The sequence below is a fragment of the Erythrolamprus reginae genome, chromosome 2 (assembly GCF_031021105.1).
Source record: "Erythrolamprus reginae isolate rEryReg1 chromosome 2, rEryReg1.hap1, whole genome shotgun sequence".
NCBI classification, from domain to species: domain Eukaryota; kingdom Metazoa; phylum Chordata; class Lepidosauria; order Squamata; family Dipsadidae; genus Erythrolamprus; species Erythrolamprus reginae.
In genome coordinates this window covers 104,960,302-105,104,480 of record NC_091951.1, presented here as the reverse complement: position 1 = coordinate 105,104,480, position 144,179 = coordinate 104,960,302, and the positions used below count along the sequence as shown (strand labels likewise).

Genomic DNA, 144,179 nt, shown 5'->3' with positions numbered 1-144,179 from the left:
AGTCATTTGCACACATAATATTAACTTACATTATTGATTGCTGTGAGACCAGACCACCTGACCAAACAAGCTTTTGGATAACATACCCCACCCATTTAGATCAATCTTTTTGATTTATCCCTGCAAAACAGGCTGGTTGCCCTTTAAGACATGTAAACAAACTGCTGACTTAGGGCTTTCTTGAAATGATGTTGGGTGGCTGGAACTACTCCTGTAGACGGACATACAGACTGACAAAAAGAAAGAAAAACATATGGTGCATATGTTGAAGTCAGTTCTTTATGACTATATCTATGTAGTTTTCTTAGCAGCAAAATGGAAGCAGTTAACTGCTGCTTCTTCTTGGACTTTTTTTGACACACTGACATCCATATGAGATGGCATGGGTGTCAAACACGTGGGTGTGACGGATGTGTAACGTGCTGGCTACGCCCACCCCTGGTTCAGTGAAGAAAACTCATGATATATCATGTGACAACAACATGTTGCTGTGAGTTTGACACCCCGATCTATCGTATCATGTCTCTTAAGATTTGTTTAGCCTTCATCTGTTTGTGTCATAGATGAAGACCATATACCAGTGATGGCGAACGTATGGCACAGGTGACATAGGTGGCACGCAGAGCCCTTCATGGCATCCGGTCGGAATATCTCCGGGATCGCCTTCTGCTGCACGAATCCCAGCAACCGATTAGGTCCCACAGAATTGGCCTTCTCCGGCTCCCGTCAACTAAACAATGTTGTTTGGTGGGACCCAGAGGAAGAGCCTTCTCTGTGGCGGCCCTGACCCTCTGGAACCAGCTGCCCCCAGAGATTAGAACTGCCCCCACCCTCCTTGCCTTTCATAAACTCCTTAAAACCCACCATTGCCATCAGGCATGGGGAAATTGAAACATCTCCCCCGGGCCTATACAGTTTATGTATGGTATGTTTGTGTGTATGTTTGCTTTTAATAATGGGGTTTTTAGTGTTTCTCTTAAATTATTAGATTTGTTATATATTGTTTATTATTGCTGTGAGCTGCCCCAAGTCTACGGAGAGGGGCGGCATACAAATAAATAAATAAATAAATGAATGAATGAATGAATGAATGAATGAATAAATAAATAAACAAACAAACAAACAAATTGCTGGCACGTGAGCAGTTGCCCTAGCTTAACTCGAATGTGTATCTGTGTGCCAGTCAGCTGATTTTTGGCTCACACAGAGGCTCTGGGAGGGCATTTTTGGCTTCCAGAGAGCCTCGGCGGGGACAGGGAGGGTGTTTTTACCCTCCCCACTGCTCCAGTGAAGCCTTTGGAGCCTGGGGAGGGTGAAACACGAGCCTACTGGGCCCATCAGAAGTTGGGAAACAGGCCATTTCTGGCCTCCAGAGGGCCTCCGGGGGGGGGGGAAGCTGTTTTTGTCCTCCCCAGGCATTGAATTATGGATGTGGGCAGTCATGCATGCATGATAGTGCGCGCCCACGCTCTTTTGGCACCCAAGGAAAAAAAGGTTCGCCAACACTGCCATATACTCTATATCTTCTCCCCACCCCCCAATTCCTCAGCATGCTGCAGAAGGTTCAGTTTAGTTCTTGTCCTAGAAAACAAGAGTAATGTTGGTGGCACATGTGCCACATATTCAGTGATGCAGTTTGTAATGGACTAGAAAGCAATTGGTGCTGCATGGCATACTACTCAGCATTTTTTGTGGTGCCATGGTAAATCCTCTCTCGTTGTCCAAATTGTTACCACTCTTGCTGACTGTAAAATAGTTCTCGATATTTCACTGCAACAGATCCAATGTTTCTTGGTTAATTCTTCTGAATTAACTATTTATTATGAAACACAACAGCAGATTATAGTCTGATATTTCAGTCATTTGTCTTAGTACAAACAATGGTAATTGCAGCAATCTCATTTATCATTTATCACAGACTTTGCACTTGGTTGAATATACAGTTCTGAGATCCAACCAGGCAGGGTTGCCTGATCCAAGGAGAGAGTATAAGGTCACAATTAAAATTGCAGGTTTTTGTATTAAAAAAAGCCAATCAGTGTATCTCTACCCTATCTCAAGAATGCACAATCTTTGATCTCCCTGTCCAATTACAATGATTTTAATTAAACGTAAATAATAAATGAAAATGTCAACTTTCAAGTATCAACTTTATTTATAAGATTCTACACACATATTCCAAATATTTTCTTTAAAAATTGTGAGATTTGGGTGGTTAGGGCCTGGTGATTTGTTTATCTATTTATTTTAAAAAACTGGAAAAATCATCTTGAAATCCTAGGGAGTTGGTCCAATGCAATGAAGCATCTATTTCTGAATGAGGAAGCCTCTCCAAGCTATCTATCTATCATCTATCAAAAACCCATAGATGTTTCTGCCTTCATTGCCTACAGTTAAATTTGCCATCTTCAGATGTCTCTTTATATGATCTTCTGGTCACCAGTTTCAAAATTAGATTGCAAATCTCTTTGCAATATTCCATAGTACCCTTGCATGTATTTTTTACCTTTAGATATTGCAGCTATTTTCCTTACTTGAACTGGGATGTTGTTGCTTATTTTCCCATTTCCTTTTCCGTATCAATTTCAAGATCACGAAGTTAGAAACCTGATTACCAAGCAGCTACTCAGTTTCAATATTTTCATGCTGCTGAACTTGGTTAGTTGCACAATCATGTCAGAGCTATTTCCTTTCTCTCTTGAGCTGTTCCTAGTCTGGATTCTTTCCATGTGTCTCTTCATTTCACATCATTTAATTTGGGGGACACCCACAAAGGGTATGTGGGAGGACAAACCAGTCTGGAAAATCCCCAGAATTCCAAAGTCAGCTGTCCCCATTCCTATTTTAGGGTCCTGTTGAGTGGATGTTTTTCTTACTGGTGATTTGCTGGGAGCTGGGACAGGAAGATATTGCAAAAAACCCAGACAAGAACACCAATTACTTTACATGTAACAATTGGCGCTCTCACAGATTAAGACAACATTATTACCCAGTGACTTGAAACAGAAAGATGTAATATAATCAAGATATGGATTGGCAATGTGGACAGCCAACTTAATGGTGGCAATATTTTTCAAGAATGGGGTGGGTAGTACTTTAAGGCAGTGGTGGGTAAAGGGTGAAATTGGCAAAAAAAAATAAAAACCAATGTATAAACATTAAGCAGACGTCAAGGCTGGAAGAAATAGCTCAAAGTCCACTCTTTTTTTAAAAAAAGCTGTGTTAACATGCGCTGTATCTACAATTTGATTTCTCTGTGCTGCAGCAAAAAGATATTCCACATAAAGATGACTTTTTTATTTTCTGCAATAAAGCATCTTATCTGGTCATCCCGAGTCTGGGAAGCTCTTGCTGTTAGTTAGATTCTAAATAAGCAGCCGTTTCTGGAGGGAGAGAGATTTATTGCAGTGCCTGTGTGAAGGCTGACAGGCCCTCAGAGCAATGACAGAGCAATAGCCAAAGTCAGGTAAAATGATGCTATATCCCTGCTGGAACAGAGCTGGATTTTTATTGAAGATGATTTTATCAGTGATCATCACTATGTGACCCTGCTGCCTTTCCCCATGTACTGTTTATATATGCAAGTGCACAATGGACACAGATCGCTTAATCCTTTTTCCGGGTCCCATGAATTGTGCTCAAACAAAAGCTGCTCTTTTGTCTATTGCTGGCATTACATTTTACTTCGCTACTGAAACCCTTTTATATCAGATCTGCTAACGTTTGCTGACAGGGTGGTTATTGGGAGGGGAAGTGAGTTGTTTTGTTGAGCTTGGGAACTATGCAAAATTAATTAAAGACTCCCCCTTGTCTGGATCTATTGGGTATCAACACTTAAGAGACCAGTGGTGCAGTGATTACATGTCAGACTAGATGTGGGAAGACCTTGATTCTACTCCAACCTTAGTGAAGGCACCTGATTGGGTAACTTTGGACCAATCATTTTGTTTTAGCCTGGCCTGTCTCAGAGGGGAAGGCTGTGGGGGAAAATATGTTATTTATTTGTTTGTTTGTTTACTCTTTTATTTTGTCAAGTATGCATTGGTAGTATAGAAAGATATAACAATGTTTATATACATGATACTAGTAAGAGAGAAACATTAGGACAGGGGACAGAAGGCACACTTATGCATGCCCTTTACTGACCTCTTAGGAATCGGGTGAGGTTCACAATGAATAGTCTAAGGGTAAAGTTTTGGGGGTTAGGTGATGATACTACAGAGTCAGGGAGTGAGCTCCATGCATCAACTACTCGGTTACTAAAGTCATATTTCCTGCAGTCGAGTTTGGAGTGGATTACTTTAGGTTTCTATCTGTTGTGTGCTTGTATGCTGTTGTGGTTGAAGCTGAAGTAGCTGTTGACAGGAAGGACATTGTAGCAGATGATTTTATGGGATATGCTTAGGTCGTGTAGTTCTATGCTTCTAAGCTTAGCTTCTTGGCTTCTTAGCTTCTAAGACGTAGTTCTAAGGACTGGTGTGTCTGCCATTTTGAGACCTGTACAAAGGATGGGATTAAAATAAATTATGGAAATTGGTTTAATACATCTCTTTAAAAGAGATCCAGATGGTAAAAATATTTTTAAAAGCTACAAAGGTGAGCCCTGAAAACTAGTGAGCATGCATGTGTAATCTCCTTAAATATACAAAGATTAATATATTCAACATTTTTGCCCAGAAAGACATCTTTATGAACAGTACCAATTGTGATCTTTCTTGATACTAACTATTCTCAAAAAACAGACACCCAATTACAATAAAATAACCCTTAATTGAAAAATTCACAAAACTCTTTTATGTTCCACTTTTTCAATGATTTTTCCCATTCATAAGGAATCAGAATATTGGGCATTTGTTCCAGAAAGAGGATAGACCTTGAGGTTCTATGGCTTCCATAGTATCACTAGGGATTGCATAAATAAAATTACAATTTTGGTTTACACAGCAGTAACAAGAATTTAAAAAGAGGGGCAGACTAAAGCTTTTAGGGAGGCGGCTTATTCTTGTATTTCCAGTAAATTCCCAATCTATTCTGGTTCTCTATGAGAAATTAAAGCTAAAGCCACTTGTTTTTGTACAACTGGGATCTGCTGCCCTTTCCCCCGAATTCCAGCATGAAGTATCACTATTAGTGAGGGCATGCTGCATAAAGGTGCTGTGTGCCAGTTTCCAAAAACAGGAGGAGGGATGTGTTTGAAAAACAAGACAGAACTGAGGGAGAGGACAGTATAGCCTGAAAAATGCCAGCTGAAGTTAGAGAAGTTGGAGTAATGGAAATAGGACTGTTTCTCCAAGAGTTTCCTGCTTGAAACCTCCCAGGTTCCTAACAATTCTGTTATTCTGTTATTCCATGATGGATTGTAATGTGCTTCCATAATGCATATCAGCCACTTTCTCCAGCTGTGCAAAGCAGTGAACAGCTGGAATTATGTGCCTCCTGAAGCTAATCAAGCCAAGAGCTATAATTGAAATTACTTTTGGGGCAAAGAAATAGAGAGTAGAAAAAAAATGTCCTCTTTTAATAAATTAGCCTTGTTACTGTTATTGTGCATATTCTAAAATGAAATGCCATGACTAAGATGGCAGAGCAAGAGAAACAACAATCACAATAAACCCTTAAATATACAATATTGTATCTGCTTTAATTTCTGAGAATAGCCAAGACTCTCAACATGGGAGAAATCCTGAAGCTGTTTACCATGTTGACAATAAAGTTTAAAACAATGTTCAAATTCATCATTTTTAATGCTTTCATTCAATTTGATATTTTTACTTCTTATGCCAAATTAAGAAACAAAATATGCTTAACTACATAAAATAAATATTACCCCCAATTTTTAACATTTATTTTATTTCAGAACATTTATTTTATTTTTATTTAATAGGAATTGTAGATTTCCAAATACAGTAATGTTAATTTGAATTGTTGTTTGTTTTACCACTTGCATCATTATTGAGTCCTCAACTAATCAATGGTAAAATTCACTTAAAATGGTAACAGGGGTTGTTAGAATTATGGTCAGTAAGCAATGCAGTGACGAATTCTGTTCTCATAAAAACCTAAGGAATGTTTATTTTATCCTGGACTATGTTAAATGGTGATTACACAATAATGTAATATTTCCTCGACCCATCCCCAATTAGTTGTAGGTTAAGACATTCCAAACTTAGCTGCATTGTTTGAATAATAGTCAAGAACACTTTTACATAAAATATAATAGAAGGGAGGATGCTATGTACATCAGTCATTCACATTTTTTGTTAGCTATCTGGAACAATGTGGTTCAGATTCATGGAGTAGATGAGCTATATCTCCTACATCCAATATAATTACACTAAGATGGTCTCTTTGATTAAACCAAACTATTGGTAAAGGCAAAGTAAGCTTGCCAATTTCACACACATGAGACAAAATAATCAGAACAATATAGCATACAAAGAACAATATAGTATACAAAGAACTATATGGTATACAAAGAAGATGATCTGTGCCAGGTTGTATGGGTTAATTATTAGTAGATCAAAAGTTCTGAAACAAAGAGAACATTTTCAGTAAGAGAGAGCTGATTTAGCAAAACATTTAGATCAGATGTCTAGGAGCATCATTGTTAAAAATTCAGGATACTTGGTAACGCTATTGAAGGAACATAATAATAGTAGAATATGTAGAATTATTGGGACATAATAATAATTTGCCATTTTGCTTCCGTAAGAATTGTTTTGAAAGGATTACAATTAGAATTGCTTCTGCCATTTGCTTCTACCAGTGATTTAACTTCTCTTATCTTTTTTTGTACAACTCCATGCCTGGTGGCTATCTCAGGAAGCGGGGTATATCATGGTTTGGCAGGGTTACATCAAGCAAATACCTGTGTTGCTAAGCACTCAGTCTCCCCTGTTCCTTGCTGCACAGCCAATGAAGAGCTACAAGGAAGACATGGGCCAGAATTGTGTACTAAGCTGATGTCTGAAAGTATAAAAGGATGCCCTAAGTTCCCAAGGTGTGGGTATTCTTTATATGTATTGTGTCTGTATGTTCTGGATATAGTTTCACCCAGTATTTTGTTTTGACCAAAAATAAAATCATCTTCTTTTTGCAAGCCTCGTCTCAAGTCTCACTCTTTTTGGCATCTCAGTGACTCAAGGAAACTTCTGGGACCTTGCATTATTACATTTTATAGCAATAATGCATCAAGGATCAATGCTTTGGATCACTTTTTTAATGCAAGACAAATGTTATGTCTTGAGTTGTAATGACATGAAAAGTCAAAATATATCATACAATGTTTTTATTTTTAATATTCTGATTCTAGTGTTGTACTGTATACTGTAACAGTATTTTGCTAAGATAACTTGAGATAAAAATAATGATCAATTGTCTTTTCTCAGGTTCTGAAGAATTCAACTGCTGCCCAGTTATATTTATATCTACTAGGTCTAAATATTTTCTTTTTAAAAAAGGGTAGGTGTTAAGGAAGTTTGCAGAACGACCTCTGAGTTACCAGGAACATGCATTTAGGAATGTGAGATTGCAGTAAGTGATGAGTAGTGATCCAGTCACAAACAGATTAAAGTGTAAGTGTATTAAAGTGTATAAAATAGTTTACTTTTAGATGAATAGCACAGTCCAATTAAACATTCAAGGTCATTCACGATTAGTTAGTCAATATGAAGAAGTACTATAATCTTCTTACCAGCATGTCTTTGTTGTAAACATTAATCAAAGATTATGGCTAACGAACACTTCAATACTTTAGAGAGTAACAGAGTTTCACACAGAGCTCCCTATCAGACACACAGTCAATCACAAATGAATCAGCATCTCGGAGCACATCAGCTTCCAACTAGGATCCTTGGCTCCTCCTATGGCAAACTTAAAACACCATAGCCAATCATCATACAGCAGTACATTTAAAGTTAAAGTACTCAAATATATACAAACATAGATTGATGTGTTTATATAATAGCAAACCAACCGTTTGGACACTGTCCTAACAGTAGGCATGTTTATATATCTTGTTATATGTCTTTAAGAAAACCATTTTGCAAGATATATACCAATTTCTAATGACAAGACCAAAGATTGAGGTTCTATTTAAAGGCAATTAAGAGTGCTAAACAGGAAAATTAAATATTTTTAGTTCATTTATAGGCAACATTTGTATTTCATGCTAAATTATTGTGCAGTTCTGGTTTGGTTGCATGCCCTCAACCATAAAATCATAGGGCTGGAAAGAACCTTGGAGATCTTCTAATCCACCCCTCTGCCCACGGCAGGAATCCTTATACAGTGGTACCTCTACTTACGAACTTAATTCATTCGGTGACCAGGTTCTTAAGTAGAAAAGTTTGTAAGAAGCTATTTTCCCCATAGGAATCAATGTAAAAGTAAATAATGTGTGCGATTGGGAAACCACAGGGACGGTGGAGGCCTTGTTTCCTCTCAGGAGATTCCTAGAGAGGCCCCATGGACGCTTCTCCCTGCCTTTTCCGGCCCTGTTTTCTCCCAGGAGATTCCTAGAGAGGCCCACGGAGGCTTCTCCCCACCTTTTCCGGCCCTGGTTCCTCCCAGGAGATTCCTAGAGATGCCCCACGGAGGCTTCTCCCTGCTTTTTCCGATTACAGTTTCGGAGACTTGGTTTGTAAGTGGAAAATGGTTCTTGAGAAGAGGTAAAAAAATCTTGAACACCCGGTTCTTATCTAGAAAAGTTCGTAAGTAGAGGCATTTGTAGGTCGAGGTACCACTGTATCAGTAATGGGTTGGAATCCTTATATCAGTAATGGGTTGCAGCCAGTAGGGCTCGGTTCGGGGCTCTGGTTGCAGAAATGGAGATGCAGATGCATCTCCGCGCCCCCAATGCGTGCACATGCATGCACATGTGAGATTTGGCTTCTGCACATGTGCAACAAGCGAAATCTCACATGAGGATGCTCTCAAATGTGAGATTTCACCAATTTTTGGCGGGTTTTGCTTCTGCATATGCGTAGAAGCAGAGAAATTTGCAAAAATCGGCAAAATCATATGTGCGAGAGCATCCTCACATGAGAATTTGCTTACTGCACATGTGCAGAAGCCAAATCTCATACCACCAGGTGCGCCCGTGCCCACAACAATCCCAGAGGGCATATTGGTAGCAGCCAGTAAGTGGAATTTCTGTCTGCCTTATATCATATCAGACAAAAAGTTGCCCAATCAATCAGTCAACCATTGGTAGCATATTCTATAAACTATACTTAAATAAACCATGGCTTAGTATAATATGGGAACCTAGCTATATCATTCAGCAATTTTCTTCTAGATTCAATTGATTAATTCTCTGGCTGGATTTAAACTTTACTCTAAGTCATGATTTTGCTGAACATTGTTTGTCGAATAAACCAGATCCATACATCATACATAGCTTATAGCTCATAGTTTACACACTATAATGACTAGGTTCATTCAACAGAGATAAATTTAAATAACTGTATTATGGCTTACTTGATATCTGAACACAATCTCTGATTTGTCCAAAAGGGCTGAAATTTTTACTTATTAATCTTGAAGTAAGCCACATGGAATCTCCATTTTAAAATTAATATTTCCACTTTAGTAAATGTTGTCTCTCCTAGCTGTTATATAAGGACCCTATGGATTAGATACTTTCTGAAAATCCATGTTGATGCAATAATTTACACACACTGTTTAATCAATTATTTTTCAATCGTGGATCCGGATCCATTTTAATTTCCTTAACATTTATTTAACATTTTCAAATTATTTAATGGCGAACACATATGACTACAAACACATATGACTACAAACCATCAGGACTAACAACTTAAGAACACAAATGCAGTATGTCTGTTAATTGTTTCTATAAGTACCTTATATCTAATAAAATAGCAAGTAACCTCAGCTTTAAAGAAGTTAAACAAGTTAAACAAGAAGTTAAAGAAGAGAAGGTATGGACATCATGCAAGGAATGTCTTTCAAAATTCTTTCAATAGCATCATTTGAGCTCTAGGTCACATGATCTGGAAGGAATGGGCTGAAGAAAGAACCAGTATGGGGTGTTGCATACCTGACTCTCCCATAGGCATTGGGGATTTTTTTTTTAATCCTCGGATTTCCTGACTAGACCTGCCCATTTTTTAATGCAATCCTTTAATGTAGTAAGTCACTTTTTCAGTTGTAACTTTGAACTGTTGCAAGTTGAGGACTTCTTCTTCTTAACTTTTCCTGCTAAACTTTCCTGCTCTATTTTCATTTCAATAGGTTAGAAAGAATGAAAATCGAGCTATTTTAAATGAGCTGTAGAGATCTGGATGACCACTAGGTGGCAGGAATGAACATATCTTTTTTCTGGATATGTTTGCTGCTATCTAGTGATAGTTTGGAATTTTGCAGCTCAGATCTGGCTACCCTGAAAAAAGGAAATTTTAGTGTAAAATATAATGGAAGGAACAAAGTCACAATAGTTCAGTGAAAACCAAACAGGATCAGTGAGCATTGAATATAAGCTATTGTGAGACTAGGGAAATGAAATGGAATTGAGTATCATGGAAGAAGAATTAACTAGTTTGTGTTAATTCTGGACACTAGTATATTGTGCTACAAATTGTTTTAGATGTCATTTGTTCTATCATTTCCTACGATCTCAGGTGAATATGAGTTAAACTTTGTAAAACATTTAGCTCATGAAAGCTTGCTGCTAATAAAGCTTATCTTATGGCTCTATAGCACTGATTCTGATTATGTAATTTTGCTAGATCTCTGCCAAGCAGCTTGTTGGAAACTGATAAATATGGAAAGATACTAAATATTAGATAATTTAAAAAACAGAGGCTGGGCTAAGAATGTAAGTTGCTAACCAACAAGAGTTTGTTTACAATACAGTGTACACTCACTTTTCATTGATGGTGTTTTCCTAATAAAGAAGCAGGGCCTGGTCAATCCTTGCATTATATAATTATTTAGAAATATAAAAAGTGATACAGTAGTTTAGAAAAGAGATTTTGTTTTGAATTCGCAACAATCCTATGCATGCTTATTTGGAAATAGAAAGAATGAACATTACTATTAGGATAATGAATATATGCTAACAACTTTTTAGACATGCTGCTAACTCTTGCAGAGCAGATCTGAAACTGAATTTGGCAACAAATATCATAATGAATCCTTCAAAGGAGAGTTGAAACACCAGCACCTGCTGTAAGCATTCTCTCGTATGCCACTCAACCTGTAAATCATGTTATCAATGAATAGAAACTATAAAAGCCTGCGGCCCAATTATTCCAGTGTTGAGTTCATGAAGTGCCTGTATGCCAGAGGTTTTTTTTAAAATCATGTCTTATGGATTTAAAGAGTTAGTGTCCATGTAATATCCTTAATCAAAAGTATATATTATGGCGTAGCACGCTAGGTATGAATATTATCCTTATATTAAAATAGTGTATTTTAACTATGATTTGACTTGAACCCACAAGCATGGCCTAGGTCAGTGATGGCGAATCTATGGCATGGATGCCACAGGTGGCACGCGGAGCCATATCTGCTGGCACATGAGCTGTTGCCCTAGCTCAGCTCCAACGTGCATGTGTGTTCTGTTTTTGGCTTGCACAAAGGCTCTGGGAGGGCGTTTTTGGCTTTCAGGGAGCCTTTGGGGGGGGATAGGGAAGGGCATTTATACCCTCCTCCATCTTCAGGGAAGCCTTTGGAACCTGGGCAGGGCAAAACACGAGCCTACTGGGCCCACCAGAAGTTGAGAAACAGGCTGTTTCCGGGCTCCGAAGGGCTTCCGGGGTGGGGTTGGGGCGAAGCTGTTTTTGCCCTTCCCAGGCATAGAATAATGGATGTGGGCACTTGCACAATCATGACAGTATGTGTGCACATTCTTTCGGCACCCGAGGGAAAAAAGGTTTGCCATCACTGGCCTAGGTCTTGTATAAGCTACAGGAACTCCCTCTTTGTGCTGATTCTTGACCGCTAGGCATAAATAAATGATCAAAATTTTATCTAGTATTTTATATCCCACCTTTATTATTTTTATAAATAACTAAAAGTGATGAACATGTACAGTGCTCCTTCCTCCTCCTATTTCCTCCAAAATAACAACCCTGTGAGGAAAGTTGGGCTGAGAGAAAGTGACTGGCCCAAGTCACCCAGCTGGCTTTGAGGCTTCTGAGGCAGGAGTATAACTCATGGTCTCCTGACTTCTACTGGTGGTGCCTTAACCACCAAAACCAAATTAGATCTTAAGAGCTGACTTATTCTTCAAAGTGGGGTTTTTTGGGGGTATTGGTCACTATCTTCCACATGTTAAATAAAAAGAAATACGGGTAGTTATTGCATTTTCAACCATTCGTTTAGGGACTTTGTGAAGTTATCCCAGCACTAAAAAAAGGTTATTTATGACCATTTTTCACAGTTATGACTGTTGCAACATCCCAGTGGTCACATGATCAGAATTTCGATGCTTGGGAACTGCCATGTATTTATGATGGTCGAAAGGCTCTGGGGTCATGCGATCTAATTTTGCGATCTCCTGACAAGCAAACTCAATGGGAAGCCAAGATTCACTTAGCAATCTTGTCACTAACTTAATACAGGTAGTCCTTGACTTACAACAGTTCATTTAGTGACCGTTTAAAGTTACAAAGGCGCTGAAAAAAGTTACTTAGGATCGTTTTTCACATTCATGACCATTGCAGAATTCCCATGGTCTTGTGATTTACATTAGGATGTTTGCAGTGTCCTGGGGTCACATGATGTCCTTTTGCGACCTTCTGACAAGCAAAGGAAAACCAGATTCACTTAACTGATATGTTACTAATTTAAACAGCTGCAGTGATTCACTTAACAAGCATGGCAAGAAAGGACATTACATGGGGCAAAATTCACTTAATGAATTTCTCACTTGGCAACATAAATTTTGGGCTCAATTGTCGTTAAGTCGAGGACTATCTGTAACCGCAGTGATTCATTTAACAACTTTGGCAAGAAAGGTTGTAAAATGAAGCAAAGCTCACTTAACTGTTTTGCCTAGCTATGGAAATTTTGGGCTCAGTTTGCATGTCAAAGATTATCTATTTCCACAGGGAAGGCCTTCCCACTAGATCTTGCTTTCAAAAAAGCAGAGACAAGTTTAGTTAAAGGGCTCTTTGGACATTCACGGGCAATTTATTATAGTCATTCATTAACCTTGTTCTCCCAGGAGTATTTTAACCAATGGAGTCGAATATCAAATGCTTATTTTACTCAAGGAAGCTTTAAAAACCCCAGCACCAACACTGTGCAAGAATTTGCAAGATGTTGCCAAATGAATTAAATGGCACTCTGCATCAATCTCTAAGTTACTCTTAGGTTTTCATCAGGAGGTTATTTATCAAATTTTCTGGTCTCAATTGTGATCATTAAATGATAACTACTTGCAGTTGTTCTTCTAATAATAAATAGCATAAGCTTCATCTTATGCTGTTGTTAGTTATCACTATTTTTGCCCAAATTAAGACATGCAAAACCATCATAACCATGACACCAACTAGGATCTGTTCATGCACTAACAACAGCCAGCTCCATAAAATCAGCTCCATAAATTTAGCTACATTCCAAAATGTTCCCAGAAACATAAGGTCAGTGATAATTACATCAAAACATAGAAGCAAGTAGTTTTAAGTTGTAAAGAGTAAGTGAATGCTTCCAAAAGATACCTGATTAACCTATCAAACAAGTTCAGAGGGACAACCTATGTGTATAAACAACGCATCGGACCAGAATATCTCCGGGACTGTCTTCTGCCGCACGAATCCCAGCGACCAGTTAGGTCCCACAGAGTTGGCCTTCTCCGGGTCCCGTCGACTAAACAATGTCGTTTGGCGGGACCCAGGGGAAGAGCCTTCTCTGTGGCAGCCCCAACCCTCTGGAACCAACTCCCCCCAGATATCAGAGTTGCCCCCACCCTCCTTGCCTTTCGTAAGCTCCTTAAAACCCACCTCTGTCGTCAGGCATGGGGGAACTGAGATATTCCCTTCCCCCTAGGCTTATAAAATGTATGCATGGTATGTCTGTATGTATGATTGGTTTCTTAAATTGGGGTTTTTTACATTACTTTTAATATTAGATTTGTTCATATTGTCTTTTTACTGTTGTTAGCCGCCCTGAGTCTACGGAGAGGGGCGGCATACAAATCTAATAAATAAATGAATGAATGAATGAATGAATGAATGAATGAATAAATAATAAGAATAATCTTATTCCGATTAACTGTACAGTATTGTCAAATTGTTATGCAGAGAAAAGCAACTAATATGTAAACCTGTAATTAATTCTTTTACACAACTACTGAGAGATGTAAAAAAAGATATATAAGACTTTGCACTGAATAACATTCCTGCCAAAGCAAATAATGAACCTTGTCTGAATGTAGGGTGGCACCCTATGCCACCATGCCCCCCGGAGAAACCGCCAACCCAACTTTGCATTGGTTTATGTATGAAGTCTGTTAGTGAATACATGAAGGATTCTGTCTATGAAAACAAGAGTTCTCTTTGAATAAATAGCCCTGGTACATGGGCTATCAGAAGAGCCAATCTGGTTTACTAGTTAAGTCACCAAGCTTAAAAACTGTGAGTTCCAGTCCCACCTTAGGGATAAAAACTGACTGGGTGTCTTTGAACCAATCACTCTCAGGCCATGATATCAATTGGTCACAACCAATGAATTAACATTTGGTTGATTCCCCCACCTCCAAAAAAAATGTAGATCCTGCACTTACAAGAAGTTAGGGGAGGAAAGCTGTAAAAGTTCTCTGTCCATGAAATACATTATAACACATTTATAATTTCTGGCACAGCAAACGAAGGAAGAAACAGGCACAGTGGGAGTCATTCGGGAGTTGGGCAACATACAAATCAAATAAATAAATAAATTATAGCCATTATGCAGTTCTAGATTACCTTTCAAAAACTGCATTGGATGCAGGGTGGCAAGAGGGTGTTAACTCATTTCTCAAAAAGGATTGTTAAAGCAAAAACATAAAATAAAATACTGATTTATTAAGTACTGTATACCAGCGGCCCCCAAATCTTTTCAGCACCATGGATTGGTTCTGCAGAATGGAGGGAGCATGGTTCCTCATGCTGCCTGAATCCCACGGATGGGGCTTAGCTTGTTTGTGTGGCCTGGTTTCTAGTATGCTGTGGCCCAGAACTGGTCTACAGCAGTGTTCCCTCTACTTTTTTTGGGGGGGGGGGGAAGTATAGTGTCTGAGCGGCAGTCCCTTGGGGACTGGGCGGCACAGAAATAATAAATAAATAAACAAACAAACAAACAAACAAACAAATAACCCACCCTGTTTTGCCTCAGAGAATTTCAAAATAAAATACTGTATTTTGTGTCTATAACAGTGAGCTCATAATAGGGCAACTCTATCAATATCAAAATGCCACTTAAATAGTTGAGCTAGTTTCAAACTAGATTTTGATTTTCTTTCTCTCTTCCTTACTCCCATTCTTTTTCTTTCTCTTTTCCTTCCTCTCTTTTTCCTATCTGTTTCTCTCTCTTCCTCTCTCTCTCCTTCCCTCTCACTCTTTCCCTCTCGGCTTCTGGGCAGGTTTGGAAAACTCTGAGTTGATGATGATTTTTAAGTGAGCGATTGCTCATTGCTCAGCTTAGAGGGAACTATGGTTTACAGACCGGGGTTAGGGACCCGTGCTGTATACAGTAATAGCAAATGTGAAGGGACAGGTCTCTGTTTAAGGAAAACTATTCGGTTTTACTTATTATTTAAATAGGCACTTTGATTTTATTAATATATTAAATTAAGAGTTTATATGAATGTTTCTCAACTAAATTTCACATACCTTAAAGTTGCCAGGGGCAAGAAATACTGGTTTATATGCTTGTCAATCCAATAATGTTCAATGTGACTTTAAAAAAAACCCCAGTGCTAACTGCTTGTGACAGCCTGAAATGGGACCTGCATTTCTTGGCAAAGTTTTTCAGAAGCGGTTTGCTATTGCCTCCTTCCTACGACTAAAGGAGAGTGACTGGCCCAAGTCACCTAGCTGGCTTTGTATGTTGAGTCAAGAATAGAACTGCCTTCAATCACTGCACCAGACTGGCTCTCCAATGTGAATTTCAAAGGAAAAAACTCAAAACATTAAAATGAAAACCATCATTAAAACGTAAGAAAACCAAGATAATGTTATGATAGTTCTTCCTATGGCTCAAAAAACAGCCATCACATCCAGGTCTCTAGTAGGATCATCGGGAATGGGACAATTCACCATGGCCAACTTGCTGCAGCCAACTCGCTGCAGGACAATTCAACAAATACAAAAGTTAACTTAATTTTGATGGAACTATGAGCAATAATGATAAAATAGAATAAATCAATCAATCTAGAAATTACAGTAATTTTGACAAAAACGTAGTCACCAATAATAAAAGTAACCGAATGAAACAATTAAGACAGCATTGAATTGTCATGTGGCAAATTGTCCTGCGGCAAGTGAGTTGGCTATGGAAAGTTGTCCTAGACTCCTGATCACCAGTCTTTCTCCAAGGGTCTATAGCAGTGTTTCCCAACCTTAGCAACTTGAAGATATCTGGACTTCAACTCCCAGAATTACCCAGCCAGCATTTGCTGGCTAGGGAATTCTGGGAATTGAAGTCCAAATATCTTCAAGTTGCCAAGGTTGGGAAACACTGGTCTATAGAAATGCCAGGCTTTAATGGCTTTCCTCCCAAACAAACCAACAAACCAACAAACCAACAAAATCAATCAATCAATCAATCAATCAATCAATCAATCTATGGGAGCTAATCTAATCTTGTGAAGAATGCTTTTCCAAAGAAGGGGACACCGAGTAAGAAGTCCCCGAATGAGACATTTCTTAGATAAGGGATTCAAACAAAGCCCACCCTTCCCAAATTTATTGAGTAGATAGAAGCAACTAGAAAAGGATATCCCGTAAATATCCTAGCCCTAAGACATGTAAACCTTTAAATATGTCAATCTTTAATTTAATTGCTCTCAGAAGAAAACAAGCCTTAACTTCTGATGGTTTGCATTTGCAACGGCCTTGGAAGGAGTGCTTCCTGGTCCGTTAAGCACTCCTTGGCTGTTGTAAATTGTTGCACTGCCACTCTCCGTGGTTATGTGACCACATTTAAGGCATTTGGAAACCTGTTCAATTTTACAACCAGTTGCCAAGTGTCATGTGATCCCCATTTGCAATTGTCTCTGCTGACTTCCTGAGAAAGTCAATGGGGAAGGCTCTATGCAGAGGGGGCGGAGGATTTGGGGTTCATTCCCCCAATGCACTAAAGAGAATTCCTTTCTCCTTTATGCAGGAAGGGGAATTTTTCCCCTGCACTAGAGAAATAGACTTCAAACTTGGTGAAAATGCTTACAAGCCTTCTGAGCCTTTCAGAAAGCTGGCATGCAGCTGCAAGAGCAATCATGGGCTTTCCCAAAAATGCCCACGTAACACCAACACTCCGCAGTCTGCATTGGTTGCCGATCAGTTTCTGGTCACAATTCAAAGTGTTGGTTATCACCTATAAAGCCCTTCATGGCACCGGACCAGGATATCTCCAAGACCGCCTTCTGCCGCACGAATTCCAGCGACCAGTTAGGTCCCACAGAGTTGGCCTTCTCCGGGTCCCGTCAACAAAACAATGTCGTTTGGCGGGGCCCAGGGGAAGAGCCTTCTCTGTGGTGGCCCCGACCCTCTGGAACCAACTTCCCCCGGAGATTAGAATTGCCCCCACCCTCCTTGCCTTTTGTAAACTCCTTAAAACCCACCTCTGGTGTCAAGCGTGGGGGAACTGAGACATCTCCCCCTGCCTATGCAGTTCTAGTGCATGATATGACTGTATGTATGTTTTTTATATTGGGGTTCCTTGCTTTTAGATTTTTAAATGTATAATTGTTATCTTAGATTTTAATTATTAGATTTGTCAATATATATTGTTTTTATCACTTTTGTGAGCCGCCCCGAGTCTGCGGAGAGGGGCGGCATACAAATCTAATTAATAATAATAATAATAATAATAATAATAATAATAATAATAATAATAATAATAATAATTTGCTATTGTTTCCTCCTCCCCAAATACTAGTGAAGGCCACCTTTCTGAAAGGCCCAGGCCTAGGGAGGAAAAACTAAGTCTTCCAGAGCATTGGCATTTACTAGCATTTTTGCCAGGTTCGATTTCCATTCCTCCAGCAAGCAAATGGACTTCAAACCTGGCAAAAAAAAAACCCAAAGCAAAGACCATTGTTCTTTCTATTGCTTGGAAAGCCCCTTTTCCAATTTGCACAAGGGACCTTCCAAACCACTGTGAGAATGGAAGCTGCTTGGAAGATGAAGTGAGAGGCCTTGGAAGCCAACAACCCCAGAACAATGCAAAAGTACAGTAATTGGATGTAGGTGTGGTGAGGTGAACAGAGAGCCTAGCCCATTTTCCCAGTGTTCTGCTTGTTAAGTCCTTGACTTACAACCCCGCCAGAAATGCAAAGTCCTCGATTTATGATTGCTCAGGAAGACAGATGCTGAAACCTGATTGGCTAAGCACAAGAGGCTTTTCCAGTGGGAAGCTAAAGCATTGTGATTGGTTGGCTGTCTGACACCCACACTATAAAAGGAGCTTTCAGTAGTCGGTTTGCTGTTCTATTTAAGCTGAGCCTGGAGTGGTGCTGAAAATGCCAGAATAAAAATTCCCTGTTTAAAAAGTCAAACCTCTACTAAGTTCTATTAGTGCAAAAACTCACCTATCTAACACCACTTAATGACTCACATGATCACTTAACAACCACAATTGGGAGAGTAGGTATTGCAGTTGTTGGGTGAAGCATTCATTGACCTCTCTTAGCTCAACCCCGGAGATTCCAGGTGCAATTATGGTCATAAATGGAGGACTAACTGTAACCAGTTAGGCTCTTGTACCTTTATATGTACTGCTACATTAATTTTTCTATTGCCTTTCAGTATTTCATGATGTTGAATTCTTTAAAAAGCTAGAAGGGAAGCTTTGTATAGCTCTGTCAAACTGCATTCTATTAGTACCTCTCTCTTGTGCACAGCAGCAGCAACAAAACAACAGAACCTCCTTCCTGTGAAGTTGGAAATGGAACATAAAGGGATAATAATAATAATACAATTTCATTCACAGTGTGCTTGACTAGTTATTGTTTTTGTACAATAATAAAAGGATGAGACTTTACAGAAACTTTACAGTAGGAAATTAACCTTCTCCTACTTTTTTAACCAACCCGATCATGAACGAACGATAATAAAGTCAAATAACTTTGCTCATCATTAATTCCTACAATATATTGCTTAAACTTATTACGGTATTATTTTTTCTGTGAAATTTCTAAGACAACTTTTTAGTGGGGCTGGGTTATGGTTGCTTTGGTTCCTTTTTTTAATTTATTTTGCCATATTCCTTTTTTAACATTAAGCTTTCAGAAAGAAAGGTAAAATAAATTAATTATGAACCTAGATTTGAATAAAGCAGGGGATAACGTATTTTGCAGTTTAGATGCGATGAATAATTTTGTTACATTAATTTATTTTTAAACAATTAAATTTAAAGTTCAGCACATAAACATGGTTCTTGGATCATTTCACATTCAGTGTGCGAGTTGTCCTTTTACAGATCTTTATCGTCTTTTGTTAAATATACCTAAATGTCTAATGGGTCATACTGTCCTGTTCAATATGCCTTTAAAATGTTCCTGGACATATTTTTCTTCTTTTTTTGCTGCCTATTTATTTTGGAACCACTCTTATTTTTATAAAATAAATCTATATAATTTAATAAGTATATTCAGTTCTAGTCTAGAATGAACTGCATTGGAGATATTAACCTCTGCATAAAGATTGTTTATTGTTTATATTTTATATAAATTATATTTTATATATATTATCTTTTATAAATATTATATTTATATGATATGAATGTATACTTTACATTCATTTTTCACCTTCAATTTTAAGGGGGAGAGAGGAAGAATAGGAATAGGATAACAGAATTGGAAAGGACCGTGGAGTCTTCTAGCCTAACCCCTTGCTTAGGCAAGAAACTCCCCACCATTTCAGAAAAGTAGTTATCTAATCCTTTCTTTAAAACTTCCAGGATTGGAACTTTTACAACTTCTGGAGGCAAGTTGTTCCACTGATCAATTGTTCTAATTGTCGGGAAATTTCAAGGTTGTTTCTCTCCTTGATTAGTTTCCTCCACTGCTTCTTGTCCTTCCTTCAGTTGCTTTGGAGAATAGCCTGACTCCCTCTTCTTTGTGGCAACCCCTGAGATATCAGAACACTGCTATCATGTCATGCTTAGTCCTTCTTTTCATCAAATTAGACATACTACACAATTCCAGCAACTGTTCTTTATATGTTTTAGCCTCCAGGCCCTTAATCATCTTTGTTGCTCTTCTCTGCGCTCTTTCTAGACTTTCAACATATTTTTTATATTGTGATGACCAAAACTGGATGCAGTATTCCAAGTGTGGCCTTACCAAGGCATTATAAAGTGGTATTAACTCTTCACGTGATCTTGATTCTGTCCCTCTGTTTATGCAGCCTAGAACTGTGTTGGCTTTTTTGGCAGCTGCAGCACACTACTGGCTCATATTTAAATGATTGTCTACTAGGACTCTAAGTTCACTCTCACAATTATTACTATTTAGCGAGGTACCACAGGATGTATAACAAAATAAGTAAAATGGGGAGGAGAAATCTAACATTAGTGACATTGTCTTTATGAGAAAGGGATAGATGAAGTGAAACCTGTTAGAACAATTTGGAGAATGAAATGGAATATTCCATACAGTTTATTAGTTCACTAGAAACCAGTGATTCCCCACAACTCAAGTTTAAAAAAGGGTCAATTTTAATATTTTTAAGAAACACACATTCAACAGAATTACAAATGGAAAATAATGCAAATGTTGAATATTGTATGTCTTAAAACTATATGGAAATAAGAAGAGAAATATCTAGTGCAGAGCTTTCTAAATTCAAACGAATTTCTTTAGTTTAATCTCTGAGGGAGATGGGCGGTTTGGAAAATATGAAATATAAATAAATAATTTTTGTTTTAAAATGCAAAGTTGACAATTTCTTGTAAAGTTATTAATAATAACAGCAAATAAAATAAAGGGACACACACTAAATAATGTTAGATAATATCTACAACTTAGATTATACATCTAGAATTGATAAAGTACTTTAACAAATATAATTTTGCTAAATAAGGAACATATAAAATAGAGGAAGTAATATATATTTGAATGTAATCGTCAAAGAACTAAGAATATGACACATTCACTCCTTACATTTAAAAAAAAAACGAGGAAGAAAAGATTGAGAATTTTCAAATGTAAGTTTATAATTAATGCATGAATAAATGCAACCAACTCAAAACATTTAAGAAAACACCCAGAATAAATGCTACTTTTTATAAGCATTCTCTTTGTCAAAAAGGTTGCATTAGCCCACATAAATGCTGATCAATTCAACTCTTTAGTCAACTGTCTTACCAAAGACCTAGCAGCCTCCATTTCATTTTACTGCTCCCTATTCCTGGGCTCTCCTCTCCTTTTTTGCACCTTACATAGCATAGGATTTAGATCACAGACTCTACGTCTTCTCCATCTGATGAAAACAAAATGAAATAATCTTTGGGATTGAGAAAGTCTTGCCAAAACTCTTCATGTTGGCAAGACTCATTCTCCATTCCTTATTGGATGGTGAAGGCAGGTGGATCCAAGCTAGGGCTGGGCTGAAAGAACAAAAATTATAATATGGATATGATATGGACATGATAGAAACAAGTAGAGTCCTCGCAAAGATAGAATGTAATGGAAAGTTACAATAATTGAGATGGTGCAAAGTAACTTTAGCTGTAATTCTTTTGCTTTGTTTTTTTAATTTCATGCATTGATTTTTTTGACTTACAGTTTTCTGAGCTTGGCATAACATTAGGTGCCATAAAAAGGAACCACACGATGGCTCTTATCTATATAATGATGCAATACTTAGGAAGTTACCAAATGTTTTGGAGTATAAAACACACTGGGGTATAAGACGCACCTTAGTTTTAAATAAGAAAATAAATAGTCTTGCATATTTGTAAATGTTAAAAGTTTCCATATATTACCATTTAACATTTGCTTTATTTCAAACATAAGTAATTAGAGCCCAATGTGAAAAACAGGATCACAATGAATAACTTTTTATTGGCAGTACACCTGAAGCATTTGAAATGCCAGATAAATATTCTACCTCAGGAAACAGGTTTGATGGCTGTTTTTTCTGAAGATGGGGTTCTATGGGACATAATTATTTAACATATAACTGACAGATTATTTTTTTTAGTAAGAGGCAACATGTTATATACATGACAGGTAACTATAGATGGACTTGAGCAACTGAGCCCAGAGGATATACAATAATTTATAGCTTTTTTCATAATTATTTGATGGATGTCTTCAATAACAAACAGGTTTTATCCTCATCAAGTTTCAACAGAGGAACTAGTTCTCTCTAAATCTGACTATAAATGTTATGTGTCAAGAAAAAGAAACATGTTTTCTCTGGACATCCCTTGCTCCAAATTCTCAATTCAGTGGATTTTATATTAGGGCTGCTACAAATGTTCCTTGTCCAACCATAATCAAAACCCATGTTCACATGCTTCATTTTAATCTAATTTAATTTATTTATTGAATTTATATTGCTGCCTATTCACCCATGGCAATTCAAGACACCTTACAGAATGTTAAACCACATTTTAAACAATAAAATTAATCAAAATAATCTATTAAATTAATTTATTATAATAAAATAAAATCACCCCCCACCCCAATAACAGCAGATCACATGAACAATTTAAAATGATTTCCATCCCGCTCTGGGTATCCCAGGACCGCTGATAGAAACAGGTCTTCAGTGCTTTCTGGAAGAGTATTAGTGTGGGGGCTGTTCTAATCTTTGGGGAAATGATGTTCCAGAGAGAGGGAGCCACCATGGAGAAGGCCCTTCTTCTGGGTCCCACTGGGTGTATCTCCCTTGGGGATGGGACCTGTAGTATTCCCTGCCTCCTCACTCTGATAGGTCAGGTAGATGTGACCGGCCAGAGACAGTTCTTCAGATAACCTGTTCCCAAACTATTAAGGGCTTTAAAGATGAACAACCAGCATCTTGAATTACACCCTGAAGCAAATTGGTAGCCAATGCAGCTTCCACAGAAGTGATACATGTGCACACTGGGGTCTGCACAAAACCAGGTTTGCTGCTGCATTTTGCACCAACTGGAGCTTCCGGATGCTCTTCAAGGACAACCCCATGTAGGGCATGTTGCAATAGTCAAGACAGGAAGGGCATGAGTGACTGTGAGTAGGGATTGTTAGTCCAGGAAAGGGTATAACTGGTGCACAATCCACAGTTGCGCAAAGGGCCTCATGGCCATGACCGCCCCCTGCTCTTTGAGGAAGAGTTGTGAGTCCAGGAGAACCCCCAGATTATGCAGAGAGTCTATTTGAGATAGTGCTACCCTATCCAAGACCAAAGATGGCAATTCTCCCTGAGCCAATGAACCCAAAACCCAGAGCCAATTGGTCTTGCCAGGGTTTAATTTCAACCGGTTGCTCCCGATCCAACCCCTAACAGTCTCCAGCCACTGCGAGAGGGAGGCCACAGCATCACTTAACTCACCACAAGCTGAAACATACCACTGAGTATCATCAGCATATTGGTGATATATCTCGGTCCATGGTGATAGATGATCTTACCCAGGAGCTTCATATAAAAGGAGCGGGGAAAATACCAAGCTCTGCAGAATCCCGCAAAGCAGTGAGCGAGGGCTGGATCTCTCCCCTCCTATCAACACTGACTGAGAGCAGCTGCAGAGGAGCACAAGGCCTCTTACTCCCATCCCCTGAAGCCGCTCCAGAAGAATACCATGGTCAATGGTATAGAAAACTGCATATTATATGATGAATGAATTAAACAGGTCCCTACCAGTGGTGAAATACTACCGATTCGGGTGTACTGGTAGCGGCCACCGGTAGTGGTTCAGAGAACTGATAGCTGTGGAAGTGCGAGCCTCCGTCCACCCGTCCAGATGCTGTCATTTTCTTTGTTTAACCCTCTGCACATGCGCAAATCCTTCTGCACATGCGCAGAGGGTTAAAAAGCAGGTGATTCATATGTGCACGCAAATCGCATACTTTTGAACCGGTAGGGAAGGTAAGTAGATTTCACCGGTGGTCCCAACTCTATTTTCCTGGCTTTTTAGCCCAGTGAGAAGTCAAAATACTATTCAACTTCAATTGAATGAGCCTAACTCCCTACTAGATTCGTTAAATACCTACTGGGTCGATCAGTCATAACATTAGAATACCTCCTCCTCCTTCAAAGTTGTTTAAGGTAGTTGGTGAATATCAGCCAGTGGCAAAATTTAGCTGATCTTTGCTAAGCTTATCTCAAAAGCTAAGTTCATCAAAGAAGAAAAATAAAATCATACATGCTTTTTAAAGTATGTCACAATGTAGTATAAAAAAACCAAGTATCAAATTGTTAAACTACTAAGGAATTTAATTAATTTAAACTGGACCATTCTAGTTCACATTACAGTTCCTATAATCCTTGAGCATGAAACCTAGGACTTATGGAGGTTGTAGGGTGTAGACCAGTCTACTTATTGCCTATCTCTATTTTACATTTAAATTTATTTTTATTTTATTTCTAAACATATTTGCATGGCAACACTGGAATTGCATATTTATTTTTAATACAAAACAGTCTTGAAACCTAAAATAATGAATGATAGGAATTTTCACTTTTATTTTTGTTTATGTCACTATATCTCAGTTTGAGAACATTCAAGAACTTAGAACTCTATTCTTGTAGTTCCCAGTAGTTTAAGAGATAGCATAGAAATCTAAGGAACAGTACACAGATAACAGTACTTATACTGTATTTGTAGTTAATTTTGTTTGTTATTTTATTTGTTTTAACTGATTATTATATTATACACTACCCAAAGTCATGTTTGTGAGATAGATGCTTATTAGTGATGGGCGAAACCAACGGTGTACGGGTTTAGCAAGTTCGGATGAACTTTGCGCAAAATTTGGCCGAACCCGAATGGTTCGTGGCACCAAAGCTCTGGCCCCGGAATCCCATCCTTTTATATTTTTACGGATTTTTTATTTTTGTTTATTTTTATTTTTACGAAAAAGGACGCGGCAGCGGCGCCACAAGCAAAGTGAGGTCCTTTCACGTGAACATACTTTTTTTTTTTTTTAACATGAAAAGACCTCCCTTTGAAGGAGCTGGGGAATCCCTCCCATGATTCCGGGGGCGGAGCTTTGATGTCACGAAATGCAGCAGCCCACCTGGTTTTGTGCAGACCCCAGTGTGCACATGTATCACGAATCCAGGAAGTGATCACTTTGGCGTCCTCAGCAACCTGCCGTTGTACATGACGTCAAAGCTCCGCCCCCAGAATCTCTTCGTGGGAGGGATTCCCCAGCTCCTTTTGTGCCTCCCTCCCAGCCTCCCGACCGGCTGACAGCTCTCCGGTGTTCGCCTTCCTCCGCCGCCACCGGTGTCCGGCTCCTCCTCCTCTTTTCAGCAGATGACAACCGGGCGGTGGCTTTCGCAGTGTTCGGCACAAACACCGAGCTAAATCATGAATTTTTTTAAAAAATCGGGTTCGGGTCCAGCATGCCAAACACCACAAAATTTGGTACGGACCCGAATTGTGCGAGTTCGGTTCGCCCAACACTAATGGTTATATAACTTGGGAGGAGAGGGAGTTGGGAAAACCTGATTTACATAAACATATTTTTGTCCTGAGGAGTACATTCAGCCAGTTAAGCATGTGCTTAGAAAGTGGCATGGCATACAGCTGTTACATACTGCACTATGTACTGTACTAGTATGTAAACAATGGCACTAACAAGCTCTGTCAACTATTTTTTTCTGACCACACTGGTATCTTCCTATCAGACAGGTCTAACACATCTTTAGCAGACTTTTTAAAAATGTTTTAAAAGGATTTTCTCCCCTATCTCCTCTATTATTCTCCCCATCCCCATTATGTATGAAACTTATCATCCATTGTTTTAGAGAGAAGTCAAGGAACTGTAATGATTGGGAATATAAATAAAAATAACAAGATAAGAATGCGAAAGTTAGGCTGGTGTATGACTTAAGCTAGATGGATAGCACTTAAACTCGGGAGCCAGAAAAGGCAATAATTGAGAGGGGAAATTTCCTACCTCAGCTACAACACTCTAGTTTTAGATTTTCTGACTTAATTCTTTGTTTATATTAAGAAACCAAGAGGTATTAAGAGAGAAAAAAATGGTTTGAGTTAGAGCAAAGGGATTAGCACTATAATTCTTCCTTTTCTGTCTGTGGTCATGTCTCCACTTGCACCTAAATGTAGCATAATCATTCCTTTCCAACTTTTCATCTCCTGCCCATCTATAAAACACTTAAATAATTGCTATCTGTTCTGTGCTAAAGTGCTATTTCCCCCTTTATTCAATACTCTCCGTTGATAGTGTAGCTTCAAAATCAGTAATGTCCACAGAAAGGTGTGCCCAAAATCTGCAAAATAGCTGGTGGCTACTATTGTTCTGCCAAAATAATCACAAGGATAAGCTAAATATTTCCTCAAGCTATGGCTGAATAATATTCTTCTAGACAGGGTTCTGATGTTCCTGAAATCTGTTGGAGTCACTCTCTCAGATTAGGTGTCATGGCTCCATGTGCTCCTACCATCATTGTGACCAGTTGATTTTTGCTTTCCAAATCCTCTCTAGTTTCTACTTTTTTGTCTTACTCTTGGCTTTCTGGTGTTGCTGTAACTTGGCACTGCTATATTTATCACCACCACTGTCTTCTTGTCCTTGGCTGTTACCACTTTGTCTGGCTGATTGGCCAGCGCCTGCCTGTCTATATGGATCTTGAGGTCTGAGGACTGTAGTTGTTATTTTCCATAACTTCCTGTGGAATCATCCCTTTGGACTTGGGAGGTCTACTCCATACAATTCAGGTATTGGCTGCAACTGCAGTTGTTTTCCATGTGTTTTTCAATCCAGAACGTAATGTTTAGTTAGTCTAGTTGAAACTGTGAGAGTAGTAGCTACTTTTTCTCTACCATATGTTGAGATATTGGGTAACTAGCTATTTTTCAGTGAGTGTGGATGTAGGTCTCCTGGCCACCCATAGGTTCCTCATATATCTCCTCTCATTGGGTCCACTTTTATAGTAGCATCTCATCATTTCTATATTAATTTGCTGTATCCATATGTGGTTTGTCCAGAAGCTAGGTTATCATCAGATTGTCCTAGATCCCCCAAATCTGATGCAGCTTTTGTTAATCCGGGGGGGGGGGGTGCCCAAGGATCACTAATGATATGATGGGTACCAGCCAGGATTTGAACCTCCATTTCCCTGATCAAAGACTGCTGCTCTAATCAGTATGCTTAGCTGTCAGATACACATCAGAAAGCCATTGCTACCAACAGATTAGAGTCCTGTAGGATATCAAGCCATGGAAAGTGCTCATAGAAAATGGAAATCCAAAAAACGTCTCACTGTCCTCCTAAGAATCTTATATACAGATCAGGAAGCCACAGTAAAGACCTAAGTGAGGCAAGGCTTTATCTAAAGGCAATGCAACACAAAGAGTTAAAAACGTTGGGTTACAAGCTGGGAAAACCAGCTTCCAGCAATGAACTGTGAACTAAGTTTGTGTCAATCACATATCTCACTTTAAGTTACTTTACAGATGAAGAATCGGCACCTACTTGATGCCATTCAGACAAATAAACAATCCGACCTCAAAACAGATAAATGAAGGAAAATGAAAACCTCTCACCCCTAACGACACGTGTCCATTAAGCGCCTTTACATGAAAACTTCCGGGAAGAAGGACGTTACCCTTTAACAATAACAACAAATTCAGTGGAACTTACTTTCAAGTTAAACAGGTTTATTCAGTTGCACAATAGTCCTGATTTTGGTTATTTGGGGGGGAGGGAAGGAACCCCCATTAATTACAGTTCAAAACGGAAAGAAAATGAGTTCTTCCGGAGACAACAGGTTCCCAAACCTTCCGGGCGGTGAATCTGGAAAGCGGGCTACCTCCGCCAGAAAACCACGCTTCGACTCAGGCCTTCGGCGTGAAACTTCGGCGCCCTCCCGAGCTCTGCCCCTTTAAGAAAGCGTCTCTTCTCGCTAAATTGTATCAGGCGCGCGCGCACGCGCGCGGCCTCCTCCGTGCTCGAGCCAGTGGCCTTTCCCCCTTTCCTCCCACCCTCCCTTTGCGAGGCGCGCTCGCGGCCGAGACGAGCGTGCACGCTCTCTCGGCTTTTCTAAGGCGGAGCTGGCTGAGGGGGCGCGCGCTCTCGCTGGCCAGTCGCGTGGTCTCCTTGCTTCTCCATATTGCTGCGGCGGCATCAAGAAGAGACGGGGGAGGGGGGACGTCGGGGTTGGGTTTCCAGGGTGGGGGGAGGCAGCCGGCGGCTCGACCCCCCATCGCTTTGCGTGCAGGCTTTACCTGAGCAGAGAATTAGCGGAGGAAACAAACAAAAAAAAAGGAGCGGGGGGGAACGGTTGGACTCGGTGAGGCGGTTCTGGAAAGGGGGAGTCGGCAAAGTTTGGGGCGGGCGCGTGTTGTCCGGGAGAGCCTGGAGGCGGGCGAACGAGGAGGCTCTGCGGGGGTGCAGATGGCTACCCAGGTGGAAGCTCTACTGCCCGCCAACCCGCTCCTGCCTGCCGAGGAACACGGGCTGGTGATCAAGAAGCCTCAAGAGAAGGGCGAGCACCTCATGCACCAAGGAGAGAAGGCCAACGCCGATGAGGGCAAGGGGGGCGGCCCCGACAGCTGCAGCAAGGAAGAAGGCGGCGGCCTCGGCAACGTGGGAGACCATCTGCGCCGAAACGGGGCCCTGCTGAAGCCCCCCAGCATCAAGCAGCAGAAGGAGGACAGTAACCACCAGGAGAAGGAGAACCTGCTCCAGCAAAGGAGCGGTGGCATAATAGAATCGAACCGACTGCCCGGAGAAGCCAGCAGCAGCAGTAGCGGCGGCGAGGAAGGCGGCGAGCAGGGAGGAGTTGGCCGCAAGGAATTCATCGAGGCCCCTCCACCCAAGGTGAACCCTTGGACTAAAAACGCCCCGGCGGCGTTAGTCACTCTCAATGGACAGTCACCTCCAGGTGGGTAGGTAGGATGAGTCCTTTGGCGCGGCCGAGGTTGGCGGGGCGGATATGTGTTTGTGGGGGGAGGGCGTTGTGGGGGTGATGGGGCTTATTCTGATACGGCAAGCGGGAGCCAGTCATTCGAGGTGGGGAGTCCTCCCTCTGCAATATGGTGACATGCTCGGTCTCTCTCCCTCTCCCCCCTTAATAGAACTCCACCCTGTCTTTGTCCATGTACGCCCACCCGGTGCTACTTTCACCCGGCACCTCGGTGAGCCTTTTGGCAAAAAATCCCCCGGGTAATGGAGGTTGTTGAAAGCCTTCCACGAGGACCATTCAAAACCGCGCGTGAAACAGATCGGTGGTGGCAAAACGCGCCCCGCGAACTGTTCCCCCCCCCCTCCAAACAAACCCCTTCTCCCTCTCCGCGTGCTCGGTGGGGATTTGCTTTTCCCTTGTTAAAGTTGCGGCCGGGGCTGGATGGTGGTGAGTCTACTACCACATTCCCTTCCTTTCAGTTCCGGCCGAACTCCCGGGATTGCGATATACTGTAGATCGGATTTGCAAACGGTCGAACGAGCTTGGGAGCAGGAGAAGCCCACGCGCCGCTTCCTTTTCCTAAATAGGCCTAGTTGTATAGCGCGGGTGCTGGGTTGAAGTCTAAGAATATCTGGCGGTGAATGTGTAACGCAGTATATAAAGTAAGACATGGCCGAGGTCTTTGGCGTGAATGGAGGGGAGGCAGTGGGGGGGGGAATAAAGGGTGGTAACCGGAGCCACCTTTTATCCTGGGCAACGAGGACTTTAAAAAATGCATGCCGATATTAAAACAAAAACCCGCAACCCATCGGCGTTTAGATTTCCTTGAATTGTGTGTGTGGTGGGGAGAAGCGCCGAGCTACTGAGATCTGGACCCCCCCCCACCCCGTCCCTCGAAACGGAGGAAGGCGGCATCCGAAGCGCGTGTAGCCGAGGAGGGCACACCGACTGCTGACTAAAGCGATGCCGAGGCGGCGGCGGCGGTGGGTCATGCGGCTCAAACCGGGGCGGGGCACTGGGAAAAAGTGCTGCATTTCGAAGGTTCCATGGCGTGGTTGCGGCGTTTGTTAGGCCCCAGCGCAAACGTGCCTCTGGCGACGGTTTGAGCGCTCCGTCGCCCAAACGCCTCGCCGCCCAATGGCTAGGCGTGTGTGTCTTATGTCTGCTTGTGTGTCGCCCATTCGGCGTTTCCTCCCTTTCCCAGCATTCCACTGCAGTAAAGGCAACGTGGTTTTTCTTTGGGTTGCGAGCATGTGATTTTCCTGAACTCGCTCAGAAGCCTTGCTTTAAAAAAAAACACCTCCCCCTTTCCGGCTGCGTCGTAAAGGCCCTCTGGTTTTATTTTTTTAAAGCTTTGGGCTCTTGGGGGGGGGGGGAGCTGCCTTAAAAGCTCCTTCGGATATCTGTCGCGACTTGTAGCGATAACGAAGCTACGCCTAAGACCGAAGGCAGAAAAATAGGCCTCTCTGCACCTGTATGGTTCCTGTCATGTACTGCCATTTATGAAAAGGGCGCTTCCCCTCACGCCTAACTTGGTGCACACCGATGGTGCAAGAAGGTCCCTAAAGTATGTGGGGCAAAGGTCTTTCAAATGTCCACGTGTGCTTATTCCTTTCTACTGTAGTTTATTGAGTGCAGATGGGCTTTTATTGTTGCAGTAGCAGGCATTTAGACCTTCAGTTTCCTCGCTGAAATGTGATCTAACGTTTATCCTGGGAGGAGAAAAAAAAGAATCGTTCGTTTCCTTAACTAAATTGACTTTGGGGATGACAACTTTGTCTCCCTCGTGTAATGTATATAGCATTAACAAAATTAAAAACAGTACTGCTTTGTTGGGACAAAACTGGAAAGCTATGTGGTACATTTTCTTTGCAAACATATGGCTTCAAGTAAGATAAAAGATTTAATATAACTATAGGTTGGTAATTACAATTTTGAAATCTGATTTTGTCGACTTTTTGAGTAGAGAGTAAAGGGCTATTCAGCAGACAATTTGTCAAACCCTCAGTGTAGTTTAAATAGCTTGTGAATATTGATTATTGTTTATTGATGAATGTATGCATATGTAGTCTAATATGAATTATTCAGTTTCATGGGTGCATAGATTGCCCACCATCAGGGTTCTCCCTCTGAAATTGGAGAAAATACATTTGCCTTTTATAACATAACAACATAGCACAGTGTGAAAATGACTTAAAAATTACAGTAATCTGTGTACTTAAGTGTTCATCTGTAAAGTAAAATTGGGAGAAATGTGATAGTACTGAGGCAGTTTAATTTGTTCATTAGAACAAGAGAACCAGGTTCAGGTTGAACCCAAGCCATGGAAACTAGATAATTCACTTTTGAGTTCCACCTACCTCATAGGGTTGCTGTTTGCAGAGATAAAATGGAGATCTCCAAAATAGGTTTTTGTAGTTTTTGAAGGAAAGGCAGAAAAGCAAATAAAGTAGACTGCTCTGTAACCTGTTTATATGAACACAGAGATAGGAGATAACTCGGCCTATTGAGCAATTCATGTAAATGTTGGCTTTAATTGGAAATACTGTAGTTTTAGTTTGATCTCTCCTTTATTTTTTTAATGCTCCTGCCTGTTTTCTCCACAACAACCCTGTAAAATGAGTAGGCTTGAAAGAGAGTAATGGCCCAAAGTCATTCAGTTGGCTTTTGCCTCTAAAAGAGGATTAAAACTCATAGTCTCCTGATTTTTAACTCAGCATCTGTTCCTGCAACAAATATTTAAGTTCTTTGTGGGCATTTTTGTTGAAAAGTACATGTTGCTGATTATAAGAGCGCATAGTTAAAACAAAGTGCACTATTATTTATAAATACTATTTCTCATAAATAAGAAATATATGTTTCCTTTTTTTTCTTTATGCCAGGTTCTTTGGGATTCTATAAGCAAAATCTGAAGAAATTTTCTTTCCAGGTATATTCTAGATTTGATTAGGCTTCAAACTTTTAAACTCATAAAAGGTGATTCATAATGGAAACCTGTTCTGTCATCACTGTTACTGTCAGTTTATGTACCCATAATAGTTATATACTCTTGGATAGTTACAGCAATACACTTTTCTTATTCCTTTCCTTCTTTGTCTGATACAGAGTACTCCCAGTACAGCTAATTTAATAATAAAGAGAAAAGAAACATGGGTGTGCTCATACATTCCCAGATTGGATTAAGCAATTGCAGATTACCAGCATGGATTAAGTGGATTGAATTGATGCAGCTAACCAGAACTGGTTTTTTTTAAAGCTTGCTATGTTACGCTATTTATTTGCTAAAGATGTACATAGGCAAATGTGATGGGAACATTTATATTTGTGTGATACTCAATACCAAAGGTGTTTATTACTTAAGAGTTTATTGTTACATTACAAATAATAATAATAATAATAATAATAATAATAATAATAATAATTTATTAGATTTGTATGCCACCCCTCTCTGAAGACTCGGGCCGAAAAAATGTGTATGTGTGTTATTAGAAGGCATCCAATAATGAAATTTTATTTTAGATGAGAAAATGTTTATCAAAGTGGATTGTTGATAAAGGGAGATCCGAGCTAAATGGGATATCTATTGTTTAGATGCAATGTTCTAATAGAGTACTGTAAAGTAGTGCAAGTGGTGATAGGGATCTTCTAGATCCATTCCGTTACTGCAACATTTGACAGATGGCCATCAAGCCTTCATTTAAATACTTGCAGTGAAGGAAAGTTTCCTACCTCCTTAGGCAGTTTGATTTTGTTGAAATTAAGAAATTAAAATATGATACAGTAGATGTTTATTCAGTGTCTTTCAGAAGAACTGAAGTCACCTAAGGGGAAAATTTATCTTGAGATCTCCTTGATCATCTATTCTTAATGCCTTCAGTAGCTGCATTAATACAAGTGTGTATAAAAACTGCTTAATTTCTTACTACATGCGACAAAAGACTTTAATCAAGGCCCTGCTTAATTTCAACAACATTGTTGCTTCATTCTTAAAATATGCCGTTTCATGTTTTATACTGTATACTAAATCTTGTAATTCTTTGACTAGGAGTATCAATACTGTGTAGATTCAGCCAATTAAAGAAACTCTGACTAAATATAATTGATGTACTATCTCGTATCTAGTAAAACAACACCAAACCATGGTTTGATGCTGCAATTAAAAGCTTTGTGTGCACGTCTTTATATTTTCCCTTTGGTGATTTATTCAGTATAATTTCCTCTTAAATCTAATGTCCCTGTTAATACAAAGTTAGAAACTAATGAATATTAGGAAAGAATGAGTTTCCTAAAAGCCAGTGTGATATAGTAGTCAGAGTACTTATTTAGAAGTGGGTTAGAAACCAGATTCAGGTTCCATTCACTTAAATTCATCTGTCCCTTATCTTAAAACAAACATTTTTTTTAAAAGTTCTATTTATGTAGTTACTTACCAAGCACATCTAAATTATATTAAAATAATCAGAATATCTCTACAATCCTCAAGGCATGTCCCAACTTTTGAGCACCTCTAATGTTTGGAAATTGAAAGTTGAAAAACTAGAGCAGTGATGGCGAACCTTTTTTCCCTCAGATGCCGAAAGAGCATGGGGACGTGCTATCATGCATGCATGAGTGCCCAAATCCATAATTCAATGCCCGGAGAAAGCGAAAATAGCTTCCCCCACCCTCCGGAGGCCCTCTGGAGGCTGGAGACAACCTGTTTCCCAACTTCTGGTGGGCCCAGTAGGCTCTTGTTTCACCCTCCCCAGGCTCCAAAGGCTTCTTTGGAGCTGGGGGAAGGGTAAACACGCCCCCCCTAGGCTCTCTGGAAGCCAAAAACGCCCTCCCAGAGCCTCTGTGCAAGCCATGGACACTGAGCTAGGGCAACAACTCGCGTGCCAGCAGATAAGGCTCTGTGTGCCATCTGTGGCATCCGTGCCATAGGTTTGCCATTACTGCCCTAGAGATTGCCTGACTTATGAAAATAACACAGGTAGGCTTTGATTTACAAACACAATTGTGCCCAAAATTTCCATTTGTTTAGTTAATTGGGCTCCATTTTATGACCTTTTTCGCCATAGTTGTTAAGCGAATCATGTAGCTGTTAATTACCTTGGCTTCCCCCATTGTCAGAAGTCAGCTGGAAAGGTTATAAGTGGTGATGACATGACTAAAAGACATTGCAATTGTCATAAGTGCACACCAATTGTCAAGTGCCCCAAGTTTGGCAATGGCCCTAAGTGTGAAAACAGGTCATAAGGCACTTTTCAGTGAAACTTGTTACTTGTTGCTTGTATTCTTAAGATTTTTATTAATATTGATTGTTTCTTCATTGCTTATTTGATCCCTATGATAATCATTAAGTGTTATGCTTCATGATTCTTGACAAATGTATATTTTCGTTAATGTACACTGAGAGCACATGCACCAAAGATAAATTCATTGTGTGTCCAATCACACTTGGCCAATAAAGAATTCTATTCTATTCTATTCTAGTTGTAACTTTAAACAACGACTAAACATGGTTAAATCAAGGACTACCTATATTGGAGCTGGAGGATGAAGAGAAACTTCGTAGATTATCTGATGTAACTGGAGAAAAGACTGGATATTGAACATCTGGTTTTTTTTAATTTCCCAAGCATTCGGGTTTTTTTCCTGATATCATGGCACAGTCTCCAGTTGTTGCACTCTGAGCTTGGTTAGCCTAGCACTGATAATGTTACCTAGTTTTCTTCAAGACAAAAACCAATTCTGAGCTGCAGATATTTTCCTTTATTGGAAATGTAGTTGCTTCAATTTCTAACTCCTACCTCAATTTTGAAAGATAAGTAACAATATCATAGCATTGTCATTTGCTGAATTCTCTATTAGAGTGCTGAAAAATATTCTAAGATTGGAACAAAATAATGCTGAGGCATTTTGTTTCATGTTTAAATTATCCAGTGTTCTGCTGTTTTTCTTTGAAGAAAAAAACCCTTTTAAACCTATGAATAGAATAATAAAACAACAGGTTGTTAGTGATGGGAGTGAATTGAAGGAAAGAAAGAAAGATGGGATTGATAAGAGGTAACATATACTGCTGCCTGCCTGGTATGTAAATTTATTTCTGTTTTTAAATTATTTAATTTAGGGGAAATTCATAGGTTCTAATGCATGAATTATACTTTCAGGAGTTGAAGCAATTTTTAGGCAAGTTGCCAAATGTGTAAAAATAAATACCTATTGTGCTTGTGCATTAAGAAGAAGCTTTAGAAGTAATAGCCAGAAAAGTCTCTTTCACTCTTAGGTTACTGATTATGAGCTATTTGTATCTGTTGTTGCTGGGATTAGCTGTTTGTGCAGTAGGGATGTTTAAAACATTTAATTCCTTTTAAGGAGTCATATTTAGGCTAGTTTTTCTTCAAGCTAGGTGATAAATATCATTATATCATTTAGCATGTACTATTCCAGCTACTAGCAGAAAGTAGGGGAATGAGATTGTTCACATTATTTTAATGATGGAACACTGAAAATATTTTGAATGATGTTTTGCTAGAATAGAACCCTTTTGGAATGTACTGATTGAGGATTTTGTTTCAAGTTTGGAACTAACCATTTCATTCTCCTCATATTTGTTAACTGCAGTTTCATCTACTTTTGGTACAATGAAGATGATGCTTCTGAAAAAAATAGTTTTATATTATTATTATTTTAATGGTTATTTTCTAAGTAAACTTTTTTCCCCTTAGGATCAGATATACATCAAAATTTGGAGTGATTCCCATTGAATTTTTAATATGTTGCTATTTTTGCAAAGGCTTTTGAGATATGTAAAAAACTGATAATACCTGTTTTACATTTTTCTTAGTTCTTTTATTAAATATAAAAGTATATATTTAAATTATTGAGTAACGTTTAGTCTTCTGGAATATATGAGTAAGAGTATATAATAAAAAAGAATATATAATAAATAAATATGCTTCTTCCTAATTGATCCATGAAATGCTTATAACAATATTCTAATTTAAGCTTAATTTGTTTTGAATGAGTTGATTTTTAATGCAATCAACAGAAAGAATAAAATTGTTTAATATTTGACACAAGTTCAGATCAAATGTTATTTCTCTTCCATATTTCCCTTTCAGATTAATTTTAGATATTTTCTTTGGGCATTGTTTGTGAAAATTGAATAAAGTAATATTAAATGAAAAGATTAATAGAGTATTTATTAGCTTATTTATTTAATTCAACTTCTGTGCTGCCCAATCCCAAAGGACTCAGGGTGGCTTATAACTCTATAAATTACAAAAACAATAAAAAGTCAAATATAGAATCTAAACTATAAAACCTTAATCAGAAGCCATAAAAACTGACCTGTCAACATGCGTACATGACATTCATACAATTTGGCCATGATAGTTGTTGATTCATAGCCCTCAGGCCTGCAGGCAAAGCCAGGTCTTCGTGGCCTTACAGAAAGCCAATAGGGTGGGAGCAGTATGGATGGGGGGTGTTGGGTGTTGATTCCATAGAGCCAGGGTGGCAACAGAGAAGGCTCTTCCCAACAGCCCCACCAACCTGGGCGGGTGTGTGTGTGTATTTTTTTCAAATTATACATTTGAAATAATCTCTTAATTTACACCCTTCTATTTCTGTTGTATTATTTTATTTTAGAGTAAAACTGGTTTAACATTTGTATGTCAAGTTTAATATGAATATAAAACTGATAATAATGTGATTGCAGCTGGTATATTAAAGTTGTGATTCTTATAAAAGGAAAGGTTTTATGGACATTCCATGCTTTCGGGAAGGATTTGAAGATGGCATAGCTGTTCTGGTGAGAGATTTCAAGAATTCAAAGGAAACAATAGGTAGTTGTAGAGAACCAGAGATGTTTGGTAAAGTTGCAGGTATAAACAGTTGGGTATAAGAAGAATATACTATGTTGAAATATTAAGTTTACTGCAGCATGATACATTTATTTATTCTTACTGTCAAACTGTTATTTTTATAAAATGATTTTAAAAAATAGTGCAGAGTCGTTGTTTTAACACTTGCTAATCCTTTGATCAGAATCCAGGCTTTTCTGATTTTTAGCTTACTTGGGCGCAACAGAATTAATTTGTTAATTCGGAATGTATAGTATAATATAATTTAAATTGATAATTAGTAAATATCTATTTTTAAAATGACCAGTGCTTTTTATTAATTAATGCCTATTAAAAAGCCAATATTTAGAATTTTAAAAAAGGAAAAGAAGCACATGTGTCTTTGTCATTTTCCTTCAGGTATATGATTGACTGGTGGGAGCAGAACACTGTAGTACATAAGCTTTAAATAAGAAAATGCATAATTTTGACATTTGGAAAACAATGTGAAACAATTGCAAATTAACCGTGTCTTAATAATCTGTATTTAATAAATTATTTAAATTATTTTAATTTTACTGTATTTAAATAAATGATTTTTCCTTGTCTACTGAGAGATAATATTGGATGGAAACTAGGATCTAAAAATCACTTTTGAATGAATCTATTAGTTTGGCCTTACAAGTTGCTGGAAATAATACATATTTCTGTAGAAGAATGACACTTTTTTATCAAGGATGAAAGAATTAAAACTGCAACCGCTTTCAAGATTTATTGAAAGCTTTCTTATTCTGTGACAGTTTATTGGCTGATTTGTAATGAACACGCTTAAAAGTACTTTCAATCAGAAGACATTTTTTCTTTAGTAATGCTGAACATAATATTAATAAATAAAGCCAGGCATACATAATGCATTTTCTTGAGGTAGAAAATTAGTTTAGATCACTAAAGGGTTTTTTGGAAATCAATATTTAGCATGTTTAGTATAGTATTTCAGTTTTCAGTTTTTTTCTGAAAACGTCTTAAACATTTCCCCCGGGTTTTCAAATTCCTGGAAAATTTACACTTGGATATTTTATTGGGCTGGGCTGGGGTTCAGAAGAAGAGACAGAACTTGCATTTTTATATTAAAAATAGAAATAGAACCTTGCTATCACTAGCACTTTGCTTCAGTTTAGGTATTCAGTGCAGAAGAGAAATTTTTGTCAACCTTTTTTGAACACCTTTGTTTTACATAGAATTCTATTTCCTATTATCATGAAATCCATTATTTAACTATAAAGCTGGACTAGCTGCAGTTGAAAGGTTCATAATTGTAGATGCCACTCATTTTGTCTTCTCAATCTGGTTGCTAATTGTATCGTTGTGTAGTATGTGGTAACTTGCAAATGTATAAATTAAAAAGTTGCATACAAAATATTCCCATATAAAACAGTTTGGAGTGGTTTCTGCTAGAACTGAAACCATATTTTGTTTCAGATATAGACCAGAACACTCTTTTGAGAAGAGGGAGGAAAGGGAAGATAAGTTGCTTGGAAGATTGAGAAATGGAGGGATGTTGAGAAACGCAGATTGGTAGAACCTGGAATATCCAAAATGTTCCTCTCCTTCCAAACTGGAGTCAATATTAAATGGCTCAAGAGAAATCCACTGGTAGGATGGTTTGTTTAGAATTAAATCAATGCATTTTCTGTTTCATGCAGAAATTGGAAATCGGTTATGGTAGTTGTTTTGGGGAATTAGGAACATTTTAATTCAGTACAATGGAAATGGCTAAAGATGTTAAATGAAGGGATTTATCACTAACAGTAATTGACTTTCTTAGCTTTCTGGGGAAAATTGGTTATGTGATATGGCAGAGTGAATGATTTTTGCTAGTTTATGCAATGTACTTTCTGACTAGGTTTTTTTTTATTTTTCCACTTATCCACTTCGTGGTCACAAATAAAGTATTGTTGCAGTTTAAAACTTCAGGAGGTCATCAGACTGTATCTTTCTTTGATCTCATTACTTATGAATTCCTTTTTGTAAGGTAGGATGATTCTAGGAGTAGAATAAAAACAAGAAAAACAGTTGAGTCAAGGAAAGAACAAAGATTACCTTGGAGGTAATAGCCCACAAAAAATAATAATCTCAAGGAATATTCCACTTCCTAGTCCAAGACTTGTAGAAAGAACCAGATCTTCAGGGCGCACTGGAAAGAAAGCATATATGCCAACTCATGGTTCGCTTAATTATAACAGTTCTGTTTTTTCAAACATCACTCTAAACATAAGCCATAGTTTACTAACCACATGTTGCGTTCATACATGACATTAAATCAAAGTCAATACTTATGATAGAGGCATGGGAAACCAAACATGTATCCATGGAAAGTGAAGATAACAGCAAAACTTGAATAGCCCACTTGAATAGCCCACTTCTTTGAAACCTCTCAGGACAAGGAAAGGATGGGAGATAATCCACATGTGCTCCAGATTTATTTATTTAGATTTATATGCAGCCCAATGCCGAAGGACTGCTCTTCTTGAGTAGATTGCAATATAGTTGTCTCTTGTGTATTTCAGTGTTGGGAGATGAGATTAATGACCAAATGACAATAGTGGAGTCTAACTAAATTTGCTAATCTCATTCTAAATACTTTCGGAAATCTATTAAAGCTATTAGAAGTATTTGAAATGACAAGTTTGAAAAGCTATCTGGAAAACTTATCTTCATTTCTGAATAAAAGTAAAATTAATTGCAGGAAACTTAAAATTGATTTAAGGAGTTTAAAGAATTCAAAATAAGTGTCAAATAACTAAATTATTTTCAACCAAGAAGGTTATAAAACAAAGGTCAAGACAAATTTGGAATTTTTAAACTTTTACTACAAGATTTTGGAGCTGCATAAAACAGCCTTTCATGGGAACCGGAATTATTTTTCTACTATGTGTCCTAACAATTTGTAGGATCCTACAAGGAACTGAAACCCCGGGAGGAAAAAGCCCTGCCTTTATTTTTTTTATTAGAATTGGGATGTATGACATGATGCAAAACACTGCAACATTTGAAATATTGAAGATGTTGGAAGACCGGAGCCAGAAATTAAGGTAGTAACCCTTATAAGAGCAATATCAGTAATGATTTCTGCTTCTAAAGATTGATTTTATGAAGAAATTACAGAAATGAAACATTTTGCTTGATGCAGAAAAAGTAAAATTTGAAATATTGGATTAAAATATGGATCACAAGATGGAGATGGTATTTAAAGTGGAAATCCAAAAGTAGGTCAAGAGAATGATTTGAGTAGAACTTCCTACTAGATTTGCAAAAAAAAACCCTACAACCCCTGGCAAATAAAAATTAAAGGTGAAATGTAAATGATAAATCAAGGGATAATAGATAATGTTTTTACTGAATTTAAAAGAGTCATTAAAGGCTTGACGAAGTCTGTGCAATGGGAGAAAAAGAATTTAAGAGTTATTAAATCCTACAAAGTTGGTGTATTTGACGAAGTTTAAAATAAATAGATGTGGAAGAAATGGAGCTAGTGGCAGATTTTATTTTCTTGGGGTCCAAGTTCACCGCAGATGGGGACTGCAGCCAAAAAATTAAAAGACACAGCATACTAATAACCCTGCCAACAAAAGTGAGTATAGTCAAGACTGGTTTTCCCAGTTGCAATGTATGGCTGTGAAAGTTGGACCATAAGAAAGGCTGAGCGCCAAAGAATTGAGGCCAAACTGTGGTGCTGGAGAAGACTTCTGCAAGTCCCTTGGACTGCAAGGTGATCAAACCGGTTAGTCCTAGAGATCAACCCTGACTGCTCTTTAGAAGGCCAGATCCTGCAGATGAAACTCAAATACTTTGGCCATTTAATGAGAAGGGAGAAATTTGAGGGCAAAAGAAGAAGGGGACGATAGAGAATGAGTTGGATGGATGGAGTCACTGAAGCGGTTGGTGTGAGCTTAAAATGGACTACAGAAGATGGTAGAGGACCGGAAGGCCTGGAGGAACATTGTCCATGGAGTTGCGATGGGTTGGACACGACTTTACAACTAATAACAAAATAATATTTTTTAAAAAGAAATTCTCGCAACTCTTTATAGGCTTGCTTTAACACCAAGAATGAAAAATTAATGCCCTTTGGATTTGCTCATGGTTAAAGGATGAATTATAGGAAGAATAGAGATTTGTTGGTAATCTTGAAGAGCTACCAAACAACTTGTGATGAAGATTGAAAGTCACATCATTTTTTCTTTCTTTGCTTTTTCTTTCCCCCTTTTCTTTCTTTGCCGTTTTTGCTCTTTTTCTTTCTCTCTGAGTTTAGTTTCTATTAGTTTGTAATTAAAGCTTCAAGGTGTATAAAGTTAAGTGAAAGCCAAAATTGATCAAATGAATCTCAAACTGCAAGTAAATGATTTTGAATGGAGAGCTAGGAAGAATCATGTAGCAGAAAAATTATTCTCCCTGTTCAACCATTTGTCTTTGTGGAGTGAGAAATCTGTTCTTGAATATTTTTGAATTTGTGTGATCATTAACACTACTAAATAGATGTAATCAAAGATATTCAGAGGAGTTGAAGAATGCAGTGGATTAATGGTTAAAACTTGTGTATGTTAATACAGTGGTACCTCGAGATACGAGTTTAATTCGTTCCGGACCTGGGCTCTTAAGTCGAGCAGCTCTTATCTCGAACGACTTTTCCCCATAGGAATTAATGTAAATAATTTTAATTGGTTCCAGCCCTCAAAAAACTCACAAAGTTAATCTAAATTATGCAGAAAGACATGTTTTTAATGAAGAAATGTACATGTACATATAAATGAATAATGAAGTTTCTTTCACTTAACTTGTAAACTTTCTTAAACTTTTAAATTTACATATGTTCAACTTCTCTGCCACCCAATCCTGTAGGACAGAGGTCCCCAACCCTTTTTGCACCAGGGACCGGCTTTAAGCGATCAAGAGAGGAATGGGTGAATGAATGGACGGAGGGTGGGAAGGAAGGAAGGAAAGAGGGAAGGGACAGGAACAGAGGAAGGAAGCAAGGAAACTTATGAAAGGGGAGAGTAAGAGAGGAATGAGTGAAGGGAGGGAGGGAGGGAAGAAGGTGGGAAGGAGAAAGAAAAGAAGAAATAGAGGAAGGGAAGGTAAAAGAGAGAAAGAAAAAGCAAGAAAGAAAGAAAGAAAGAAAGGGGGAAGGGACAGGAACAGAGGAAGGAAGCAAGGAAACTTATGAAAGGGGAGAGTAAGAGAGGAATGAGTGAAAGGAGGGAGGGAGGGAAGAAGGTGGGAAGGAGAAAGAAAAGAAGAAATAGAGGAAGGGAAGGTAAAAGAGAGAAAGAAAAAGAGCAAGAAAGAAAGCTGCAAGCACCCCCCCCCGAGCCCCCCAGGCCGGCTGCAACCTTTTAAAACACGCGCGCCGCTTCGCAGCTGTCTCCTGAAGCCGAACGCGGAAGTTAGCGTTTGGCTTCAGGAGACAGCTCCTTGGCGCTTGTATCTCGAATTTGGGCTTGTAAGTAGAACAAAAATATCTCTCCCCTCACAGCTCTTATCTCGAGTTGCTCTTAAGTAGAGCAGCTCTTATGTCGGGGTTCCACTGTATTATGAACTATATTAATCTTGAACTATAGAAAAGAGAATAGGAGATGGTTCTGTTATTTACATAAGGTCCACATTGGATGTGCACCCCTATTTGTCATTTTAAATAAAATTGGTGAAGAAAGCATATGTGTATGCACACACACACACACATATGCAAGAAGAATCATTGCTGATACTGCAAAATTAGCTTAGTAATATTTATATATTTGGTTTAATGTATATTACAGAATGGGTACTATCTATGGAAAGATTTGGGAATGCAGTATGTCTTGTGCACAGCAAGATGTAGAGCAAAGGACCTTCTTTCCAAAATGAATTAGGTAGCTGTGGGATTCTGATACATTTGTTGAACAATAGCACAGAAAAATAACTGCAATGTGTCATGTAGTTTAGCATATAAAAAGACAATTGTGTTCTTTTGCTACCATTGTACAGTGGTACCTCAAGATACGAACCCCTCGTCTTACGAACAACTCGTGATATGAACCCGGAGTTCAGAAAAATTTTGCCTCTTCTTACGAACTTTTTTTGAGTTACGAACCGGCGTTCGGAGACTGCTGGGAAGCCGCGCGGCTGTTTTAAAAGGTGACAGCCGGGCGATGGGGCTTCCCAGCAGCCTCCCGAACGCCGGTTCGTAACTCGAAAAAAGTTCGTAAGAAGAGGCAAAATTTTTCTGAACCCCGGGTTCGGTTCGGGAGGTTGCTGGGAAGCCCCCCAGCCCGGCTGTCACCTTTTAAAACAGCCGTGCGGCTTCCCAGCTGTCTCCGAACGCCGAACGTGGAAGTTCGGGTTTGGCGTTCAGCTTCGGGAGACAGCTGGGAAGCCGCGCGGCTGTTTTAAAAGGTCGCAGCCGGGCTGGGGGGCTTCCCAGCACCCCCCCGAACCCCGAACTTTTGCCGAACTTCCAGGTTCGGGGTTCGGGAGGTTGCTGGGAAGCCCCCAGGCCGGCTGTCACCTTTTGAAACAGCCGCGCGGCTTCCCAGCAGTCGCCGAACGCAGAAGTTCGGGTTTGGCGTTCGGCTTCGTGAAGCTGCTGGGAAGCCACGCGGCTGTTTTAAAAGGTGACAGCCGGCCTGGGGGGCTTCCCAGCAACCTCCCGAACCTTTGCCGAACTTCCAGGTTCGGGGTTCAGGAGGTTGCTGGGAAGCCCCCCAGCCCGGCTGTCACCTTTTAAAATAGCCGCGCGGCTTCCCAGCAGTCGCCGAACGCCGTTTTTTTGCGGGGGTTTTTTTTTGGTTGCACGGATTAATTGACTTTACATTGTTTCCTATGGGAAACAATGTTTCGTCTTATGAACCTTTCGTCTTACGAGCCTCCCCCTGGAACCAATTACATTCGTAAGACGAGGTATGACTGTAGTTCCAAAACATTCCAGGTATTCATTAAATGAAATGTTGAAATACTTGCAATCATGAAAACGTAAAGGAATTCAGAATTCTCAAACAAAGTTACCGTATGTACAGTGTTTCCCTGAAAATAAATCCCCCCAAAATAAGCCCTCCGAAAATAAACCCCTTCCCTCAAATAAGCTCTCCCCTAAAAATAAGCCCTCTGTGAAAATATTTAAACACATGTGCATGTAGTCCCCGCCATTACCTTTGGTTAGTGTTAGGGAGAGCTGGAAATCAGGTAAGATGGCACGAAGAGCCGCATCTTGCTCCATGTGCCACAAAATAAGACCTCAAAAATAAGGCCAAACACTTATTTCGAAAAGGCTTATTTGTAAGACAGGACACATGGTATATCATCATCACCATTGTCTATTCACTGCAGGATGAAGACCTCATCTGCATTTTTCCAAACAATATGGTCTTGAGCTTTTGTTTGCCAGTTGGGCCTACTTGATGTTGATCCATCTTATTTTAGTTTAGATGTTTCTGATATTTTTGTAATAGATGTTCTTATTCTAGATACAGAATGAAATATTGTTGTTCCAGATAGTGAGAAGCTGAGAGTCAAAGCTGAGAGGTTTTCTGATAGTGATATATATAGATATATTTGTGACAGAGGAAGAGTTCCTGGGGAGATTAGGGGAAGGTTGGATATATCTTGCTTTGAATTTAGGACATGCTACTTCAGGGAGAAATGGGGACTGAAACTGTAAAAATTGAAGGATGATGGGATAGCCATGCAGAGGAGGGAAAAGATCTGATGGGCTTCCAGTTTTACTTGTCATACAATCACTTCTGGATTCTTCTGGATATTGTTTTGGCCAAAACCTACAACAATTAAAAAATGCTGGGTTTGGTTGCTGGTTGGGCAAAACTTTTGAAACCAGTGTATCGAGAAACCATGCTTTATGTTTTCTGCATATTTCTAGAAAAATGGTTTAGAAGTAATCCTCATTGACCACATCACTAATGACTATTTGAAGTTACAGTGGCATTGACTAAGGGAGACTTATAACTTTACTCATAATTGAGGCTGGTAGAGCATCCCTATGATCCCATGATTGCAATTAGGGACCTTGACAATGCCGCGAAGAAGGAAGCTCAGGTTCCGGTCTCACAACTTTTTGCTCAGGGCGCGAAGAGGAAAAAGTTGGGAGCCCGGAAGCTGAGCTTCCTTCTTCGCGCCTTCCAAGTTTTCCAGCAGCTGCAGCGCCCCGCCCGGCTGGAGCTTCCCTGGCGGCGGTGGCGGCAGGTGAGCTTTGGGGCCTGGTGGGAGGGTGCACCGGGCAGTGCACCATGCCGGCAACAGCGGCATCGGGTAGTAACCGCCGGCGGCGGCTGGACATGTTGCTGGATGCCGTACATGCTGGCGCTGCGGGGCTGGCACTGGCCTGCTGGCTGGGCTGGGATGGAGGTGCCGGCCCCATGCCCAGCACAGCACCAGCATGTACCGCGTCTAGCAACACGTCCAGCTGCTGCCGTCGGTGTCTCTACCCTGGAGCTCCCACTCGCAGCCAACCGCCCTGCTGCCGCCATTCTGCGGTTGCTGCCCGATGGTGCTGTTGCCGGCGTGGTGTATGAGAGAGAAAGAGAGGGGGAGAGAAAGAAAGCAAGAGTGAAAGAGAAAGAGTAAGTGAGAGAGAAAGAAAGCAAGAGAGAAAAAGAATGAGAGAAAGCAAGAGAGAGAGAAAGAGAAAAAGCAAGAGTGAGAGAAAGAAAGCAAGAGAGAAAGAAAGAGAAAGAAAGAAAGAGGGAGAGAGAGAAATGAGAGCAAAAAGGGGAGAAAAAAGAAATGAGAAAATGATTGAGGCAGAGAATGAGAAGAAAGAGAAACAAAATAGAGAGAGAAGTGACTATTTAAAGCACATGATAAAATACACTCAAAAAATAAGAGAGAAAACCCCCCTAGCCCTCACCTTGTTTTTGGAAAGAATAAGAGAAAAAAACCCCAGCCCTCACCTGTTTTTGGAAATGGTTCAAACACACACACACAAGGGGGGGGGAGGAGACAGGGATGGAAAAAGAGGAGGAGAGTGTCTTAGAGCAGTAATTTTCAACCTTTTTTGAGCCATGGCACATTTTTTACATAAATAACATTTATCTCCAGTCCTGTTCAGGATTAGAAATCGGGACCATGGGGAGGAGTAGCAGCTTCAACTAAGCGCTGCGGTCACACAATGACAAGTGTGCGGCAGCCCGACCTTCCTGGGTATGGATAAGAGGCGGCCTGCTATTGGTTCATCGCTAGTGGTCAGGATGAATCCTAGAAGGTGATTGGTCAGTGAGCGTTCCCTGTGCCTCCACTCTTCCTACCGCTGATAGCTGGAGGGATTGTGAGAGGAATGTTTATGTTCCGATGGAGGTGGCGGGCCGAATAAATGGCCTCCACAGGCCGTATCTGGCACGCGGGCCGTAGTTTGGGGACCCATGTTTAATTTCCCCATGGCACACCTGGCCATGTCTCATGGCACACCAGTGTGTTGCGGCACGCTGGTTGAAAAACACTGTCTTAGAGTGTCATTTTGTGTCATTTTTGTTGGTGGTGTGCCCCAGGATTTTGTAAAAAATGCCACGGCTCAAAAAATGTTGAAAATCACTGTTATAGATCACTAAGTAGTTCTGAATGGTGCAAGTAACTTTTGAGAGATTACTGAAACTACTATTTTCCAGAAACAGAAATCAATCATGTACCAGATTAAACTAATAAAAGAAAAGGTATTTCAGAAGGAAATTGTTTTAAATAGACATTATGCTCTGTAGATGCTATCAGCTATTTTCTTTAGTGATTTTGTATTTGCAAAAAATGGTTGCTGTTAAATCTCTGTAGTTTACTTTGGTGTAAACCTTTAATTAAAATTATGTACTTATTGAGTAAGTTTTGGTAAAGTTACCATGAAGTGAGATGTGTGGTTAATAAATTTTACAAATAAATCGATTGTATAGCTTAGTCTTGTGTAAAACTGGAAAGTATGTTTTTTTAGCAAAAATGGCTGATTTTCAGCAAAAAAAATTTAGGGACAGTTTTTTAAAAAAAACTTGCAGCAAAAGAAATTTGCGCTCTCCATGTTTCACAAAAGAGTAAATTGTTTTGACCTTACCAGCCATGCTCCATGTGGTTGGTCTTCCAAGATAAATATTTTTGGACTGCATCCCTCCTGGAAAAAGGTTCCCCTTAACCAAACATCTCCAACTCTTAACTGAATTGGTTCTCTCAGAATCCCCCTTTTATTGCTAGGATTTCCAGTTGTGAACAATAAATTCATCTTTCCCCATCCATTTCTTATATTCTTGTATTTTGTCAAGCTTTCTGAACTCTTCTATATTTGGTTGTTAAAGAATAAGTTTTTTCCCCTAAAATTTGATAAGCTTGATTTTGAAAAGTTTATTAGTTCATCATGAATAATATGTAGGATTTGTTCTTAAATGTCAGGCTTTTAAAGACTGTTGCTGGATTTTTAAGTATATACCAGTGATGGTGAACCTTCAAGGTAGCGCATGCTTCCTCATCTGAATTGCAGCCCAGAAGAGGAGCTGCCCAAGGGCCATGCGTGCACCAGAAAATGAACTTCTGGCAGGCTAGTCTCCTGGCCAGCATGCATAGTCACGCTAGAAAATGGAAGACTAGCCCTTCCATTTTCTGGCAATGCCGATCGCCACATGATCATGCACGCAAGAAACCCAGAAGAGGAACAGGCGCCACCATGCATGCCAGGCAACATGGCTCTCTGAGTGCCACTTTGGGCACGGCACACATAAGTTTGTGGGAGTGTATTTTCCTGGGTTTTCAGTTTATCAATTTTATAGCTGTCTAAATATCCTAAGGGTATTTGTTAATACCCTTAGGACTGTTAATATGAGAAGGAAAAGCCTCTGGTGGAACTAGTACTTGGTACAGCAATATCTAGGAACATACGGTACAGCAGTCACTTCATGTGTACCCAACATAAAGTTTGGGTAGCATTGGCATTGAATGAACTACTGTGCTTGTTCCATTTCTTTTGCCTTATGATATTTTTATAATGAAAAGAACATGAATACAAGACAAAACACTGGAAGACTTGTAAGCTGGCACAGTCATGAAAGAACATTTTTCTTCTCTAACTGGAGCTCTCAAAATATAAGCACTTGCAAAAATAACTTCTTGTTTTGAGTTCATTACCTTTCTTCACTGTAATGCTATTGGTAGGTTTAGATTAAACTAAACTGTTTGACAAGCTTGTTGTCTTTTGTATCTATGGTTCAAAGAATTTCTTGGTAGGTAGGCAGCATTTGCTTCTGGCATGGTGGGTGTACGTACTCCAGGTCCCTCTTCTTTGGAACAGCCTCCCTCCAGAGATAAGCACTTTGCCCTTTTTCCTTAGGGTTACAGAAAGCTTTGAAAACAAGGCTTTGGTCCAAGGCTTGGTATTGATATTTCATTATTTGGCTAAGGGCTTTTGTTTTGTTTTGTTTAATTTTGCTGTTTATAAGATTATTGAAATCTGGACTGTCCCATCTTATTTGATATTTTTATGTTTCTCTAGTTTTGTAGGCTATCCAAAGTCCATTAGACTTGGATAGCTAATAAATTCAAATAAATAAAATAAAACTTGTTCTTTTTGTCAGTAGCTATCTTGTATTTTTTATAATTAGTTTAACTTTTGAACTATTGCCCCAGCTATCCTACCTTTTTGGATTTTTTAACTATTTCTTAAATTGTGCTGTTTTTCCTTTTCTATATTACAGAATTTTATATAGAAGGATATATATTATAATGCATAATATTAAAGCCCTGTGGTAAAATGGATAGCTTATAAATTTTATAAATAAAAATAAATAATATGGGTTAGATCATTGGGACAAATGGGACATTTCTCTGTAGTCTCTGGATATCAATGGGTAAATGATGTTACAATTAGTAAAGAACAAAACTGCTTATCAAGTGACATTTAAACAGATTTTGACCAAAGAAGATTGAAATCACAGTCAGGTGTACTATATATAAAAAAAAGTAAAGATAAAATAAAATTATTCCTATCAAAATAATTGCTTGATAATTATAGCAGTGACATCCAAAACATTACCATGATTCCAATTTAATATCTTCTAAATCTTTCCCTATTTCATGCTTAAGCATGAATAATATTATACAATAATATATTAATTTTCTGCAGTAATATTGTAGAAAATCAGGCAGAGCTAGGGGGTCAGAGTTAAGTACATCATCAGCTTAGAGTAATTATGTTCCCACCAACAGTCCAAAGTCCATCTACTCCTGAATTATGTTGATCCTTATCTGGTGCCAATTTAGTGTTTAACTTTACTTAACTCAATTATTGTGTATAGGATTAAATACATTTGTGCTACAACTTAATAGATGGTCCTGATCCTTTGGGCTTGACAGTTATAGTTTTTAGATAACAAATTTTCTCTCTATTTTTAATTTCAAATGATGTATTTCTTAAATACCTAATTTTATATATTTCTCCTACATTGGATATTTTCCATCATGGTGGAGCCAGCATTCAGGATGGGTTGTCCTCATGCACTCAGAATGAGGACCAAGTCTGTCTTTTTTTGCCAGGATCTGCCCTGCTAAGAAGGCCGATCTTCGACTTGGTCCTTCAGCAGGACAAATGTAGCAAGACTCTGCTTCCATCCTGAATGCTGGATATACTGTTTCAAGCACACAGACTTCAATCCCTAAGTCAAGGCTTCTCTCAACTAGAGAGCCCAAAGATCAGACAAACCTGTTAGGCAGAGCTTTGGCTCTAGCTGATTCTGCAGAGGTTGGGCTGTGCGCTGTGGCATTGAACCCGCAGGGTCTGCCACGGGAATCTAAATCTCCATCTCTTATCTCCCCCATACAAGTCTAAATGAATAGGGGCTTTGGTTCCGTTTTTAGAGTGGCAGTTCTCCCCATCCCCAGTTGGACTGTAACTTGCTGACATCAGGAGAAGACAGGGTGCCATTGCTGCGCCCCTTAACCATTAACATTGTCTTTCTGGCATCCTGGTTACGAGCACTTGCCACTCTCTTGCCACTTACCCACCTGCCACATCATCAGGGAGTGAATCTGCTGAAACTATCAGTTTGCCTGTCTTCCAGCAGCCATTTTGAAGCCACGGTTTTTAAAAACACTTGGCTATTACTACCTGGTGCCCTATTCCCTTAGAGCTTGCTCGGGCAGCTTGCCTGCTCATGAAATTAATTTGGCTCTAGTATTTGAATGCATCAGCAGAGTAGCCATTTGTAGGCTTATCATAGTATCTATCAAGATGGCAGACAAGGCCTGTTAGAGTAATAAGGCAGGCAGCAAGCATCTCAAAAAGACAAACCTCCCCATTGTAAATGAGGATCAGCCCTAGGACTTGGGCCAGCACTCATCCAAGCCTCATTGGGTACATTTGACCACTTCCAAGGCAGCTAAAAAGACAGAAAAATGCAGGAACAAAACCCCGCAGAAAGTCTGTAATAAATCAATCAGGGCAATGGCAACCCAGGCTCCAAGGGGCCCTGACAACTGAGCTGCAGGGGGAACACAAGATGATCTGGCATTAGATGCTCCTGGGCTGCCCAGACCAAGTCCAGATCTCTGCCCCCCCCCCCCCCCCGGTCTGACTTTTGCTCCCTGCCTGATTTCTGCTAGGGCGGAATCTGTTCAGAGACCACCTGCAGGCCTACAGCCTCCGAGCAACCCCAGGCCCCAGCACTTTCCACTGTCTTTGACCCTGCCAACATGCATCTCTTAATTGCAGCAGCAGTGCAACATGATCTTAAACTGAGCATTCAGTCATTAAGCAGCTTGGCTCCTCTTAACCCTGACGATGTTTCTGAGGCCCCAAAGTCCTCAGCACAGTCGGGTCCCACAATGCAATCAGGTAGCCCTAATCATCTGTCTGATGTTTCTGATGTTGGCAGCCAGGATTATTGGGCAGAAGAGGAAGAAGGTACTGCATTTCAGCTTTCAGAAGATGAGGTCATGTCCCCAGAGCAACCTACCTCATCTACCCTCTTTCCATCCGGTCTGTTTAAATCCCTCCTATTCAAGGCTGCCCCTTCTTCAGAGGCGACAACATCCCCAAGGGCTCATCCAGATCTGCTGTTCTTGAAGATAACACCCAAGATGGACTTTATTCTGGCTCCTCAGTTGTTCCTAGACACAGTTCGCAGACAGTGGTTGGCTCCAGCGTCTGAGCCATCCCATTCTTCAATGGATCGTAAAATTTTCAATGTGGCTGCAAACCTTCCTGACCTTGGTATTTCTTTGATCAACGCCCCAGTTCTTGCTTTGCATTCTCCCACCACTATGTTGGGGGAGTCGGTAGAACTATGAAACCAGAGGACACAAGAACAGAACAGGCCCTGACAAGGGCTCACCAGGCGGCCACATAAGCAATCAGAGCTTCTTCTGTGTCCTCTTTCTTTGCCAGAACATCACTTATCTTAGCGTCAGAAACAGGATCTCATCACCGCCTCAAATCTGAGGGCTCAGCAGAACTTGAATAAAGTGTTCGCGGCCATTCAGTGCCTGATGGACACTACTTTGCATGCTTCCAACTTTGCCTCTAAGGCAATGGCACCTCTGGTTTTGCCAGTGGCCTGCAGATACCCACCATAAATGGTGTCTGGCCATGGGCCCAATAAAGGGTCAGACTCTATTTGGGGAATCCCTTGACCCAATTCTGGTGGAGTCGAGCAACAGGAGGAAGGTCCTTTCCTCGTAATCCTCGTCAGGCCCCATACTACTGATGGGCCATTTTGGCCGGCTGACCAGGGGTCTGATTTCCCCTGAGCCCCAGGTTACATTGGATCATGGCAGTGGCAGCCTCAAGATACCGTATTTTTCGCTCTATAAGACGCACCTGCTGATAAGACGCACCTAGATTTTAGAGGAGGGAAATAGAAAAAAAATACTTTGAGCCAAAAAGGGGAGAGGAAGAGAGGAAGGAGTGAAAGAAGGGAGTGAGGGAGGAAAGAAGGGAGGAAGGAAAAGGAAAGCAAGAAATGGAGGGAGGAAAGGAAGGAAGGAAAGAAAGAAAGAAAGAAAGGGGGAAGGGACAGGAACAGAGGAAGGAAGCAAGGAAACTTATGAAAGGGGAGAGTAAGAGAGGAAGGACTGAAGGGAGGGAGGGAGGGAAGAAGGTAGGAAGGAGAAAGAAAAGAAGAAATAGAGGAAGGGAAGGTAAAAGAGAGAAAGAAAAAGAGCAAGAAAGAAAGCAAGAAAGAGAGAAAGAAAGAAAATGAAAGAGAAATAAAAATAGAGAGGGGGAATGAAAGAAATGGAAGGAGGGAAGGAAGGAGAGAAAGCAAGAGAAAGAAAGAAAGCAAGAGAAAGAAAAAAGAATGAAAGAGCAAGAGCAAGAGAGAAAAAGAAAGAAAGAGAGAAAGAAAGAAAGAAAGGCAACTTCAAAGAAAGGCTCACTGAGCATCTCTCACTCTCTCTCTTTCTATCCCTCTCTTTCTTTCTCTTCCTTTCTCCTTCCTTTATTTCCTCTCTCTCCCTCCCTCTCTCTTTCTCTCCCCCCTCTCTCCCCCTTTCCCTCTCTCTTTCTCTCTCTCCCTCTCTTGCTATCTCTCCCCCCTCTCCCTCTCTCTTTCTCTCCCCCTCTCCCCCCTTTCCCTCTCTCTTTCTCTCTCTCCCTTGCTATCTCTCCCCCCTCTCCCACTCTCTTTCTCCCTCCCCCTCTCTTTCTCTCTCTCCCCCTCTCTCTTTCTCTCTCTCTCCCCCTCTTTCTCTCTCTTCTTCTCACTTTCTCTCTCTTGTTTTCTTTCTGTCTCTTTCTGTCCCAGGCTCTCAGCAAGGGGGTTGCAGGAGAGGCAAGGCCGGCGAAGGTGATATTCAATGTCGGGGGCGCTCGGGCGGTTGCGCGCGCTCCCTATCTCCCTGCTAGCCCACTCGGAATATTCAAAATAAGAAAAACCTTCGCCGGCAAAGGCTTTTCTTATTTTGAATATTCCGAGTGGGCTAGCAGGGAGATAGGGAGCGCGCGAACCGCCCGTGCGCCCCCGACATTGAAGACCTCCGCTGAGAAAAACCTTTGCTGGCAAGGGAAGGGGGGGCAGCGGCATCCGTCCTGGCCTTGGAGGGCCGCCCGACCCTCCCCACCTCCTGCAAATGCGGCGGGCGGCGGGGGGAGAGCGAGGAGCCGGTTCTGGCGTGCGCGGGGCTTGGCTGGCTGGCTGGCGGGGGTAGCGCCGCTGGTGGTGCGGAGGGAGACCCTCCTCCGGGAGGGAGGGGGCCAGGCAGCAGCTAGCCAGCCAGCCGGTGGGATGGCGCTTCCGAGTTCGCAGCCTCCCCCCCCCCTCCCTGCCTGCATCTTCACTCCATAAGACGGGGCTGATTTTTCTTCCTACTTTGGGAGGAAAAAAACTGCGTCTTATGGAGCGAAAAATACGGTAGATATGGGAGGCGGAGACAGTTCAAGCATTAATTCAGGGGAGATCAGGACCCCAAATGGTAAAATGCATGATTCCCTTTGGGGACTGGTTGGCTAGATTTTATTCCATTGTGGAAGAGACTATCCAGGACTTCTGGGTCTGGGAAACTATCCGGTTAAGTCTCCCTCTGGAGTTTCTCTCTTCCCCCAAGATTTTTTGTCAATTGCCCACTTTCCAGAGTGCCTTCAAAAAAGAATCTCATGGATAAGGCAGTGCAACACCTATTGGACATTCAATTAGCGGCACTCGCTTCAGTTCTATCTTGCGATCAGGTAGACTCTCTCGCACAATTCTCTAAAATTTGTCATTTTCTTATGAGGGGCTTCTAATTGACATCCTCTGGTAATTTACCATTATCTGACCTGGGACTTTCTGAAGGTGGTAAAATTCCTCTCGGGCCCTCCATATGAACCATTGAGGGAAGTGTCACTTGGCATCTGTCTTACAAGATTACTTGCCTGGTGTCTTTCACATCTGCATGCATGATCTCCGAACTATCTTCACTCTTGATCTGAAAGGACCTCTGCATATTCCACCTGGATCAGGCGGTTCTCAGATTGGACCCCTCATTTATCCTAAAGGTCAATTCTTTTCATCAGGTGCAGGAACTTGTCTTTCCTTCCTTCTGCGCAATCCCACACATCTGTCAGAATGACTGGCACTCCCTGGACATGCTGAGAGATCTATGGATAAATATAGATTGGATTTGCACCTTCAGGAAGACTGGGGGTCTCTTGGTAGCCTTCTAACCTCAATATTTTGGTCTTCCAGTCTCTTCCACAGCCATTGGCCACTAGATTTGTGGCACTATTGCCAAAGTGTACGAGCTGTCTTCCCTATCTCACCTCGCTGGCATCACAGCACACTTGATGCACAGCACTTCTCCGTACTGAAGGAGCGGGTCCAGCAGTCACACGGGTTGCTCATGTCCAATCCGGTGGAACTGAGCCTAGTGTTAAAAAAGCTTGCCGGATCCGCCCCTTCCCCAGAATTCGCTCAGTTCGCATATCCTGCGGTTGTATTGTGATAGCTCGTTCAACATTCTAACACCTTCCCTTCGATCTTTTCCTTCATAAGTAGTAAGAATTGTTTTACCATTATTATTTACTTGCACTAATAGCGCCAGCCGTTTGCGGCTCGGCTTTTTTCCTTTGGAGAAGTTGCGGTTTCGTTTTCCCCCGGCGGTTTTGCCGTGTACGATCCCCGCTGCCGCTTGTGGATTCCTTTAATCCTTTGGCCTGGAGGTCTTGGTGCAAGTATTGATCTATTGATTTATTGATTCATTATTGTATATTATTAAAGGGCTTAAGAAATACCTCCTGCGGAGTGAGACGTCTTTCTAGTCTCCTGGACTTAGTCGATCGCTTCCCCTTTAAGGAATATTACGGAGCGATTTTTCGGCGCGAAGGCCTTCGCGCCCTTTTTAAATTTAGGCCTCTCGTGTTGGCCTCCTGCCAGCCGCGTAGGCCTCAGTCCACCGCGTGGATCCCGGAGCGGGCCTTGGGACGCCCAGGCTTAATTCTCCACCGGCTAAGCCTCCAACCAGAGTGCCTTGGTTTACTTAATTATAAAGTTTAGGGAGGCTGGCCCCGCTGGATTTGGGGACACGAACTCTGGGTTTGCCCAGATTGCCCTCAAGTCTCAGCAGCTTCGAGGCCTCGAAGCAGGATCCATTCCTCTTGGGAAGTCCTTGAAATTCTTCTCCTTACTTATTCAGTTATTGGCTCAGCCTTGTCTTCTGTTAATTGTCAGACTATGGCTACTTTTCCCAAGAGAGGCACAACTAAAGGTCCCAGAGAGGCCAGGCCTACAGGCGATGAGATTACTAGTATCCCCCAGGCCTCTTCCTCCTCTTCTCCAGGGGCCCGCCCCTCGACCAAGGTCACCAGGGCCGAGAAGAGAAGGGACCTAGCCCTACAAAGAATCCATGACAAATCAGCAAAACGTTTGAAAGTACAGGCCCAAGTACTCAGTAGTCAAGACCCCCCAGAGGCCTCTAGTCTACCTCCTTCTGGGGTCCCTGTGTTATCTCTGGATGAGCCTAACCTAGACAGACCCCAACCTAACCTTTGGGGCATAGGTCCAGAGGAACCAGATATTATTGAAGATTCCCCCCAGCCAGGATCCTCCCAGGCCTTTAGGGATTCTTCTGTCATTCCTGCTGATATTTCTAGTTTACCTCCTGAATTCCAATCTATTTTTGCTGTGTTGTCCAAGGCCATTGATGCCAAACTCTCCACCATCAATGAGCTTCCCTTACCTCCTCCTCCTCCTCGTCCCTCCCGCCCCTTGGGTTCTTCCCCAGCGGTTAGAGCTCCTATTCAGGATGATTCAGATTCCTCTCAGGACGAATATGAGGATATGGAGGATGATGAGGATCCCTTTCAAGGCCTCTCAGATGATGAGGAATCCCAAATAAAGGTTCCTTCTCCAATTACTATTTTTCCTTCTCAATTATTCAAATCTCTCCTCCTCAAAGCTAGAATTTCTACGGGATTAGCGGCCCAGGAGAAACAAGCCTCCACTTCCACTGATCCCCCGGAGGAGAATTTACCTTACTTCACAGAGGAACAGGAGGATAACGAGGTAATTCCTATGCCTAAATTGTTTAAAGATGCTTTACTCAAACAGTGGGATTTCCCAGCCTCTGGCCTTAATCCTTCCACCAAGGACAGAAAGTTGTACAAACTTTCATCTTCCTATGAAGAGCTTCTGTCTTTTCCCAAACCGGATGAACCTGTCAAGATCCTTCACTCGGCAGCGGCTGTGCCAGGCGAAGCGGAGGAAGTCCTCCGCCCAGAGGACAAGCGGATTGAACAAATGCTCAAAAGAGGATTCACCGCAGATTCCTGGGCCATTAAAAGTTCTGCAGCAGCTTCCTTTTTCTCCAGAGCCATGCTTCTGTGGCTTCGCCAACTTCAACAGCATATTCCTCCCGATGACTTGAGAGGTCAACAAGACTTCAACAAGGTCTTTGCAGCTGCCCAGTACGTGGCTGATGCCACCTTGCAATCTACTAGATTTTCTGCTAAGTCTATTGCAGCTTCTACAACGGCAAGAAGACTCCTATGGATTCGCCCTTGGCAAGCGGGAGTACGCCAGAAGTGGCAGTTATCCCAGGGACCCTTAAAACGCGACCTTCTTTTCGGTGATCTTCTGGATCCACTCCTCACGGAAACCACGGACAAGAAGAAAGTTTTGGGTCCAACCACAAAAAAGGCTACCAAAACGCAGTCCTTTCGTCGCCCAGGGCGCCAGCAAGATCAAGCGGCTTCCTATCAGAGATCTCCAGGTCAGTATTCCCCCCGCTTTCGTTCCCAAGGTAGGAACTCCAGGGGCAGAGGTTTTCGCTTCCAAAGGGGAGCGTCCTCTAACAGGGCTTCAAAGAAACCTAGATGGTAATCTTTCCTCAATTCCCATAGGGGGTCGCCTAGCCCATTTCGCCTCTAATTGGCGTCTCACCTCCAAGGACCCCTGGGTCATTGACACTGTTCAAACAGGCCTTCTTTTAGAATTTATTTCTCCTCCCCCGAAACGTTTTATTTCCTGCCCTTCTCCCAGGTCCTCCTCAGATTGTAACCGTATGGAGGAGGCCATTTCTCATTTATTGTCCATCAGAGCCATTCAACCGGTTCCTTCCGGTCAGAAGGGCCTAGGTTTTTACTCCATCCTATTTATGGTTCCAAAGTCCTCCGGAGGTTGGAGAGCTATTTTGGATTTAAAGAAGCTAAACCTATTCATCAAATATAGGAAGTTTAAGATGCACTCCTTATCTTCTATTTTGGCCGCCATCCACACGGGAGATTTCATGGTCTCCTTAGACCTCACTGAGGCCTACCTCCACATTCCTATAGCCAAATGCCACAGAAAATTTTTACGTTTTTCCTTTCAAGGCAGGCATTTCCAGTATAGGGCGATGCCATTTGGCCTTTCCTCGGCCCCTCGGGTCTTTACAAAGCTCTTGGGGTCCCTGGCGGCCTATATCCGGGCGTCTCCCATCCACATTTTATGTTATCTTGATGATATTTTGATTCATGGGAACTCCCTAGAGAAAGTGAAAACAGACCTTTCTGTCACCATGTCAGTCCTTCAGGACCATGGATTTTCCATCAACTTTGATAAAAGTCACCTCCAACCTTCCACATCCATCTTACACCTGGGATCCATTATTAATTCAGAATCCTCCCAGGTTTTTCTCTCTCCCGAGAGAAAACTCAGTATAGGGGAGTTAATTTCTAACATTTTATCTAATTCTTCAGTATCCATAGTAACTCTGTCATCCCTTTTGGGGAAGATGGTGTCTTGCATAGGCATCATTCCCTGGGCTCGCCTTCATGCTAGGGAACTCCAGTGGCTCCTATTACCCTTTCAGAGATCGGGGCACAGCAACTCAAATCGTCGCATTGTCATCCCACCAAGTGTTCGCAGATCCTTCAAGTGGTGGAAGTCTCCGGCCATGGACAAAGGATCCCCGTTCAGGTGCCCGGATCAATTTGTCATCACCACAGATGCCAGTCTATCGGGATGGGGCGCCCACGCCCAGGGGATGATAGCCCAGGGCACGTGGTCCCCGGAGGAAGCTTCCAGGCCAATCAATTGGCTAGAGTTAAGAGCCGTTTCCCTGGCTCTGAAGCATTTCTCTCCTCGCATTCCCAACCGGCACGTTCTCATTCTCACCGACAACATTGCCACAAAAAGCCATATCTGCAGACAGGGGGGCACGAGATCCAAGGCCCTCATGAGGGAGGCCCTCAAGTTAGGCCTTTGGGCGGAAAAACATCTTCGGTCGCTCCTAGCCGACCACATCTCGGGGAGCCTCAACGTCCAGGCGGATTGGCTATCTCGAGCAACGATAGACCCAGGAGAGTGGAACCTCCATCAAGACCTGTTCCATCAAATCAGCCTCAGATTCGGCCTACCAATCCTGGATCTCTTCGCGACCAATGCGAACGCCCAACTCCCTCGCTTCTTTTCCAGATTTCCATCCCCGGGAGCGGAAGCAATCAATGCCCTCCGGAGTCCATGGCCTCCAGGCCTACTCTACGCATTTCCTCCAATGCCAATTCTCCCGGACGTGATTCACAAGGTCCTCACCGAGAGGGCCCGAGTAATCTTAATCGCCCCTCATTGGCCCCGACGGCCCTGGTTCGCGGATCTCCAACAGCTGTCCGTCCAGGACCCTTGGCGACTCCCCGTTTCGGGGGATATGCTGCGGCAGGGGGCCTCATTCCATCCAGACCCGGAGTGGTTCCACCTCACCGCCTGGCTGTTATCAGGAGAGACTTAGAACTGCGTGGTCATGACCCCGATTCAGTGGAGGTCATTTTAAGGGCCAGAAGGGGTTCGACCAATCGAATCTACGACCACACGTGGTCCAAGTTTCACCAGTGGTGTCTACAGGAAGGTCTCTCCCCTCTGTGCATCCCCATACACAGAATCATTTCCTTCCTTATGCAAGGCTTCCATAAAGGACTTTCCACCAGCACCCTCCGGCGTCATCTGGCAGCCATTTCATCTGTCCTAGGGGGTCCCCGCAGACAGCCTCTCCGATCCTTCCCTGAAGTTCAGGAATTCCTCAAGGGCATAGCCAACCTCAGACCTTCCAAGGTCCACAGGTATCCATCCTGGGATTTGCCACGGGTTCTCCATTCCCTCACGCAGGCACCATACGAACCCCTAAAATCGGCGTCCCTCAGGTACCTATCCTTTAAGGTAGCGTTCCTGGTGGCTATTACCTCTGCACGACGCATTTCGGAGTTGGCTGCCCTCTCAATCAGGCAGGACCTTTGTCAATTTCATCAGGACAAGGTAGTCTTGCGACTGGACCCCACCTTCTTACCCAAGGTCAGTTCCATGTTCCACAGAACTCAGGATATTGTCCTACCATCCTTCTGCCTCCAACGAGACCATCCCTTGGCAATTAGATGGCACACCCTGGATCTTATTAGAGCGCTGAGAATCTATATCCAACGCACTGGACCCTTTCGGAGGTCAGAAGCACTGTTTATAGCCTATCACCCCAGAGTCATGGGTGCCAAAGTGTCTTCAACAGTAATAGGCCGTTGGATCAGAGGGACTATATCTAAGGCCTATGAATCGGCCTCCCTCTCAGTCCCAGGGAACATCACAGCGCATTCCACCAGGAGCGCAGCCACCTCGGCCGCTTGGGCGACTCAAGCCCCGTTGGAGGAGGTCTGCAAAGCAGCCACTTGGGCCTCACCAAATTCCTTCATCAGGCACTACAAGATTGATGCTTACGCTTCAGCGGACGCTGCCTTCGGCAGAAGGGTACTCCAATCCGTTATCTCACACGATAGCAATCTAATCCCTCCCTAGGGACCATCTATTGGGTATGTCCCATGTGACTGCTGGACCCGCTCCTTCAGTACGGAGAAGAACCGTTGTACATACCTGAACGGTCTTCTCAGTGCTCTGGAAGGAGAGTCCATCATGGGTTGTTAACCAATCCTATTGGTAGAGACTGAGTTAATTTAAATAATTAATTAACTGGCACCGCCCCCTTAGCAGCCCCCATGAGCCAGTTTTAAAAACGAAGACAATGTAAAAATCAGAAACTTTTATTAACTTCATAACCAAACAAGAAAGTTTAACAGTCCCAGCACTCCGGCGACCTGGCCAAACACCATGCCGGGTGGGTATGGACTCTCCTTCCAGAGCACTGAGAAGACCGTTCAGGTATGTACAACGGTTCTTCTCCATTGACTCTGGAAGGAGAGTCCATCATGGGATATACCAAAGATCAAGTCCCCTGGGAGGGAAAAGGCTGGGCCGAGGTCGTTGGAGTGACACACACTCGCTGTAAGACACGCCTGCCAAAGGAAGCCTCCGCCGAAGCCCATGAGTCCAGTTTATAATGGCGTATAAAAGTAGAAGAGGAGGCCCAAGTAGCGGCACGACAGATATCCTCCAAGGAAGCTTGCGTTGACCAAGCCGCCGAAGCAGCCGCACTTCTGGTGGAATGGGCCAGGACCCCGGCGGGGGGAGATTGAGACCTCGATGTATAAGCCTCCGCAATGCAATCTTTAATCCAGCGACTAAGGGATTGCGAAGACACTGCTAGACCCATTGAGGTCTGGGCAAAGGAAACAAAGAGTCTTTCTGTCTTTCGAAAAGGCGCTGTCCTCCTGATATAGAGCTTCAAGGCTCTTCGGACATCGATCTTGTGCCAACGAAGCTCAGAGGGATGTTGACCATGTGTGCAGAAGTCCGGTAGAACCAGTTCCTGCCGTCTGTGAAAATCGGAATTCACCTTCGGGATAAACGAAGGGTCCAACCGGAGCACCACTCTGTCCGGATGGAACACACATAAGTCAGGCCTGACGGAAAGTGCTGACAACTCCGAAACTCTACGGGCAGATGTAATCGCCACCAAAAACAATGTCTTTATAGATAACAGTCTATAGGAAATCGACCTCATTGGCTCAAAAGGGGGTCCCGTGAGGGCCCGTAACACTAGGGTGAGGTCCCATGTCGGGAATCTCCTTACCGGAGGAGCGTGTTGGTTAATAGCTCCTTTGATGAAATCTCTCACCCATGGATGTTGAGCTAAAGATCGGAATTCTGATACACGGACTATAGTGGACAGGGCCGCCACCTGTCTTTTCAAGGTGTTGGGGGCTAAACCCCGCTCAATGCCTGATTGGAGAAATTCAAGAATTGCAATGAGCGAGGCCTGCTTTGGATCACAATGACGGGCCGAACAAAATCTGCAGAAGGCTGCCCACGTTGCCTGGTATATCCGCACTGTCGATGGCCGACGAGCCGCCTGCATAGTCGCAATGACCGTGTCCGGTAGGTGTTGCTGCACTAGTCGCTCCCGCTCACACGCCAGGCGGCTAACTGGAACCATTGAGGCTCCGGGTGACAAATGGAGCCCTGAGTGAGGGAGACTAGGCGATCCGGAATCCTCCAAGGAGGGGACACTGAGAGAGCTACCAGGTCCGCGAACCACGGTCGACGGGGCCAATAAGGCGCCACTAAGATGACCTCCGCCGCCTCCTGAATTATTTTGTCCAGCACCCGTTGCAGTAGACACGTTGGGGGAAAAGCATACAGTAGGCCGCTGGGCCATGGAGACAATAGAGCGTTGACTTTCTCGGCCCTCGGTGAAGGGAACCGTGAATAAAACCTCACCAGCTGCGTGTTGGTTTGAGATGCGAAGAGGTCCACCAGAGGAGTCCCGAAACGTTGACTTATCAGGTGAAATACTCCGGGATCCAGTCTCCACTCTCCGGGGTCCAGGGTAGATCTGCTCAGCCAGTCTGCCTGAACGTTGCTGGTCCCGGCTATATGTTCGGCCGACAGAGAGGCTAAACGGGGTTCCGCCCAGTCGAAGAGAGCCGCTGACTCGACCATTAAGCGAAGCGACTTCGTTCCCCCTTGATGATTCAGGTGGGCCCTGGTAGCAACATTGTCGGTCAAGACCAACACATGCTTGCCCAGAACCCAAGGGAGGAAGGCCTGAAGAGCCAGAAAGACAGCCCTGAGCTCCAAAAAGTTGATGTTGATTGGGCTCAGATCTTCCGGAGACCAAAGGCCCTGGGCCATGTGTAGCCCCATGTGGGCCCCCCAACCGGACAGACTGGCATCCGTTGTGAGGATTAAGCGGTCCCGGTTGCAGAAGAAGGTTCCGTTGTCCAAGGCAGGGGAAGTCCACCAGCCCAACGATGCCTTGACCGAGGAAGGAAGTTGAACTGATTTTTGAGAGTGACTCAGTTTGGCCTTTTGCCAAGGTAGAAGAAACCATTGAAGGGCCCTGAGATGATGACGGGCCCAAGGTACAATGCCGATAGCGGAAACAAGGGTGCCCAGCAGCTTGGACAGGAATGCGAGAGACACCCGTTGTTGTTGCCGAAGATGTGAAATCAATTGTCGGATGTTTGCCATCCTTTCTGGAGACAAAGTCACAGTCCCTGTGGAGGTGTCTATCATGGAACCCAGGTGCAACAGCCTGGCTGTCGGAAGAAGATGACTTTTTTCCTCGTTGATTGTGAACCCATGGGATTCCAACGTGTGTCTGGTAACTGCCAAATCTGCCCGCGCCCTCTGGGAGGACCTGGACAGGATAATGAGATCGTCCAGGTATGCCAGAACACGAATACCCTGGGATCTTATCTCCGCCGTCAGAACGTCGAGCAACTTTGTAAAGGTGCGAGGGGCCGAAGACAGGCCGAACGGCATTGCCCTGTACTGATAGTGAGAGTCTCCCAGGGCGAACCGGAGAAATCTCCGATGAGACGGCAGGATGGGCACATGCAGGTAGGCCTCTTTTAAGTCTATTGAGGTTAATAGGTCCTGCATTCGAATGGCGGCCAAGATGGTTTGAAGGGAATGCATTCGGAATCGCCGATATTTGATATAAGTATTGAGGTGCTTTAAATTGAGGATCATGCGAACCCCTCCCGATGACTTTGGCACAAGGAAGACCTTTGAATAAAAGCCGGTACCTATCTCGTGCCTGGGCACCTCCTCTATTGCCCGGATCTCCAACAGATGGGCAACCTCTTGCAGAAGCTGAGACCTCTTCAGGGGGTCCCGCTGAACTGGGCACTGCACATAACGGTGAGGAGGGGGCTGCAGGAACTCCAAGCGCAAGCCCTGGGAGACAGTTGCTAACGCCCACCTGTCGGAGGATGTTGTCCGCCAGGCGGCTTCGAAAAACCGAAGTTTTCCTCCCAGGGGTCGTTGAAGAGAGTCACTTTGAACGCTTGAAGCCCCTCTGGCTGCCACGAAAGGGGCGTCTCGACTGTTGATACCCTCTTTGGCGATCCTGGAAGGGCGCTCTATCTCCCCGGAACGTGTTGGAGTTATATGGGGTCTGAGAGTAGGGTCTTGTATTCTGACCCGCTGTAGCAGAAGAGTCCCACCGAAAGGACGGCCTGCGCTGGTAGGGAGTATAGCGACGCTCTTGGCGCCGGTAGGCTCTGGGGAGGGACTTTCTTTTATCCTTGTCTTCAACAAGGACTGGATCTAACGCCTCCCCAAAAAGCTTTTCTCCTTGAAAAGGAGCCGAGGCCAGGTTCCATTTGGACTTGAGGTCCGCTGGCCAGCTCCGCAGCCAGAGAAGGCGCCTTGATGCAAGTGTTGCTGCCATACTCCTGGCCGAAAACTTGGCAGCATGCAGCGTGGCGTCTGCTGAAAACTCCGCTGCTGCTAACAGCTTCCCAAGATCCTGTCGCAAGCGACCCTCATCCGGTCCAAGTCTGGCCTGCATTTCCTGCAGCCAGACGATAGATGCTCGGGTGAAAAAGGAAGCAGCCGCCGCTGCTCGAAATCCCCAGCTCGCCATCTGGTGGGTTTTTCGGATCAACACCTCTGCCTTTCTGTCCTCAGGCTTTAGGCTATCGCCTGTCTCAGAGGGCACGAAGGACTTAGAAATCAGCTGCATGACAGGCTGGTCTATAGGAGGGAATTCCAACAATTTCTCCACCTCCTCATCACCTGTGTAGAATCTTCTCTCTACTGCAGAGGGGCCCTGAGCGGCAGCTGGATGTTGCCAGGGTCTTTTTACACTTTGCAGGATGATATCAGAGGATGGGATGTGCTCTGACTCAGGCTGGGGTTCTTTAAAGAGGACTATAGCTGGTTTTGTCCCATCTGTGGGGTCTGCTGTCTTTTCAGGGCCTGGTAAGTCGACAGTCTGTTTTGCTTTATGAAGCAATACCCTGAAAGTTGAGGCCTTAAAGAGCCCAGCAGCCACCGGCTGTTCTGGTGGTGTCTCATCATCAGAGAGCTCATAGTCTTTTTCAATTTCCTCTGACGGGCTGGCCTCCTCAGCCCAAGACCCCAAGCCTGAGGGGGGCGGTGCGCACCACAGGCTTTTTGATTGCACCTGGCGAGGGTGCTGTGTAACTTGTTGCACCCCCGCTGCCATCCCCTGAGTGTAGGCATTGTTAATTAAATCCTGAACCGAAGGGGACATCTGAGGCCAAGTATCTGTTTGAGGCCTAATCCCTGTAGAAGCCCAAGGCTCAGGTGGACCACGAAGCCCAGCTGCTGTTGGCGTGAAGGTGGCTGAGGGTCCCTGGCCGCTCCTTAGAGACTGACTTGCTGACCCTGGCCTAGGCTGAATAGGGCCAGGGGAAGGGAGCACCTGAGGCATCATTGGCATCTGTCTGTCTGGAGACCAATCGCGGTCTGACATCACCTCTGCTGACCTTATGGCGGTATGGGGAACTGGTGTGTCCCTGGCCAGGGGCAAATATTGCGCAGACAGAGGGGAAACCGTCAAGGGGGTGTGAAGGGCCGCTTCCAGCCTTTTTTCCAAGGCCTGAATCCTCTTTTCTGCATCTTTAAGTGAAGAAGAGGAATGCTGGGATTTGGCTTTATCTTTAGCCTTGGCCTTGGCCTTGGGGGCAGTGCTAGGAGAAGGCACTTTCCCTGGATTCATTTGATCTTCCATTGTACTTACAGTAACACCGGAGATTAGCAATTGGCAACTAGCTCACAGCAACACGAAGCACAAAATGGCGACCAGGCACCCCTGGGGCTAGCGCATGCGCAATCCCTGCCCCGATCGGTTGATCGCGCCCATTCTCTGGGCGGAGAGCAACTTTCCCGCCGAGGGACAAAATGGCGGGCGCGGGAAGACTTCTGAGGGAACTTAGCCCTCTATATCACCGCGCTGTTCCTTTGGGGGGGGGGCAACCCCCCCAGGCCATAGCTCCACTTTATTTACAGCCGCCGGCACACTGAAGAATTTTATGTGATTTTCGCCGCTCTCGTGCGATCCCAGCACGAGCGACGCGGCGGCGGCTTCGGCGGCGGCTTTTTTACGAGCCGCCGAACAGCTGAGAGGCGCTGGCACCGCGCCAGCCCTCTTCCTTCGAAGCAAAGCCGGGGAAGCTTTGGAAGCCTCAAAACTGCTTGGAAGCCTCTGGAACTTGCTGGGGAAGTGGAGATTCCCCCAAGCCTCCCAGTGGGGGGGGCGGACCCCCCCACCTTCGGCTCGCAGCCGGGTCTGGCCTCGGAGGCCAGGGACCCCAGGCTGAGTTGCTCCTCGCTAGGGGTGGTACCCACGGAGGGAAGGGGCCCCCGAGGAGAATAACGGTGGGGGAGTGCCCACGGAGGGCAGAGACCCCTTACTGGAAAAGTGATCTGTGAAAACACAAGAAAAAAACATTAAAACGATAAGTATTCAATTTTAAACAATAACAGACAATTTTAATAAATTTTAATTAACCCCTATGTCAAAATAACATGAGGTAACTCATAAGACAAAAACTCAAACGTCTCTACACTTAGACTGAGTTTTTAAAACTGGCTCATGGGGGCTGCTAAGGGGGCGGTGCCAGTTAATTAATTATTTAAATTAACTCAGTCTCTACCAATAGGATTGGTTAACAACCCATGATGGACTCTCCTTCCAGAGTCAATGGAGAATAGGCGTTGATTGCTTACCTGAACGCCTCTTCTCGTACGGTGAGCGGGTACAGCAGTCACTTCCCGCCCTTGTATGTGTCTTCTTTACCTTCTATAATCTTTTTTCCTCTAACAATAAGAGTTGAACACTACAGAGCTTCACAGCTGAGCCTAGTCTATGGATTCGCGAATTCTGGGGAAGGGGCGGATCCGGCAAGCTTTTTTAACACTAGGCTCAGTTCCACCGGATTGGACATGAGCAACCCGTGTGACTGCTGTACCCGCTCACCGTACGAGAAGAGGCGTTCAGGTAAGCAATCAACGCCTATTCTGTGGTCTGGGCCACCAGGCTCCCTTGGAGAAAGTGTGTTGAGCGGCCACCTGGGCCTCATCCTCTCAATTTATACAGCATTACAATATTGATTTTTATGTGTTGGCTGACACAGCCTTCAGCCAGAGGGTGTAGAGCAGACCTGAGCAAGGGGTGGCCCGCAGGCTGCATCCGGCCCGCCCACTGTGACTGGCCCGCCCGCCAATGTTCCCTCACGCACACAAAAACACCCCCCCATGCAGTCTTTTCCAAGGCTGCGCAGAGGAGTCAGGTGTCGGAGTTGGGGGGGGGAAGCAGCAAGGAAAGTGCGGAGAAGTCTTCCGCCGGTGAATATTTTTCCTGCTCCGCGTTCAATTGTCAGCCTGCCATGCGCTCCTGGGGGGGGAGGCTGAACGCTTCGCCCCGAACTTTAAAGAGAAAGGCGGAGCTGGAAAGTCTCCCAGCAGCCGCAACCGGGAGGCTCGGCATCAGCCCATCCGCAGCGGGCGGCAGTGGGGGCGGCCGTGGCTCCCTCTCGAGAGCTCCCACTACCTGTGTCTACCACCGGTGCCTCCTGCCAAGTCGGCGGCCGTCGCCACAAGTTCCTTGGCCAGAAGCTGCCGCTTTCCTCCGCGCGTCCCAGCCACGCGACCATAGAGGTAGAGGTAGAAAGTCCGTAGAGGTAGAGGTAGAAAGTGCAGAAGTTCTCCCCACAGTGGCGACATTATTAAAAGAAACGGTCGCCGCCCCCTCCGGGGTCCTGCAGCCCCTGCTTCTGGCTTACGATGAGAGAAAGAAAAAGGGAGATGAAAGATACAGAAAAACAGAAGTGAAAGTGAGAGAAACGAGAGCAAATAGGGAGGAGAAACAAATGAGAGAGAGAAGGGGGGAGAGGGAGAGGTACCTGGGAGAGGGAAAGAATGAGGGAAAGGGAAAAGAGGGAAAAGATAGAGAGAAGTGGAGAGAAAGAAAGAAAAGGGAAAGAGAGGGAGGGAAAGAAGTGGAGAGGAAGGAAGGAAGGAGGGAGAAATGGAGGGAACAAGGAAGGAAGGAAAGAAAGAAGGAAACAGGAAGGAAGGACTTTTTTTGGGTGTGTGTGTAATTTTTTAAAATTTTTCTCTCAACATACCTTCAAACTATACAGTGTACCATCTAATTTTCCATGAATAAAATGCAGTATTTTGTTAGTAACTAATATCAATCATTTAAAAAGTTGCAAAAGTTTTTTCCCCCTAATTTTGTCATCCAGTTACATACATTTTCTTTTAATTAAATTCCCTCCTTAATGTTCCTTCAAAAAGTACAACACCAGTTATACTTCTAACTTATTAACCATTATGCCAAAGTGCTTCCTTCTTTATACATTTTTCTATAAACCAAAAAACTCTTGTATAGCCGATCAGATTTTAACAAAAGTAAATTAAAAACAAAACATAAACATATACGATTTTCAGACTTCTTCCTCCTCTCTAAATAGTACATTTACCTAATCCCAAATTTAAAAATTATTTCAGCCCATCTAACATTTAGCCAATTAATACTTATCTATATTTCTTACTTAATTATTAAACTTAAATTTCAGTCAATTTGAGAAAAGAAAAAAAAGGAAACAAAATTCTAAATATTCTCTATTTTCAATCAATTAAAAATCATTAGTCTTCGGAGAGGGGCGGCATACAAATCTAATAAATAATAAATAATAATAATAATAATAATGAACATCATTAATCTCAATTCTAAATTCAATTCCATTTATGCATTAATCCAAATCAGTATCACCTACTACATATCTTATTATAATTAATGCTTCTAACTTTATTAAAACAGATCAGCAATTCCTAAATTCATATATCTAAATAGAAAAAATAATTAAAGTTAAAAAAAGAGCAAACAAAACAATACTCCAAGCTTAATCAACCCTTCTCAAACTCCAATTTCTTTAATCTGAGCAGAACTTTGAACTGAATCCTTTTCTTATTTTATGTTTTTGTATCCTCTTTTCCATTTTATTCTTTCTATTCTTCCTTCTAGGAATGAAGGACTTTGTTAGAAAAAGAAAGGGGTTATTGGATCAAATTTTGGACACTTGACAACTGGTCTGTAGTTATGATGGTGGCCATGTCCCAGGGTTATGTGAACTTTTTTTTGATCTTCTGACAAGCAACTGCAGGGATTCACTTAACGACTGTGGCAAGAAAGGTGGTAAAGTGAGGCAGAATTCACTTAATAACCGTCTTACTCAGGAGATAGAAACGTTGGCCTCCATTGGGGTCAGAACAGAAGTCGAGGATTATCTGTCTGACCAGTGCACTCTTTTAGAAGCAGATCAGAAGTCCATTTTGAAGCTCCACAGAAAACATCTAGGGGAGAAGGCAGGTTGTCCTCGACTTACAATGGTTCATTTACTGACCGTTCAAAGTCTCAACGGCCCTGAAAAAAGTGACATGCACCTTTTTCACACCACCTTTGCATGTACAGTATTGGGTAGAACTGAGTTAATTATATTAGTCTGACCCTCTAAAACCATCCCAATTTCTCATGTGGCCCCATGGCAAAATGAATTGTCCACCCCTCGTGTAGAGGATGCATTTATTTTTTATTTATTTATTATTAGAATTGAAAGGGACCTTACAGGACATCGAGTCCAACCCCCTGCTTAAGCAGGAAATCCTACAGCACCCCAGCCAAATGGCAGTCCAATCTCCTCTTGAAAATGTCCAAAGTTGGGGAGTTGACAACCTCCGCTGGCAGGACGTTCCACTTGTTGATCGCTCTCACCATCAGGAAGTTCTTCCTTATCTCCAGGTTGAATCTTTCCTTGGTCAGCTTCCAACCGTTGTTCCTCGTCCTGCCCTCTGGTGCCCTTGAAAATAGTGTGACCCCCTCCCCTCCATGGCAACACCTTAAGAGCCTGTATACAGCTATCATGTCCCCCCCAGCCCTTCTTTTTACTAGACTATCCATGCCCAGTTCCAGTAACCTTTCCTCGTGTGGCCTGGTCTCTAGTCCCTTTATCATTTTAGTTGTTCTTTTCTGCACCCTTTCCAGAGTCTCTATATCCCTTTTGAAGTATGTTGACCAGAACTGGATGCAATACTCCAGGTGCGGTCTGACCAGGGCCTTATAGAGTGATATTATTACCTCTCTGGTCTTGGAGTGCATCCCCCTGTTCATGCAGTTTAGGATTGTGTTGGCTTTTTTTAGCCGCTGCTGAACATTGCTGTCCCATGTTTAGCTGGTTATCCACCAAGACTCCAAGATCCCTTTCACAATCACTTATGGTGAGTGTGGTTTCACCCAGTTTGTATGCATGTTTTGGGTTTTTTTTTGCCTAGGTGCAGGATTTTACTTTTTTCTACATTGAACTTCATTTTGTTTATTTCGGCCCACTGTACAAGTCTGTCTAGATCTTTCTGCATCCTGTGCCTATCCTCTGGGGTGTTGGCTAATCCCGCCAGCTTGGTGTCATCTGCGAATTTAATTAATTCCCCCTCTATTCCCTCGTCTAGGTCGTTGATAAATATGTTAAAGAGTACTGGGCCAAGGACTGATCCCTGTGGTACCCCGCTGCCTACCTCTCTCCATGTGGACCTAGTCCCATTGAGGGCTACTCGCTGGGTGCGATTGGTCAGCCAGTTTTCAATCCATCTTGTTGTGTTACTGTCGATCCCACTCTTCTTTACTTTGGAGAGTAGAAGGTTGTGGTCCACCTTGTCGAATGCTTTGCTAAAGTTTAGGTATTTATGTCCACTGCATTTCTCTGGTCAATTGACTTGGTCACAGTGTCGAAGAATGAAATGAGGTTGGTTTGGCATGATTTGTTTCTGACGAATCCGTGTTGGCTGGTGGTTATTACGTTGTTCGATTCAAGGTGTTGACAGATCTGTTTCTTGATTATCTTTTCTAATATTTTCCCAGGAATAGACGTTAGGCTGATCGGTCTGTAGTTTCCTGGGTCTGTTTTTTTGCCTTTTTTGTAAATAGGGACCACGTCAGTTCGTTTCCAATCGTCTGGTAGGTCTCCTGTGATCCAGGATTTTTGAAAGATGTGGTTCAGCATGTTCAATGTGGTACAGAGGTTCCTAGTTACCGTCAGACCATTCCCACCCAAGGGGACCTAGGGCTTTGGTATGACCCATCCTGAATGCTAGTTCCACCCATGATGGAGAAGGGGTGTTGGTTTATCTGATATGCATCTTTTCATAAGGTGGAGCCAGCATTCGGTCCTGCCCTTGGATCAGTCTGTCTTGACTATCTTCTCATATGCTTCACCTTGAACCTTGTTAACCTTGGACCTTGAGCTAATGATTCAGGACTGGTGGTGTGAATGGGAGCTCACTATTACTGAGTATTTTCCTGAGTTTTGCCATGTTGAGTCTAGTCTTCGGATTCATCAAAGCTAGTCCTTAGCAGGGCAGATCATGGCAAAAAGGACAGACTCAGTCCTCATTCTGAGTGGATGAGGACAACCCATCTGAATGCTGGCTCCACCTGATGAGAACAGGCGTATCAGGTAAGACCAATGGCCCGTCTCATAAGCCTCTAAACCTGGTTAGAAACATAGAAACATAGTAACCTGACAACAGAAAAAGACCCCATGGTCCATCTAGTCTGCCCTTATACTATTTTCTGTATTTCTAAGTAGTTCTCAGTCTGGGGTCGGGACTCTTGGGGGTCGAACGACCATTTCAAAGGGGTCACCTAAGACCATGGGAAATGACAAATTTAGAAACTAAAGCTTCTATTCCGGCGCCTTGGAACATATTTTTAACAATCCGACCAATCAGGCGTTTACAGTGTGGGTGTCCCTCTGACCTTCCTGTCAATCAGCTTAAAGTTCTGTTAGGAGAATTGGGGCTAGACTTATGATTGGGGGTCACCACAACCTGAGGAGCTGTATTAAGGGGTCGCGGCATTAGAAAGGTTGAGAACCATTGTTCTAAGGTTACCTATTAAGTTTTAAAAACTATCCCCTTCCAAAAAAGGAGACCTGTAAATTTACAGTTTATTTTGCGTACTTTCAGAGTTTAAATAGCTTAAATAGACTTTTTTGCCACAGTTGATAAGAGAAACACTACAGTTTTTAAGTGGTTGCTAAGTTTATCTAGCTCCCCCATTGACTTGGCTTGTCAGAAACTGGCTGGGAAGATTGCTAATGGTGATCCTCAGATAGCGCAACCATCATAAATACATAATAGTTCCAAGTGTCTAAATTTTGATCATATGACCATGGGGATGCTACAATGTTTGTAAATGTGTGAACTGGTCATAAGTCCCTTTTTTTCAATGTTGTTTTAACTTTGAATGATACTAAATAAATGTTTGTAAGTAGAGGACTAAGGTACCTATAAGTATTCCAAAGGTTTTACTTACATTATTTTAGGGATTGTTCCTGATTTTCCCTCTGCTTGCTTTTTTATTTTTCCATTAGTTATAATAGATCTAAAACAAGAAAATGCTATCTCATATAGAATATTGCAGTTGTTGATACTTGGGAAACTAATTTTATAATCTTATGCTTGCAGGAGTTATTTTTTGAAGGTGTGCCCTAGTTTTTGAATAAGAAAAAACTATTTGGGCTATATTTATGAAATGGAAATACTTTATTAACTTTAGCTTAATATCACTGGATTCTAGACTTGAACTTGTTTTTTTCTTTAGCATTTTCCAAGACTCCTAATTAGAATATTTTAATTTCTATTTTGGAACAACAAAAAAAGTTCTGGGAAGAAGTTGGAGTTGGTAGGCATGAACTGAGAGAGGAATGTTGTATAAACTGAGAGAGATAGGAATGTTGTATGATGTAGGATTGATATTTGTATCTCCTTTACTTTTGGTGTTGCAAATGTAATAACTTACTGTGTTCTTTTAATTCTGCATCCCTGATGGTGTGAAAATTAAATAAACTATACTAGCCTGGTTAAAAATATGAATATTTGATTTCCCAATTCTTAAGGCAAAAAGGGAAATAGGTCAAAACACAATAGAGTAATATTGAAATAATCTAGTTTACATTGCTTTGCCAGTTATGTCAAAGCTTTTACTTTGAAGTAATATAATAGGCTAAATAGCATGGCTGCAGTGGCAAGTTTATTCTAGTAAGAAGTCAGTGTAGGTCACATTGGCTGTTACTGTTAAGAGTCAGAGTTAAAAATAATCCCTTGGGTACAGATTTGCATTTAGCAATTCAAACATAAAATGAAACAATATTTTAAATTCTAAATACTATCTAATTCTGGACAAACAATATACATTAAATAATTGTCCTTATTCTAGAGCAGATCATGAATGTACAGATAGTCCTCAGATTACAACAGCAATACCTGAAATTCCATCTGTAAAGAGACATGAGGAAAAATGTGATATTACATGACCATGTTGCTTAGTGATGGCAATTCCACCACAGTTGTTGCTGTTAAATGAGGACCACATGGGTTGTTAAAAGGCCTCCTGTGATCATAGCTTCCTTATTGAGTTGACTTGTGTGAAGTCTGCAGGGAATATCAGAAATTGCAGTCATATGACAAAAGAGACATTTATGGCAGGAAATATGAGGACCTGTTGTCCCCCTTGTTTAATGCCATTAATGGACAGTCACCAAATGCATGGATGTAACCTGTAGACCACCTACAAAAGTGATTGAAATTCTCATGAAAAGCAACTATGAATCTCCATGAGAGAAAAGGGGTTGTCATTGATAGGCTCTATCACCTGTGTTTTATCCTACCCAAAATTGGCCGAAATATTATGAGGCTGAAAAATTCTGCAAGATTTCATTGCAGAAAAATTGCAAATTCTGAACAAGATTTACAAATGTTTAAGTGATTTGTGCCATAATTATTTTAATTCTTTTTTTAAATTACAGTGCACCTAGATACTCTTCCATTCTTGCTAGTAGGCTGTTGATTGTTTCCTGAAAGAATACTTTTAGTACCCTAATGATGAGTCTGTTACAAGGGATCAGAACATTGCTTAACTCCTTTTTTCTTTCATGTTAAGTTCTGAATAGTTCTTTCTGTAATTATAGTATGGTATCTGTATATTATACGCAAGAGAGAGAAAATAAACATTGTTGAATTGCTTTTTGCTCTTGCAATAGTATGAGCAGACAACTTTTTGCCTCCAATAATGTGTGAGTTGCTGAAGAGGGAAAGTTATATGTATATATACATTTAGTTTGATTGAAATAAAATATATAGCTAGAATTAAAAATATTTAAAACCAAAAAAACCAAAATAAAAGAGGTATATTTTAATATAAGAAGGCATCTTGTGCCAAGACATTGATATGGCTTATTTCATTTTGTCTTAGATATGTGAAATCAGCCGGTGGTCTATAAAGTATAATTTATGACATCACATTTGGATTTGACAGTATGAGTGAACGAGTATAATTGGTTTCTTTTTATCTGAATGGTTTTAATTCTTAGAGTTTTATATTAGATTTAATATTGCGTTTCTTATACAGTAATACCTCATGATACAAACTTAATTGGTGCAAGGAGGAGGTTTGTAAGACGAAAGGTTCGTAAGACGAAACATTGTTTCCCATAGGAAACAATGTAAAGTCAATTAATCCGTGCAACCAAAAAGCCCCCGAACCTTTGCCGAACTTCCGGGTTCGGGGTTCGGGGGGGTGCTGGGAAGCCCCCCAGCCCGGCTGTGACCTTTTAAAACAGCCGCGCGGCTTCCCAGCTGTCTCCCGAAGCCGAACGCCAAACCCGAACTTCGGCGTTCGGAGACAGCTGGAAAGCCGCACGGCTGTTTTAAAAGGTGACAGCCGGCCTGGGGGGCTTCCCAGCAACCTCCCGAACCGAACCCGGGGTTCAGAAAAATTTTGCCTCTTCTTACGAACTTTTTTCGAGTTACGAACCGGCGTTTGGGAGGCTTCTGGGAAGCCCCGCCGCCCGGCTGTCACCTTTTAAAACAGCCGCGCGGCTTCCCAGCAGTCTCCGAACGCCGGTTCGTAACTCGAAAAAAGTTCATAACAAGAGGCAAAATTTTTCTGAACCCCGGGTTCGTATCACGAGTTGTTCGTAAGACGAGGGGTTCGTATCTTGAGGTACCACTGTATATTGTATTTTTGTATTGATTTTATTATGTAAGCCGCCCTGAGTGCACTGGAGAAGGCTGGCCCAGAAATCCAATTAATTAATTAAGCCAATTAGCACTTATTCAACATTTATTGCTTAGCATAATTGCTGAACCATAATATTTTTAAATTTGTAATGATCTATTATATTATTTTGATGCATTGCTATATTTGTTGTGTCAGTTTGTTTTTCCACAGAACTTGCTGCAAGCAACAGAATAATAGATAGTTTTAAAGTTACAATTTACAATTTGAAAAAATAAGCTGTGCAATAACAGTGGAAGCATAATAAATATTAGGGATTAAGGAAATGACGTTTCACTCCCCTGTAATTTTACCATGAACAATATTAAACTAAGTTTTCATTTTTGACTACAATAAATAAAAAGAATTGATTCACTCTCAGTCAAATTCAACAGTCCAGTAATGGTTTTAAATCTTTTCTTCATTCATGGCATGGATACATTATGTTGGTGATATATACACCAAAATGCCTTCATATTTCTGAAGTTTTTTTCCCCATCCCAATGATCCATTGTAGATTATTGGACTTTACTATCAGTTGGAACAGAATGCTAGTATCTTGCTACCTAGTTGAACAGGTTCTCTGGGTTCAGGTGTAAATTTTCTGCCAGACATCTGATTATGCTGATAAATGAGCAAGGGAGATTACCAACATGCATTTTTTAAAGAATAATGTAAATATATTCTGCTATATAAAAGTTTAGTCAATGCAATGTATAAGAAAATTTATTAGAATAGAATAGAATAACAGAGTTGGAAGGGACCTTGGAGGTCTGAAACAGTTGATGGTCGGGAGGCCATCCAATTGACAATCAGCTGCTTCTGTTAATCAGACTGTGTTGAAACTGAAACACTGTTCTCCGTACTGAAGGAGCGGGTCCAGCAGTAACATAGGTTGCTCATTGTCCAATGCGCAGAGGACTGAGTCTAGTCTTTAAAAAGCCTGCTGGATCCGCCCCTTTCCCAGAATTCGCTCGGTCCTGCGATCCAGCAGGACATGTGGTGGCTCGCTCCTCTCTAAAACACCTTCCCTTCGTTCCTTCTTCAATCAGATAAGTAAAAATTCCAATTGCCTTTTTACTTCAAGCTTGCCTGGTTTTCGCGCCAGCCTTACAGGGCTTGGTGCCAAGGGAGAAGCTGTGGCGTGGCTATTGCTGCTTTTTCCAAAGCGCCCTGCTCACGCTGCTGCTGGATTGTATTTTTTAACAAAATCTAATCGGCCAGGAGGTTTACCGGCAAGCTAAGGAACTGTTTAAAAAAAGGGCTTTTTCCTCCTGTGGTGTGGGACTGTTTAGCAAGTTTCCCTTGATTGTTCCCCGGACTTTAGTTTTCCCTCCGTTTGCAAAAAACGTTGGAGCGGTTTATTTTGGCGTGAAGGCCCTCAGCGCCCAGTAATTCCGGCACTTGCGGATCGCCCATGCGTGTCCCGCCTGGTGCCATTAAGTCCGCCGCTTGGCCCTGGAGTAAGCTGTGAGACCCTCAGGCCTTTTCTTCCTGGCGAGGCCTCCAAACCAGTATGCCTTGGTTTATTTTGTTAAGGTTAGCGAGGCCTGCCCCTCTGTACTCACTGGCACGAACTCTGGTACCGGCCAGATTGACTTTGAGTTGAAGACGCTCCTGGGCCTAGGAGCAGGGGCCCCTTCCTCTTGGGAACATTGCCCTATAGAGGTTCTCCCACCTATTTTTTGGCTCAAGTCTTGTACCTGTAATTTGTTCAGGCCATGACTTCGTTTCCCAAGAGAGGCACTTCTAAAGGCCCCAGAGAGGTTAGGCCTACTGGCGATGAAATTGAAAATATCCCCCAGGCCTCTTCTTCCTCTTCCTCGGGAGCCCCTATAATGGCTAGACCAACCAGGGCTGAGAAGAGAAGGGACCAAGCTCTGTAAAAGATGCATGAGAAATCGGCTAAACATTTTAAAGTGCAGGCCCAAGTGCACATTAGCCCAGACCCTCCAGAGGCTTCTAAACTGCTTCCCTCTGGTGTTCCTGTGCTTTCTCTGGATGAGCCAAACCTAAACAGACCCCAACCTAATCTATGGGGCTTAGGTCCAGAGGAGCCAGATATTATGATGGAAGATCCCTCCGAGCCAGACCCAACCCAGGCCTACAGGGTATCTCCTTCTTTACCGGTTACCATTACTAACCTTCCTCCAGAGCTTCAATCTATGTATTCTGCCTTATCTCAAGCCATTGATGCCAAGCTCTCGGCTATCAATGTGTCTTCTCTCTCTCGTCCCCCTCTACACGCCCCTAGGCCCCGTGAGCTCTTTCTCATCCTACAGAATTCCAGTTCATGAAGACTCTGATTCTTCTCAGGGTGAGAATGATGATATGGACATAGAGAACAAGGATGACCCATTCCAATGCCTGCGGCAATTTTTCCAGCCCAGCTCTTCAAATCACTTCTATTCAAGGGAACAGTTGCCACAGGCTTAGCTGGTCAAGATAAACAAATGAGGTCATCCCCATGCCAAAATTGTTCAGAGATGCTCTGCTCAAGCAGTGGGACCACCCGGCTTTCGGCTTCAATCCCACAACTAAAGACAAGAAGTTATATAAGCTTTCTCCATCTTATGAAGACCTTCTTGTCTGCCCCAAAGCTGATGAGCCGGTAAAAACTCTACACTCTGTGGCTGCTATGCCTGGTGAAGCAGAGGAGGTGTTAAAACCTGAAGAAAAGCGCCTAGAGCAAATGCTCAAAAGGTGTTTCTTCGTGGATAACTGGGCTATCAAGAGTGCAGCAGCAGCATCTTTCTTCTCTAGAGCTATTCTGTTATGGCTTCAACAGCTCCAGCAGCATATTCCCCCTGATGATCTACGGGGCCAACAGGATTTCAATAAGGTTTTTGCAGCAGCCCAATATTTATTTATTTATTTATTTATTTATTGGATTTGTAGGCCTCCCCTCTCCAGAGACTCGGGGCGGCTAACAGCGACAATAAAACAGTGTACAATAGTAATTTGGTATTGATGATTAAAAATCAATTAATATAAAAACCAAACATACATACATACATACATACATACATACCATGCATAGAATTGTAAAGGCCTAGGGGGAAAGAGGATCTCAATTCCCCCATGCCTGGTGGCAGAGGTGGGTTTTAAGTTGTTTACGAAAGGCAAGGAGGGTGGGGGCCGTTCTAATATCTGGGGGGAGTTGGTTCCAGAGGGCTGGGGCCGCCACAGAGAAGGCTCTTCCCCTGGGTCCCGCCAGGCGACATTGCTTAGTTGACGGGACCCGGAGAAGATCCACTCTGTGGGACCTAACTGGTCGCTGGGATTCATGCAGCAGAAGGCGGTCCCTGAGGTAATCTGGTCCGGTGCCATGAAGGGCTTTATAGGTCATAACCAACACTTTGAATTGTGACCGGAAACTGATCGGCAACCAATGCAGACTGCGGAGTGTTGGTGTAACATGGGCATATTTGGGAAAGCCCATGATTGCTCTGGCAGCTGCATTCTGCACGATCTGAAGTTTCCGAACATTTTTCAAAGGTAGCCCCATGTAGAGAGCGTTACAGTAGTCAAGCCTCGAGGTGATGAGGGCATGAGTGACTGTGAACAGTGACTCCCGGTCCAAGTAGGGTCGCAACTGGTGCACAAGGCGAACCTGGGCAAACGTCCCCCTCGCCACAGCTGAAAGATGTTTCTCTAATGTCAGCTGTGGATCGAGGAGGACGCCCAAGTTGCGAACCTTCTCTGAGGGGGCCATTGATTCTCCCCCCAGGGTAATGGATGGACAGATGGAGTTGTCCTTGGGAGGTAAGATCCACAGCCACTCCGTCTTGTCTGGGTTGAGTCTGAGCTTGTTGACACTCATCCAGGCCCTAACATCCTCCAGGCACCGGCCCATCACTTCCACTGCTTCGTTGGCTGGACATGGGGTGGAGATGTATAACTGGGTATCATCGGCGTATTGATGATACCTCACCCCATGCCCTTGGATGATCTCACCTAGCGGTTTCATGTAGATATTAAATAGCAGGGGGGAGAGGACCGACCCCTGAGGCACCCCACAAGGGAGAGACCTAGAGGTCGACCTCTGATCCGCTACTAACACCGACTGCGACCGACCAGAGAGGTATGAGGAGAACCACTGAAGAACAGTGCCTCCCACTCCCAACCCCTCTAGTCGGTGCAGAAGGATACCATGGTCGATAGTATCGAAAGCCGCTGAGAGGTCAAGAAGCACCAGGACAGAGGACAAGCCCCTGTCCTGGGCCCGCCAGAGATCATCCATCAACGCGACCAAAGCAGTTTCCGTGCTGTAGCCAGGCCTGAATCCAGACTGCTGAGGACCTAGATAATCGGCTTCTTCCAAGAACCGCTGGAGCTGAAGTGCCACCACCTTCTCAACAACCTTCCCCATAAAGGGAAGGTTGGAGACTGGACGGTAGTTATTGAGTATGGCTGGGTCCAGGGAAGGCTTCTTGAGGAGGGGGCGCACAAGTGCCTCCTTATAAGGAGCCGGAAAGGACCCACTCCCCAAGGAGGCGCTGACAATCTCCCGGACCCAGCTCCACGTCACCTCTCGACTGGCCGAAACCAACCAAGAGGGACACGGATCCAGTAGACAGGTGGCGGAACACACAGCTCCAATGGCCTTGTCCACTTCCTTAGGTGTCACCAAGTCAAACCTCTCCCAGACAGATGGACAAAGACGTTTAGCCCCAGTCACCTCGACTGACTCGTCAGTTGACTCTGTTTTACAATTGGAGTCGAGGTCCGCTCGAATCCGAGCAATTTTATCAGCGAAAAACGTGTTAAAATCCTCGGCACTACTCTGCAAGGGCTCCCTAACTCCCCCCTGGTTAAGAAGGGAGCGGGTTACCCTAAACAGAGCGGCCGGGTGGGATTCCGCTGATGCAATCAAGGTGGCATGATACGCGCATCTTGCTGCCTTGAGTGCCACTTTGTAAGTCATAATATGAGCTCTTACAAGTGTTCGATCGGATGCTACCTCGCAATCATCAAGATTTGCAGCAAGGTCAGTAGTGGCCTCAACGACAGCCAGAAGACTACTATGGCTTTGCCCTTAGCAGGCGGGAGTGAGGCAAAAATGGCAACTAGCCATGGGTCCTTTGAAGCGCGACCTTCTATTTGGCGACCTCTTGGACCCCTTCTCACTGAAACCACTGACAAAAAGAAAGTTTTGGGGCCCCCCAACAAGAAGGCCATCAAAACTTAACCCTTTCGACGTCCCAGTCATCAACAAGATCAAGGATTCGCTTTCCAGAGAAACTCAGGTCAGTATTCCCCTTGTTTTCGCTCCCAAGGTGGCAGAAACCCCAGGGGTAGAGGATCCCATTTTCAAAGAGGTTAAGAGGTTCCTCCTTGACCAGACCTTCCAGAAAGCCCAGATGGTGATCTCCATTCTACTCCCATTGGGGGGGACTCCTGGCTTGGTTCTCCTCCAGCTGGCGCCGTTCCTGTAAGGACCCCTGGTTTATTTCCACTGTAGAATGGGGACTCCAGTTGGAGTTTATTCTCTTGCCTCCTAAATGTTTCATTTCATGCCCATCCCCCAGATCTTCTCCATCTCGTCTTCGAATGGAGGAAGCTATTCAACATCTGTTGGCTATCAGGGCTATCCAACCAGTTCCCTCTTCCCAAAGTGGTCTTGGCTTCTACCCCATCCTCTTCATGGTCCCTAAGACGTCTGGAGGATGGAGGGCCACCCTAGACATCAAAAGTTTAAACCAGTTCATTAACTATAGGAAATTTAATATGCATTCCTTCTCATCCATCCTAGCCTTCATCCATTCAGGAGACTTTATGGTCTCCTTGGATCTGACGGAAGCCTACCTCCACATCCCTATTGCTAAGGGCCACAGGCAATTCCTACGTTTTGCCTTCTAGGGCAAACATTATCAGTATAGGGCCATGCCCTTTGGACTGTCCTCGGCTCCTCGAGTCTTTACCAAGCTCCAGGCGCCCTGGCGTCTCATATCTGAGCCACACCCATTCATATTTTATCCTATTTAGATGACATATTAATCCACGGTTCCTCTAAAGAAGGCACCTGTTCAGACCTCAATATCGCCATGTCTATCCTACAGGATCAGTTTTTCCATTAATTTCAAAAAATGTCAGCTCCTTCCGTCTACTTCTATTCAACATCTGGGAGCTATTATAAATTCAGATCTCAGGTTTTTCTCTCTACTGAGAGAAAAATCAGTATTAAGGAGTTTATCTCCCAGATAAGGTCTCAGGAAAGGACTACCATCGTTACCCTGTCATCCCTACTGGGAAAGATGGTGTCCTACATTGGTATTATCCCATGGGCTCGTCTTCACGCCAGGGATCTCCAATGGCTTCTGTTACCGTTCCAGAGATTGGGGAACAGCAACTCGGCACGCTTCATCACCGTTCCGACCACAGTCCTAAGATCCCTTATGTGGTGGACCTCCCCCGCTCTGGACAAGGGATCCCCCTTCAGGCGTCCAGATCAATTTACCATCACCACAGATGCCAGCTTAACGGGCTGGGGAGCCCATGCTCAGGGCTTGATAGCCCAGGGCACGTGGTCAGCGGAGCAGGCTTCCAGACCTATCAACTGGCTGGAATTGAGAGCAGTGTCCTTGGCCCTCAAACAATTCGAACCACACATCATCAATCAACATGTTCTGATTCTCACGGACAATATAGCCACAAAGAGTCATATTTGCAGACAAGGGGGCACCAGGTCCAAGGCCCTGATGAGAAAAGCCCTGAAGTTGGGTCTCTGGGCAGAAAGGCATCTTCAGTCGTTAAAGGCCGAACACATATCGGGAGTCCTCAATGTACAAGCGGATTGGGTCTCCCGGTCGACTCTAGACCCAGGAGAGTGGAGCCTTCATCCGGCTCTGTTTCAGCAAATCTGCCTCAGGTTCGGTCACCCATTGCTAGACCTATTTGTGACTGAGGCCAATGCTCAACTCCCTCGATTCTTCTCCAGGTTCCCCTCCCCGGGAGCGGAGGCGACCAACGCACTCAGTATCCCTTGGTCTCAAGGGCAGCTTTACACCTTCCCTCCAATTCCAATTCTCCCAGGTGTGATCTACAAGATCATCCTCGAGAAGGCCCAGGTGATTTTGATAACCCCTCACTGGCCACGCCGGCCCTGGTTTGTGGACCTACAACATCTGTCCGTCCAGGACCCCTGGCGACTCCCCGTTTCAGAGGATATGTTGCAGCAGGGCGTCTCTCTCCATCCAGATCCAGAGTGGTTCCACCTCACCGCTTGGCTATTATCCGGCGCGACTTAGACCTGCAAGGATAAGACCCGGACACTGTAGAAATAATTCTAAAAGCCAGAAGAGTGTCCACCAACAGGATTTACGATGATACCTGGTCCAAATTCCACCAATGGTGCTCACAGGAGGATCTATCCCCCCTGTGTATTTCCATCCACACGGTAGTAGCTTTCCTTATGGAAGGGTTCCAGCAAGGCCTTTCATCCAGCACCATCCGTCGCCATCTGGCAGCCCTATCTTCGGTATTAGCAGGGCCTCGCAGACAAGCACTCTGCTCCTTTCCGGAAATTCAAGAATTTCTTAGAGGTATTTCGAACCTCAAACCTTCCAGGGTTCATAGATACCCGTCCTGGGACTTACCGCGGATTCTCCATTCCCTTACTTAGGCACCATACGAACCCCTAAAATCCTTCAGGTACCTATCTTACAAGGTAGCATTCCTGGTGGTGATAACATCTGCCCGAAACATCTCAGAATTGGTAGCCCTTTCAATTAGGCAGGATCTATGCCAGTTCCATCCAAAGTAGTCCTGCGTTTGGACCTCACCTTTCTACCCAAGGTCAGTTCCATGTTCCATAGATCCCAGGACATCGTGTTGCCTTCATTTTGTTCCAACCAAAACCATCATCTTGCGGTCAGATGGCACACCCTAGATCTCACCAGAGCGCTGAGAATCTACATCCAACCGACAAGACCCATTTGGAGGTCTGAAGCTCTATTCGTGGCCTACCATCCCAGATCCATGGGATCCAAAGTATCCTCCACCGTAATAGGCTGTTGGATCCGAGGAACTATCTCAAAGGCTTATGAGTCAGCTTCCCTCACCATACCTAGAAGTATCACAGCTCATTCTACAACAAGTGCAGCCACATCTGCCGCATGGGCAACTCAAGCTCTATTGGAAGAAATCTGCAAAGCAGCCACTTGGGCCTCTCCAAACTCTTTCATAAGGCATTACAAAATTGACTCTTATGCTTCAGCGGATGCTGCCTTCGACAGAAAAGTCCTCCAATCCGTTATCTTTCGCGATAGCGAACTAATCCCTCCCTAGGGACTCATCTATTGGGTATGTCCCAAATGACTGCTGGACCCGCTCTCTCAGTATGGAGAATAGGTGTTGATTGCTTACCTGAACGCCTCTTCTCGTATGATGAGCGGGTACAGCAGTCACTTCCCTCCCTGTATTTCTTTTCTAACTATGGTTATTCCTTTAACCTGTTTCCTTCCTATCATGAGAGTTGAACACTATTGAGCCACGACAATTGAGCCTAAGTCTACATATTCACAAATTCTGGGGAAGGGGTGGATCCAGCAGGCTTTTTAAAGACTAGGCTCGGTCCTCGATGGATTGGACAGCGAGCAACCCATGTGACTGCTGTACCTGCTTATTGTACGAGAAGAGGCGTTCAGGTAAGCAATCAACGCCTTTTCTCTGCATGGTACCAAGGAAAGCTACAGGTACAAGCTTTATATTTTTGCATGCTTTGAAGCAACTATTTTGAAATTAATTGCATAGCTCAACTTCCATCTTTGCTTAAAGTTCTGGGCAGATGCTTCCATAAGATTAAAAAATTTAAAGGTGGTTGCTTTCTGTTCATAGAGGTCCCTTGTGACAGCTGAAAAAAATATGTAGATTTTCTCAAGAGTTCTAATCCAAGGTTATGATAGACAAACACAGGTGGAAGGATTAACATGGCATTCAGCTGGGAACTCTTCAGAAACCAACCCACTCCCGAATGTACTTTTCCTCCTCCCCCTTTCTTCTGTTAATAATTCTTTTACTTTTGACTGTATGCTTGAGATTGGATTAGAAACTTGGACTTAAAAACTAGGTGTTCATCTGATCTGCCAACTGATTAATTTACAAATAGCTTTTTTGGATTTTCCCGAGAATCCTTTTCTTCAGTTTGCAAGTGAGGAGGTACAGTTAAGCTTTATTTTCTCTCTCTCCCCTCCTCTTTTCTTCAGAGAGTTGGAAAGACAGAGTGACCTAGCTGTTTGTGTTTCTTTAAAAGGGGGACTGGGATGCCCTTTGAATTAGAATGAGAAGTATAATCTTTTGAACAAATGACCTTGAACATGTAAATCATTACCTTTCTCTTTTCCCTATCTAGCACAAAGAGAATTTATGTATGTACAATATTGGATGCATACCTTGATATTTATGCTAATACCAAATTTATAGAGAGAATTGACTTAGTCTTTTTTTTAAAATGACATTAACGTGGGATTTATATAGGAATAAGAAGGCTAATAGCAAATATTTTTCTGTTGATTGATAAATCCTTTATTTGAAGGATTGTATTTTAACTGTGTTAAAGTTTTAGAGTGGTGGTAATACTTTTTTTAATAAAAATCTTATTTTGCAGAAACCTGACTAGAGTTACTGATACTGCAGGATAAAGAACTTTTAACTTTTTTCATAAAAGGCCCTCTTGCAGTTTAGCCTTCTGTATATTCTTAGAATTCTGTAAGATTTGATCCTCCAAATATACTGCAATTACAACTCCAGCATTCTATAGGACTCCCATCAAGATGGTTTTTCCAACACATGCTGCAGGTCAGCAGTGGGATTCTGAGAGTAGGACAAAATAGGAATCTTAATTATAATTAGCCTTATGTCTTGTTTCCAAATTTGTGGTTGCATTTTATATCTTATGAAGCAACTTGCTTTATATTTTTATTATATATATTATTAATATACACTCTATCTTAAGGCTTAATTTTTTAAAAATAAAAAGTAACTTTATTGAAATTTACTCTTCCACTATGAGTTGAAAGATAAATTGGAATTAAAACTAAAAACTAATGCAAACTAAAAAAATAGGTGCAGAAAAAGAATAATTAATAACATATTGTTTTATGTATGTATATAAGTATGTATGTATGTACATACATACATACATACATACATGCACCATATTTTCCCCAAAATAAGGCCCTGTCTTACATATTTTTTTGCCACATAAAAGGCACCAGGTCTTATTTTGGGGAAAGGGGACATTGCCCCTAACAATCTGGGTCCTCATTTTACCCATGTCGGAAGGATGGAAGGCTGAGTCAACCTTGAGCCAGTGGTGAGATTTGAACTGCTAAACTACAACTAGCAGTTAGCTGAAGTAGCCAGGCAGTGCTGCACTCTAACCTCTGTGCCACCCTGGCTCTATAAGTAGTATATTGAATGTTAACATTTCTACAGTAAAGAAATGCTCCTTAATCTTTGTTTGATTTTTGAATTTTGAAGAGCTGCAATGGTGCAGTGGTTTGAGTGCAGTACTGTGCTCGCAAGACCCAGAGAGCACTGGAGAATCAGAATATATGAGAGAGAGATGGAAGACACACACACAGAGAGATACAGAGATAGAAAGAGAGAAACAAAGAGAGACTGAGAAAGAGACAGACAGAGACAGAGAGAGAGAAAGATAGACTGGTTTCCCATAGAAAACAGCCCCAAAACAAGGGTAGGCATGGCTGGGGGGAGTCATGTAACTGGGTGGAACTGAGTGATATTGAGTGTCTCCCCCCCCCCCCTGGGTTTTGTGGCTCCCTGTATTTTGCTTTCTGTGGGAAAATGGCTCTGAGTGTCTAAGATTGCAGAAACGTGTAGCCAAGCTAAGTGTCTGAAGGACCCCATTCTATCACTGGGCTCACAGGCACTTCAGCGAGCGGCACACTGGATTCATATTAGTGGTTCACGGGATTTTAAATTATGAATGTAGTGATCGCTGAGGTCAAAAAGGTTGTTGATATCAGTTTGAAACTCCTTTTCAGAGTTCAGAGATCTTTTGGAAGAGTTTTACTTATGTCTATTTCCATGTTCTAACAATGAACTCTAAAATTCTATGTTAAGTTTCTTCCTGTGATCTTTGTCTTTCTTGGCTTTGTTTTCTGTTCTCTTATTGGCAATTTCTATAGTTTAATCTGACATCCAGTTTGTTTTGTGCTGTTTGGCAGTTCCTTTTCACATTTATCCTTGACTGTTTATTTGAGTTCATTCCACAATTTCTCTAAATCCCTGAGTATATGCTTAAGATCATTTTGTAGAAGCCTATTGGTATTCTTCACCTTTAGCTTAACTTGGAAGTTGCACATGAGCAATTTGAGGTGTCTTCTACAGTCAGCATCTGGTTATCTCTTTTCTTTTACAACTTAGTTTACTCTACCCTTGTACATACCATATTTTTGGAATATAACACACACTTTTTCCTCCTATAAAAGAGGAAGGAAAAATTGGCTGGGTCTTATACTCCGAATGTAGCTGTGTCCACCTGCCCCTACCCTCAGCCTCCAACCTCCAGCAGCACATCTTGATTGCAGTTCTGTTGATTTCAAGTTGTATCTGATCATTTCTAAATGTGGTATGTGAATAAATACATTATAAAATGCAACTACCACCTCTTCTACACCAATAGATGCAGCATAAACCTGGATATTTTATTAAAAGGTTGTCCACAAAATCTAATTGACATCATTTGGTCATAGTGTATTGTTTTTGTTATCCTTTCTAACTGAAGAAAGCAGCATTGCTCCCATTATTATTATTACTATTATTATTATTATTATTATTATTATTATTATTATTATTATTATTATTATATTTGTATGCCGCCCCTCTCCGTAGACTTTTGGTGTGTGCAGGCCTCGCCCAGCACTTGTTGCCGTCAGCATATATAGCAGGGGTGTCAAACTCACGGCCTGGAGCCGGAGCTGGGCTGTGAGGTGCTTAGATATGGTCTGCGGGGCCCCTCTGGAAAGAGCAAAGGGTTGACCCTCGGTGCCTCTGCCAGCAAAAATGGAGCTTGACACGAGTGAAGTCGAATTGGCCATGCCCACCCAGCCCTTCGAGGTTAAACACAACTCTGATGCCACCCTCAATGAAATCGAGTCTTGAAACCCCTAAAGTTAAAAAAAAAAGCATTTTAGCAGAAGATTCTGACACATGTTAAGTTACATGTTGAGTTTATGGAGTAGATGGCCACAAAAAAAATGATCACAGATTATTAGGACTATAGAAAAATCCTGATTATATTTATTAATATTCATTATACAGTCTCCCTAAGAAGAAGTAAGACAACATGAAGGTTATAGTATCCATAGTGTCAAACAGCTTAACACTCTGCTCAGAATCGCTGAAGTGCAATAGGTAGACTTGTGACCCAGAATTGGATTGGGTTATATTTTAAAATGAAGAGTTGCCTGCTGCAAAGCAGATTTTAGGCATGCTTCATATCAAAGAGCTGTCCTCAATGTCTGCCATTTGGACCAAGTAAAGTTGCCTACATCTCTTCTGAGAGAATACCTTTTGTTAACAGGATTCCAAGCAGTGCTTATAAAGTTGCTGTGAAATTGTGCAAGTGTGAGTGAAAAGGTTGTGGGAAGAGAGGGACTCAGCTTTTTGTTACCTCACCTGATAATGTCATTCATCATAGATATTATTTAAATATTTCTCTGCTCATTGGAAACAACTTGGCATTTCTATAATGTACTTTTCCAAAATAGAGTGTGTTGGGCATATTCCCTTTTTATCACATTATTTCATTAAAAGAAGACAGAGGAAGTTCAATAACTATTGAATAGAATAAATTCAAGTACTCTTTTAGCATTACGTGAAATTCTGTTAGTTTGAAGAGCATCTATTATTTGATTCCATCAGGAATTTTTCTTCAGATATGTGTTGAATGTAGTGTATTTGCTTAGGGTTTTGAATATTATGAGGCTTAAGTCTAACCTTTGGAACATGAGCAACTGACAGGGAGAGGCGAGATAATATTAGCAATGAACACGTTAGTGAGTTTTGAGATACTATATGTGCATGTGTTAAGTGGCACTTGAGTTTTTATCTATCTGAAGTCCATATAAACAAGCAGTAGAATAAAATAATACTGCTAAAACCCAGGATCAGTTGGTAGTATTGTTACAGTATAAATGCCTTAATTATATAGGGTTAAACTGACATGTTTTGCAGTAAAAGAACCAGAAGCTTATATTCAAGCTCTCTGTCTCTGGAAATTACTACATTTCTCAGTTAATGGCTTTGAATGCAGCTGTTTTAGAGCTGTAAGTAGAGGTTACTCATTTGAATGTGTTATCTTAGCTATCTGGCTGCAATTGAAGGAAAATAAATAAAAATAATAATAAATAATAAATAAATACAATAATAACAAATAAATAAAAAATGGAAATGTTTCAAATACAGTAATACCTCATGATACGAACTTAATTGGTGCAAGGAAGAGGTTCGTAAGACGAAAGGTTCGTAAGACGAAACATTGTTTCCCATAGGAAACAATGTAAAGTCAATTAATCCGTGCAACCAAAAAAAACCCCCTGCAAAAAACCGGCGTTCGGAGACAGCTGGGAAGCCGCGCGGCTGTTTTAAAAGGTGACAGCCGGGCTGGGGGGCTTCCCAGCAACCTCTCGAACCGAACCCGGGGTTCATAAAAATTTTGCCTCTTCTTACGAACTTTTTTCGAGTTACGAACCGGCGTTCGGGAGGCTTCTGGGAAGCCCCGCCACCCGGCTGTCACCTTTTAAAACAGCCGCACAGCTTCCCTGCAGTCTCCGAATGCCGGTTCGTAACTCGAAAAAAGTTCGTAAGAAAAGGCAAAATTTTTATGAACCCCGGGTTCGTATCACGAATTGTTCGTAAGACGAGGGGTTCGTATCTTGAGGTACCACTGTATATTACTTTATAGGCAATGCAAACATCATATATCAAAATACAGTTAAAATTGAATGCATTTTCTATGCCAATTTGCTTATTAGTTCAGGTCCACTGTATGTGAGATTCTTTGATCAGTAATGAGTATACCATTCTAATGTTTGACTTTTCTCCAATTTTCTTAGAACATTCAACTCCAGCCAAAGTGGTGAAAGCAGCAAACCTAAGGCAGAGGAAAGGAAGCAAGGTACGTTGCTAACATGTTCTTTTATCAATAATATCTGTATGAGGGAGGGGGCGGTATGGAGGCATGATATATTATAATGAACTGGTTAGTTCTAGAGAAAAACTAATGTGACATTAGGATTTTTAATGCATCACTTTACATTTGCTCAAATTGAATCACAAATTCATTTCCAAGTAAACAATCACTTTTATTTTTCAAAAATCTTGACTATTTTAGAATAATAACATAAAGACCAGCTGTCTGCTTTACCCCTGATTCATTTATCAAAAAGTTAGAAACACTGCTGTGGTTTGGTTCTTTAAAGGACTCCAATTTTTTTCTTCATAGATAAAATTGCCCATTTATTCTTATTTTTATGCTTTCTGTATTTTAACTGTTTAGCAATTGATAACCATTTACTCAAAATAGACAAAAATAACTTTGTCAAAACCTTTTAAAAAATCTAAATATGTAATGTCAACAGGTTCTTGACACTCAAAAATCTCTAGAAATTGGTGAAACAGTATTTAATTTTCCAGAATCTCTGTTAATTTTTTATGGTGTGTTTTATTATTAGTTTTTTTAATTACTATTTATAAAAAATGATTTGAAACATTGTTGACTGATATATAACTTCATGAATGTCCCCAGTCCTTTGTAAAATCTTGGCGTTGCATTTTGCTAAATTTACAATTTAGTTTTAATAACTCTGGTAAGCACCACCCAGAACCCTCTACACTGCCTAGAGTCCCTTTCTAAAGGAGATTGGCAGTTAAGAAATCTGAAATATAAGTAAATAAATAAACAAACAAACAAACAAACAAACAAGTGTCTGGAGATTTGTTTATCAACGTATCCAAGAATCTCTTGTTACTTAGTTTTCTTAGTTGATTGGATTCTTCCCTGAGTGAGTCAATATGGGTACAGACATTTATCCCAGATCTGTTATAATGAACATCAAATGGAGACAATACAGTGGTCCCCCGATTATTGCGAGGGTTCCGTTCCAGGACCCCTCGCAATGATCGGTTTTTCGCGAAGTAGCACTGCGGAAGTAAAAACACCATCTGCTCATGCGCAGATGGTGTTTTTACTTCCGCCGCAGCAGCGAGGAGCCGAAGATTGGGGTTTCCCCGCCGCCCACGCAAACTCCTCGCTGCTGCCGCGCCCGCCGCTTGTCTTGTCCGCCCGCCGCTTGTCCGCCGCCTGCCTGCCCGCGCGCCCGCCGCTCACCCGCCCTTCGCCTGCCCACGCCGTTCGCTCGCGCCGCTTCCCAGCTGAGTCCTGAAGGCAAAGGCGAACTTCCGCGTTTGGCTTCGGGACTCAGCTGGGAAGCGGCGCTGGGGTTTCCCCACCGCCCACGCAAACTCCTCGCTGCCGCTCGCCCGCCCTTCGCCCGCCCACGCCGTTCGCTCGCGCCGCTTCCCAGCTGAGTCCTGAAGCGAACTTCCGCGTTTGGCTTCAGGACTCAGCTGGGAAGCGGCGCTGGGGTTTCCCTGCCGCCCACGCAAACTCCTCGCTGATGCCCGCCGCTCGCCCTCCCGCCAGCAAGAGGGGGAAGACCCAGGGAAGCCGCCCAGCAGCTGATCTGCCCGGCGCCATCTACGCATGCGTGGCCATAGAAAAAAGGGCGCGCATGCGCAGATGGTGTTTTTACTTCCGGGTTGAAAAATCGCCATATAGCCGTTTCGCAATGATCGGGATCGCAATACCCGGGGGATCACTGTATTCATTTACTTCAACTGTAATCTCCATATCCTCTTCAATATTTCTTACACTTTTGGATATTGAACAATCCAACATGGCCAGGATCTTGCTCCTATTGATTTTTAAATAGGTTGTTACTGCCTCCCCCTACTAACTTTGCTTTTCTCAAAAGAGCATGGTAATCTTTCTTTCTTTCTTTCTTTCTTTCTTTCTTTCTTTCTTTCTTTCTTTCTTTCTTTCCATTGCTTATTAAAACTTGACACTTCTGCCAGCGTTCGTGCTTTTTCATTCTCTTTTTTAAAGAAGGATTTTTATTTTTTGAAATTTTGCCACAGTCTGGGTAATCCTAGAGAGCAATACTGCCTTCTTTATATCTTTAGTTGACCTTTTCTTACAAAGTTGGATGCTTTCCAGTTAAATCGTAATCATGGTGCTTTTGAAAATCTTCCAAACATTATGAAGAGATTTAGCCTTGGTTCTTCATTTCAGTGTCTTAGAATTACCCTAATTTAGCAAAAGTTTCCCTTTCATGCTCAGATGCGAGTATTGGACACTGTTTCCTGTTGGCATTTATGCTAAATGGAAATAACATTTTGGTTATTTCCAATTATCTTTTGTTTCATCAAAGATTTTACATCAGATGATGGAATGAAATCACAGATTACATCAAATTGTTTTCCATTGTATTGAAGGGAGAGTCTGGAATTCCCTGGAGATTTCTCATGGACATTTGGAATTATTTGAAGTGTCTGTGAGTGCCTAGCTTGTTTGCCTTTGGGCAACTGAGCGGGCTGCTGTGGCTGCTGCACAGCTTCTTGTATTTGCCTTTATTTAAAAGAATGCTATGATGCAGGGTGGTTTTAAGATCATCCACCCTGCTTGAGGTTTGTGGTTTCAGGCCAGCCTGATGAACAGTGTTTCCTTTCTAGGTGTTCAACTGTTGCACCTGCCATTTTGCCACTTCCTCAGCTTGTCAGTGGCCTACCTCCTCACCTGAGTGAGCGACAGCACCATTGCCATCTGGGGTTGAAGTGGCAGGTATTGCTAGAGCCAGATCGCTTTCTTTTTCCACCACACCGGTGTTCTGCCTGGTGTGTAGTGCCCTCCTGGTTTGCACTCCAATTTTATTTGCAGTCACTTCAGTGGCAATTTTTTGTTGGCGTGAACACTATTTGGGAGCATAACAGACCAGCAATTGGATTTTGGGTGCAAGCACCATTTTGTTGGCAGCCATTTTGTTGGCAGCCATTTTGAGAGTCTGTCATTTGGGACATGAGTTTTTTTTATCTATTCTTTCATCTAGCTGGGCCGTGAGTACTTTAGGGCTTCAAGTGGCAGTCAGCTAAGACATTTGGTGCTGGGTCTGGGCACTAGATTAGAGACTTCACCATCAGTTGCCTCTTAGTGCTGGTTATTTTGTTGACACAGGGGATTTAATTTGTTGGCCTCCTTCCTGCTCTGCCCTTACAGGCCCTCGGCTTGTTAACCATTGCTGCGTGGAGAAGGGGTCCTGACTGCATTGGTGGCCATACTCCTTCCACCATCTCCACAGGGGCAGCAGTGATTCACATAAGCCTGCCTTCTACTGGCGGTCTGACAGGATGGACAGTGAGCTGTTTATACTTCTCATAAGGGGATCTTGTTCCTTCCACTTCCATAGGGAAGCCAGGGCCCCGGCTAAGGCTAGGTCAGCCAGTTTGGCGGCTGCAGAAAAATTCAAGTCAAAGACTGCCCCTACCAGAAGTCTTCCAGAGTGGATCAGAGGGAGGCTCACAAGCACAAAAAAGCACTGGAGAAAGATTTCTCCAGGGCTGAGGCGGCCTGTGAAAGACACTCTTCAGCAGTGCATCGCCGCGTACTTCAGCTGGTGGCTGTGGACTCTTCTTGGCAGTTCAGTTCGGCTGGGATTCACCTGGACTCTCCTTCAGTGCTTCTTCCCCCCTCAGCCAGTTCCATTTGAGGAAAGGGGGGCTGTGTTTCAGGAGGTGCTGCCCACTTTTGGGTCTGTGCAACTTCCTGCGGCCATTCCTCTGCAGGATTCTTCAGTTTCTGGCAGCAATCTTTGTGCTGCCCCTTTGGCTACCTTTACCCCTACTTCGGCGTGGCTCTGCCTGGAGGAGATACTGGATCAGGACATCCCTCTCTCTTTGAAGCCTTCACTTTTAGCAGCCACCTGGGCAGGTATAGCAGAGGGGTTGCATCAGAGACCCCTCTTCCCCGCTGCTACGTCACTCCCAGGTCTATAGGAGCTTGTTGGTACAGGCAGAGGAGTATCCTGCTTATCAGGAGATCTATCCCTCTGATCATTCGGATGCTAGCCAGGTTTCCCTTTCAGAGGGTGAGCTGCGGAAGGAAGATGGTTTTTCGAATCTCGATCTAGAATCTTTGGGCCAACTTCTCTTCAAGGGCTTGTTTAATCCGGCCCTGCTTAAGCAGCTCCTGACCAAGGTTTGGGCTACCGCTAGGCTGGGACTCTAACGTCCTTCTGCAATCCCAGGCCCCTGGGGAGCAGGAGGATTTTCTTTTCTCTGAACAGGCAGTGGAACTCGCCTGCTAGCACCCAATGGCCCACTGGTCCAGAGAACATACACTTTTCTGTGGACTCTGAGTTAGCCTAGTCGATTCAGGTTCCGCTGGTGGATGCGCCAGTGAATTCCTTGACCATGCCTGATGCAGATGACACGTTGAAAACAGATGAGAGATGTGAGGAGATGGCTATTTGCAGGGCTCATCAAACAGATTCCTGGGCCACTTTGGCTGATACTGTGTTGTCGGTTTTTACTAGGGTATCTGTGAGATAGCTCTGTCAACTGCAAGACAGGCTCCCCTTGGAGGACCTCAGGAGTTACCAGGACCTGTCCAAGATTATCACAGTGGCAGAATATACTTTGGATGCTTCCTTGGCTGCAGCCAGGTTTTTGGCCTGGGCTATTGCTTTATCTGTGACAGCACGACAGCTACTATGGCTTTGCCATTGGTGCATGGACGCCAAGAACCGATGGATACTGGCCTCTAGGTCCTTTGAACAGGGAATATTTTTGGCTAGTTCCTGGACCTGTTCCTGATACAGACAGGGATAAAAGAAAGATCCTTACTTGAGCAGGTGGCCCTACTTCTGGTGGCCCTCTTCCAGGCAAGGAGCTGGGGTGAGCTTCTTCTGTCAATATAGGCCCTTCCAACATAGGTCTGATTATCAGCCCGACCTCCTGGCCTCTAAAAGTCACAGCTGTTACCTGAGGTTTTGCTATGTTGACCACCATTATCAGTACATGGTGCTTCCCATTGGGCTGCCTTCGCCCCGTGAACCTTTACTAAGGTCATGGTAGGGCTAGCAGCTTCTGTCAGGTCAATCCCCATAAAGATTCATTGTTACTTGGATGACCTGCTTACCGAGGTGTCCTGGCAGCTGGTAGAGAGGGATCTGGCCACCACAATTCAGGCCTGAGAGATCATGGGTTTTCTGTAAACCTGCTAAGTATCACCTGGTACTTATCACGAGACTGATCTGCTTAGGGCCCTGATTGATATGGTTTCAGGTCAGGTTTTTCTTTCTGGAGCGTCAGGACAGCATCCTGTCCTTGGTAGGCCGGATGCCATGCAGACAGAGAGGTCCCAATGGTGCTCTTGTTGCAGCTATTAGGAAAGATGATCTCATGCCTGGAAATCATCTCCTGGGCCCGTTTCTACACCAGACCTCTCCAATGGCTCCTGCTCAGTGGGCGGGTCACATTTCATCGCTTGCCAGGATTCAGATTCCTTTGAACGTGTTGCGATCCTTCTGGTGTTGGGGACCATCACAAAGGGCTGCTGTTTCTAGGATGCAGTAAGACTCTCAGTGACTTCCGAGGCAAGCTTCTTTACTGGGGGGGCCACTTTGGCTCCGGAGTTGCTCAGAGGCGGTGGAATTCTGGAGAGCTTCAGCACAGCATCAAATGAGCTCAGGGCAGCCCATTTGACTCTGAATCTCTAAGGGGATTATAGGATCACATGTCCTCCTCCTGATGGACATTGTGGCCAGGAGGGGGGACTCAATTGAGAACACTCGTGACAGAGGTGGAAACCCTGTGCCGGTGGGCCAAGACTCACTTACTGTCATTGAGAGTGAAGCGCATAATGGGGTCCTCCAGTGTCACAGCAAACTGATTGAGTCGGGCCTGAGTTGACCAGTTGGAGTGCAGGCTGAATCCCAGTCTGTTCCTGGAACTGTCAGAGAGGTTTGGCTGGCCTCTGGTAGACCTGTTTGCCTCACAGGACAGTGCGCACCTTCCCTATTATTTTTGCAGGTTCCTGTCTCCGAGAGCAGAGATGGTGGATCAAGTGAGGTGTCCCTGGCCTAGGGGCTTCCTTTATGCCTTCCTACTCTTGCCCCTTCTCCCAGCTATAATTTGGAAGGTGCTGCAGGAAGAGGCAGAATTATTGGTGACACCTCGCTGGCACAGACGCCTATGATTTGCCGACCTGGTTGGCCTTTTGATCACCAGACCATGGAGGATCGCACCAGATTGGGTGTCCCTCAACCTGGGTCCCATCTTCCATCCGGACCCTAAGTAGCTATACTTAACTGTTTGGAGGTTGAGCGGAGTATCCTAGTCCAAGAATGATTTTCCAGTAAGGTCATCTGAACGATGCAAATGGCCAGGCAGACTTCCACCACTTATATTTACAAGATGACTTGGAAGATCTTCAGTGTCTGGTGCAGTGAGCACCAGTTGGACCCTTCGGGGTTGGTGTTTGAATACTTGCTCAGGTTTCTGCAGGATGGTTTCAAGAAGAGCCTTGCTCCCGTCACGTTAAGGTGACAAGCTGCTGCCGTGGCCTCATTTTCGGACTTGGGATTGGGTTTCCCTTGCTCATTATCCAAGGATCTTTCTGCGGGGGACCTCTAATCAAATTCCCTCATCTGTCCATCGCTATCCCACTTGGTATTTTGAGTAGTTTTGCAGGCTCTGACCAAGCCTCAATTTGAACCTATACAGGAGATTTGCCTACGACTCTTATTATGGAAGGTGGTGTTTTTAGTGGCTATCACATTGGCGAGAAGGATCTCGGAACTGGTGGCATTGTTTATACATAAAGATCTCTGTGTCTTCCATATAGACAGAATGATTCTGAGGCTGGATCCTGTTTTCCTTCCTAACACCTTACAAAAGGCCATTAAGGTCAGGCCATCCCAATTTTAGCAAGATATGCTGTTCTCTAAGCTAGGTACTACAACCAAAACAGAGAGCACACTTTACTAGTCCCATTAGATGACATCGTTTAATAAATAGGGCTGGATCATAGCCACCTTACTAGATAGTCCTTATGGGACAAAGAGACTGGTCTAACAAATAAAATGATCAAGGTATGTTTTACAGTGAATAGGGCGTCCTAATTTAAAAGGAGCAGTTGACACATAAGATGGATTTGTGCAAAGGTTCTCTTGGCCATAGTTGTCATCTATTTCTTGAGTAAGAGTGTTAAAAGGGCCCTCAAGAGTATACAGTACAATGATTAATTTTGTTAGAGGATGCTCCTTTGATCAGAGCCAAAGATGAAGTACTTAATTCAATTTTACCAGAGTTGAACTTGTAAGTATTCCTTTTCATCCAGGCTCGCACAACCTCCAGACACTGAGAAAGCATCTTAATACATCACTTTATTGTCAGGATGGAGATGTATAGTTGAATCTCATTAGAATATGGATGGTATCTGGCCCCTTGATGTCGGATGACCTCACCTAACAGCATATTGGTTGTATTAAAGGCCTGCTGGGAGATCAGGGAGCATTTCTTTGTAACCTACAGGTTTAAATTAATCCAAAATAATCAGGCCCAATTGTTTCAGTCAGCTCCACTGGACTTGAACATCTGGAGTTCAGCTCAGAGCTGATTCAAACAATTTCAGATGCCTAAAATGTTCCTTGTAGCAGTTTTGAAGGTGTTTATCCAATCTCCCTCTCCCCAAGAGGAATTAACTGACTTTAAACAGGGCCACTGTTTGGCAATTTGCAGATATGATGTAAGCAAATACGTACTTACATTTTGTCATTCTTGGCATCTTCGGGTAATTTTTTAATAAAACCCATGTTCAATCAGATGTACTCTTTATCTTTGTCCAACAGTACTCTAGGTGTTTCTTTTGTTGTTTTATTTCCCAAAGGGCTATCTAGGATCTACAAGAAAGAAGCAGCCACACAGTGCAATCTGATCCAAAGCCCATTGTTTTGTTCCAGGTTGTTAGACTTTTCATGACTGGGAGAGCCATGTTAACAAAGTTAGCCAATTAACAGGCATAGCAACTAAGTCAGCCAATGGGGGATAACCACTTCTGAGTCTTTGCAGAGAGTCGAAACTGAGAAGTGTAAGGCTGGGCATGGCTCACTCCCTACTCTGTACTCTTCCACTCTGAACTCTTTGCTGAAATGAAACTAACTATTCTCTGCTATCTATAACTACTTGAAAAAGAACTCTGCTAATGGTATTGTAAATTCATCAGTTACTATGTTTATAAAGAAATTTATTAATCCATCTGTGCGTGCTTCTGGTTTTTAATTTTTCAACAAACTTTAATATAGTTTCTGAATATTTCAAGTTTTAAGACCTCCGTCATCTCAGTTACTAGAACGTTAGGGAAACCCCAGGCTCCATCTGCAAAGAACTGATAAAATAGATCCTACTGCTTGAATTAGTAGGAGACAACCCAGAAATACTTGGACACAAAAGGTGATATCCAGTATTTATTTATTTATTTATTTATTTATTTATTTATTTATTTATTTGAATGCTGCCCCTCTCCGAGGACTCACAGCATATACAAAAACAAAACAACAATATGAATCCAACTTAATTAATTTATTAATTAATGCTACATTAAAACAACCATTAAATTTAATTTAAAAAAAGGAAAACCAATCAAACCAATCATTCAGCACTCATACTTAAAAGTATGACAAGTAATTATGTCCATTTACCCCATAATCAGATTGTATCACATCCCCTCTGTCAGTGACTGAATTCTCCATAGTAGGTGGAGCTAGCATCCAGGCAAGAGTTGACCTCATCTGTTCAGACTATAGAACTGAGTCTGAAAATTAAAAGGCTCCGCCTCTGTGGCCAAGATCTCCAGCTTTGACTCAGTCCTCAGTCTGGACAGATGTGTCAAGATTTTCTCCCATCCTGGATTAATCATCACCTTACTAAGTGATCTCCAGCTGATTCTTGCCTTCAGGCAATTTCGCTGGGAGGAAGCGCTTCAGCTCTTATTTTAATCCGGATTCTGGCATAAATTTATATGGGGTGCTTCTCTTAGTCTTCCACAGGAGTATTATGCTGCATTTATTTGATCCATGGAATGATTCTGAGTCTACGGAAAGGGGCGGCATACTAAACAAACAAACAAACAAACAAATAAATAAAAGTTTCCCACTTACTTACCCTTGCCTATCACCCCTGCTGCCACTACTTTTCCTCTAGGCTTGTTCTTAGCGCTCTTAAAGTCAGTCTTGAAGGAAGATGTTTCCTTGGATCACTGCCAAGCTCATTGTTGGGAAAGGTGTAGGCTAACCTCTGAAGATATGAGAAGTCCTGGTCAAAGCTCTTCCAAAGTTTTGCCAAGTCTTTTCCTCTTCCTCTACCTTAACGCATGTGAGCAAACATGCACACCATTAGGTGTGCACGCCATGATATGTGTGCGATTGTATGTGTTTGCTCTGTGATACAAGATTGAGAAAGAGGAGAAGACTTGGCCAACTTAGGGGATCACAGTCACATAGACCCCCAATGAGTCTTTGGAGAGAGGCGACATCCAAATCTAATAATAATAATAATAAATAAATTAAAAGGGAAGCTAAATCAGGAAGAGACTGAGGATCTACAGGTGATCCCTCCTAATCCAGCCAGATCCTCCTCACAGTATCCTCCACCCTTCCCTGGGGAATCCTCTGTTTAGCTCTCTTGGGAAAGGTGCATCTTTGCTTTACGGGAGAAAAGAGTGATTTCCTTCCTTGAAACATGTGTCTCTCTTGCTTAGAACATCTGTACAAATTGGTTCCTTCTGATTCTTCACCCCTCAATCCCAAACGTGAAGGAACCAACCCTCTTTCTGTTAATCAGGAAGAAATTTTGCCAGTATAAAAGTGCAGATGGAGAGTGGAATTGTGATAAGTTTTCCCCACCCCCCAGGGATTTGCATATTTTTTTAAAAATAATTTTTATTGAATACAAATATTAAAATTACATTGAAAACATTGATTCAAACTTGTATGCACATAACATAACATAGACACATATCAACATGCAAACAAAGAAAAAAACCCCCAACTTCTAGACCTTTGCTTTTAACGGTAAACTATACTGTTGTTATATTCCAATCAGTTAAACTGTATTCCTCTTACAGTTCTTAACTTTCAATCTATTTTGTTATTAATATCAATATTTCAATATCTACAATATGTACAATGCAATCAAAATAAAACATTATTATTATTATTATTATTATTATTATTATTATTTATTCCTTATATCTCTATCTATCTATGGCTTTACATACTACAGACTTCTCCTGTTCCCTCTACTCTCCTTATTTTCTTTCTTTCCTCTATCCAACTATAGAACATATTCCAACTTTCATAAAATTCTGTATTTTCTTTGTTATTTAATGTATATGTTAATTTGTCCAATTCCGCACACTCTTAATATTTTTTTTGATTTGCATATTTTGGCTGTGGACCAAGAAGTGCTTCTAAAAGAAAAGGCTCCCTTTATTTTTATTAAGATTATCATGGCATAAAATAGATTATAAAGATAGTAAACAAATGGGAAAGGGAAAGAAAAAGGGTGGAATAAAGGGGAAAAGAAAAGGAAAAGAGGAAAGGAAAGGAAAGGAAAGGAAGGGAAAGGACTGGAGTGGGGTGGAATGGTACAGGTCAAAAGTTTGAGAACAAGCCCCCCTCCCCAATTCAGAACTACCGATTCCTCCTCTGGGGTTGGAAGCATCTGGCCAGGACACTCTCCCTCTTCCTCCCCACCTCCATTCATTTAAGATGAAAATTCTGCTGTAGGAAGAGTTGCTGCCTGGATGACAATGGGGGAGAGGCAGCCCCTCAGCTAGTGAGGACTTGGGGGGTCACAGACAGACCCCCCCCCCCAATCTGAAGGGAAGAAAGGAAAACCCTCAGCTGAATCAGGAACAAGTGAGGAGGATCTGCAGGGATCCATGTTTTTCTCTCTGCCTCTATCAATCCCCCCCCCGTCTCATGTTTACATAGGAATTATAGAGGAGCTACGGGAGAGGAGATGGGGGTGTGGGGACGCAGAATAGGGAATCGCTTCCGAGCGAGTCCTTGTTCTCCGAGAGCGGCCTACTCATTGGCTCCCGCCATACTTGCCCCTCCCAGTAATGACCGTAATGATCTCCACTGCACCCAGTCATTCCCCCACCCTCGCTGGCCTCGCTATCCCTTGGCTGGCCTGCTATTCCAGTCATACCGGTCCTGGGTCTATAGGTGGGACTTTGCCCACAACTGTTGACATATATGTACGGTGGGTCACCAACCATCATTCCAGATCATACATTCTATCTAGCAGTCATCTCACCCTTCCTCATACACCCCAGCACAAACAAAACTCTCACCCCTACTGGCCTACAATTCCTACCCCAACAGGTTCCTTCTTGCACGGACAACAATACAAATATAGTTAATATTGTAAGATGATAAAAACATTGGTATGGGTGGCTGATCTCATAATAATTAGAGAAGTAGTGTTTCTCAATATATAAAGTTTTTTAAAATCTATTTTAAAAAATGGTTATTAAAAAAGCTGATCCAATTTCCTTCTTGCATTCGCATTTCCTGATGGATTGGAAACTTTTGGAGTGTTCTGTAAGACAAGGCTCATTTTTCTTCAGTGATCTTTTTTCTGATTCTGTCATCTTAAGGACTCATTTAATATTTTGCATTTTTTGAAAATTTGCTTGGTTCCTGATGCAAGTCATGAAATATTTGTAAATAAACTGGTGGATCCCATTAAACTCCCCCCACCCAGGTGTATATGGAAGAAATATTCAAAGTAGATAAACCAGGCAGGAAAATATACTGCATTTAAACTATTCTATATATTCAGGAAGCTGGTCTTAATTTTGTGGTCTGCTGCATTGGCTTTGAGTAATGAACAGGAACTCTTCTCTCTTTGTGTATATGTAGTAATGATACAGAATTTGTTACTGATGGTTAGTCAATTTATAATTACATATAAACTACATGGTTTTTCCTAATCCCAGGGTAGGCAAAGTTGGCTTTTCTATGTCATGTAGACTTCAACTTCTGGAATTCTTGAACTAGCATGATTGGCTCAGGAATTCTGGAAGTTGAAGTCTGTAAATCATAGAAGAGCCAACTTTGCCTACTCCTGATATTCACTTCTCTTGTTTTGCAATGTAACTCAAAATGATTTGGAAGATTCTCTATTGCTATTAGGTAAAAATCATCATGCTCACCAGGTGGCACTGTGTCTGCAAAATAAATGAATCTTGAATTCATTAAATGTATTTTACATTGTTTCTCATGGAGTCATCTGTAAGTTGTGCACAAATACTAGAATAAAAAATGAACATACAGCATTTCTGTATTTCATTTTTTTTTAAAAAGTCTGCAATAAAATGGACACCGCCCTACGCATAGAAACATAAGCACATACAGAGGCTGCAATAATGTTCATAAAGGGGAAACCAGTTTCGCCTTCACTCTTTCAAAATACTCAAGTAAGTGACCTCTCACAAAAAAGTAAATTAAAATTAAGATACTTATGAAGAAGAAGTTACATACATTTCAGGTAATGAAACTTGAAAAACAGATAAAGTCTATGCGAAGCAGAAGTGTAAAGATAGTAAAATAGATGCGGGTGATTTACTACCTACCCTAAGACAGAAAGACATTTGTGGTGGGGCTAGGTGTCCTCTGGAGGGTCAGGGAGATATTTTTTTATAATTTTAAAAGTTAAAAATTCTGGCTTTCTGTATCACAGAGTACCAAATAAAGCACATATAGTTTAAAGGTGTCTGTATTCATATTTATTTGACTTATATGCCACCAATCCCGTAGGACTCAGGTTGGAATGTACCTGGTTGGAATGCTCTATAATAGTGTTACATATCTGAAATGCCACTACAAGGAATAGAAATAGTAGGTATTTAAATCTGGACAGTCAAAAGTTGAATTTACAGAAGGTAACTTGATTCTGCTTATTCTCTGTTTACTGTATCAGGTTGGTGACTTTGGGGATGCCACAAATTGGCCAACGCCAGGAGAAATAGCTCACAAGAGTATACAGGTAAAAACATATTCTGATTGGGGGGGGGGGGGTCACATCTGTTTAGCCTGTTTGGGAATTGATGGAGTTGCTGAATGAAGAATATTTTACAACTCAATAAATTCTGTTGTTTAGGAGAGATGTTTCTTATTCATGAAGTGGCTTGATAAAATATCAGCAAATTCCTTTTTCCTTTTTATATTTATAAATAGATAATATTTATCTATTATGTTGGATGTGTGGATTTTGTTTAATTTTTGCTTTTTTGTTATTTTTGTTGATAATTGTAACCATCTACTACTATTGGTACTTAATTTGGCTATCAAAGAAGTCTTCAAAGCAGCAAATAGGTGTGCCCATATTTCAGCACGTTTTTTTGCTTCTGCACCGAAACACGGGTGCACCTGTGTGTCCGTGTGTGATTTTGCTACCCATGTGCAGTAGCATAATTGTGCTGGACTCCGCTAGCACTCAGAGCCACAGGGGCGAGCACAGGTCACCGTTCAACCTTAGCAGCCCACCTCTGTTTCTGCTGCTCCGACATCATATTATTCAGTTCAGCTTACATCCAATAGTAGATATTTTTCATTTCATTCTAGGAGAGAGCATGCCCCAAACTGGCTATTGTTCTTGAGGTTTTTGCTGTTAGATGCTCATATGGGTAAATTATAATAGAAAAATGTGCTGTTTGATTATTTCTAGTCAAATAGCATCAACCAATAAACACAAAAATATGAAAATGAAATTGGAATTTGCTGATATTTTTATTAAATATTTTGTATTCATTTTTCAATGTTAAAAAATACTAAATACGAATACAAAAAAGACAAAGAAAAATTAAAAAGTAAAAAATAAGACAAAATTCAAATTGAACAAATATAGAATACAAAGAAATATAAACATTAAGAACACTATACAATATATTTTACGGTATTTCATGTCAAATAGATATACTCCTCTCCTTTCCTACTTCACCATTTAAGTAGATATATGTTGGTACATGTTTTTGCCATTGGTAATTTAACCTATAGTTAAATATTCATATACATGAATATTTTATCATTCAGATTTTATTTTTTTCTATTTCTTACTTTGATTCCTAATGTCTAGCCAATTGTAAAATCTATTCCAAATTCTATAATAGTCCGATTCCTCTTTTTCTTTTAATTCCATCGTCATCCATTTCAGCACATTATAAAATTGTATTTGTCACCATTTCATCTGGGGGAACATTTTTTTTCTTCCAGTATTGTGCAAAGGTAATTCTGGCCGCAGGTAGTACGTGAAGAGTTAACTGCTGTTTATCTTTTTCCATTTTTGAATCCAATGTTTCCATTAAATACAGTTCTGACTTAATTTTAATTTTATTTTCCATCGTTCCTTCCAACCATTCCCTAAATTTTTGCCAGAATTTCCTTGCATGTGAACAAGTCCACCATATGTGGTAAAATGTTCTAGATTTGTGACTGCATTTCCAACATTCTGGACACAGGTTTGGAAACATTTTGACCAATATTGCTGGTGGAAGATGCCATCGGTAAAACATTTTATATAAATTTTCCTTATAGGCGACTGACTACCATTGTAAGTTTGTAATTAATTTTCCATAATTTTATCCCATTGCTACAATTCAATATTTTGTCCAAAATTTCTCACCAAACTAAAACGTTTCCTTAAGAGTTTCTTCTTCTAATTTAAATCTTAAAAGGAGTTTGTATATTTTTGTAATCATTTTTGTAACTGATCCTTGTAATATTTTATCTACTATATTTTTTGGAGTATAAGACACACTGGAGTATAAGATGCACCTTAGTTTTGGGGGAGGAAAATGGGGAAAAATTAATCTGCCCACCAGGTATTCATCTGACTAGTCTTTAATCTGGTCAGCTTCAGCACATTAGTTTGCTGTTTTGAGCCCACCTTGCTTGCTTTTTATCCCCTGGTTGGGGATAAAAACAGTTTCTAAAACACTTCACTCCTCTCTCTCTTCAGAGAGAAACAATGAGAAAATCAGGCAAAGGGAAGATCATTTCACTACCAAAGCACAGAAGATGGCTTCACTTGTTAGCACCTCATTAGGGCTGAAAAAAAGGTAGAAGATTGCTTTCTAACAAAGCACTGGAAGATTGCTTCACTGTTAGTTAGGACTGAAAAAAGGCCTAGGAGTGCACTTAAGGAGAGTCCAAGCAATGGGATAAGCTTTGGTTGGTTCCACTGGTCTTAACCTGCCAGTTTCAAAACTCAGTTGGTAAGAGATAGTTGGTAGCTCATCTACTTTACAATCAATAGAATTTTCTTCTAGGACTCTCACTTTCACGAATTGGATTTTAAGACCTGTATGTTCCCGGTACGTGTGCAGGTTAGTTGATACACCAACAAGAATCGCCACCCCCAACAGCTGAGGTAGCTTGATTCCCTGTCCTACAGGGCTATACAGTGATCCCCCGCTCGTTGCGAGGGTTCCGTTCCAGGACCCCCCGCAACGAGCGGGTTTTCGCGAAGTAGCGCTGCGGAAGTAAAAACACCATCTGCGCATGTGCAGATGGTGTTTTTACTCCCACAGCGCTAGCGAGGAACCGAAGATTGGGGGCGGCGCGGCTGTTTGCCGCCGGCATGGGGGGCTTCCTAGCAGCCCCCCAAACCCGGGTTGGGGGTCCGGGGGGTGCTGGCAAGCCCCCCATGCCGGCGGCGACATTTTAAAATAGCCGCGCCGCCCCCAATCTTCGGCTCCTCCGCGCTGGCTCTCGGTGCTTTCGAGCTGAGTCCGGGAGCGAATTCGTTCCAGGACTCAGCTCAAAAGCGCCGATAGCCAGCGCTAGCGAACGGCTTGTCCACGCTGGCTCTCGGCGCTTTCGAGCTGAGTCCGGGAGCGAATTCTCTTCCGGACTCAGCTCAAAAGCGCCGATAGCCAGCGCTACCGAACGGCTTGTCCACGCTGGCTATCGGCGCTTTCGAGCTGAGTCCGGGAGCGAATTCTCTTCCGGACTCAGCTCAAAAGCGCCGATAGCCAGCGCTAGCGAATGGCTTGTCCACGCTGGCTATCGGCGCTTTCGAGCTGAGTCCGGGAGCGAATTCGCTCCAGGACTCAGCTCAAAAGCGCCGATAGCCAGCGCTAGCGAATGGCTTGTCCACGCTGGCTCTCCGCGCTTTCGAGCTGAGTCCGGGAGCGAATTCTCTTCCGGACTCAGCTCAAAAGCGCCGATAGCCAGCGCTACCGAACGGCTTGTCCACGCTGGCTATCGGCGCTTTCGAGCTGAGTCCGGGAGCGAATTCGCTCCAGGACTCAGCTCAAAAGCGCCGATAGCCAGCGCTAGCGAACGGCTTGTCCACGCTGGCTCTCCGCGCTTTCGAGCTGAGTCCTGGAGCGAATTCGCTTCAGGACTCAGCTCGAAAGCGGCGAGAATGAACCGCGTGGGCGGGCGAAGGGCGGGCGGCAGCGAGGAGTTTGCGTGGGCGGTGGGGAAACTCCTCGCTGACGCCAGCAAGAGGGGGAAGACCCAGGGAAGCCGGTTGCCATCTACGCATGCGTGCCCATAGAAAAAACGGGCACGCATGCGTAGATGGTATTTTGACTTCCGGGTTGAAAAATCGTGAAGTACCCTGTTCGCAATGGTTGGGGACGCAATAAACGGGGGATCACTGTACTCTACCAGCGGAACAACGTTAAATGAGAGACCCTGCCCCACGGGGCTATACTCTTCCCAGCGGAACAAGGTTGAACTAGAGTCCCTGCCACATGGGACTGTACTCCTTTCCAATGGCACACAGGGAACCTAGAATCCCTGCCCCACAAGAATCCTTTTGTCTAGGAAATCCGCTAATTACCTGAGGAGATTCCCTTCCTTTGCCATACTTCTGGGGAGCGCTCAGGGGAGTGATATTCAGCATGTGTGAATCATGTTAATTGCAGCTCGGTTTCTGAGTTCCATTTTGACCACTGGCCATTGGAACACTATGATCTGCCTGTTGCTAGGCAGATTGTCTTCTGCCAGCGGCCATTTTGGATTGCCTGTCTTTAAGCAGATGTCGTCATAGCTTATTCAGTACCAGTGGCCATTTTGTTTGGCTACAGGTACAGTTTGTGCAGGTGGCTGTTTTAAACAACCACATACCTCCTGTTCACCATTTTGCCTGTTTATTCACTATCACATGGCTGTGTCCTTGCTCGCTGAGGTTCTACGACTCCACTGAATTGCTAAAAGCATCATTATTATTCTTATAACGTGGCCAGAATGAGTGCTTGTCCCAGAAATCTGTTGGACTTAATTTCCATCCTTCTCCTGGCCTCAGATGGAGTCCCTGCCTCATTACCATTAATATGGATTGCAAGGTTGATAATCCAGCAAGGGAGGAGCCATCCACATCTGCTGCCCCCAAGAAGGCCATGACTAAAGTCTATTCTTCCTCCAAAGCAGTACTTCTCAATTATTTTTTGTTATGCCTCCCCTCAGGAAGAAGTAAATATTTTGCATCCCCAATTCTCTGCTGACACACATCTCGTGGCCCACCCCCCACCCCCAAATTGCACCCCACCACAAGACATGCATCCTATCTGACACTTATACTGGTACCTCCATCACGTTCCTTGGCGTCCAGGGCAGCCTGTTCTAAAAGAAAGCATCTTGCGAGTTCGAAAGTTTGATTGAACTAATCAGGCCTCATAACAATCACACAGCATGTGTGAACTCAATTCCTTTCTGGGTTGACTCTTGGATGAAGCACAGGTTCTTACAGCTTTCTGGAAGGCCAGGAGGCTTCTAAGTTCAAGAAAAAGAAAGAAAAAGATGCTTGCTTACACAACATAGCTTAAAATGAAGAAGCCTATCCTTTCTTTATTATTTTTGTTTTTTCCCCCCTTCCCTTGATTATTTTTTCTTTAAAATAAATAACACTTTTTACTTTACATTTTTCTTTCATTTTGTTGTAAACCTTTGGGTGATGACTGCTAAGCCTGTTTTTCTTGTGGTACTGTATATCCAAAAATGAAATCACCACTAGAGGTCCTCACTACTTGAATAACCTTTTTTTTATCCATCAAGTTTCTTTGTTCATATGATTTGGATACATTTGGATCCTATACCCATTTTTTATTTACATATTTCCTGTAGGGAACTTCTTTGGTATATAAAAGACTTTGATGTTCTTTTAGAAAATTTCCAAATATATGTCACAAAAGGAAGATAATCAGTTGAATTTTAAAAAAAACCCTCATATTATTAAAATTAATTTAAAGAGAAGTTGGGGTTTAGAAAACTGCACACATGTGAGTGCGTGTATATTCACTGACAGAAGAGAGGAACAAAGTAGCTACCTTCCATGTTTTACTGATCTAGATTCTTGCTGATCTTCATGTATGCATCATATCAAAAGTAGCATTATAGATAATTTAAAAGTATCCATTTAATTATAGTGAGAGATTACCTGGACATAGGTGAATGAAGGGAAGAGAGAATGAAGGGAGACCTGCAGGAATCTCTCTTCATGCTTCAATATATACACTGTTTCCCCCCATTACAGAACTTATTCAGTTTGAGCAGCACTTTTGCGGGGTGCTAACTCCGTGTTCAGGAGAAGGCCAGGAATAGCTCATTACCGGTTCCAGGCATAGGATTTCCTTTTAGGGTTTCCCTGTCCACCATCATCCCTAGCTCAGCAATGCTATTCTGGGACAGGAGCCTGGAACTCATTCTAAAACCTAGCCAAAATGAAGAGAAGTTGATGTACTTACTATGTGGCAACATTGAAATTGTTGTCAAAAAAGTGGCTTAAGAAACTGAATTTTTTAAACTGGCTTTGTGCTCTTGGTTCTCTTCAGAATGAATGTGACAAATACTTAGAAGTAGAACATGAATGTAAAAATGCTTAAAGCATATTTCTTGCTTTTGACTTCCTTTTGTTTTTGGCAGCATTACAGAGAGTCAGTTTTACAACTTTGTAAAATGCTCTCAGACTTTCTTTGTCTTTGTCTCCTGCCCATGTCTTCATTGACAAAATGTGGCTGTTATTAGGTTTCAAAATGATTTAGAAACTGGTGAAAGCCTTGCTTTTGCAATGCATGTGTTTCAAGTATGCACATTCTCTTCTAATCTGCAAATAGTCGCTTTTTTTAAAAACCTAGTTTTTTGGGAACAAACTACTGCTTTATAATTGCAGTAATGTACTTCAAGCCAAGCTATATGATACCATTGAAGGTTTTAATGACTCCACATAGGAATAAATAAATAAAAATATCTTGAGATGAGAATGTAATTAAGACTGCTACTTTGCTAAATTATTTGTGATTATCTTTTCCTGTACCTCAAATGTCTTAACTATCATTTTCAGCAATTGTCGCAAAAATCCCAATCTCTACGGAAACTTCATATTAAGAAAAATATGAGGGAGCAGGAGAAAGGGGAAGGAAGTGATGGCAAAGAAAACATGAAAACGCGATCGGATGAATCAGGAGAAGAGAAAAATGGAGATGATGACAACCAGAAATTGGCTCAGAAGAAAAAAGGTGAGAAAAGGCTGTCTTTGGGCTCTTAACAAATGTGCTAGTATGACAGCTATAATAAATAATAATAATAATGATGATGATGATCATGATCATGATGATTTGTATGCCGCCCCTCTCCGAAGACTCGGAGTGGCTCACAACAGTGATTAACAATGTAACAAATCCAATATTTAAAAAGACATCTAAAAACCATACAACTCTAGACTTTCCATCAGCATTGCTGTTGGGAGGGTTCTATATTGATAAAGTTCCAGTGCATTAGGAATTAATGACTATATATTTCATTGGCTGTGTGGATATTTATTTATTTATTTTGATTTGATTTGATTTTTATGCCGCCCTTCTCCTTAGACTCAGGGTGGCTTACAACATGTCAGCAATAGCACTTTTTAACAGAGCCAGCATATTAATCTTAGGGGGAAAATTATTTAATCCTCCTCAAGTGTTTGTTTTTTGGGAAAAATATTTTTAAGTTTCTTAAATCAGAAATAAAGATATGGTTGTTAAGATAACACTAATGAACATTAACATTACAACAACAACGTTCTGAAGTATATTCAGCTGAAATAATAACAGGCTGATGGTCATCTAATAAAAAATTCAAAGGTGAAAAAGGGTTTCAATCTGACTGTAGAACAGAAAAGAAAACATAACTAAATTACATGTTAGATTAGAGTGATAAATTCAGCATTCAACAAAAAAATACTTTATGTAAGCATCAGAAGAAGTAGTCATACTGAAGCAATCCAATTTCAAATACAGATTCTTCAGATGTTACCTAGAAATCACAAAAATGTCTATTTCTTTGAAGTGGAATTTCCAAAGAATTAACAGAGATTAAATCAGCAGAGAAAAGTGTTAACATGCGGAAATTAAATTTAAAAGCAAACCTCCCTTTCTTCTCTGTCTTTAAGAATAGTACTTGCAAAAAAAGGTTGCAGGAAAAAGGAAAAAGCAAAGTTTGAGTCTGGCAAAAAAGGTGGTAGTTTCCAACATCCTGGTTGCTTTCTAATTGGCATCACATGATTATGTAGCTTAGCTATGACAGATGCTGCATTTTCTGGTTGTCATCTTTAAGTAAGACTGTCTTGTCACCATTTATACCTCTTGTCAGCATCCCCATTGACTTTGGTTGCAGGAAATCAGCAAAGAAGGGTGCAAATGTTAACTGCAGGATGCTGCAACATTTTCAATAGATTAAGTGCCCAGAGCGCAATCATATGACCACAAGGATGCTGCAATGGCTGGAAATTTTGAGGACCAGTTGTAAGCACCGTTCATTCATTGCTATTAGTCCAGTTAGTCACTGAATAAGTGCTTACTAATCGAGGACCACCTGTAATACTGAGAAACAGTTTTCTATTCTCTTGAAACAATAACATTTAAAATTTTATCACCCCATGTTCAAAGTACATATAACTTGGCCCCATACTGATCCATTATCTTGTTGTGTAGTCAATATCTATTTACTACAGCAACCATTTATTATTTTTTTCTCATAGTAAGCAAAGGTATAGTATACTATAGGACAAAAGTAAATCTCTGCCCTCAAAAAAGGCATGCTTTATGAATTGAGTAGAAACAATATTGTGGTCCAGTCTTTCATTTTAATACATTCCTCAGTAGGCCCCGTCTGCAGGATTCTGATAACTTTATCATAATTTGTTTTTTGAAATCTCCAGTTATTCCTTGCTGTTCCGGGAATCTGAAATATTTTGACAGTTTGTGTCACATATTTTTCAGAATTCTGTTGATTTGCTTCCATTGAAAATTAGTCCTAGGCAATAACTTTTGTATTGCAGGCAGTAGACACAAATGGGTACCCCTGCAAATAGATGTGAAGTCTGAAGTGCCAAGGGATAAAACTGCTTCTCGTAACAACAGACAGAATGAACAGCACCGGCATCCTTCCAACAACCGAAGTGAATCAAAAGGTATGAGTGAATATCTTTGAAAGCAGTTAAATGAACACACGCATGTGTGCATGTGTGCATACGTGCGCGCACACACACAAACACACACTATTGTTTGGATTATAATGTCCTTTCATCTTCTCCATACATAAATAAGCAAAACATTTCTAGCTTGAAATAGGCACTTTGAGTCTTCTGACAAAATAAGTTTCCTCTTCAGTAGTAGTGACTTGGAAAAGTCATTACAGGAGTCCTCGCTTACCAACTGTCTTTTTTAGTGACCATTCAAAGTTACAACAGTTGGAAAAAACAGATCTCATATTTACAGCTCTCATAGCATTCCACAGGCATAGGATCATTTGCAACCTTCACAAGCAGAATTAATAGAGAGTGTGGTTGCAGTGACATCATGTCTCATTTATTACTGTAATGATTTATGTAACAATGACAGAAGTGGAAGTGTTGTAAGGCCAACATAGTCACATGATTTTTCATTTAATCACTGTAAATTCACTTAACAACAGAAATGTAAATGACATTTATAAGGTCATCTCAGGATTTTTGGCTTAGTGACAGAATTTCCAGTCCCAATTATATTTAGTGAGCGATGACTGATTATAGCTGGTAATGTAGTAGGTATGATTTAAAAAAATTTTTTTACTCCCATTGGCTGAAATTATTTGAAGGAAAATAGATTTGAGGTAAAGTTCCTTAAGCATATGCTAGAGTCAATTTTGACCTAAAAGCCTATAAAACTGATTGATAAGTGAGCTTATTGCTGGGTTTAAAGTATTGTGGGTAGAAGTTGTAATAGCAGTGTTCCTGTCATTGTGTTTAAAGATTTCAGATTGTAAATCAAAATGCATTGCTTTCGTTGATGAGTCTAATGCAGGCATATATTTTGCTTATTCATTAAGCTAATAGCTACTGGAATTTTTATGTTTGTTTTTTGCTAGTAATGATGATTTTATAGGGGAAATTGAATTGTTGATCTGTTGGTTGGTTGTTCAACTCAGTTCAGTGGGTATTTTTATGAAGACCAAGTTACAAGAGTTTTGCTTAATTGCTGGTTCCATGTTTTGCTGTTGGCATTATGCATATGTTTTAACTCTAGGTTAATTTTAAAAATCATCCTTCCATATTTTTAAACTTGTTCGTATTGCAGACCAATTAAAGTGTTTTGGCAAGTCTTTTGGAATATAAAACAATAAGACACTTTGATTTTTGTTCTGACTGTCAGAACAAATTGTTTTCCATTTGACATACTCCTGTCTCCATAGACCTGTGATGGCAAACCTGTGGCACAGAGAGCTCTCTCTGTGGGCACACAAGCCGTTGTGCAACTCAGCTCCACCACGCATGCCAGCCAGCTGGTTTTTGGGTCTCTGCCATGCATGTGTAGGAGCAAGGCACATGAGGGAGGTGCTACATGTGGGGGTGGGGGGGTCACACGTGTGGGGGGCAGGGGGAGCACAGGGATAGCTCACACGTGTGGGGCTGGCGCACAGGAGAGTTAAGTGCTGTTAAATGCATTGCATTTCGGGTGCGCATGTGCACTTTCAGCACAAGGCGACAAAAAGGTTAGCCATCACTGCCATAGACTATTCTAAACTCTCACATGGTTTATAGTATAGTCTACATAACTAGACAGGATATTCCTTTTTATATGGTAAAGCCTCCTTCAAACATTGTTGCTATCTCTAGTTAAGCTTCCTTCATCTGTTATATAATAAGGATAGAAATAGATTGATTCTTTTAACTTACTTGATTGGTTAAAAACGTCTGAACATAGTTGTTTTAGTATTTCAATCTCAGTCATGTTTTCTGTTTCTATTTATTTTGTCGCAGGTTGGCATTTAGATAACAAGCATGAACGGAATTGGCCTGACCATGATGAAACTTCTAGTGTTAAAAGCGATGGGGCAACTGTTCGTGGTGCTTTCAGGGGCAGAGGACGTGGCCGGGGACGAGGGAGAGGGAGAGGAAGAGGAGGTACTCGCTGTATGTATAATATATTCATAAACACTCTTCCATGTACAGAATATTGGTGATCCTGCAGATAAAGAACTGGCAAGAATATTTTATTTCTAGTATAAATGTCAGTAATTGAGGATAGTTGATTTGCTTGTGTTAAACTTTGATTGAATATAGTTTGAATCAGTACACCTAGATGAAAGAATTTAAAGTTTTCCAAAACTAATGTCTTTTTATTGAACTTTAAGTCCTTTTTTAAACCAAAGAATAATAGAAGTAAAAATAATAAACAAATATTAACACACAGCAGAATGTCATATTGGTGACACCTTATTCCCAATCTCAGGGTAACTGGTTCCAATTTTTTACTTTTGATGAAGAAATGCATGTGGGAGAAAAAAATAAATTGATGTAGATCAATACAGGTCAGTGGACTTAGTATCAAACCGTAGTCTACTGCCAGGCTATTATATTTCCTCTTGATTATGTTTGACCAGTGCAATACAGATTTCGTTTGAGAAGAAAAGGTTTTTAAAAAGATTATTTTTGTCTTGTTCCTTCTACAGCTCATTTTGATTATCATTATGGATATCGGAAATTTGATGCTTCAGATGGCTCACGTGCACAGAAATACACCAGTAATATCACTTATTACTTTGATAACATCAGTAGCACTGAGCTCTACAGTGTTGACCAAGAGCTGCTCAAAGACTACATCAAACGACAGATGTATGTATTAGTTTTGGTTCTAGGAGTAATTTTTCAATCTTTTAAAAGCTGCCTTCGATATTTGGCAAACCACTTTATTTCTTTGGCAGAAAACTGATTTTATCCATTAAGAAATTGCTAAATGGACTCTTATTTAGAAATACTGTGCTGCCCTTTCCCAAACTAGTAAAGTGGCAATTATTGCAGCAGGATCACAACCTATAATAATAATCTCTTTCTATAAAATTATTGCAACTGAAAACATTCGAAATAATGGCTGTTCTTTAAAGTGGTGGCGATAGCAGCAGAAAACAAGGTTATGCCCAACAGCCATATTATGCAGTGCATAATATACAATATATCCTTAGAAACATATCAGCATACACAGTGTCACAGAAGTGAGTATACCCCCTCACATTTTGTAAATATTTAAGTATCTTTTCATGTGACAACACTGAAGAAATGATACTTTGCTACAATGTAAAGTAGTGAGTATACCGCTTGTATCATGTTGTAAATGTGCTGTCCCCTCAAAATAACACAACACACAGCCATTAAGGTCCAAACTGCTGGCAACAAAACAGTGCATCCCTAAGTGATAAGATCCAAATGTGTCCCAAAGTGTCAATATTTTGTGTGGCCACCATTATTTTCCAGTACCGCCTGAACCCTCATGGACATAGAGTTCACCAGAGCTTCACAGATTGGGACTGGAGTCCTCTTCTACTCTTCCATGACGATATCACGGAGCTGGTGGATGTTAGAGAATTTGCACACCTCCACCTTCGGTTTCAGGATGCCTCACAGATGCTCAGTAGGGTTTAGGTCTGGAGACATGCTTAGCCAGTCCATCCCCTTTACACTTAACTTCTTTAGCAAGGCAGTGGTACTTTCGGAGGTCTGCTTGTGGTGGTTATCATGTTGGAATACTGTGCTGCGGCCCAGTCTCTGCTTCAGTTTGTCACAGTACATGTTAGCGTTTATGGTTCCTTCATCGAACTGTAGCTCCCAGTGCCGGCAGCACTCATGCAGACTCAGACCATGACATTCCCACCGCCATGCTTGACTGTAAGCAAGACATACTTGTCTTTGTATTCCTCACCTGATTGCTGCTACACATGCTTGATACCATCTGAACCAAATAATCTTGGTCTCATTGGACCACAGGACATGATTCCAAAAATCCATGTCCTTAGTCTGTTTGTCTGCAGCGAACCGTTTGCGGGCTTTCTTGTGCATCATTTTTAGAAGAGGCTTCCTTCTGGGATGATAGCCCTCCAGACCAATTTGATGCAGCGTACAGTGTATGGTCTGAGCATTGACAGGCTGACCCCACACCCCTTCAACCTCTGCAGCAATGCTAGCTGCACTCATACATCTATTTCTGGATACAATGCTGAGCACGGGCACTCAGCTTTTTTGGTAGATCACAGCGAGGCCTCTTCTGAATGGAACTTGTTCTGTTAAGCCACTGTATGGTCTTGGCCACCATGCTAAAGCTCAGTTTCAGGGTCTTGGCAATCTTTTTATAGCCTATGCTATCTTTATGTAGAGCAACAATTCATTTTCAGATCCTCAGAGAATTCATTGCCATGAAGTGTATGTTGAACTTCCAGTGACCAGTATAAGAGAGTGTGAGCGATAACACCAAATTGAACACATCTGCTCCCCTTTCACACCTGAAACCTTGTACTACTAACGAGTCACATGACTCCAATGAGGGAAAATTACTTGGGCCTCATTTTGACATTATCACTTAGGGGTATACTCATTTTTTTGCCAGCAGCTTAGAAATAAATGGCTGTGTGTTGTGTCATTTTGAGGGGACAACACATTTACACTTATACAAGAAGTATAGTCACTACTTTACATTATAGCCAAGTGTCATTACTTCACTGTTGTCACATGAAAGATATACTTCAGTATTTACAAAATATGAGGTAGCGTACTCACTTCTGTGACAAATTATGTGCCAAGCTAATCATAATTATGTCACTTGGCGGGAAAATGTTGGAATAAGAGAATTTACTTCTTTTTATATTTATTTTCTTTACTTTCAGTATCAGCAAATTTAGTAATAACAAAGAAATGAATGGCAAACTTAAGAAATTGGTACTGTCTGGCACAGAGTATGGCAGTGCAACTGGAACAATTCCGATATAATTAATGAGATTATTTTAGGGTAGTCATATCTTCTGTTATTTTCGAAAAGTATTCCCTCAACCCATATAATATATTTAAATGTAGGTCTGTCTTAGATTGGGATCAGTTTTGAAAAAGATGGATATGAAAGAGTAGTAGTTATTCTTCTGCTTGAGAGAAACTTTGCTGAAGTGAGGTTAATATCAAATGTCACAGAAATAACTATTTCAGTTTGCATTACTTGATGTTTTCAGAGAATACTACTTCAGTGTCGACAACTTGGAAAGAGACTTTTTCTTGAGGCGGAAAATGGACACTGAAGGTTTCCTTCCCATCACTCTCATTGCCAGTTTCCATCGGGTACAGGCTCTAACCACAGATGTTGGCCTTATCATTAAGGTAAGGGATAATCTGCCCATCTGACTACCAGTATCTATGTATTAGAGTGTGTTCTCATGTCACCTTTGATTATATCATATTATCTCATTCAAATTGCACTAAAAATCTCTTCCATTGTGATTAAATGTGCACCCACAGTGAGGAGGATTTTAATAACACAGAGTTTTCTCAGAAAAATGCCTGGATTAAAAGACTGCACAGTCCTGTGGTGTGTGTATGTGTGTAAAAGGAGGGTAGCCATACCCTAAAATCTCAAGATATATGTAGTAAGACAGTTACAACTTTAGTTTAACAAGATTCTGTCAGTTGAGTGTAAATAAAGAGTGGATTGGATCACACTGTTTCACCTCTGGGCTTGGGCCTAACATCCATTGATGAACTGAATGCTTGTCACTTTATGAGTTTTATCTGATTAATGCTCTTAAAGCTGCCATATTATGATTCTTGAGAGAGATAATCAGAAGTTTTAGATCTCCCATTTTCACACTGGATTGTGTGAGAAAATAGAAATATCAGCATGTCATATCTGTGTCTCCTCATTACTCAGATGTGCTCAGGAGTAGGAAAGCAAGTACAGTGGTACCTCTTCTTACGAACGCCTCTACTAACAACTTTTTGAGATACGAACCCGGTGTTTAAGATTTTTTTGCCTCTTCTGAACTATTTTCACCTTACAAACCCGAACCGCCGCCACCGCTGGGATGCCCCACCTCTGGACTTCCATTGCCAGCCAAAGTTCTGGGATTCACCTGAGCCTCCCCTCGCTGGGAATCCCCACCTCCAGACTTCCGTTGCCAGCCAAAGCGCCTGTTTTTGCTTTGCTGGGATTCCCCTGAGGCTCCCCTCGCTGGGATTCCCTTAATTTTTGCCGGCACTGCTTTGAATCCCATCGAGGGGACGCTCAGGGAAATCCAAGCAACATAAGAACGGGTGCTTCGGCTGGCAACAGAAGTCCGGAGGCGGGGATTCCCAGCGAGGGGAGGGTCAGGGGAATCCCAGCAATGCAAGAATGGGTGCTTCGGTTGGCAACGGAAGTCCGGAGGCAGGGATTCCCAGCGCTTTGGCTGGCAATGGAAGTCTGGAGGCGGGGCATCCCAGCGGTGGCGGTTAGGGGCTTGTAAGGTGAAAATAGTTCGGAACAAGAGGCAAGAAGGACAGGAAAAGGCAGAAATGTTTAGTTCGGAACAAGAGGCAAGAAGGACAGGAAAAGGCAGAAATGTTTAGAGGAAAAGCCCCCGATGATTTTCTCAATTTCAGCTATGTTAGTAAGGAAAAGGTTCCCCCACTTTTGCCGTGCTAGTTGTTTGCAGCTCTAGGGGCAGTGGTTATCTCCATTTTTAAGCTGAAGAGCCATCGCTGTCTAAAGACGTCTCCGGGGTCTTGGCTAGCATGACTCAAGGCTGAAGGTACACAAAGTGGTTTTACGTTCCCACCAAAGTGGTCCCTATTTTTCTAGTTGCATTTTTACGTGCTTTTGAACTGCTAGATTGGCAGAAGCTGGGACAAGTAATGGGAGCTCATCCCGTTACATTGCACTAAGGATTTGAACTACTGAACTGCTGGCTTTCTGATCAACAAGCTCAGCATCTTAGCCACTGAGCCACCATGTTCCCATATGTTAGTATGGCACTGTAATTTCTTCATATAAAAATAATAATTTACTTCCTGAATCCTAAATGACTGAAATATATCTAATAATTTTTAAATTATTTAGTGCTCAATTTTTAGATGTTTTTTTAAATCTTCATTTCACTATCAGATAAGAGGTTTCTGAGGGATATTTGCAGTACCCCTCTCCATGTTTCAGGATGGATTTGATTTAAATCAAGTCAATTTAAATCACTAGCAAAAAGGATTGATTTAAATAAACTCAATTTAAATTTGATTTAAAGAGCATAATTTTTAAAGAGCAACTATTATTTCTCCACTTGCACTGCTTCGGAGAGTCCAATCATGGGTTATACTTCAGCCTTGCTGGAAGGGACTGAGTTAAAAATTAGCATAAATAATGGTCCAACCCCCTTGCTGCCCACTCCGGGTCAGTCTAAAAAACTCAGTCATAGTGAAGGGACACATGAGTTTTTTCTCTTATGTTTTATTGTACAATTCTAATTAAAATGGTTTGTTTTATTTCATCACTAATGCTGTCTTTTTCTCTCTTTTCTCCTATCCTTTCAGGTGCAGCGAATTTACAGTCACTTCGAGGATCGGGCACCCTACTCTGTGGAGTATTGCCTGCACCCTATTTCCCAGGTCGGAACCTCTTCCCTGCGTGGGTACTGCTCCTAGGACCGGGAGTCGTTGAAGGAGGGGGTCCCCGGCCTGCGTGGCCATACCCCATAAAGGCGACCATCGAGGCTTACCGGAGCGATCAGGAGATTGCAGGAGAGCAGAAAAGCCGCGGTCCCTTTTAAAACTCCCGCCAAGACCCGAGCTCACGGAGCCGGGGAGCGGATGCATTCCCTCGCTTACCTAGCGGCTCAAGAGGAAAGCGGCGATCGCCAGAGAGAGAAGAAAAAGTCGCATTTGCAGTTCCCGCCCAGATCCGAGCTCACAGAGCCGGAGAGCGGAGATTGTGGACCAGCCAGTTATCAGACGGCCCACGGGGTCGCGGATCACGCTGGGAAACAGGAGAGGCTAAGATCAGTTAGGGGAGCCTCAAACTGAGATGCGCATGAGGGCTTCCTAAAGGGGGCCGCCATTTTGGGTGTCTTCATGGCCGATCGGACTGCCGGCCGCCATCTTGGTTGGGTGATTGACAGCCCCAGACACCAATGAATGCCAGTGTTACCCCAGAATATCCTGTTCAACTCAGGAAGGGGCGGTATTCAAGCTGCGGTAGCCATTTTGGGTGAGTCAGCTTCTCGGAGTTTCATACAGTTGCTACTGTTTTTCCCGGGCGCAATTATTTCTCATTAACAATGGCTGACGTACCTCAACAGGGGCCTACAGAACCCCCCGTTAAAGCTAAAGAGAAGTCTCACACTTCTAAAAGCAAATCTAAGAGTACACAATCTTCCTCTGCCTTAAAGGAAGCGGAGAAGCGTATTAAAGCTCTAGAGGATCAGCTTGAAGCTCAGAAACAGGCCCCAGGGCCACATGCGCCTGCAACCCCAGGTCAGTTGGCAGGTACAAGTGGGGTCGCCTCTCCAAGACTTCCAGAAGGGAGGGGGACAGCCACCGACAATGACTGGTCACCAGATAGATTCGGTGGCTCCACACAGGTGGCAGAAGTACCAAGGCCTGAATTTGCCATGCCTTCAACCTCATGGCACATGGCACCGCCACTGCCACCCACAGCCACATTCACTCCGACGGCTGCTGGGCTCCACTCCTCCCCGGATACTTGGCAACGCATGCCCCCAGCATTGCAAGACATGATTGCCTCCGCGTACTCACACGGCATAGTGGCCGGAGTTCAGCAATCATCTACAACTGTTGGCCCCCCGCCATCTCCTCAACCTACGCCTGCAAGGCATAGAGACATTTGGGCAGCGCCTGCTCCTGCCTCCCCAGCTCATGATTCATTCCAAGAGGAGGTGGCCTTCAGAGGGGGTTCAGACCCAGAGGATGGTCTATCGGAGGACGAATATGCACCTCCAGAACCACCAGCTTATATGGGTCTTTTCAGGCCATCCATCTTCCGAGTACTGCTCAATAAAGCAAGGATGGCAGTAGCTCCAGGCGCAGCAGACAAGACCACAGACCCAGCAGTTGCCCCACAACCTGCCAGCAGGGTACTGTCCGAACCACAGAAGGAGGCAGATCTCATTCCTGCTCCTAAGATATTTCTGGACAATATCAAAAGGCCATGGCAACACCCGGCTGGAGCCCTGGGCCCAACAGCATCTGAGCGAAAATTTTACTCATTTGACCCAGAACTTGAGAATTTACTGGACTTTCCATCCATTGATGCTCCAGTAGCAGCCCTGGTGTCTAATGCCCTAGTTCCTTCAGACATGTCAGAAGGCCTGAAGCCGGAGGACCGAAGAGCGGAGGGGCTTATTAAAAAATCACACCAGATGTCTGCATGGGCACTCAAAGCAGCCTCAGCGGCTTCGTTTTTTAATAGAGCTTCAGTCATATGGCTCCAGGAGATGCTCGCGAAGCTAGGCCCTGAGGAGGGGCGCCTGAGGCAAGATCTCAACAAATTGCTGGCGGCAGCGGAATTCTCGGCGGACGCCACCCTCTCTGCATCACGGTTTGCCTCCCGAGCTCTGGCAACAAACCAGTCGTCTCGCCGTCTACTCTGGCTCCGCACGTGGCAAGCAGACGCCAAGTCCAAGTGGCGCCTTGCCTCTGCTCCGTTCGATGGGAGCAAGCTGTTTGGAGAGGCCCTCGATAAGGTACTCATCGAGGATAAGGATAAGAAGAAGGTCCTGCCCAGAACCTATCGGCGGCAAGACAGACGTACGACTCCCTATTTCAGACGTCAACCCTTTCGAGCGGAGACTTCCGCGACTACACCCCAAGCCGGAAGGTCGTATAACCAGGGGTCCTTCTCCCAATCCTCTTACAGAACAGACAGGAATACCTTCGGAGATAGAAACAGACAGTTTCAACAATCTAGGAGACCTTTCAGAGGCTCCAGCAGGGGAGGATATCGCAAGAACAAATGACTCCATAGCCATAGGAGGACGGCTGCAGCATTTCGCCGCCTCCTGGGAGTCTATATCTGCAGACACTTGGGCTATAAACACAATAGCCCAGGGACTTACCATAGAATTTCTGCAGACACCGCCAAACCGATTCTTGCAGTGCCCGACTATTTTCAACTCCCTCAAGCGAACCCTCCTTCACCAAGAGGTCTACCACCTAATGGACATAGGGGCCATAGAGGGAGTCCCTCTCCATCAGGAGGGACAAGGGTACTATTCCATCGTATTCATCGTGCCCAAGGCCTCGGGAGGCTGTCGCCTCATTCTAAATCTAAAACAGTTGAACCTGTACATCAGATACCGCAGGTTCAAAATGCATTCATTAAGGACAATTCTAGCAGCAATCCGTCGGCGGGACTGGCTGACGTCCATAGACCTCAAAGAGGCATACCTACATGTCCCGGTTCATCCGGCATACAGGAAATACCTTCGCTTTTGCATCGAGGGCCAACACTTCCAGTACAAGGCCATGCCCTTTGGCCTTTCATCGGCCCCCAGAACGTTTACGAAACTACTGGACATTCTCACTGCACATCTCAGGTCTCGTCCTCTACGCCTCATGGCGTATTTGGACGATATCATTATACTATCCAGCAGCCCCGACAAGGCACGGCACGACCTGACGGAAACCATAAGGACCTTAGAGACCCTAGGTTTCTCTGTCAATTATCAGAAAAGTCATCTTACTCCAACCAGGTGTTTACCACACTTGGGGACCTATATAGACACCGTGCAGGGCAAAGTCTTCCTGTCAACAGACCGTCAGACCAAAGTACGAACTTTAGTTACGGAACTACAGCAGAACAGAGCAGCACCACTCTCTTTTCTGTCCCAGCTGCTGGGAGTATTCATTTCTTGCATAGACATTGTACCGTGGGCCAGGCTCCATGCCAGGCCCTTGCAGTGGTTCCTCATACCATTCCAAAGGAACCGAACCAGCCATTCCGCGAGACTGGTGACAATCTCCTCAGAGGTGCGCCGCTCGCTCCCATGGTGGAAGTCAACAGCTCTTCAGCAGGGGTCTCCTTTCCTGTCCAATCAGGAAATCACCATTACAACAGACGCAAGCCTCCTGGGCTGGGGCGCCCACTCCAGTGCGGGAGTAGCCCAGGGACTGTGGAGTCCAGCGGAGCTCGCGACCCCAAACATCAATTTCCTGGAGCTCAGAGCGGTCCACTTGGCGCTACACCACTTCCAGACGCAAGTAAGAGGACAGCACGTATTGATCCTTACGGACAATGTGGCAACCAGAGCGCACATCAACCACCAAGGGGGCACGAGGTCGGGTTGCCTCATGCGAGAGTCGCAGGCTCTGTTTCGGTGGGCAGAAGTTCATCTGGTATCCCTCAGGGCAGAACACATTTCGGGCGTCTCGAATACCCAGGCGGATTGGCTCAGCAGGACAACTATAGATCCAGCGGAGTGGAGCCTGGATATAGGTCTGTTCCAGGAGATTTCTCTCAGATACGGGACCCCAGAGGTGGATTTATTTGCCACCCATCTGAACAATCAATTACCAAGGTTTTTCTCCCGGTTTCCTACACCGGGGGCAGAACAAATAAATGCGCTGAGCTGCCCGTGGCCGGAGGGTCTGTTATACGCCTTCCCCCCGACATGCCTACTCCCGAGGGTGATAAACAAGCTGCTCCTAGAACAAGCGGAGATAATATTAGTGGCTCCATACTGGCCCAGACGTCCATGGTTTGCAGACCTGATGGACCTGTCCATCTCCCCCCCTTGGAGAATTCCACATCACAAAGTAGCCCTGACGCAAGGATCTGTGTTCCACCCGGAGCCCCAATGGTGGAAACTTGCCGTGTGGCACTTGAGGGGGAGAGACTGAGGAGAGAACTAGTGCCAGACAGGGTAATAAACACCATTCAGGCATCACGTCGTCCATCTACGACTCGAATTTACCAAGCGACCTGGAAGGCCTACTGCACCTTCTGCAGAGCCCAGAACCGAGATCCTCAATCCCCCTCGGTAATCCAGATCCTTGAGTTCCTGCAAAGCGGGCTCGATAAAGGTTTGGCACCCAATACCCTACGAAGGCAGGTGGCCGCCATAGCCACTATTCTCAAAATGGACTTCTCCCGACCTATTTCACAACATCCTTGGATTCGGGACTTCATTAGAGGGGCAGCGAATATCCGACCTCCACCAGTACATCGCTTCCCGACATGGGACCTACCACTGGTGTTGCAGGCCCTCACGGAGCCACCCTTCGAACCACTGCGTGACATACCACTAAGACTCCTATCTCTTAAAACAGCATTCCTTACGGCTATTACGTCAGCAAGAAGGGTCTCTGAGCTGACAGCCTTATCGGTCAGACCGGACTTATGTATCTTCCATACGGACAGGGTGGTCTTACGACTCGACCCTTCATTCTTACCAAAGATAAACACGGTTTTTCACAGATCACAGGACATTATCCTGCCAGACTTTTGCACCCATGGATCACATCCATTGGAACTACGGTGGCACAAGTTGGATGTCAGGCGTGCCATCAAGATTTACATCCGACGAACTAGTACCTTTCGAAAGACGGAATCATTATTTGTATCCTATTTCCCGGCTTCCATGGGAAACAAGATATCACCAAAGACTATTAGTTGTTGGATCCGTTCATGCATTATCATTGCATACAAATCAAGGCACACACCTATACCAGGGGGCATCACGGCTCACTCCACGAGAAGTGCTGCCACTTCAGCAGCCTGGGCGACCCAGGCGCCGATCGAGGACATTTGTCGGGCAGCAACATGGGCAGCCCCCAACACCTTCATCAAACACTACCGGTTAGATAGATTTGCTTCCACGGAAGCAGCCTTTGGGCGCAGAGTTTTGCAGAGAGTATGCAAGGAGACTGCGTCCCTGGTCCAGCCATAGTTTTTTCCCCCCCTAATTGGTCGAGCTTGGGTATATCCCATGATTGGACTCTCCGAAGCAGTGCAAGTGGAGAAGAACCGTTGCACTTACCTGAACGGTCTTCTCGCTGCACTGCAAGGAGAGTCCAAACCCACCCAGTATTTAAGCCCAGGGACACAGGGTTTATTGATAGTTTGCTTTAACGTTCAGTTGATCTGGTTAATAAATGTTATTGGTTTACTATCACTATGACTTCGTTTTATTATAAGACTGACCCGGAGTGGGCAGCAAGGGGGTTGGACCATTATTTATGCTAATTTTTAACTCAGTCCCTTCCAGCAAGGCTGAAGTATAACCCATGATTGGACTCTCCTTGCAGTGCAGCGAGAAGACCGTTCAGGTAAGTGCAACGGTTCTTCTGTCCCACAGTGGCTCCTCTGACCTGCTGTTGACTCACCGACAGTCCCATTCACTTTAATGGGGTGGTTGGTAATGCAGCAGTGAATCAACAAGATGACAGACATGGCAGGCAGTGGGTCAGTGGAGGCACTGCCATGATGTATCTGTAATGACAGGTGCTCTTTAATATTATATTTATAAGCTGCTTATAATTTTCATTTTTTACTGCTTGCCCCTCTTCTTCATACTTAGAGCCTGGTGGTACAGATGCATTTCTCTTCAAACAATCATACAGTTTGTAATGTACATAAATTTGCAAAACAGTGGGAAAAAGGAATATTTCTGAATTTTGTTTCATGATTTATCTCATGGTTATTGTGAAATTGTGTGCGAATGCATCAATGCAGGGCATGTTATCTTGGCTTGCAGAGCTTGGATTCATTGAATGAGTTTACCAAAAGTGTAAATATTACAAATACAGCTTCATGCTACATAACTAAACTCCATTTCATGCTGAATAAACTAAATGATTAATGTATCTTAACTAGAAAATTATTTTTATATGGATTTTTTTACTCCAAAAGCATTTTATTAAAATAAATTTGATAAAAAATTAAAAATCCGATATAAATAAAAATAGATTTAAATAAAAAATATGTTTTTAAAAAAGAAACAAAAAAAACAATTTTTATTCACACCACCTTGTTTTATATATTAATGCTGAAAATGATGGCTTCTTTTCCAGGCATTAAAAGACAGCAAAGTGGTGGAGATTGTGGACCAGAAAATCAGGAGAAAAGAAGAACCAGAAAAATGGCCTTTGCCTGGCCCTCCCATGGCAGACTATACACAAACGGACTTCTCTCAGCTAATCAACTGCCCAGAATTTGTACCCAGGCAGATCTTCCAAAAAGAGACAGGTCAGTATAGATGAAAACTATAAAAATCAAATATCTTCCACAAAATACATTAATTTTTGTTGTTGCTACATAATTTGAGTTCAAGCCAAACATTTATTTTACAAAACAGCAGCATTACAAAATGTCAACATTTCAATATTTTATCCAGAGTCTCTGGGTTATTAAAGATAATAATTTAACTTATATAGGCATCTGTTAATGTTTAGTATTGCTCAAGCTCAGCCTCTAATAAAATCCCTCTAGTACGGGATTTGATCCTGTATGAGAAGGCAAATGTAGCATATATCTCTTAGAACCCTGCAGGGCAAGGAGGAAGAGGAAATGCCTTTCTTGGAAATATGCCCAGTGGGATTTTGGTTGTGGCCCAGTCACAACTTCGTGTGTATGTGTGTGTATGCTATTGTCTTTCAGGGGACTCTGAAAATTGCCAGAGGCATTACCTCTAAGATGTGATACCTTACCTACAAGGTTGGGCCTGAAAATCAGTTTGGAGTTCAGCTCTTGTACCACTCTCCCTGCTGCATAGCAGCTTCCTTGCCTACTCTGTTTGAGACTGTCTTTGGCCTGGCAGTGGAATTTCCAAAGTTTATGTTTCTGGGGGGAACTTCAATCTGTCATCTTTGGGGAGCAGACCCTGGCTACGAAGTATGGAACTTCATGGCCAGCATGACAACCATGGACCTGACCCAGTTTGTTGCAGGTCTGATCTGAGGGAGACAGGGCACCTGATAGACCTGGCTTTTGTTTTGGGGCACACCGGCCCCAAATTTGGACTTGGGCAATATTATATTCCTTGTCATGGACAGCCTACTGCTTTGAATCTGGAGTTAGTTTTAACTCTGAAATATGTGGTTGTATGCCCTACTTCAAGCAATCTGGAGGTGATCCTGGTCAAAGAACTGGGGTCACCTGTGGCCAGGATACTTTTTATGCCTATTCTTGGGCTGCGAGGTCCTGCTCTTAGTCACTTATTCTTGGTTAACTCCCAAGTGGACTGTTAACACACAGTTGTACAGGCGGTGCCCTTGAAAATCATATGGATGCTTTCATTGGTCCAGAATGCAGCAGCATGGATATCTCACGGTATATGTCATTATGCCCATGTAACACCGCTGCTCTGCAAGCTGATAGACTTCCAATTGCAATTCAGATTGCTTGCTGGTGATTGTCTTTCAAACCCTACATTACATAGTACTAAATTACTTGAAGGACCACTTCTACCAAGACTGACTATTTGCTCCACATGCTCTCACTGGGAATTCATGTAAGTTTCTTCTATTTACCTCTTGTCATCTTATGGGAACTAGGACCTTTTCTGTGGTTGCCTTTGGTCTCTGAAATAATTTTCCATCCCTGACACATGACAAGCCCCAGACCTTGCCTGAGACGGATGTCTCTGTAAATCTTGAAATAAATAAATTTAGATTACTTCGTAGCAGATGTGTCTGAACATTCTATGAAACCTCTTAGAATAAAAAGTTGTGCATTGAGTAGCAGTAGACTCAGAGTAGAACTAGCTTGTCTTGCTCATGGTTGTTATTTCCATTTGGCTTCAGTTATCTGTTGCCAACACCTAACAATGTAATCTGAAAAAAGAATATCTCAAGTGCATTTTTGTTTGTCTTTGAAAGCTCTCTATTTTGAAATCCTGACTTTGAGATGTACAAACTTGCTCCTTAAGCTCGTGTTATGAGTATGTTGCTAACATCTTTTGTAGTGATCAAACAGGTTTCTGTCTGTTTCATAATATGTCTTCCAGTTGTATTTTTCTGATGATAATGCCGAAGCATTCAGATAAGGTTGGACAGGTGCTGTATGATGTGTTAGGGGATGGAGGGGGGGGGGAGTTCAATAGCCAAGAGCAGGGTAGAAATGGAGTGAAAATTTAAATAAATATTAGAGTATTAATCCACTTTATTGTAAGGAATTTGACATCCCAGTTGGTAAAAAGTAAAGTTGGGTTGGTTTTATAAAAATGGAAGGTCAAGTAAAACTCTTGAGAAAATTTATATGACATGGCCTACATGTTTAATACACAGTTAATGCGCATTAGAGTTAAAATATATAAATGACATCTTCTTGTTCATTTGTCTTAAAAACTAAAAGCTGGCTCTCCAGTAGGAGTGCTACTTCTTTATTTCCTTTTCATCCAAGGTTAATTTATTTTATTGGGAAAGTTTTGTTGATTTTTTGTAAAACAAGTAGTTTGCATGTACTGATACTTTATTTAACTACATGTTCCAGAATCTGCTCCTGGTTCTCCCCGCTCTGCCAGTCCCATGCCAAGCAAGTCAGAGGAAGTTTCTAATTTGAAGACAATGCCTAAAGGTCTTTCTGCTAGCCTGCCTGACTTGGACTCAGAAGCATGGATTGAAGTGAAGAAGAGGCCTAGACCATCTCCCATCAGACCCAAGGTAACCAATGAATCGCATTGGAAGCCAGACTTTTTACAGGATTTAATGACATAGTAGATAGATACAGAAGACATACTTACAAGTCAGTCATGATTAGCGGGGTAAAACCTTCAGGGATACCTTTACATGTTTTTAACCTTACAGAAATTTTTCAAGAGATTGACTAATATAACACTCTAACCTTACTTGCATTAAATTCAAGAGATGGGGATATGTTCCACCCATGGAGATCGGTGTTGAATTCAAGACTGAATAGGTCTGTGTTTGAAATTTGAACCATTTGTCCAACTCCAATGGTGGCCATTTTTCTTTTTACTTTGGACAGAGAAACTTTGGCAAAGTCACAAAAATAAAAAAAGGATGACAAATAGTTTCCAGTGTTATTTATTTGTTTTACATGGCTATGTGTTTGTTGGCTTGTTTTAATGCAACTTTTGATTGCCAAAAGTACATAAAGGTAATCTTGGTTAATTATGGGACCAACATTTCTTATTACTAAGTGATGTAGTAAAATATGATGACATATTATGTCATCATTTAGGAATGGCAATCCTGGCAGTCCCTGGTGCTGTCATTAACTGAATTCATTAGCAAGAACCCACCTAAATCCAAGCTGATCCTGACTTGATTCCTCCCGGCCCTGAGCCTTGGTAACATAAAGGACTGCCTCCTCTGCCCTTTGGCTGCCTACTGCCCCTAATGCTTAGCCCTGCCTGCCTTCATACCCTCCAATCAGGATCTTCTTTACTCCACCTTCTTCTATGGCACCTCACTTGGGGCTTCCCTCACAGCCTACCCTTAGCTTCTGTTTGTTCACCAGCAAGATCCTTTGTTCATGCCTCACCCAAGGCCGTCTTTCTTGCAAAATAGGACCCTGGATAGGGCACAAAATAAACCCCAGATGCAATGGCACAACTGCTGTTGATGGGAGCAACGTGGCGATAGGTAGCTGAATGGTCAAAGGGTTCATAAACCTGAAATGGGCCTGAGTTTTTTGTTAATGAGACCATAAGGGCACTGCAATGACCAAAACTTTGAAGAGTAGTCATAGGTCCCTTCGTTCACTGCTGTCATCACTTTGAATAGTTGTTGAACGAATGGACATTAAGCAAGAACCACCTGTATAGTTCTTCCTTTCTCTTAAGTCTTCCTGTGTGGGCTAGTATGTCGTGTAATACAGAATTAAATGAAATGGACTTCGTTTTCAAGTCATGTATTGCAAATAAAGCTATTGAGTTATTTATTTATCTTGAAGACAAAACGGAGAATTCATTGTAGTTTTCATGTGAGCATTGTAGTAAAGTTTAGCTCTCCACCAGATCCTATGTTAACAACATTATCTCACTTTGTACCAGAAAACAGAAGAGTCTAGAACACCACTGAAGCAGAAGGATCAGGATGAACCAGAGGAGTTGGACTTTCTTTTTGATGAGGAAATGGAACAGATGGATGGTCGTAAAAACACCTTCACTGATTGGTCAGATGAGGATTCAGACTATGAAATTGATGACAGGGACGTGAATAAAATTTTGATTGTAACACAGACACCCCCCTATCTACGCCGTCATCCAGGGGGGGACAGAACAGGCAACCACACTTCCAGGGCAAAGATGAGCTCAGAATTAGCCAAAGTGATCAATGACGGACTATATTACTATGAACAGGACCTATGGACAGAACAGTTTGAACCAGAATATTCTCAGATAAAGGTGAGAATCGGGTTTTATTATCCTACTCTCTGCATGAAATTAATATAATGTAGATGGGATTAGGCAAGGATTCCAGTGCATTATTAAAACCTGAACCAATATACAGTGATCCCCCGCTCGTTGCGAGGGTTCCGTTCCAGGACCCCCCGCAACGAGCGGGTTTTCGCGAAGTAGCGCTGCGGAAGTAAAAACACCATCTGCGCATGTGCAGATGGTGTTTTTACTCCCGCAGCGCTAGCGAGGAGCCGAAGACTGGGGGCGGCGCGGCTGTTTTAAAACGTCGCCGCCGGCATGGGGGGCTTCCTAGCAGCCCCCCAAACCCGGGTTGGGGGTCCGGGGGGTGCTAGCAAGTCCCCCATGCCGGCGGCGACATTTTAAAACAGCCGCGCCGCCCCCAATCTTCGGCTCCTCACTAGCAGGCAGGCAGGCGGCGGACAAGCCGTTCGCTGTCGCTGCTTTCGAGCTGAGTCCTGGAGCGAATTCGCTTCAGGACTCAGCTCAAAAGCGCCGACAGCCAGCGCCAGCGAACGGCTTCTCCGCGCTGGCTGTCGCCGCTTTCGAGCTGAGTCCTGGAGCGAATTCGCTTCAGGACTCAGCTCAAAAGCGCCGACAGCCAGCGCCAGCGAACGGCTTCTCCGCGCTGGCTGTCGGCGCTTTCGAGCTGAGTCCTGGAGCGAATTCGCTTCAGGACTCAGCTCAAAAGCGCCGACAGCCAGCGCCAGCGAACGGCTTCTCCGCGCTGGCTCTCGCCGCTTTCCAGCTGAGTCCTGGAGCGAATTTGCTTCAGGACTCAGCTCAAAAGCGCCGACAGCCAGCGCCAGCGAACGGCTTCTCCGCGCTGGCTCTCGCCGTTTTCGAGCTGAGTCCTGGAGCGAATTTGCTTCAGGACTCAGCTCAAAAGCGCCGACAGCCAGCGCCAGCAAACGGCTTCTCCGCGCTGGCTCTCGCCGCTTTCCAGCTGAGTCCTGGAGCGAATTCGCTTCAGGACTCAGCTCGAAAGCGGCGAGAATGAACGGCGTGGGCGGGCGAAGGGCGGGCGGCAGCGAGGAGTTTGCGTGGGCGGTGGGGAAACTCCTTGCTGATGCCCGCTGCTCGCCCTCCCGCCAGCAAGAGGGGGAAGACCCAGGGAAGCCGCCCAGCAGCTGATCTGCCGGGCGCCATCTACGCATGCGTGCCCATAGAAAAAAAGGGCACACATGCGCAGATGGTGTTTTGACTTCCGGGTTGAAAAATCGCAAATTACCCTGTTCGCAATGGTCGGGGACGCAATAACCGGGGTATTACTGTACTAGTACAAAACCATTTTGCCCACCCACCTATATGAATATGCGTATTAAGAAAACTTAACCAAAAGGGTAGATTCAGGAAGCCGATGTTTGCCCTAAGTCTATTCTTTGTCTTTGTTCTTTTTAATGTTTCTTTAATTCTTTTTATACAGACATACAAACAGTGTATTTTCTCTGAACAGAATATTGCTTGAGTCAAAAAAAAAATATAGCTTCCAAAATCACCATATACCATTTTAATATATTTCCCATTTCTGCCAAAATATTCTTTCTCTGTTTTTTAATTCTATTTACCTCCTATTTCTTTCGTAACATTTAAACAATATCATAATTTGCCCTCATCCCAAAGCTTTCTTATTTCTTTGTCTAGTTAACACCATTTTAAAGAAGTTGTTTCAATCTTAATTCCTAATTTCTCATTTGTTATAATAAAATAAAATTATTTTTCAATACCTTTTCCATTTAACTTCATAAATAATACATTTCTTTAAATTTAATTTTTACATCTTCTTTTTCACCTATCCAGCATCATCCGAGAATCCATTCATCCAAATATTGCTCCCACATATATCAAACATTTTCCCCATTCCATTTCATTCATATCATCTTATTCCAATATTACAATTACACATGTTAATCATAATACAGTTCACTTTATTGTACAGTGGTACCTCTACTTACGAACTTAATTTGTTCCATGACCAGGTTCTTAAGTAGAAAAGTTTGTAAGAAGCAGCAATTTTCCCCATAGGAATCACTGTAACAGCAAATAATGTGTGCGATTGGGGAAACCACAGGGAGGGTGAAGGCCCTCTTTCCTCCCAGGAGATTCCTAGAGAGGCCCCATGGAGGCTTCTCCCTGCCTTTTCAGGTTACTGCTTCGTAGGCTTGGGTTTGTAAGTGGAAAATGGTTCTTCAGAAGAGGGAAAAAATCTTGAACACCTGGTTCTTATCTAGAAAAGTTCGTAAATAGAGGCATTTGTAGGTAGAGGTACCATTGTACCTGACATTCTCCTTTCCTTTAATTATATCATTCACAATTTTTCTTTAAATTCCCACACACTCTTTAAAATTTTATCCTCATATTGTATTATACACATTCCCTTTTTCAACTATCCAACATCTTTTAATAAACAATCAACCACCTATTCCATTCACCAATATTAATCTAAATATATATCACTTCTGCCTGTAGATATTACTTTCACCAGTTTACTTTATTACAGTAATTAATATTTACTATTCAAACAATTTTAAATATATACTACTGTTTCCCCTTTTTCCACTTCATACATCATATTATTATAATCAAATACTACAACTACAAATATTAATCTTAACAGTCTACTTATCATATTTCTGATTTTTCTTATTTATTCCTTTAACCATTTTCATTTAGTCTCCCATACACTCTCATCCTCTTATCTTTCTTTTTAATTTTATAATTATTATAACTTTTCTTCTGCCTTAAGATCCCATCTAATCCCTTCCCTTTTCCTCCTTTTCCCACTGTCATACCCAGTATACTCATTTATCTCATTTATCCTCCTCATTTATCCCTTTTGAATCTACTCTCTTCCTATTTTCTTCTTTTCTTCTTTCCTCCCTTTCCATTTCCATCCCTGCTAACCCCAATGTAATCATTAACCCCTTTGTTTCCTTTTCCTAATCCTTCTTTTTCTTACATTGCTTCCAATGACAAAGTCTGTATTTTTTTTTCTTCAATGCTGAATCCTTGTTTTTCTTTCGTGTTTTCTTTATTCTCTTGGATGTATTCCAGTATATTTTGTTATTCATCAAGCTTAAATAGTCCATGTGTCATTTTAACCATTTCTTTCAGTTCATTGATCATTTCAATTACTGCCTGGGACATTTTGTTATTTCCACAATGTTCTAACTTCAATTTAAAGTTCTGTAAGTAAGTGTGTAAGTGTTGCTGGGATCAAACCTCTCAAAAGCAAACAAGTCCTCCCTAAGAGTTTGTAATCTAACACCAAAAAACCCCAAAGGTGTTATTCGTTGCAGTTTTGTTTCTGCCAGTAGATGTCTCACTCTGCAACTCCAATCCACAGAATAATTAAAATAAAGTAAAATAAAAAACTTTTCATATAAATCCACATTTTAACTTTATTTTGCATTTTTCTTTAAAAAAATATTTTTATTGAAGTCTTAAAATATTTAAATACAAATATACATATATACAAATTGAATATTCAGAAAAAACACAGCATGATATAAACATTACATAACAAAACGTAAACAATAAGACATTCATTTCACAGTCATATCTATGTATCTTCGGTGTTTTTATATCACTTATTCATTAACTTATGTATAATCATATATTTCCTAAGTCCAACCTATTACAATCTTCTTAATAGCTAACAGCTTATCTAAATCTATCACCTTATTTACTATTTATGTAACTGACTATTTGGCTTTACTTTTATGTTCCATATTTTGTAAAATTCTGTTTCTTCTCTGTTGTGAATTTCCATAGTTAATTTGTTCATTTCCACACATTCTAATATTTCTGTGATTACTGTTGAGCTCAAAGGGCTGTTTCTGTTTTTCAATGTTGAGTGTAACTAATTCTAGTTGCAGTTGTTATATTTTTATAATTCGTAACAGAAACAATTCCGGTTTTAAATCTACTTTTTCTATGATTTCTTCTATCCATCTTTGAATCTTTTTCAAATTTTTTTTGCCTCTGGGCATGTCCACCACATGTGGAGGTACAGCCCCAGATCTTGCTTACATTTTCAGCATTTCACTAATATATTCGGAGACATTTTCACCAATCTTGCCAGAGGTAGGTATTACCGATTTTTTTTTTTTTTTTGGAAGGATGCTGTTAATGTACGTTTATAGGTCTGGTCCCAGATTTTCCCCCAATGCCTTAGTTCAATTGTATAGTTGAAATTTTGCGCCCAAATCACCATAACTTCTTTTACTATTTCCTCTTCCATTTTGACGTTTAATAGACAGTTATCTGTATTTTGTTATCATTCTTTCTTCTGTTTCCAATAAAATCTTATCCAGTTCTTGATATTTGTTTTGGAATCCAAAATGTGATAAATCTTCTTTATACTTGGATTGAATTTGGAGAGAAGACCACCAATCTATTTTTATTCCAATCATCACCAAATTCTCTTTCGATTTGAGATTGCTTTCTACATCCAATAAGTCATTTTATGTAATTTTCTTATCCAGTTCTAACATGTTAAGGGAGATTGTTGCTTCCATTGGAGATATCCATTTGGGGGATTTTATATAGCATTTTTTTCTTTATTTCCATCCAATCTTCTAATAACGTTCCCCTTACATTGTGTCTTTGGAAATACTTATGCGTTTTGTGTTTCCCTTCCCAAATGAAATTATGTCAGCCTACTTGAAGATCATGGCCCTCTATACTTAATAATCTTTTATTGGTAAACACTATCCATTCCCTTAGGCAGGTTACCACTGCTGCCTGATTATATAATACAGCCTTTGCTGCTTTATACAGCCTTTCTTCCCAGTCCTTTTCTGTAAAGCAGATTCTTACATCATTTTGCTGTGTTATTTTGCTCCTCTAATTTTGGGTTGGCAAAGGGACTCTGCCCTTCATGTGGAGAAATCAACCCGTTGGGCACCCCTTTTGCTTTCAAAGAGTCTGGCTGAAAAAATACGTCCCAAAATCTAAGCAGAATGAGGCTCAGGGCATTTACAGCCAGTGCAGAAATAAGAGAATTCCTGTTATAATTTTGAATAGTTCCTGAACCATTGGATGTTTTTTTAAAAGGACTACCTGTAATTGGTGTAAATCCTAATGCTAACTAAAGTGCTTTTTCCATTGTGGGTGGAGATAGCATCCAGGAATGCGTTAACACTGTCTAGGATCTAATTGGACTGAGTCTGCAACCTTTAAAGTAACACCTCCTCCATCATCTTCCCCAGCTTTTGACTCAGTCGATCTTAGTGATTAGACGTGTAGAAAAGAGTTCCATTCCTGAAAGCTATCTTATTCATTGGAGAGGGAGGGAGAGAGATAGACAGATAAGACGAATTCCAGGGAGAAGGGCTTGCCCGATACCACTGAAGTTGAGAGAGGCGGATTGGAGTTCTCCCCCTAACCACCCCAGTGAGTAAGGCTTTGCCTGAAAGAATTGGAAGACCATGTGATGGTGCAACACTTACAAATGATTCTTTCGGGAAAGACTTCGGCCCCATTCCACCGAGGGTCATGTGACGGCATTTGTGAACGGGAAGGCAGGGAGAGAGCTGATTCAATAAGGGACGTTGGCTTACTTTGATTACAAACAAGAAGAGCGGCTGCCTGATTTTGATGTGGGATGCATGAGAGCGTTCCAGCAGCTTTTCCAAGTTTAGGGCTGTTCCTTCAGTCTTTGGGTGCCTGACTCCTGCCTTTGCTAGTTGCTTGCCCCCTGGGGCCAGGGGAGTGAAATAACTGCCTAAGTGCACTGTGTGGTTCTGCAGTGCCGAATTCATCTACAGCACTTCAAGGCTTCTATGGGGACCAAAGGTGTGTGTGAGTAAACAGCTTCAGAGCCCCACCCAGCCTGTGCCTTCTTTATCTCTCTCTCCTGCCTTAATTCGGGTTTTTTAGCTGGCTGGGGTGTCCCTTTAAAAATTCAAAATGGCGGACACCATGAGGCAATCCTCTCCTCATAGATCAAACAAGTCACGCCCCACCCACCCAGAAGTTAGTGAATAGCAGGTTCCTCGTGCTGAAGGCCTGCAAGGAAAAGGCATGCCTCTGAACCTCGTGATTGTGGAAGATCTAAGAAGGCATCCAAAGCCTCTTGGAAGGATGAAGAGAGGAGGCAAAGAGCCCTGAACAAAGGCTCAGAAAGATCAATCCCTTATGCCCAGTTGGAAGTTTAAGAAGGCCCCTCAATTCTTGAGGCCCCTTTGGACCCTAATGCTGAAACGTCGTCTCCAGATGAAGATGAAGCCTTGCCTTCTGGTTCTGCTGCTTGCATGGCCAATGTTTTTATGTCATCTCCCCTTAATCAGTTGCTCCTGAAATTTCGCAGTTCCTGAATTGACTCTAAAGATGAGATGTCTGAGCATTGGAAAAAAATAGTTAAAATAATGTGAAGGGGAAATCAGAATGTTATTTTCATGAACTCCTTTTATTAATTTTTTAACCTGTCTCTGATGTATATAAATTGGAAGCAGACATCCCAAAATGAACATTTATTACAATTACATTGATTTTACTCTTATGTGGAATTTCTTAACTAAACTTTACACAAAAAGTTTTGTTTTGAAATTCTGATGATGTGTGTTACATTGAGATGGTGAGGTACATCACCATTGATATTTTGAAACTCCATGTGCAGTTATTCTTGATAGTTACCTATTTAGGGAACCACTTTCTGTGTTCTAAAATGCACCGAGATTTTTGTGAGGTTTTCACACTGCTTTGATTTGATAGACAAAGTGTAAATCTCTTCTAGTCATGTTTTTAATTTTCATTTGTGATCTTTTGAAATGTAGCAAGAAGTAGAAAACTTCAAGAAGGTGAATATGATCAGCAGAGAGCAGTTTGACACACTTACCCCTGAGCCTCCTGTTGATCCAAATCAAGAAGTTCCTCCAGGACCACCCAGGTTCCAGCAAGGTATTGGTTTGCACATACTCACCTATTAAACAAATTTCAGCAGATGTTTTCCATATAGGATCTTTTGACAAATATTCAGTCCTCACTGCTGTATTTTTAAGCTGCTGCTCTTTGATTTCTCTCCCTTCCCCCACCCCCCTCTTGTAAAGTATCTAGAAGGTATTCCTATTTCAATTTATTGTTTATAAAATTAATATGCCCACCCATCTTACACAGTGACCTTGAGCAGCATACGCTCAAAAATCATATTTACTTCAGGGTACAAATCCATCATTTTCTGCTTGCTTTTTAAAACTTTGTTGCTTTCACTTCTTTTTCTTAAATGAAATTGGAGAAAACAGTTTCTGAGCATGGATGTTGATTTTTTATTTTTTTCTGTATAAACATTGGCTAATCAGTACTATTGTTTTTCATTATAGTTCCAACTGATGCTCTGGCAAATAAACTCTTTGGTGTGCCCGAACCTTCAACTATTGCCCGATCGTTGCCAACAACTGTGCCAGAATCCCCAAACTACCGCAATGCAAGAACTCCTCGAACCCCTCGTACACCTCAACTGAAAGACCCCACACAGACGCCTCGGTTTTACCCAGTGGTTAAGGAAGGCAGATTAATAGATGCCAAGGTAAGGCCTGTGTATCAGCTCCTTCTATATGCCTATATAGATATTGGGTATCTCTTGACTTAGCTAGAATTCTTTGTGAACCTTTAGTGTTATACAGAATCTTTCTTGTGCTCCTTGTTATAGACACCCCGGAAAAGAAAAACACGGCACAGTTCAAATCCCCCAATGGAATGTCACGTTGGTTGGGTGATGGATTCTCGGGAGCATAGACCTCGAACAGCATCTATCAGGTACTAAAAAGCAAAATGATTTTCATTGAGTTTGAGGAACAAAAGATTGAGATATCCTACTGAAGAAAGAGATCCTACTCTTCTTTCTCATAAATCAATGCTCTCTTTACTTAGCAATTAAGACTTTTTTTCAGAAAAATCTTGTTAGTTTAAAGTCTGATTAAGTGTAACGTATCTGTATTTGCTTCTGAACATTTCAGCAGTTGATTCTTATATTGACACAATTTTTTCAAAATGTATTTAGTTCCAGTCCTTCCGAAGGTACCCCAGCTATTGGCAGCTATGGCTGCACCCCACAGTCATTGCCTAAGTTCCAGCATCCTTCCCATGAACTCCTGAAAGAAAATGGCTTCACACAACATGTCTACCACAAGTATCGCCGGCGCTGCCTTAATGGTGAATTTTGTAGATAATGCTGAACTTGTCCTGTGTTTGATTCTTGTGCAGCTTATAGTGAATAGAGCAAGCAGTTTTCTTAATGTCTTGGCCAAATTTAGCTTCTTGGCAATGATATTCTTTGCAAACTTTCATTATTGTTTGATGTGATAATCTGTAGACAACATTTGTATCTAGTGCAATGAGCATGGTTTACTGTGATTTTGAGTGGGGGCGGAGCGGGGACTTCTCTGTTTTGCATGGCTATCTATTCACTTGTATGAAGCTCTAGGGAACATGTAGTTTAATCATTTCTAATTGGTATGGGCCATTTTGAAGATAGTTTCCATTTATTTAAAGCCAGTTTTCTTCCATCACTATATAATGTAATTTAAGATTACAATCCATTGACTGCTTTATAAATGATGTTGTTATAGAAATTTCTCTATCTGGCTTCAATATCCAAAGGCCAAGGCATTCAGAAGATTCTTGATTTTGTATATTACAGAAACATAAGGATGGGGAATGTGTGCATTTTGTCTTTAGGATGAAGTGAAGTATTTTAATTGGCATGCACTTTAAAATGGATCTTAAGAGTTTTCTTCTTTGTTTTTATCCAGAACGGAAACGACTGGGTATTGGCCAGTCCCAAGAAATGAATACTCTCTTTAGATTCTGGTCATTTTTCCTTCGGGATCACTTTAACAAGAAAATGTATGAGGAATTTAAGCAACTGGCTCTGGAGGATGCAAAAGAAGGGTACAGGTAGGTTCAAACCTGTTTATTGCATAGTTGGCATTTTAAATATATAAAGGGGGACACGTGGATTGATCTTGGCTTTAGTAACAAATATGGTGATATGAAGGCAGTAGTGGTGTTACAAATACTATGGTCTTGCAGGTATGGACTGGAGTGCCTCTTCAGATATTACAGTTATGGATTGGAGAAAAAATTCCGACCTGACATATTTAAAGATTTTCAAGAAGAAACTATAAGAGATTTTGAGGCTGGTAAGGTTTTTTCCCCCCTTGGTAGCACAAAGAGTAACTGATATTTCAGGGAATCTTTATGCCAGTGAATTGTGGGACATTTTTCCAATAATTATGCAATTTTTCTTTAGAATAAATAGTTGGAGTTTTGATTACACTGTGATTTCAAAACTATAGTGGGAAATTACATTTTGAGTACTATGCATAGGAAGAAATCTCAAAAAGTTGTGAATACTGAGAGAAGCTTCTGACATCTGAAGCCAAGATTACTTTTAGCTTTATGCTCTTTTGTCTTAAGTAAAGAGAGGGTCAGCTTCTTTCTTGTGCTCTTTGTCTCTTTCCTCCCCCTCCATCTCCAGTGTATGTAGCTAGTAAAAGGATGTTCTCATGTATTGATAAATTGCCAATTTTTGTCACTAATATTTGCTGAAATGAAATTGTTATGTCTTCCTATAGCTTCCTTATTCTTAGTTTTTTGTCTCTTGTTAATAGGCCAGCTTTATGGGCTTGAAAAGTTTTGGGCCTTCTTAAAATATTCCAAAGCCAAAAACCTGGACATTGACAGCAAATTGCAAGAATACCTCAGCAAATTCCGCCGCCTTGAAGATTTCAGAGTTGATGTGAGTACAAGTTACTGTTTCTTCCTTGTAATATAAATATTTCTGATGGTTGTGTTTTTTCTGATATATGGCTATATCAGGCATAGTGTACATAGAGTCAGTTAATATTAATGTATTTGAAATAATATTTATTTATTCAATTTTATTTATTCAATTTTTATGCCGCCCTTCTTCTTAGACTCAGGGCGGCTTACAACATGTTAGCAATAGCACTTTTTAACAGAGCCAGCCTATTGCCCCCACAATCTGGGTCCTCATTTTACCCACCTCGGAAGGATGGAAGGCTGAGTCAACCTTGAGCCGGTGATGAGATTTGAACCGCTGACCTTCAGATCTACAGTCAGCTTCAGTGGCCTGCAGTACAGCACTCTACCTGCTGCGCCACCCCGGCTCTATAAGATTTTATAAGATTGTTGCTGTGAGGAAAAAATTGGCAAAATTAGGTTTTACTGTTAGATGGCAGGGAAGATTACAAGTCGTGGATATATGATATCTGTGTTAACAGTGGTTCACTTAACGACTGGTAAAAAATTTGTAAAATCATGTGAGATTATATGATGTCTCAGTTAAGTGCCACACTACTTAAAACAAATATTCCAGTCCCTATTGTGTGTTGTAAGCCAAACACTATGCATGTATTCATGTATGTATGTATGTATGTATGTATGTATGTATGTATGTATGTGTAAAGGGCAAGATAAAAATATATTGATAAATACATTAATAAAAACACTACCAAAGAACAGTATTTATCTTTGGGAAGGATTCAATGGGAGATAAAAATGCCCAGGTCTAGGGTGCACTATTAACTAGGGTGCATTAAACCCTAGTAATAGTAATAAATAACCGGTTTGGTCTAGCAGTTAAAGCATCAGGCTAGAGATTATGAGTTACAGTCTAACTTTAGCCATGAAAACCAGCTGGGTGGCTTTGGACCAATCATTTTCTCTCAGCCCATGACATCAGGCTCAGGCAACAAGCAGATTTGGTCAATTTCTGCCCTGCCAATGGATCAAAATTTGATTGATTTGGGGGGGAAAGCCAACCCTACACTTGCGTGAAAGTATTAAGCAGAAAAATAATAATAAAAATAATATTTTTAAAAAAATAATAGCCTGGTCATATATGAAAATCTTCAGATAATTGTGAATGAAGGTATGGATATTAAGACTTTAGGAACTAGAATTGGAAACCATATTTTGAAGTGGACTACCACTCCTGAGGGTTCTAGCTTGCCAGTTCTGACATGGAAAAGTTGAATGCAACAGGTCACTAGCTTCGTTGATTTTCCCCTAAAGTTTTGTTTTTTGTTTTTTGCTAAATGAATATAAAATCTTCCCCATAACATTTCAGTGTAGAATGAAAAGATTTTAAGATCTCAGTTTTGAAAGTGTAGGCCAAGCAATAAGTACTAAGGAAAGGTGGGGCTTTGAGATACTATTATTTTTTTAAAATACAGTACCAAATTTCTCTATAGTCCCCCCCCCCCCCGCCGCGTAAATCATGAATCTTGAAGCAATATTGAGATGCTAAATACATTTGTCTAATGGCTTTTTTCTCATTTCAGCCTCCTATAGGGGAAGAAGGTAGCCACAAGAGATATCCTACAACCATAGGAATAGATGGAAGGAAGCGATACCCATCTCAGTCTTCCAGCAAGTCTGTTGGCCATACTCCATCCAATCAAATGTCTGCCTCATCCAGCCAAGTCCCCAACTCATCAAGCCAGGAAGATGCCAAAAACCTGAGCCAGCCACATGCAGTTTCCACAGCCACAGTGGAAACCCAAACAGTGGGGAAGTAGACATACTAGAACTACCAGTGAAAAAGGGGGCAGGGAGTTGGAGTGTCAAAGTCCAAGACCAGGCTGCTTTCGGGAGGTGGGGCTATACAGTCCATATGATTTTTCTTGTTGGCTGGAAAAAAAAGATGATCCAAGCTGAATGAATGCATCTTTTTCCTTGCTGTGATTAAGTCATTGATTGGAGCCAGACCTTCACATTTTCATGTCTTAGCGCCTTTCAGGGGTTAGGTTGGGTTGGGAAAGGGGAGATTTTTATAAATATAAATATTATATATATATTATATATATATATCAAGTTTTAAATTATTGATAGAAGTTCGTTTGGATAAACCAAAATTACTCTGCATCATGCAGCCTCACAATCTAGCTCCTTCTCCTCCCTCTGAACACTTAACAACTATGCAGCCCACTTGGTAAGCTGGAAGTTTGGACCGAACAATGTAGTGTTATTTGGAGAACTAGCCTTTGGCTTTCCAAGTTCAGCAGGCATCGCCCCTTCTGGATATAGCAATGCACAAGAGGAGTCTCTGCTACTACCACCACCACTTCTGTTGTGCTGCTCATCTTTTCCATCAGACACCTACGACTGGAAATGAACCAAAGGACCCTGGCTGAAAGTGGGCCCACTTACATTGGGCTTGCCCAGTTCTTCTGCGTGATGGGTAGAACATAAACTTGCACAGTGTCTCCCCCCGCATAGGAATGCATATAAGACTTGGCTAAAACAGCTTTCACTTAAAAAAAAAAAACACAAAACACAAAAAAACTTGTTTTAAAAAAATCTGTTTCTTTTGCTTCCTTCCTTCAAAATTAATAAGTTGCCTTATTGTGGAGTTGGGAACTTGTAGGCATCCCTGACTTGAGCATTTTGGGAAAATGGCATCTCCTTGGGAATCAGCCAGACTGTGATATATTTCTGTTTCCTGTTCAGTGACTCTTGTCTGCAGTAGCTGATGACTGTCTTCCCTTTAACCCAGCAGTGATCCGCATCAACTGGAACAATATTGTTGAGATCTAGCTGAATGTTGGTTCACGTCACACGAACAGCTTCTCTCCAGAGCAGGGGGATACTGGGGCACTTCAGCCTGCAACTTCTGCTATTGTGTAGTTGATGCTGATGTATGTGTATCAACTGTTTTAGTGTCCTTTCCGCTACAACTGCATCTGCCATTACTTCACTTAGACTTCCAGGTGCACCGCCATTTTTTTCTCTCTCCCACCCGGACAGGACAGGATCTCATTTGTTGTTTCATGAAAACTTCCTATTCCAGGATAGGCAGGCAGTTGCACCAGGAAAAAGAGTAAAACACAGAGTGAGGATCTAAAGGCATACATCCTTGCTTTTCATCCATGTGGTTGAATAATGTGTGCATAGGAAAATAGCTTTATCCTAAGCAAAGTAGGATTTTTTATGTCCAATCATTTCTGAATTTGAGGTAGCTTACTCGTGTTGATTACTTGCACAGGATTCCCTTTCTGTGTTCTTTCTAATAATATCTATGATAATCTGCCTCCCATCCCTGGAATGACTATGTAGCCAAGGATGCTGCTGTTTAGATTGTTGGCTAGTTGCAAACATCACACGTACAGACAAAAACATTACTTCATGAATTGGAACCACATCTGCTGGGTCACACCACTTTATACACAGCACCAAGCTTACCTTGGCTGAAATTGGGCTAATTGCTGGAACTTTCAGAGGCTACTCGCATGGCTGAAATTATGTAGAAAACAGCTGTCCTGAACTATTGGTGTGAACAGCAGAGAAGGAAATACATGCTATATCATGTTTCTGACAACCTGGTTTGTTTCTTCCTGCATTTTGTTAACTTTCCTAATGTGCTATTGGTGTTCTGCAGAAAAATCAACAGGGGGAGGAAGGTCAATATGTCACTCCTGCTTACCATATAGCTCCAAAAGGGGATAAATGGTAATAGAAGAGTGCAATACTGTTTATGTGGTCCTATGGCTTAAGTTAAAACAGTCCTCTTCTTCCCCCTCCTTGATAAAGCATGTGCAGAGGGCCTTTCTGTAATGCTGGGAATTGATATCCTCCATTCTTTTCACCTCATACACGTAGAAAAAGTGGGGCCAGGCATACTACATATTTTCTGTGAATTCTTCTGCCAGAACTATCAGATATCTCGGCTATTTCCACATTTTAGAGTTCATGTTGCAGGTATATCCTTGATATTAATGTGCTGGAAAGTACTTTTGTGAGTCAATAACAGACCTTAAGTTCCCACAGTTAGTCGTTTGGAGCAGATAAGCGTTAGTGTTTCAAGGAGTGATGTTGGGCGGTTCATTACTTTATAACCACTTGGATGGTTTGGTACTAAATTTGTAGATAACTAAGGAGATGGGACTTTCTGCCTAGGGTTAGTGCTTCCTGATGTTACTATTTTTAACTGTATCAAGCTTGCTTTAATGGGAGTTTGCCACAGAGTATTCATGAGTGATAGTGCAATGACCACATAAAGCACACCCTATGGTTCTAGCATGACGGAATAGCATCAGGGTATTGCTTGCTTTCTTTGCTGTGCCACTTGTTATAACAAACCATCTTTTCATTAAGGCATGAGAAATGAAAGTGAGCATTCCACTGTTTTCACCAGGTGGAATTACACTGTGATATTGTGGAGTATGCTGTATTAGAAGAACCATGATAAAATGGAACTAATAGTTGAGAATATCGTGGCCGTTTCATGAATTGACTGAAATCCTTATTATCCCAGGATTTCAATATGCAGTTAAGCAGATGGACCGGAATGCCTGTATTTTCATTAGGACTATAGCAAGTACAAGATATGCTGTCATGTAGTGGTCATCAATAATTTTTGCCATACAAACCATGTAAACTAAATATAGTTGCAACATGAAATAAAGCATATCTTTGGGAACTATGAGGTAGAAACAAGTAATTATATGTCAAAACCAGTGGACATTTGTTCAAAAGCATTCTTAGAAGTAATTCTGGACATTTATTCTGGCTAACCCTGAAGAATTGGGCTCTTTTGAATGCGAACGCTGCTGTGTGTCGTTATAAGAATATTTTTTTTTCCAAATTCAAGATGAGCACTAAGGCAGTAGTAGATTGTAGAAGAAAAATAACTAATGATTAAAAACCTGATATAAGTGTAAGAATGCAAGAAGCTGTAAGAATGCCACAGCATTTTTTATCAATCTGACAATATTGCAGGTTGGACTGTAAACGTTTACTGGAAGGTTTGGGAAGATTTACTGATGACAGACTCTTGCACCAGCTTAGAAAGACATCAGTAGAATATGTTGTAGTCATATAATTATAGGCTACCCGTAAGTCAGAAGATAGCACACAAATCCTATAAATAGAAGAGATTTGTTTGGCGAAAATAGGCTCGAATACCTTGTTGGGAAGTGAGTGGATGCTAATAAAATTGTGAGTATCCTATGCTCTCATAACGTGGGAAAGTACCTTCTGGGAACAGAGGCTTTCACTTGGGATTTAGAAACTTTCTGTGGTTTCCTAATGTCTGAAGTTACTAAATCTGAGAAAGTTTCTGTTCCCCGATGCAAAGCAAAAGGCATTTTAGAAATAACTGGTCAGTCTGGATAGGTCTAAACTTTTATGGTCAAGTAGAAGTGGAAGTTGAAATCTGGCGTAGAATAGACAGGAAAGTAAGTGACCTTCATTACGTGTTGGTGCTGCCATGTCTCTCTTTGTTCCTCACAATTTTCCAGTTATAGTACAGAGATTTGTATTTGCCTTTCTTTATTCTGGTAGCTTGATTGTACTATTAATACACAACACCAAAACCTTATAGTGCTGCCATGCATTTTTGTTTGTTTACTTGTTTAAACAGGAATGGGATGGGAGTTATTTATGCCTTGCTTATTTTCTTTCGTTAAGCAATCAAATGTGTTAATACAACAAATTCTGGTCTTTGTCTATCCATATCAATCTTCTAAAAATTGGATTTGTCAAATGATTAGAAAGGCTTAAGAGGGAATGTGTAGTTAGTATTGTTAGATGCCTCCATCTTTAAAAAAATCAGTTTCAAATGAGTGGTTTATTGGGGGTGGGAGAGTTCATCTCAGCAACATGGGTTTGGACGCTTTTTTAAAAAAATATCTACAAATACCTTTTCTGCTGGTTTACATTTTCACTTTCTGAAGACACTTGAACATAGGACCGACTTATCTGTGATGAGCATATTCTATGACTGGATACATGAAAAGGGCATGGGCTTAACCATTCCTGTTTGGTTTTGCAGATTTTGTTCTTCCAAGTCTGGCCCTCTAAAACCTTGCTTTTCTTTGATGACATTATTTTTTGCATGTATTCATCTTCACAGAAATATATATTTTTGGTTATTGTTCTCTTTCACATTCTGTATCATGGTACAAAAAAATGGCTTGGGCCAATGAGATCCCACAGTTAAGGATACAATATCCTTGGTTTGAGCTTTTGCCCTTCAAACCACTTTCTGATAATAGCATTTATGTGACATGCCTGGAATAGGCATGACCAAATCTTTCCCCTCAAAATTATTAGCTTGGTTCCTGCAGTAGTACACAACTACTACAAATGTTTGGAGTTTCAATGGTGTGAAGTCTGTATTA

The 144,179-nt window shown here is 42.1% G+C and overlaps 1 protein-coding gene across 3 annotated transcripts; it reads left to right on the top strand.

The window, feature by feature from the left end:
• Positions 1–28,473: 28,473 nt before the first annotated feature.
• Positions 28,474–139,714, top strand: LARP1 (La ribonucleoprotein 1, translational regulator). 3 transcript variants are annotated; one of them, XM_070739016.1, is made up of 19 exons: positions 28,474–29,237; positions 88,378–88,439; positions 101,369–101,434; positions 107,738–107,912; positions 109,715–109,846; positions 111,674–111,826; positions 112,366–112,528; positions 114,904–115,048; positions 123,722–123,896; positions 126,141–126,310; positions 127,666–128,019; positions 134,811–134,934; positions 135,354–135,559; positions 135,683–135,789; positions 136,034–136,185; positions 136,785–136,929; positions 137,065–137,174; positions 137,646–137,773; positions 139,341–139,714. In XM_070739016.1, exons 1-19 carry the CDS (start codon positions 28,748–28,750, stop codon positions 139,575–139,577), a joined length of 3,294 nt encoding a protein of 1,097 aa, XP_070595117.1. In that variant the 5' UTR covers positions 28,474–28,747; the 3' UTR covers positions 139,578–139,714. The 3 variants fall into 3 exon arrangements, with proteins under 3 accessions (XP_070595117.1, XP_070595118.1, XP_070595119.1); XM_070739017.1 differs by having other exon boundaries at positions 28,513–29,237; positions 111,674–111,817; XM_070739018.1 differs by lacking the exon at positions 28,474–29,237 and adding an exon at positions 32,146–32,187.
• The last annotated feature ends 4,465 nt before the right edge of the window (positions 139,715–144,179 follow it).

Excerpts from the sequence above, each read along its gene's own strand:
- LARP1 (XM_070739016.1), top strand. The coding sequence starts at position 28,748 with ATGGCTACCCAGGTGGAAGCTCTACTGCCCGCCAACCCGCTCCTGCCT. Across the intron at positions 128,020-134,810 it reads CAGAATATTCTCAGATAAAG|CAAGAAGTAGAAAACTTCAA; the intron begins GTGAGAATCGGG and ends TTTGAAATGTAG. Across the intron at positions 134,935-135,353 it reads ACCACCCAGGTTCCAGCAAG|TTCCAACTGATGCTCTGGCA; the intron begins GTATTGGTTTGC and ends TTTTCATTATAG.